This window comes from Theropithecus gelada, chromosome 15, assembly GCF_003255815.1.
Source record: "Theropithecus gelada isolate Dixy chromosome 15, Tgel_1.0, whole genome shotgun sequence".
NCBI lineage: Eukaryota > Metazoa > Chordata > Mammalia > Primates > Cercopithecidae > Theropithecus > Theropithecus gelada.
The window spans coordinates 28,647,296-28,786,821 of NC_037683.1; the positions used below are offsets into that span (position 1 = coordinate 28,647,296).

Below are 139,526 nucleotides of genomic sequence, written 5' to 3' on the forward strand. Positions count from 1 at the left end.
GATTGGAAGTTAGGTAGAGTCACTGCTTGGGACAAGTGGGATCACAAGCTATGCTCCTTAGAATTGCACAATTGAGGCTGGGTGCGGTCTATAATCCCAGCACTTCGGGAGGCCGAGGCAGGTGGGTCACGAGGTCAGTAGTTCGAGACCAGTGTGACCAACATGGAGAAACCCTGTCTCTACTAAAAATACAAAAATTAGCTGGGCGTATTGGTAGGTGCCTGTAATCCCAGCTACTTGGGAGGCTGGGGCAGGAGAATCGCTTGAACCTGGGAGGCAGAGGTTGCAGTGAGCTGAGACTGTGCCATTGCACTCCAGCCTGGGCAACAACAGTGAAACTACATCTCCAAAAAAAAAAAAAAAATTGCAGAATTGAGGATTGCCTGCCTGTCAGGATAGAACTGTGGGGTAGGCTTTTGGCTGAGTTAAGTGGTTGTTTGACTTCTCAGGTCAAGCCAGTCTGGCCCCTTTGCATTTCTGAAATGTTCAGAGGTGGGAGTCTTCCTGCGTGGGTAGGTTGTTAGGTGGGATTTTTGGCTGAGGGCTGAGTAAATCTTACGTTTGGCTTCCTGGGTCAAGCTGGTCTAGCTCCTTCTCTCCAGTGCATGGAGGTGGGAGTTTCCTTGCTTGAGTAGGATTGTTAGGGTGGGCTCTGAGTCTGGGCACAGAGACTAGCTATCTAGGGACTCAAGCTAGCTTGAAATACCCACCATGCTTCTGAAAGTGACTAGCTCAGTTTTGTGGGTAGGCTTTGAGACTGGCTGGTATCTCTCATCTGGTGCCACAACTGGCAGAAACGTAAAGGTATTACCAAGATCCACGTGCTGGTTACTATGACCTCTGCCTCCTTTCATTGTTTCTACCTGGCCCTGAGTGGTCTAGTGATGCCATTTCCCCAAGTGTTCCAGGGGAAAACACAGTGGGCTGCCGGGGAAACATCTCAGAATACGCTAGGGAAGCTACATGACTGTCTCAATTTCTCTTTTCCCCTAGTAGAAACTGTGGGCCAGGAAAATCTTCTGTCTTGCATTGTGCTGACTTGGAGGGAAAGGGGTGCCACAGTTGGAATAAGACCATTCTTCCTTGGGCAACATAGTGAGATACAGTCTCTTAAAAAGAAAAAAAAAAAAAAAAAGGGTTCTCTTTACCCTTCTAATTCAGATTTCATTCAGTTCTGTGGACCATGTGTGTCTCAAACTTGTTTCCAAGTATTGGGGTTTACAAAAGGATTTTCTGCCCTGTGGATAGTTTCTAGGTGAACTTTTTGTTGGTTGGGAATGAAGCCTGATACTTCCTAAACTGCCATCATTCCCCTAGATACAGCTGTTTGTCTCTATTTAAGTACATTTGGCTTCAACAAACATGAGTTGGGGAAAACAGCACAATAAATATTTTTAACGTAAAAAAATCATTTTAGACTAGGCAAGGTGGCTCACACCTGTCATTCCAGCACTTTGAGAGGCCAAAGCAGGAGGATTGCTTGAGACCAAGAGTTTGAGATGAGCCTGGGTAACAGAGCAAGACCCCCATCTCTAAAAAAAGTAAAAGTAATTTTAAAAAATCATTTTAATTCACCATATTAATAGAATAAAGGAGAATAACCCTAATTGTCTCAATAGATAATAGGAATAGCATTTGACAAAATTCAGCAATCGTATGATTAAGAATACTCAGCAGATAAACAATAATCAGCCTGATAATGTGCATCTACAAAAAAAACACCCTACAACTGTCATAGTTAATGGTGAAAAAACACAGTGTTTTCCCCCTAAGACTAAGAACAAGGCTGGGATATCCATTTTTACCACCAGTATTCACCACTATACTGTGGGTCTAACAGTGCAATATGACAAGAAAAGAAATATATAAGGCACACAGAATGTTAAAGAAGAAATAAAACTATCTTTATTTGCAGATAACTATCACATACATAGAAAATCCTAAGGGATTTACAAAAAAGCTGCTAAAACTAGTAAGTAGGTTTAACAGTATTGCAGGACACAAAGTATTTCTGTATCCTAACACAGAATAATTAAAAACTGGAATTTAAAAAATTATTTAGGCTGGGCATGGTGGCTCACACCTATAATCCCAGCACTTTGGGAGGCTGAGGTGGGAGGATTACTTGAAGCCAGGAGTTTGAGACCAGCCTGGGCAACAAAGTGAGACCTTGTCCATACAAAAAAAAAAACAAAGCCAGGCATGGTGGTATTTGCCTGTAATCCCAGCTACTTGGAAAGCTGAGGTGGGAGCCCAGGAAAGCTGAGACTTGGAAAGCTGAGACCTTGAGCCCAGGAATTCAAGGCTGCAGTGAGCTATGAGCATGCCACTGCACTCTAGAATGCACTGTTGAAAAAAGAAAACATCTGTGCACTGAGGTACACTATGAAAGCATTACATGACTGTTTTGGGAAAAACTCCAAACCGTTTTTCCTCTGCTCTTATACCAACACAACAATCACCAACACACAAGAAGACTTCCGTGACCAAATATGTGAGGGTTTTTCCCACACACTAAGCAGTGGACACCAAGTGGGTGTCCTCCAATTTTATTCTGACACTATCTACTTGGAGATAGTGGGTATCACGATGTTGCCCACTATCTACTATCTCCAAAGTGTTAGATGCCACAGGTTGAGGGCTCAGTCCCCAAAACTGGCCCACCTCCCAGACACCAGTTGTAACTCTGGGCCTCTGGAAATTCTGACCAACTGACTTCAAGTTGGGGTTCCTACAACCCCCACTTGGGGTTCGATTAATTTGCTGGTGCAGCTCACAGAACTCAGGGAAACACATTTACCAGTTTATCGTAAAGAAAATAATAAAGGATACATATGAAGAGATGCGTAGGGCACAGTATTGGGGAAGGGGGCACAGAGCTCTCCAGCCCTCCCTGGGTGCGTCACCCTCCAGGACCCTCCATGTGTTCAGCTATCCAGAAGCTCTTGGAACCCAGTCCTCTTGGGTTTTTATGGAGGCTTCATTAAGTTGGCATTCTTTCCCCCAGCATATGGAGCAGCATCCTCTCCGGAATGAGGGTTTATATGACCCACAGTTCTGCCTTGGGGAGGTGAAAGGAAGGCAAGAGAAGGTCAGAGAGATTCCGTTTCCTGAGGCCTGCCTGCAAGGCCTGACACACCCAACATTGTAACAAAAGCTTGTAACAACGCTATAGGAATTATAAGCCAGGAACCCTGGAGAAAAACATAGAGGGGGAGAGGGGGAGAGGGGGAGGGGGGGAGAGAGAGAGAGGAAAAAAACACAATGACCCAACCTCATGGCATTTCACTCTTAGACTTTTATCTTGACTCTGAGAGACTCAAGATTCAATTTAAAAATGGCATCCTTAATTCTTTTTTTTTTTTTTTTTTTTTTTAAAGACAGAGTCTTACTCTGTTATCCAGGTTGGAGTGCAGTGGTGCAGTCTTGGCTCAATGCAACCTCCACCTCCTGGGCTCAAACAATTCTCACACTTCAGCCTCCTGGGTAGCTGGGATTACAGGCCACGCTGCCACACCCGGCTAATTTTTGTATTTTTAGTAGAGATGGGGTTTCACCATGTTGGCTAGGCTGGTCTCGAACTGCTGGCCTCAAGTGATCCGCCGACCTCAGCCTCCCAAAGTGCTGGGATTACAGGTGTGAGCTACCATGCCTGGACAGCATCCTTAAAATTTTTTTTTTTTTTTTTTTTTGAGACAGTCTCGCTCTGTCACCCAGGCTGGAGTGCAGTGGCGTGATGTCAGCTCACTGCAAGCTCCGCCCCCCCGGTTCACGCCATTCTCCTGCCTCAGCCTCCTGTGTAGCTGGGACTACAGGCGCCTGCCACCACGCCCGGCTAATTTTTTTTTTTTTTGTATTTTTAGTAGAGACGGGGTGTCACCGTGTTAGCCAGGATGGTCTCGATCACCTGACCTTGTGATCCACCCGTCTCAGCCTCCCAAAGTGCTGGGATTACAGGCGTGAGCCACTGCGCCCGGCCCTTAAATTTTTAAAGAACTGTGTACTTCATCTTCTGGCTATGTTTGCCTTTTACATGTATTAGGGCCTAGAAGCTGCAAATACTTACAAAAATGGTGAAATCTTACTAAAGATAAATGAGAATTATGATGACCATTATGTGGAACATTCCAGATGAATAAGACTGTTTGTTCATCTAAGAATTGAGTTTAAAAATGAGGGCTTCTGAATCAGGCCCTCCCAGGGATACCTACTGATGTGCAAAAGCTTCTAAAAAGATTTCAAAAATGTTTGCCTCTTTAAAAGATCCCATGTAGAAGGCAAATGAAAAGCTTTAGCAACTAGTTTATAAGAAGATTGAATCTGCCAACCTTTTCACTTAGTTACTATTTTACTCCAAAGGCAAAAAGAATGCTAGGTAATATTTATAAAAATTAGGCCCGTGGGTAAAGCAGGTTTGCTTCTTTTTCAGAACTATCCATCTGCGTCTAGAAATAGGAAACCCTTTGTCTGCTCTGTTTGCTAATGGGCTCTGCCCTGAACTCAGTAATCTAGTTAAGAAACAGAAGCTAAGTTGAAAAGACCGCCTATTGAATTAAATCAGTCTCCAAACTTTGCATTTCTGGTATTTGGCCAGTTATTTTGAAACTCTTTGTAAAAATGTGTATCTATAAAGGAAAATCAATAGAAATTCTTACAATAGGTGAGAGCATTAGTCCAAATAAACCTCACCTTCGACCATTTTGTCTTAACTGGGCTTCTTAGCATCACCTTTCTGTCTTGGCAAATAACAATATTTGGGCCTGAAATGTAAGTTCTTTGCCTTTGAGATGTAAATTTTCTACCTTGTGTTACCTAGGACCATCCCTTTCAAAATGCAATTCAGGATAGAAAATTTTTAAATGGTTATTTAAAAAAGGGATGAATAGTAGACTGTGATGGGTTTAAAACAAAGGTGTAATCTAATGATTGGATGGATCAGAGGAACTCATTGCTGGTCCCCTAACATTACAAGCTCAAAACCAGTCAGCTCAATTTACTCCAATTTGGAAAAAATTTTAAAGCCAGAAGGCAGAGATTCCGATGGGCAACCTAACTAACAATCACTTAGGGCAATAATCAAGCAGGTCAGTCAAGAAAAGGGCAAGGTCCCTTGACTCAACCCCCCTGTTGGAATGGGTATAATTAGCAAATTCATGTTTTAATGACCAGAACCCAGAGATTGCTGCCTCACGGTATTTTCTACTTCTCATTTTCCCAAACCTTAAAGAATGTCAAAGAATAAAATCTCAACAAATTAAATTGTAAAGATCTAATTGGCTTTTATTAGCGATTCATGAACCGGGTAGCATCCAGCCTACAAAATAAACAGAAGCTCCACCAGGTGTGACAGAACGGTCTGCATTTGTAAGGCAGCACTAGCAGGAACAAGGAAACAGCATAGTAGAAGTAGCAGATTGGTTAACATCAGGTTACTTCAGGTTACGTTCCTTGTGTGGATTAAAGCAGAGGGGGCTTCCTCGTCATCATCACGCTGGCTCATGTTGACTGGACTCCCTTTGATCAGTTGCAGTGAATCTCTGGACTTGTTGAAACTGTCCTATTTTTAAGTTCACTTTGATTACACGTACTCCATTCCTGGATGGAGAGGTGAGATCTTGGAGTTCCATTCAGCATAAATGTATTGGAAAGTTTTTGTTAGATAGGGCTTGTTAATTTTGGCCTTGGGCTACTCCTTTCCCATCTCTGATCCTCTGCTTCCTAACTTGTAAAATACAGATTAAATGCTCCTGACATTATGATTCTAAGAAATGTCAGGATTAGCTAAATTGCTTAATGGCACAATAATATTAGAGTGGAAGATGAGAAGCAAAATTGTTACGCTGAGCAAGTATTTTTAACTGATTGAAATGAAAGATAAGAGCTTTTTTAAAGTTTATCTTCCCCTCAACCCTCCCAGCCTCTCAAACCACTGTATCAGCTTGCGAGGGCTGCCATTAAAAAAACCCCACAGATTGAGTGGCTTTTTAAATTAACTTATTTGGTGGGTAGAGATAGGGTCTTACTATGTTGTCCAGGCTGGCCTTGAACTCCTGGCCTCAAGCAATCCTCCTGCCTTGGCCTCCCACAGTGGACGGCTTAACAACAGAAATTTATTTCTCACTATTCTGGAGATTAGAAGTCAAAGATCAAGGTGCTGGTGATTTTGTTTCTTCTGAGGCCTCTCTCTTTGCTTGCAGATAGCTGCCTTCTCACTGTGTCCTCTCCTGGTCCTTGTTCTGTGCACACATCGCTGGTATCTCTTATGTCCAAAGGACACCATGTTGGATTAGACTAACAGCCTCCTTTGAACTCAGTCACCTCTTTAAAGACCTCATCTCCAAATAGAAATGGGAGGTAGGACTTCAACGAAGGAATTGGGGGTTACACAATTCAGCCCATACCAATGCCCTATCCTAAGGTTCCTGTTCCAAAACATGGTAGCCAAATGCATACTCCTAGGGAGAAAATTATTTTGTTTTAGGACAATTTAAACATATTTTTACATGGAATACATACTGCAATTTGTTAAATTACATTAGTAATATTTTCCTATGGCTAAGTCTACCTGGAAAGCTAGTTATCAAAATAAAAAATGAATTGTTTCATTTAGTCCTCACCAGTAGTAGTTAATTCGTTTTTTGTGATTTTTGTTAAATGCACTATATACGATTTTCTTTAAAATAAGTATATAAAAATCAAATACATCATTAAAATTTTCATTAGTATACAATCCAAAACTAAAAATTTTAAAACAGACTAGCTTCATTTTACATGACAAAGAGCTAATTTTACTGCTTGATCTGACTGGCTGCCCAAAATACTTTTCTTGGAGAAAGACAGTGAGTGAGATGTAAGGCTCAAAGGGTTAAACCCTTGAAATATAAAAACACATACTGTCTTAGAATCCCACTTAATGAAGCTTATGTTTGATTAGCTTGCTGTTTTAATTACAATTTCAGGTCTTTTAGAGACAAATTCTATTTTTTCCAGAACAAACGTGCATATCCTTATAACACAACAGGGAAGAAAACAAACATTAGATTTTAACTGTTGAGCTTGTTTTACTTTTTGAGCATAGCAGTCGATATTTTTTTTTTTTTATCTTTTCCTTCACAGTCTGGCATTCATCTGATTCATTAGCTTCTCCAATTTGATTGCTAGGGCCATGTTACCTTTAATCTTCAATTTTCCTGACATGAATGCCATTGTTGGTTTTAGTTTCCCTAAAATGAGAAAAGGAGAAGAGAGAAAAGCAACCATGAATGCCCTTAGGGATATACTGCTTTAAGAACACTCATTCTAAAAGAATCTCGAGTTCTATAAACCTCAGAAGCACAGAAATTTCTGTTACAGCATTTTATATCAGTATCTTGGGAATCCCAATTCCTAGACTTAGATGTTAACAATATCCTATAAGAGCTAGCATAAAAACCACAATCAGCAAAAGATTAGAGCAAATGTTTTTACACTAAAAAGATTTTTATACACTAAAGGATACACGGCCCTCTAATGAATTCTGCTAAACAAATACTGTCTATTTTAGTTAATTTTCCAACTTATGATAGTTCATTAAACTTTTAACATTTCAAGTTTAAATTAAAAAAACCAAACTGTAAATGAACAAAATATTCTTAAGAAATGATCATTAAAAGTATAGTGTATGGACACAAAATATGTGTTAGCATTACTTTAACCACAGAAATGCCAGGGTATAAAAAATGTGAGCATTAAAATAGAATTGTAGCTAGTAACAACATGTAATAAATATGAGCTCCATGGAGAGAAGTACATTTGTTATCTGCTACTCTTATTCCAGTGTCAGTACGGGGTCTGTCACATAGTGGAATTAATGAGGAAACAGACTCAAAAAGGATTTTGACTTGCCCAAGGTCACACAGCTTGTATGAGGCAGTGCTGCAATTCAAAGCCAGATATGTCTGCCTTTCATTTATGACTTCTTTTTTCCTTTTCTTTTTATTTTGAGACAGGGTCTCACTCTGTCTCCCAGGCTGGAGTACAGTGGTGTGATCGTTGCTTACTGCAGCCTCGACTTCCCAGGTTCAGCCGAACCTCCTACCTCAGCCTCCTGAGTAGCTGGACTACAGGCGTGCAACACCATGCAGGGCTAATTTTATAGAGATGAGGTTTTGCTATGTTGCCCAGGCTGGTCTCAAGTGATCCACTTGCCTCCCAGAGTGCTGGGATTACAGATGTGAGCCATCTGGCCCAGCCTCATTTATGATTTTGTCTTACATTATGCTAATTGATATAGATGACAGATCTCCTAGAAGGCACAAAATGTGTTTGGTATATTAGTAGCCACCCTCCCCACCACTGTGCTCCACACAGGTTCTTTGTAGAGAAAGTATATGAGTTAATGTATTTTATATATAGTAAGCTATTAAATGCCTTTAAATGATTCCAAATAGAGGTTGTAGCAAAGCCTCATAGAGTTATTATAAGGTAGAAAGGATCAAGTCCAACTCTTTTAATGAATAAACTGAGCTGTGTCCTACTTTAAGACAATGTGATGTTTAAATCCCAATACTAGCAAATAATAAAGGGCAACTTTTATTTACATGGAGGATACTGAAGGATCTTTATTATTGAAGGAACAGAACAGCCCCTCAAAAAACACAGACATCTGGGTGTCCTTCAGCTAAATCAACTGGATCATGCTCTGTTATTCTACAGTGAAGCCTACCATTCCACCCACCCCACTCACACACATCTTCCAATCAGCTTTGCAAAGCCTTGCCCATAGAGATGAATGGACATCAAATATAACCAAAACCAAAACATAGATAAGAGCAACTTGGAGGAAACAGAATGCAGGCTCAGACGAAAGATAACTAAAATAGAGTAAATGGAGAACAAATTAAAAATTCCATAATCTCTGCCCTCAGAGATAAAAGAAAATAATACAGCAAGGGATGGAGAACAGGATGCAGGCGGAGAGAGAGGGAAGAGGAGGAGCACAGGAAGGAGAGATGAAAAGAAGAGGGGATAAAGAGGAAGGAGAGGGGAGAAAAAGGGAAAGGGGGAAAGGCAGCGATACCAGGGAAAGACAGGGGATGGGTTGGATTGACGAGGAGGAAGAAAACAAGATGAGCTCTTAGAAATTAAAATTTTACTCAACAAAATTAAAATGCAATAGAAAGGAAAAAGAAGGTGAGTCGATCTCCTAGAAGGTGAAAAGAATTATACAAATACATGTGCAATAGGAGAAATGCATGATTAAATCAGATGATCTTTTCTCCAGAAAGTCAGAAGAGAGAAAACTGAGAGAACTATCAAAGAAATAACGTAAGAACTTTTCAAGGGGCTGAAAAAATGACAGAAGACATTTACCTTTTATCACTGTGAAATATGAGACCACCACAGAGAAAGATGTCTCTGATTTCAAAAACTTTCAGAAAGGACAAGGGTAGATAGAAAAGATTAAGAACAACAACATCAAATTCTCAACGATAATCTTAAGATGATAAAGCAATGGCCTCAAAATTCTGAGGGAAAATGAATTGCAACCCAGAAATCTCTACCCAAACAATCAAGAGAGTTGGTAGAATAATAGTGGTTTCAGATACACACAAAAATTTTCTCTAAGGTATCCTTTCTCATGAAACTACTGGAGAATGTGTGCCACCAAAATGAAGATGTAAAGGAAGAAAGAAGACATGGGATCCAGGAAACAGGAGATTCAATGCAGGAGAGAGTTAAATTTCTAGGACAACAGCTGTGTAGCAGGCTTAATGAGCTTCAGGTCTGGATTATAACATGAAGACAAAGGGCTCCAGGGAAAAAATGGACTGACATGAGCTGATACATTTGACAATGTAGAAAACTGCATCAGGAAGCTGTGGGAAGAGTACAGGAAGACTCTGCTTAGTGTCATGGACTGAATGTTGGCATTCCCCACAAACTTCATCTCCTGAAGCTCTTGCCCTCGGTGGGATGGTCTCAGGAAGTGGGGCGTTGGGAAAATAATTTGGTTTAGGTGAAATCATGAGGATGGAGCCAGGATGATGGGATTAGTGCCCTTATAAGAAAAGGAAGAGAAATAATTCAGTGGCATTGAAGTCCAGCCACAATGTTACGTACCACCACGCAACACATGTGGTATCTATCTAGTTTCAACCCATTTTCATCATCCCAAAATGAAACCCTCAGGGATTCAGCATTAGCAGTTCCCCCTGCCTCCAGACTCTGGCAACCACCAACAGCTCTCTGTGTCTATGGATGCACCCATTCTAGATATTTAATATAAAAGGATTTCGACAGTATGTGATCTTTGGTGTCTGGCTTTTTTCATTTAGCATAATGTCCCATGGTATAGCATGTGTCAGTACTTCATTCCTTTTTATGGCTGACTACTATTTCACCGTATGTATATACCACTCTTTGTTTATCCATGTATCCCTTAATGGACATTTGGGTTGTTTCCATCTTTTGCCTATTGTGAATAGCGCTGCTGTGAATATGCATGTACATTTATTTGTTTGAGTGCCTGTTTTCAATTCTTTTGAGTATAGATTTACAAGTAGAAATTGTTATTTGGTAATTCTGTAATTAACTGTACCTATACATCTATGGGTTTAAACCCATGTGTCTATAGTCAACTGATCTTCAACAAGGGTGCCAAGACCATTTAACACAGGAAAAAACAGTCTATTCCACAAATGGTGCTGGGATAACTGGATATCCACATACAAAAGAAAGAAGTTGGACTCTCCTACTATCTACAAAAATTAACTTAAAATGAATCATAAACCTAAATGTAAGAGGTAAAACTCAAAACTCTTAGAAGAAAATATAGGGATAAAGCTTCCTAACCTTGATTTGGCAAATGATTCTTAGATATGACACTGGAATTAAAAACCACAAAACATAGGTTGAATGTTAAAACTAAAAACATATGTTTCAAAATATATATATCATCAAAATATATCATCAAGAAAGTGAAAGACAACCCACAAAAAATGTGAAAAAGCATTTGTAAATCATGTTCCTGATGAAACGTAACTGAAAATATATGAAGAATTTCTTTCTTTCTTTTTTTTTTTTTTGAGACAGAGTCTCTCTCTCGAGTGCAGTGGCATGATCTTGGCTCACTGCAACCTCCGCCTCCTGGGTTCAAGCGATTCTCCTGCCTCAGCTTCCTAAGTAGATGGGATTACAGGCGCCTGCCACCATACCTGGCTAATTTTTGTATTTTTAGTAGAGACAGGGTTTCACCATGTTGGCCAGGCTGGTCTCGAACTCCTGACCTCAAGTGATCTGCCCTCCTCGGCCTCCCAAAGTGCTAGGATTACAGGTGTGAGCCACTGCGCCTGGCCATAATTTCTTAAAACTGAATAATAAAAGACAAATAACCAAATTTTGAAATGGCAAAGGACTTGAATGGACATTTCTCCAAGGAAATACCTTTGATCCATAAGCACATGAAAAAATGTATATCATTTGTCATTAGAGAAATGCAAATCAAAACAACAAGATGCCATTTCACATCCACTAGGGTGGCAATAATGAAAAAACAAAATACTAAAAAAACCCAGAAAAGAAGTGTTGGTAAGGGCTAGGATATGGAAAAACAGAAATCCTTGTACATTGGTGGTGGGAATGTAAATGATGCAGCCACTATGAAACACCTTTTGGCAATTCTTTGAGAAGTTAAACATATATTATGACCTAGAAATTCTACTCCCATGTAGATAGCCAAGAGAAAGGAAAACATATATCCACACAGAAACTTGTATATGAATGTTTATTGAAGCATTATTCATAATAGCCAGACAGCAGAAATAACCTACCTGTCCATCAGAAGATGAATGGGTAAATGAATTGTGGCAAATCCATATAATGGAATAATATTCGGCCATAAAAAGAAATGAGGTACTGATACATGCTACAGCTTGGATGAACCTCAAAAACATTATACTAAGTAAAATAAGTCAGATGCAAAAAATCACATATTGTATGATTCCATTTATTTAAAATATTCAGAATATGCAAATCAATAGAGAAAAAGCAGATTAGTGGTTGCCAGGGGAGGTGAGAATGGGAAGTGCTTACTTACATGTGGTACAGGTATTCTTCTGCAGTGATGAAAAAATTTTGAAACCAGGGAGAAGTGGTGTTTGCACAGCATTGTGAATGTTAAATGTCACTGAACTGTACACTTTAAAATGACTAATTGCGGCCGACTGTGGCCAGGCGCGGTGGCTCACGCCTGTAATCCCAGCACTTTGGCAGGCCGAGGCAGGCAGATTGCCTGAGGTCAGGAGTTCGAGACCAGTCTGGCCAACATGGTGAAATTCTGTCTCTACTAAAAATACAAAAATTAGCCAGGCATGGTAGCGAGCTCCTGTAATCTCAGCTACCTGGGAGACTGAGGCAGGAGAATTGCTTGAACCCAGGAGGCAGATGTTGCAGTGAGCCAAGATTGCGCCACTGCACTCCAGCTGGGCTGACAGAGTGAGACTCTGTCTCAAAAAATAAAATACACTTTAAATGGGTGAACTGTATGGTATATGAATTATATCTCAATAAAGCTGTTTTTAAAAAGCTATTGACATACAACAAGAAATTGAATTGTTAATTTAAAATATTCCTACAAAAAAATCCCAGCTACAAAATGGCTTCACTAATTAATTCAAATGATACAAAATCAAAACACAAAAATTAAGTATAGGTCTATATACCAGAAACAGGCAATTTGGAATAAACTAACAACAATAATTTCATTCACAATAGTAAAAAAGAATAAAATATTTAGTGGGAAAAGCGTGAACCATAAGAGGAAAAAATAATAGATTAAACTTGATCAAAACAAAAACCTTTTGTAATACAAAATATACTATTAAGAAAATGGAAAGAGAAGCCACATACTGGGAGAAAATATTTGCAAATCACATATCCAATAAAGAACATGCATCCAGAATTTATAAAGAATCTTACAACTCAATATTAAAAAGATGACTCAATTTTACTTTATTTTGTGTGTGTGTGTGTGTGTGTGTGTGTGTGTGTGTGTGTGTGTGTGTTTAGAAGCAGGGCCTCACTATGTTATTCAGGCTGGTCTCATACTCCTGGCCTCAAGTATCCTCTTTCTTTGGCCCCCCAAAGTGTTGAAATTATAGGCATGAGCCACCATGCCTGGCTGACAACTCAATTTTAAAATGAGCAAAGACTGAATAGACAATTCACCCAATATAAATAGCTATTAAACACATGAAAATATGTTTAACATCATTATCAGTAAGAAAATGCAAATTAAAACAACACTAGGCACGGTGGCTCGTGCCTATAATCCCAGCGCTTTGGGAGGCTGAGGTGGGTGGATCACTTGAGGCCAGGAGTTTGAGAGCAGCCTGGCCAACATGGTGAAACCCCATCTCTAGTAAAAATACAAAAATTACCTAGGTGTGGTAGTGCATGCCTGTAATCCCAGCTTCTTGGGAGGCTGAGGCATGAGAATTGCTTGAACCCAGGAGGTGGGGGTTGCAGCGAGCCAAGATGATGCCACTGCACTCCAGCCCGGGAGACAGAGCAAGACTCTGTCTCAAAAAATAAACAAACACATAAATAAACATATGAGATACCACTACACGCCTACTAGAATGGCTATAATAAAAAAGACAACAAGCCAACTCTGGGTGTACTGCCTATGAGTTAACCCTGCTCTGCAAGGAGCAGTTAAAAAAAATGTTTTTAAAAGACAACAAGTGTTGGTGAGTAGGTAGAGAAAATGAAACCTTAATACACTGCTGATGGGATTATAAAAATGGTATAGGCACTGTAGCAAATAGTTTGGTAGGTTCTTAAAAAGTTAAATATTGGCTTACAGTGGTTCTCACCTGTAATCCCAGGACTTTGGAAAGCTGAGGTGGGAGGATTGCTTTAGCCCAAAAGTTCAAGACCAGCCTGGGCAACAAAGCGAGACCCTATCTCTATTTTATTTTAAGTGGGAAAAAAAAAAAAAGTTAAATGTCAACTTACCATATGACCTAGCAATTCCATTCTTAAAAATCTACCCAAGAAAAATGAAAACAAATATCCATACTGATACATGTATGAGAATGTTCATAGCAGCAATATTCATAATAGCCAAAAACTTGAAACAATCCAAGTGTCCATCAGCTGGAGAGTGAATAAACAACATGTGGTATATCCATACAATGGAATACTATTTAGCAATAAAAAGGAACTGAACTACTGATACCAGCTACAACATATATATGAATGAATATCAAAAGCCTATGCTAAGTAAAAGGACCTAGATGCAAAAGACTATACACTGTTTTATTCCATATATATAAAATGTCCAGAAATAGCAAATTTATAGAGACAGAGAGGAAATTAGTATTTGGCTGGCTAGGGGGTTGGGAGTGGAAATAGGATCGACTGCAAAGAGACATGAGAGAATTTTTTGGTGTGATGAAATGTTCTCATAACATACAGTCCATAACTGGACTGTAGTTATGGCTGTGCAACTATAAATTTATTAAAAATCATTTATACTTAGGATGGTAAATTTTATTGCATGTGAATTAGACCTCAACAATACTGTTTTAACAAAAGGTTTTTTAAAAAGCTAGTAAGCTCAATGTTTTATACACACACACACACCCCCCTCCTCAAGTAAAGTAATACTACTCAATTTACTTTATTTCTATCATACTGCTCCACCATATAGTGGCCTCTATTGGCCAAAAGGAGAGATTCCGATTAGTTGGTTACTAGTTGCTTTTTTTTTTTTTTTTTTTTTTTTGGCAGAGTGTCAGTCAGTTACCCAGGCTGGAGTGCAGTGGCTTGATCTCAGCTCACTGCAACCTCTGCTTCCAAGGTTCAGCCTATTCTTGTGCCTCAGCCTCCCAAGGAGCTGGAGTTACAGGCATGTGCCACCACACCCGGCTAATTTTTGTATTTTTGGTAGAGACAGGGTTTCGCCCTGTAGGCCAGGCTGGTCTCAAACTCCTGACCTCAAGGCATCCATCTGCCTTGGCCTCCCAAAGTGCTGGGATTACAGGCATGAGCCACCATGCCTGGCCTAAATTTTATATTTATAATGTGTCCACTATATAAACTAGGCATAGAAATGGCTATGGTTTCATCAAAGAGAATTCTTAGGATATAAAGTCTAAATTGTGCCCATTTAGAGGAAAGCAGATGGGAAAAACAGAATAAAAGGACATAAGAAGCACAAGCAAACTCACTTGCTCCCGATCTAAACCATACCTATAAAATATACTTGATAAGAATAACTGTTTTTTTTAAATAATTCATATAACTGACTGACCTCATCCAGTGAACTCAAGACCACATTCAAAGAAAGATACCAATAAAAAGCCTATTATTTCAAGTGTATGCTACATAAATGAAATGTAAATTAAAGAAAGAAGTCACTTGATTTCTTCACCTTTGGAGGGCAGACTAGCATAAGCTTTGGAGTTAGCTTGGATTCAAATCCTAGCTCTATTTTCTCATTCATTAGCTGACCTTGGGCTTATTATTTAATTTATCAAAGCCTCAGTACTTACTGCTATAAAATGGAGAACATATTTTATTGGAAAGGACTGTTGGGAGTATTGCTTAACCTATAGCAATCATATAATAAATAAATAATACATAATTACTGTTATTTCCATTTAGAAGTTGACAATAAATTTTTATTTTAAATGGTCTTCATGTTCAATACTTATAAGAAACCAGTTCACCAATTCATTGAGCATTTATTAAATGTGTCCAAAGAACTGTGTTTAAGCTCTATGGAGAGATAGTTGTTGAAACGCTAAACTATTAAAAATCATTAAAGGGGCCAGGCATGGTGGCTCACGCTTGTAATGCCAGCACTTGGGGAGGCCAAGGTGGGTGGATCACCTGAGGTCAGGAATTCGAGACCAGCCTGGCCAACATGGTGAAACCCTGTCTTTACTAAAAATAGAAAAAATTAGCCAGGCATGGTGGTGGGCACCTGTAATCCCAGCAACTCTGGAGGCTGAGGCAGAAGAATCACTTGAACCTGGAGGCAGAGGTTTCAGTGAGCCAAGGTTGCACCATTGCACTCCAGCCTGGGCAACAAGAGCTAAACTACATCTCACAACAAAAAAAAAAAAAAAAAAAAAAAAAAAAAAAAAAAATCCTTAAAGGGAAAACCACTGATAAACATTGAAAAGATGTTATAGTGTATTAAGTGAAAAAGATTGCCAAACAGTAGTAATGGTATGATCCTGTTTTTATAAGCACACATGTATATTTATATACACTCACACACACAAATATACATATGTATGATGCTAAACCAAATTATGCAAACCATAATAAGATGAGCATAATATACATATATAGATGCTAAACCATATTTTGGTTTGGTTATGGTTTAGCATCATACATATGTATATTATGGTCATCTTTCAGTGGTATGGTAAAAATAATTTTATTTTCTTTTTTCTTAGGTATACTTTCTCTTTTTTTGAGACAGGGTCTCATTCTGCCGCCCAGGCTGGAGTGCAGTGGTCTTATCTCAACTTACTGCAGCCTCCACCTCCTGGGCTCAGGCAATCCTCCTACCTTAACCACTGGAGTAGCTGGGGACTACAGGTGCGCACCAGCACACCCAACCAATTTTTGTATTTTCTGTAGAGACATGGTTTCCCCATGTTGCCCAGGCTGGTCTCAAACTCCTGGGCACAAGTGATCCTCCCACCTTGGCCTCCCAAAGTGTTGGGATTACAGGCATGAGCCACCATGCCTGGCCTATCTTTTCTAATTTTCATATGAACATTTAACACCACTTTAAAAAAAGGGAAAAGTTGAAGAAATGTTGATCATTAGTACACTGTATACAGATTGGCTCAGATGGAATGTAGGCAATTAGCATCCTGAATTAGAACTGGAAAGAAAGACTTAGAGGGCACAGAATACACCATGTTCCTGTTTAGAAAGATTAAAACAGAACGAAGTCTGAATAACATTTATAATTCATTCCATGAAAGACTCTTTAGATCAGAATGTTATGCTTAGTTTCAAGTGCTGCTTCTAGTTTTTTAGAATTTGAGTTAATTAACTTATCATTTGGAGTAGTTTTCTAAGAGTAGAAAAGAGAAAATTATCCTTAATTTTCTGGCACAGTTAGAGGTAAATGGACAGAATAGAAAAATCACACAAAAGGTTCTCTGGGTTTGGGACTCCACAGAAAGCAGGGTTACTAGGCCATGGCCGAGGGCTGGTATGTGTTTCCTATTCAAACAGCTGGCAGGATGGAAGCACGACCTTACTCTTGATAAGCGAATTGCTGCTACTGAGTTCAGTGCCTCCAGTGACTGGGGTGTTATTGGAAACATAATACCTTAGGCCAGCTAATATGTTGAAGCCCACTCAGGAGTCCCTTTGAATTATCTCTCTGTTCCCAACATTACTGGCTTCTCAGTAATGGAAGAAAATGATTCTGACATCTGCCTTCCACCTGTGAGAGGAGGGAGAAGTGGCAATAGAGGCAACAGTAAGAACAGCCTTCCCAAAACTAAGATTCCACTGCTGCCAACATCTACAAGTCTTGATTATTTGGGAAGGGATAAAGCAAAATGTCAGAACTAAATTTTCGCTGAACAATAAGGTAAACTAATAAACTGGAAAACTCACCTGAAAACATTTTTACAAAGTCATCAGTAGACATACTCATCACCACATCTGCCTGATCAGAAGGCTCTCCATATCCGACATTCCCACCCTTGCTTTTCAGATCAAGAAACCACGTGCCACCATCTTCACCTAGAGAGATAAACATATGGAAATCAATGTTATAGGAGCCCTGTTCTTCTTAAATTTAATAATTACTTCAATTAGAATAATCTTACAAAATGCTGTTTCCCAAGTTAAAATCCCCAGACCTCCATCAGTCAAATTCAGCAAATATTTATTAAGCATGTCCAGGTACTCTGCTAGGCTCTGAAGACTCTTCAATTAAAAAAAAAAAAAAAAATGGTTCTACTCACAAAAGCGGAAGTAGAGGGTGATGTGGGAGCATATTAAAGAGTCAACATACCCGGAGTAAGAAAACTCATAAAGACAGAAAGTAGAACAGTGGTTCCTAGGGACTGGGGGATGGGGGAATGGGAGTTACTGTTTAATGGGTATAGAGTTTCACTTGGAATGATGAAAAAGTTCTGGAGATAGATGGTGATGATTGTTTTTTGTTTTGTTTTGTTTCCTTTTTTTTTCTTTTTTGGAGATGGAGTCTTGCTCTGTCACCCAGGCTGGAGTGTAGTGGCTCAATCTCGGCTCACTGCAAGCTCCACCTCCTGGGTTCATGTCATTCTCCTGCCTCAGCCTCCCAAGTAGCTGGGACTACAGGTGCCTGCCACTGTGCTCAGCTAATTTTTTGTATTTTTTTGTAGAGACGGGGTTTCACCGTGTTAGCCAGGATGGTCTCGATCTCCTGACCTGGTGATCCGCCTGCCTCAGCCTCCCAAAGTGCTGGGATTACAGGCGTGAGCCACTGCACCTGGCCGGTGATGACTGTTATAAAACAATGTGAATGCATTTAATGCTACTAAGCTGTACACTTAGAAGTGGTTAAAATAGGCCGGGCATGGTGACTCACACCTGTAATCCTAGCACTTTGGGAGGCCAAAGTGGGCAGATCACCTGAGGTCAGGAGTTCGAGACCAGCCTGGCCAACATGGTGAAACCCTGTTTCTACTAACAATACAAAAAATTAGCCAGGTGTGGTGGGGAGCACCTGTAATCCCAGCTACTTGGGAGGCTGAGGCAAGAAAATTGTTTGAACCCGGGAGGCAGAGGTTGCAGTAAGCCAAGATCACGCCATTGCACTCCAGCTTGGGCAACAAGAGTGAAACTCCGTCTCAAAAGAAAAAAAAAGAACAAAAGAAATGGTTACAATTTTATGTATCTTTTACTGCAATGCAAAATTAAATTTTCAAAAAGGGTCAGGAAAGCTCAGTTGAAGCTGAGATTTGAAAGTTAAGTAAGAATTAGCTGGATGGACATGGTAGAGGGAAAGTATTTCAGGCAATGGGAACAGCATATGCAGAAAAGCCAGAATCAAGAGTGCAGCATGTGTGAGGAACTGAAAAAAACACAGTGGTACTAGAAGGTAGATGGGTGTTGGATGAGCTTGTGAGGCAGTCTAGGTCTGAGCACAGCCAGTCATGTAAAAGATTGAATGACTTCATCCTACAGGATGTGTCATATGGTAAGGTTTGCGTATGGCCCTACCTGCAGTGTAGATAATACATGGAGAGAAATCAAAAGAATGGAGAGGGCTAGTAAGGATGGTGTTGGGATAGTTCAGGAGCTTGAGGGTGCATGCCTGGACTGGGAGCGTGGCAGAGGCATGGAGAAAAGTGGGTGCATTTGAGAGAGAATTTCAAGGCAGAACCATAAGACTAGGTAACTGCATATGAAGAGGAAAAGGTGGGGAGGGTACACAGGAATGATCTGCTAGTTCTTGGCTTGGGTGGATTTGTTTTTTAAGTGGGAGAAGACTACTGAAGAACAACAGATTGCTTTATTTTTAATTTTTTTTTTTTTTTTTTTTTTTTGAGACGGAGTCTTGCTCTGTCACCCAGGCTGGAGTGCAGTGGCCGGATCTCAGCTCACTGCAAGCTCCGCCTCCCAGGTTCACGCCATTCTCCTGCCTCAGCCTCCCGAGTAGCTGGGACTACAGGCGCCCGCCACCTCACCCGGCTAGTTTTTTGTATTTTTTAGTAGAGACGGGGTTTCACCGTGTTAGCCAGGATGGTCTCGATCTCCTGACCTCGTGATCCGCCCATCTCGGCCTCCCAAAGTGCTGGGATTACAGGCTTGAGCCACCGCGCCCGGCCTTATTTTTAATTTTTTAAGACAGGTCTTGCTGTGTTGCCCAGGCTAGAGGGAAGTGGCATGATCACCGCTCACTGCAGCCTCGACCTTCTGGGCTTAAGCAGCCTTCCTGTCTCAGTCTCCCAAGTATCTGGGACTACAGGCATACATCACCATGTCCAGCTAATTTTTTATTTTTATTTCTGTAGAGACAGGGTCTCACTATGTTACCCAGCCTGGTCTCAAACTCCTGAGCTCAAGTGATCGGCCTCCCAGAGTGCTGGGATTACAGGCATCGTTTAAAATTTTAATACAGCTCAAACCAGTATGTCTGGTTCATCTCAGCTCCTTCACTGTCAAACCAGGGGGCAGGGACTGCTTCAGTTTCTCTGCCTTCTCTTTGTCTGTGACAACCAAAGTATAATCCTGCTGCTGTGAACTTTATTTTTCTTGATCTTGACAGATATGGCATCCACTTGCCTGGATCTGAGCAGAAAGTGCTTGATTTCCTCCATTTTTCTTTTTCCTTTCTTTCGTTTTTCGAGTCAGAGTCTCGCTCTGTTGCCCAGGCTGGAGTGCAGTGATGCGATCTGGGCTCACTGCAACCTCCGTCTCCAGGGTTCAAGCAATTCTCCTGCCTCAGCCTCCTCCCAAGTAGCTGGGACTACAGGCGCACACCACCAAGCCCGGCTAATTTTTATATTTTTTAGTAGAGATGAGGTTTTGCCATGCTGGCCAAGCTGGTCTTGACCTCTGGTGATCTGCCCACCTCAGCCTCCCGAAGTGCTGGGATAATAGGCATGAGCCACCCAGGAATTTCCTCAATTTTTCGAGGCATGGCAAGGAAGCATGCAGAGAGAGGGTGTGGATTGACAGTGCCCAAGAGACACAGTAAGCCAGACACTCAGCAGATTTAATGGGTGGTTGCAAAGGCAGGTCCTGGGAATGGTTGTTTTGGACATTTTCAGGCTGAGACATCTTTGTGATAGTTAACTAAAAATGTCAGATGAAGTCTGGCTAAGCTAGAAACAGGGACACATAATCAATCGGTTCATGTGGTCACTGAAGCCACGTGAATGGTTGGGGTTTCCTAGAGAAAGTGTCAGAAGTAGAGTGTCAAGAGTGCTGAGACAGTGACGTGAAGAACACTGCTTAAGGGAAGGACAGAGGAGAAGCAGCCAGCAAGGGAGACTGACAAGCTATGATCACAGGCAGGGAAGGAAAGCAAGGAGGTTACAATGAAGGACCGGGGAAGGAGCATTTCCACAAGGAAAGTGTGGTCAGCAATATCAAATGCTGCAGTGTGGTCACAAGCGAGGAATGACACATGCCCACTGGTGACATGGAAGTCATCAAGGACCTTGGTGAAAACCAATTCTGTGAAATGGAAACAAGTGGTATCAGCAGGGTGTGTTCAGGAGAGTAAGTTGTAGATGAAAATCAGTCTGGCTCTGAAAAGGAGAAAAAAGATGGGGTGCGTGGTTTGTTATTGTCATTGGGTTCCGTTTTAAAGTTAGAAAAGAATTGAGAACATTAAAATACCACTGGGAAGGAGGCTGCAAGATGAACAGATTGAGGACAAGGTACAATTAACAGCACAAAATTCTTGAGAAGTCCAGGGAAAATGGGATCTAGAACTTTGCTGCCAAGTATGATCCATGGACTGCAATAGTGTCATTACCTGTCAGAAATGCAGAATCTCAGACTCCACTCCAGACCTACTGAATCATTATTTTGCATTTTAGGAAGATCCCAGGTACTTGGTATAGACATTAGAGCTTGAGATGCACTGATGGGGAGCTGAGCTCCATTCTACTAAGAGGGAAGGAGGCGAGGATGATGCCTATCATGGTTGATTTGATATCTGATGGCAGGAAGCTGAAGGAATTTATGTCTGCAGTCTTCTACCTCTGTCAAAGAGCAAGTGGAATTATCTGCTGACACTGGCAGGGAAGAGGTGAGGGGAAATATGGGAGATTTCAGGAACACTGAGAAAGTTTAAAATAGTCACTGTGGAAAATGCAGCAGTAAGCTGACCATGAAAATACGGAATTCTGAAGTGTTGCTGAAACCTCAGCTGAAGTGGGGCAGTAGTCAATTTCTGCTGGTACAGATCCACCCAGGCGGTGTGATTTTTTTTCCTTTCCTCCCTCAAAACTTAGCAGCCTGGATGCAACTGTGGAGCAGCCAGAGTTTGATTCAGCCAGGACTAGTCTTTTGACAGGTGATGGCACAAGCACAAAGGGTCCAGCAAGTTTAGGACACAAGCAAGACAGTGACTAAAGCCATGGATGATGGATCCCAAGGATGGCAAGGAAGTAAGAACAGGAAGGCAAGATGGATTAAGATAAAGCAGAGAGGATGAAGAATAAAAACGTTTGTGTATAATGGGGCTGAGGTAGCTTTTTTGTAACATAAATTTTATCTGTTTCTTACTTTTATTTGTTTGAGATGCGTCTCACTGTGTGGTCCAGGCTGGAGTGCAGTGGTTATTCACAGATGCGATCACAGTGTACTACAGTCTTGAACTCTTGGGCTCAAGTGATCCTCCAGCCTCAGCCTCCTGAGTACCTGCAATTACAGCTGCATGCCACCATCCCTGGCAGCTAGTTCTTAAACTATTATTAACATGGGTAAATTTTATATGGAGAAGAATATTAATTGGTTTTTAAAAGCTAACTATCATCTGGGCACAATGGCTCACACGTGCAATCTCAGCACTTTGGGAGGAGGCTGAGGCAGGAGGATCGCTTGAGGCTAGGAGTTTGAGACCAGCCTGGGCAACATGGCAAAACCCCACCTCTACTAAAAATACAAAAAATAGCCATGTGTGATGGTGGGTGCCTTTAATCCAGCTACTTGGAAGGCTGAGACAGGAGAATCGCTTGAACCCAGGAGGCAGAGGTTGCAGTGAGCCCAGATCACACCACTGCACTCCAGCCTGGGCAACAAAGCGAGACTCCATCTCAAAAAAAAAAAAAAAAAATTTTAAAAAACAGAAACGTAAAAAAAGCTGACTGCTTTCAGACTGACCTGTTAATGTCAAAGATAAAAGTGGCAAGGTGCCTATAGTTGATAAATTACTGTATCATATTACCTGTCATGATCCATATGCCCTTCTAAGCAGGATTTTCTCTCAAATATGCCAGAGTTATATAACACTGGGAATATTTGTAATAAAATTTACTTTACATGTGTCCGTACGCACTGATCTTAATCTAGAAATAAAAATCACTGGGAGGCTGAAGTCGGAGGATCACCTGAGCCCAGTAGGTCGAGGCTGAAGTGAGCCATGATCATGCCATTGCTCTCCAGCCTGGGTGACAAAGACTCCATCTCAAAGAGACAACAACAAAAACAAATTAATAGTTATAGGTGCTGTTCTTGAATGTCTATATTCAAGAGTAAGGGTCTTGAATGCAGCCAACTATCCAGGGCATCACTGTTGGAGGCTGATTTTCTTCCAAAGGAAACACCCCGTTTTGTTTCATAAAAACTTCAGATTACCAGATGCAGTCCTTACCGGAGAGCTCAAACAGATAGATTGCTTGAGTGGCTTTAACAATATCATCACTGAGAGAATCCTTAACAATTCTAAATGTTTTTTCCACAGCTCCAGAACGTGGTTTTGGTTGCGGCTGCGGTTTCTCTTCTTTGAATTCTGGAACAGCACCTATAAGATGTTATTCAAGCAAATGACCTTAATGCCTGGCAGTGAAGGACCACACACAGAATTAATTAATCAACAGGACAGACTTGCCACCAATTAGACCTATTTGACCAAAATGACTTTAAATGCATTAAGTGGCATGTAAAAGCATAAATCATATTGACAGAATAACAGTCAAACACACATCAATTGTGACTATAAATGTAAATGGTTTGTACTCTCCAAATAAAAGGCTAACTTTCAGATTAGGTTAAAAATACTACTAAACTATAAATATTCATTGTAAACAGACCTTCTATATCTGAGCACTTTGTGAGGCCAAGGCTGGGTGTGGTGGCTCATGCGTGTAATTCCAGCACTTTGGGAGGCCAAGGCGGGCGGATCACTTGAGCCCAGGAGTTCAAGACCAGCCTGAGCAACACGGAGAAACCCTGTCTCTACAAACAATACAAAAATTAGCTGGGCGTGGTGGTTGGTGTCTGTAGTCCCAGCTACTTGGGAGGCTGAGGTGAGAGGATCACTTGAGCCTGGGAGGTGGAGGCTGCAGTGAGCCGAGATCACGCCACTGCACTCCAGCCTGGGTGACAGAGGGAGACCCTGTCTCAAAAATATAAATAAAATAAACAGACCTAAACACAACTACTGGAGTATTAGGGATGATAATCACTCCTTTGTCAATTTCTCTGAGTTCTAAAACCAAATGAGAACAAAAAGACACTGGAATCAGAAAGATGGAAATCAAAATATCAGCTGTGGAATTAGTGGAGCTATACTGGAGACTGTAGCTTGAATCAACACCCAAGTGTGCTTTCTAATCACTCTACCTCTATATTCAATCTATTCACATAGTCCTTTCACCCATGGATTGATCCTGCATCCTCCCATCACAGGTTAGAAATGCTCTGTTAAGTACAGATCATGTAGAAAACTGAGGACAGCCTGCTCAAAAAGAGAATGCTCAGAAGGGTCTGACATACAACCTCAAGTTCTCCCCATCTCACTTATTCAGATTGATCCTCCCAATAGATGAAAAGGGAGGTTAAACTATTACCCCCTGACTAACAGGCTGCCTTCTCTGGAAACACTAGGTCACGAGAATGAAGGTTGCCTGCAACATTTTAAAACTTGCGTTCACTTAACCCATTGGCTATAACAACTTAACATATGATGTTAAGCCAGGGGAGAAGACAGCAGTTCATAGGACTGCCTTGCTCCCGTATCATGATGCTGCCCCCCAATACTGTCACAGTTTGTGTATTTATTTATTTATTTATTTATTTTTGAGATTTGTCTCAAAATCTCGCTTTGTCACCCAGGCTGGAGTGCAGTGACTTGATCTCGGCTCACTGCAACCTCCGTCTCCCGGTTCAAGCGATTCTCCTGCTTCAGCCTCCCAAGTAGCTGAGACTACAGGTGCCGACCACCATGCCCGGCTAACTTTTGAATTTTTAGTAGAGACAGGATTTCACCATGTTGGCCAGGTTGGTCTCAAACTCCTGATCTCAGGTGATCTGCCCACCTTGGCCTCACAAAGTGCTGGGATTGCAGACGTGAGCCACCATGCCCAGCCTCTCTGTTCCTTTATTTATCATCCTAGAATCACATAGGGGCACCTAAGTAGCTGCCCCCAGAAACAGGTAAGAACAATTCATTAATTAAATTAACTCCAAGGCCAATCTGTGCTCTAGGCTGAAGGTGAATCTGTTTCTCAACTCAAATTATACACAGCCATCTTGTCTAATACAACTCCCCAAAGGTTATTAAATGAAATCTAATTGACAGCATAAAGATACTCCATAGTACAAAGTAAGCTATTCATAAAGTATACTGAATATAAATTGCCTTTCATTATGATATTTCCACAAATTTAAAAAAAAAAACCCTTTTCCTTTTAAAAATTAAAGTACAAACAGATATTAGAGATGAAAGCCTTAAAGAATTTCTTTAGCCTGTTTTATTATTGTTTTAAAATTTACTACAGTGTACCCCTTTATTGCCTGCACTGGGGGCTATCCACTTCTCCTGCCTTGCCCTTAGCATGGCGCTGCTTTTTATTGATGTGTAACATACATTCAGAAACAGTGATCAGGTGTATCCAGACCAAAATTTATGTAAGAAAGTGAAAACATCGTGTCATCACCACCTAGGTCAAGAAAGAGGACATTACAGGTATCCCAGAAGCCCACTCCACAACCCCTCCTAATTGCTAACACCATATATTAGTTTTTTTTGTTTTTTTTTTTTTTGAGACTGAGTCTCGCTCTGTCGCCCAGGCTGGAGTGCTGTGGCCGGATCTCAGCTCACTGCAAGCTCCGCCTCCCGGGTTCACGCCATTCTCCTGCCTCAGCCTCCCGTGTAGCTGGGACTACAGGTGCCCGCCACCTCGCCCGGCTTATTTTTTTATATTTTTAGTAGAGACGGGGTTTCACCGTGTTAGCCAGGATGGTCTCGATCTCCTGACCTCGTGATCCGCCCGTCTCGGCCTCCCAAAGTGCTGGGATTACAGGCTTGAGCCACCGCGCCCGGCCTCATATATTAGTTTTGTCTCATGTTTATCGTCAAATAAATGGAATAAATCATACAGTATCTATTTTTATATGCCTGCCGAACCTTCAAAACTCTTCCAAAAAAAATGCAAGAGGAGGGAACACTTTCTAATTAATTACGTGAGGCCAGTTTACCATGACACCAAGCCAGACACAGACATACAAGAAAACTGACTAGGGTAGACAGACAATATGCAAATGTATATACATGCATACATACATAAAATTAAGTCGAGAAGTGATGGGTTCTACTTAAGAATTGGGATAGAATGTAAGAATATTTTAGTTAAGATAGTTTTTGAATAGATACTGAACTAAACAATATAAGGCTGAATATGTAAATACATACACACGTACATATTTATTCTACAATTTGAAAACATAAAATTGGCCAGTAGTTCATCTTCACCAGTTAAATTTGAAAAAGGTATTCCCCATGCTTCAACGATAACACCTAATACTTTCTAACCTTTGCAGTGCTTATCTGAGCAAGGCCACTTCCCAGTTATTTTCCAAGTGTACACCAGTGTAAGTAAATGGGACACATTACTATTAATATAAGGTATTATTATTTAGAAGCCAATTTTAAAATTGAGCTATGAATTCCAATGTTTATCTATTTATTTATTTATTGTTTTTTGAGACAGGGGCTTACTCTGTCACCCAGGCTGAAGTGCAGTGGTACAATCAAGGTTCACTGCAGCCTCAACTTCCTGACTTCAAGCTTCCTGAGTAGCTGGGACCACAGGCATGTGCCACTATGCCCAGCTAATTTTTTGTATTTTTTTGTAGAGATAGGGTTTCACCATGTTGGCCAGGCTGGTCTCGAACTCCTAGACTCAAGCCATCCACCCGCCTCAGCCACCCATGACTGGGATTACAGACATGAGCTACTGCACCTGGCCTCAAAAGGTTGTTTTTGAAGACATGGAGAACATTCACAATAATTAAGTAATGTTAAATTAAATGAGAATCTATGCAATTAAACATAATATAAATAAAGCTTCTTTTTTAAAAAAAACACACACACTATGAACCTACTGGTAAAATATTTATTTCTGGGTATACATTTTAAGTTATATGTGCAAAAAAAAAAAAAAACACAGTGGTTGAAAGGAAATAAGCCAAAATATAAATGTACTTATAATTGGATTACAGGTACTTTAAATTTTTTTCTTTGAGCTGTTCTATACTTTTTTTTTTTTTTGAGACAGTCTTGCTGTGTCACCCAGGCTGGAGTGCAATGGCGTGATCTCAGCCCACTGCAATACTCCACCTCCCAGGTTCAAGCGATTCTGGTGCCTCAGCCTCCCAAGTAGCTGGGATTACAGGCGCATACCACTGCACCCAACTAATTTTATATTTTTATTTGAGACAGGGTTTCACCGTGTTGACCAGGCTGGTCTCAAACTCCCGACCTCAGGCGATTCGCTCACCTCAGCCTCCCAAAGTGCTGGGATTACAGGTGTGAGCCACTGCACCTGGCCTGTTCTATACTTTTTTATACTTCTGTATTAAGCTTTTCTTTTCAAAAATGTTTTTAATTTTTAATGTTTTAAATTTTTTCTATTTGTAGCGATAGGGTCTCGCTATGTTGCCCAGGCTGGTCTTGAACTCCTGTCCTCAAGTGATCATCCCACCTCTGTCTCCCACAGTGTTATGATTACAGGTGTGAGCCCCTACATCCTGCCCGTACTAAGCTTTTCTATACAGACTAATTTAAAATGCTATCAAAATTGAGTAAAGTATATAACAAAATTGATTGGCTGTAGCCAAAACTATGTTAAGGGGATAAATGCACAAACTTTATTTCATTATTTTAAAAGAAATAACAATAAAGTATTAGCCCAACAAGTAAGAACAGGAACAAAACCGACCTCAAAGAAAGGAGAAAACAATAAAGCAAAAGTAAAAAAAGTGAGGTATCAGATGGTTGCACAATTCTGGGAAGATGCTAAAAATCATTAGACACTTTCAAATGGTGAATTTTTTTTTTTTTTTAAACAGAGCTTCACTCTGTCGCCCCATCTGGAGTGCAGTGACATGATTTTGGCTCACTGCAACCTCCACCTCCCAGGCTCAAGTGATTCTCCTGCCTCAGCCTCCCGAGTAACTGGAATTACAGACGTGCACCACCACAACCCAGCTAATTTTTTGTATTTTTAGTAGAGACAGGATTTCGCCTGTTGCCCAGGCTGAACTCCTGAGCTCAGACAATCTGCCTGCCTCAGCCTCCCAAAGTGCTAGGATACAGGCATGAGCCACCGTGCCCGGCCTAAAATGGTGAATTTTTTGGTGTATGTAAGTTATATCTCAAGTTGTTTTTAAAAGGATAATGAATCAGAAAAGAGAAAACCTGTAGAATTAAACATGAAATAAAATTTAAAATCTGGTGCTTTTGAGAAAAACAAAATAAGATACTATAAAATAAGCAACTGATCAAGAAAAAAGAAAAATAATTTTTAAAACAGAGGATAGAGGCCAGGTGCAGAGGCTCACACCTGTAATCCTAGCACTTTGGGAGGCTGAGGTGGGTGGATCACCTGAGGTCAGGAGTTTGAGAACAGCCTGACCAACATGGTGAAACCCCGTCTCTACTAAAAATACAAAAATTAGCTGGGCATGGTGGCGGGTGCCTGTAATCCCAGCTACTCAGGAGGCTGAGGCACGAGAATTCCTTGAACCTGGGAGGTGGGGGTTACAGTGAGTCAAGATAGCACCACTGCACTCCAGCCTGGGCGACAGAGTGAGACTTTTTCTCAAAAGAAAAAATAAAAAAACAAAGGAAAGAGATAAAACAGTTTGAAAACTTTAAAAAACTGTGTAAGTGAAATACTACATGTCAACTCTTAAATAGGTTTTGAAACTTCAAATGGATAATTTTGGTTTTTTTATGTTTTAAAAAGCCTATAATTGAATAAAATAAAGGTTCTGAAAGAAATAACTTCAGAAGAGACCCAAATGACTTAGTAGGTATTTCGAACCTTCAAAGAAGAGAGCATAGAAAAAGGTCGGGTGTGGTGGCTCATGCCTGTAATCTCAGCACTTTTGGGAGGTCAAGGCAGGTGGATCACGAGGTCAGGAGGTTGAGACCATCCTGGCTAACACAGTGAAACCCTGTCTCTACTAAAAATAAAAAAATAAAAATAAAATTAGCTGGACATGGTGGCGCGAGCCTGTAATCCCCAGCTACTCAAGAGGCTGAAGCAGGAGAATCGCTTGAACCCAGACGGCTCAGGTTGCAGTGAGCCAAGAAAACGCCACTGCATCCAGCCTGGGCAACAAAACGGTCTCCATCTCAATTAAAAAAAAAAAAGGAAAGAAAGAAAGGAAAGAAGAAAGGAAGAAAGAGCACAGAAAGAGAACATTACCCATTTAACATATTTAAAATGTAACAAGTTTATTACACTAAAAAAAGTAGATACCAATCTAACTTCTCTGATTTAAAAAATATCCATCTTATACAAATGTTAACACCTTATGGTAAAATCTGAAGATTTTTCTAATTAAAATTAAGAATAAAATAAGGATAATTAAAATAAAATAGTTTTAAAGAACTTGTGGAAGTTCAAGTCAGTGTATTAAGATATATGCCAGAAATAATCCTTCAAAGATATTATTATATGCAGACAAGAAGTTTTACCATGTAGAAAGTCCAAGATAATTAATAATAACTACAGCAACCAATAGTTATAGGGGCTTCCTGCATCAAATGTACAATATGATGTACTATCACTCTTATTCCTCACAATAATTACACAAGGAAAGCAAGACGTGACAAAACTGTTTCAGAGAGCTGAAGTGATGTGCCCCAAATGACACATGTAAGTGGCAGGCACCGGATTTGAACCCATATTTGTCTTACTCCGAAGTCTATGCTTTCAATGAGTACTCACTCTCTCTCAGAAACTATTAGATGTCTTTAAAAACAACAACAAAAAGCTCATGATGGTGACCAGATACAGAACATACAAAAGTTAATTTCCCCCTTTTTATTTTTAACTTGCCTTGTTCCAGAAAGCATTTCAATTTGTTTAATAAAAACAAATGGAATTCAAGATTAAATCCAGGCAGTCTGACTCCAGAGCCTGCAATTTTATCCACTGAGTAATAAATATGTCCATAACATTTTCTTCTATGTTTAGCAATCTAATTTTTTATATAGCCAACATAAAAGCTGAGCACAGTGCTGAGATGTGAAACTCACCAGAAGTTGACCAAGCAAAGGCTGCTAAAGCAAGGGCAGCGAAGACACACGGTTCCTTCATGTTTCCAAAGGCAGGTCATGTGTTTTGTCTTAGCAGTTACACCAGAGAGAACTGAGTCTGTCATATAAATAACTGCTGGAACCCCTCCCTTCCTAGTGGGTAACTACCTCAGGTGATTTGTGTATTAGTCAAGGTATATCATCTACATATGAAGTGCCAAGGAGATTGCAGCAAAAACTTTAGTTTATCCCTGAAAGACATTTGCCAAGAGATAAATTGCATAATTTATCACCTGGATTATTGAGACGTAAACATGATGAGTTTGCACAAGAGAAAAAAAAAAACTTCAGGAGACAAAAAAAAACAAACCAATGATAGATTTTAAAGGTGCAGCCATCAGACTACAAAAATGTAAGCCGGAATGGGAAAGAAATATTTATAGAATTCCAATACACAAAAGAAGATGACATATGGCTGGTAGTCCCTGACACAGGCTCTCCTAACTTCACACTGAATAAATATAAAAATGCACACACACAAAAAAGGGGAAATACTGAACATCACCTAGACTGATACACAATCTATTATCTGAATCTAGGAGGAGAGGTTCAGCAGCTCTAAGGTACACAGAGTCAGCCTCAGAAAGACCAGTCTCCTGTGCTTTCCCTCATGAAAGATCTCAAAGAAAGAATACCTCTGCCCACCCGAACAAAGAAGAGAGGCTCGCGCTGGATCAGACTCTGGGCTTGTACCAACTGAGATCAGGAGCCGTCTCTCTGTTTTACACACGCTACTTTTCAAGACACGCTCTATATGATTCCTCATCCTCATCTTTCAAATCCAGTTCCAAAGCTTGTAGCTCCCAAATAAGATAAGCAGACAGTAGGGGAGTCCTGCAGTGCAGCATCCTGGGAAGTACGTGCCCCAAGGCATGGCTGACAAGGATGGGGAGGGGAAGAACCTTGGCAGCAGAGCATTGCAGGAGAGAGTAGTTTTTGTGTTTTTGTTGTGTTTCATGTTGTTTTTGAGATAGGATCTCCCTCTGTCACCCGGGCTGGAGTGCAATGGCACAATCACAGCTCGCTGCAACCTTGAACTCCTGGGTTCAAGTGATCCTCCTGCCTCAGCCTCCCAAGTACCTGAGACTACAGGTACGTACCACCACGCCTGGCTACTGTTAAAAGTTTTTTGTAGAAATGGGATCTTGCTATTGCTATATTGCTCAGGCTCATCTAGAACTCCTGGCCTCAGGCGATCCTCCCACCACAGCCTCCCAAAGTGCTGGGATTGTAGGCTTTAGCCACTGAGCCAGGCCTGGAGAGTAGTTTGAAACAGAGGAAGTAAAGGAAGGTCACATGTCAGCCTTGCACACTGGCCTGAGCTATTTGCCCAACAGGTGCTACATTTGAAACTACAGCTCAGAAAAAGGAATTCCTCCATATGGACAGGGAGTGGAGCCAAAAGCAACCTACACATTCCTGCCTTTGACTACACTAGCTCTAGAGATACCTCCTACTATGAGGAAGAATTAATGGAAAAAAAATAACCTGATGCCTATGAAAAAAATAATATGCCACAAGGCAATGGAGGCTACTCTGAAGAGCAAGATCTAAAACTAACTTACAAGAATTCTTCCACATGGAAACTATATCATTATGATGTGTCAATACAGATTCATCAGTTGTGACAAATGTGCCACTCTGGTAGAGGATGCTGCTAAGGAAGGAGGTTATGCATGTGTGGGGGCCGGCGGGTATATGGGATATTTCTATACCTTCCTCTCAGTTTTGCTCTGAATCTAAAACTGCTCTCGAAAAAATAAAGCTTTGGCCAGGCACAGTGGCTCATGCCTGTAATCCCAGCACTTTGGGAGGCCAAGGTGGGCAGATCACCTGAGGTCAGAAGTTTGAGACCAGCCTGGCCAATGTGGCGAAACCCCATCTCTACTAAAAATACAAAATTAGCCAGGCGTGGTGGCACACCCATGTAATCCCAGTTACTAGCAAGGCTGAGGGAGGAGAATTGCTTGAAACTGGGAGGTGGAGGTTGCAGTGAGCCAAGATCATGCCACTGCACTCCAGCGTGGGCAACAGAGAGAGACTCTCTCAAAAAAATAAATAAATAAAGCCTTAAAAAAAAAACTATATGAAACAGGGACAGAAAGTTATATATAACTGGCTGAGATGAAAAGACAATAGGATAAAATGAAAGCGGAAGTGAGAGAAATATAAGCACCATAGCAAATTAAAATAACCATTTGAGACAATATGGAAGAGAAACTAAGCTATAGAACATCTTATCAGACTGTCCTTTTTAATACAGAGGACAAACTTTAAAAGGTCTCCAGAATACAGAAGAGAAAGCCGGAACCAATGAGAAGTGGTGCTAACTACAGGGAAAGGGTAAGGGGAGCCAGGGTAAGAATAAGTGTTTCTGAGAATCAAGAACAAATGGAACAGAAGCAATTAAAACTGTAACTGAAGGAAAATAGGCCCAGCGCCATAGCTCATGCCTGTAATCCCAGCACGTTGGGAGGCTGAGGCAGGATGATTGTTTGAGGCCAGGAGTTTGAGACCAGCCTGGGCAATATAATAAGATCCCCTCTTTACAAAAAATTTAAAAATTAGCTGGGCGTGGTGGCATGCACCTCTAGTCCCAGCTACTGGGGAGGCTGAGGTGAGAGGATTGTTTAAGTCCAGGACTTTGAGGGCTGCAGTGGGCTATGATAGAGCCACTGCACTCCAGCTTGGGCGACAGGGTGAGACCCAGTCTCTAAAACAAATGAAGGCCGGGCGCGGTGGCTCAAGCCTGTAATCCTAGCACTTTGGGAGGCCGAGATGGGCGGATCACAAGGTCAGGAGATCGAGACCATCCTGGCTAACACGGTGAAACCCCGTCTCTACTAAAAAGTACAAAAAACTAGCCGGGCGAGGTGGCGGGCGCCTGTAGTCCCAGCTACTCGGGAGGCTGAGGCAGGAGAATGGCGTAAACCCGGGAGGCGGAGCTTGCAGTGAGCTGAGATCCGGCCACTGCACTCCAGCCTGGGCCACAGAGCGAGACTCTGTCTAAAAAATAATAATAATAAAAAAATAAAACAAATGAAAAATAAAAATAAGAATAAGCTGAAAGTCAAAAAAAAAAAAAAAAGACTGAGTGGGCTCCCTGTGTTCCAGTGGAGAGTAGGGGTGGGGGGAATCAATGAAGAAATAATGGTATTGTGTTTTTTGTTTGTTTGTTTTTTGAGACAGGGTCTCACTCTCTCACACAGGCTGGAGTTCACTGGCTTGACCATAGCTCACTGCAACCTCAAACTCCTGAACTCAAGTGATCCTCCCACCTCAGCCTCCCAAGTCGCTGGGACTACAGGCATGCACCATCACACCCAGCTAATTTTTGTACTTTTTGTAGAGACAAGGTTTCGCCATGTTGCCCAGACTACTTTTGAACTCCTGGGCTCAAGCAATCCTCCCACCTCAGCCTCCCAAAGTGCTGGGACTACAGGCATGAGCCACTATGCCTGGTTGATATTGCTTTTAAGATAGGAAGAAAGAAAAAATCAATTTAAAACTATGTACACTGTTTACAATAATTACATATATAAGAGCTAACATACACAGGACAAATACTGGAAAAGGTATAATGAAATGGTAACGGGTTATTATAAGTTGTGGGTGCAACAGAAGGGTGAACCTCTCCCCCTTTGGAAACAAGGGATACACCATGGTTCTCAGAGAGCTGAACTATGAGAGGACATAAGAAATAAACTGAAAGAGGTAACTTATAGCCCAGGCTACTATCCATATGACTATAATAATATACCTACAGAAAAGGTCAAGTAAAATTGCTATCGACTGAACCACACAGAATCAAAAAAAGAGAACTACAGAAGTAAATGCTCCCGCAGCATTAGGTGGGGGAAGTTAGCCAAAGGAATTTGAGTCTTCTGACCTTAAGGGTGAGAGCATTGCTTCTGTGGAGATGGCTATAGGCAAAGTTATCCCTATCAAAGCCTGATGCCAGTAAACACTGATTTTACACTCTACCTGTCTAACCCCCTTGTTCTGATTCCATGGTCATTAAATGACCTTCTGACTATGATTCTGTTTCATGTGTAATTATATCCAAAGGAAGAGTATGTGCTGATCAAGCACCTACATGTTTAACCTATGAGATGGCAACTCCTTGTTATAAATTAATAAATTGGATTATCACGGGAAAGAATGTGCTAATTTATGTATTTATTTGAGACAGGGTGTTGCTCTGTTGCCCAGGCTGGAGTGCTATAGCTCAATCATAGCTCACTGCAGCCTCAAACTCTTGAGCTCACGGGATCCTCCTGCTTCAGTCTCCTGAGTAGCTGAGACTACAGGCATGTGCCACCATGCCCAGCTAATTTTTTTTATTTTTTGTAGAGATGGGGTCTCATATGTTGCCCAGACTAAGAATATGCTTAAATTTATAAGACTAAGTATTCAAGTGTTAGGAAAGCCATTTAAGTTTACTGGTTAAAGACATGGGCTTTGGAATCACAGAAATACAAGTTTAAATCTTAGTTCTGCCACCTGCTGGCTGTGCAATCGCAGCTATAAAATGAGGGTAGTATCTGTCTTGGGGATTAATAGTGTTAAACAGGACAATGCATGCAAAGTACTTAGCACAGTGTTTGGCACATAGTAGGTGTCCAGTAAATAGTTGTTGAATAAACAAAATGAATATACTTGATCAATAAATGGTTATTATTTAAAATTTGGAATTTAAATGAGCTCAGTTCATGCATGCCTTCTTCTAAAAGACAGATCCAACCTTAGGGCGCTGGGCAAAAATCAGAGTTTTGGACTTAACTAACTTGAAGACCAGACTCTTCCAGACTTTGATAATTTTCCACCATTCTCTAAGAGGCCTTTTGAGAAAAAGACTGAGAATCTTGTTTTTCCTGGTTTTAATACTCTGGGTAGTAGGATTATGAGTAACTATTTTCCTTTCTATTGTTTTAAATTGTCTATAATACAAAAAAGTCCTTTTTATTACCTAAGTAATTTTTTTTAATTACCACAAAAATTTGGAAAAAGAAAAGATAAATAATAAAGAATAAATAAAGGAAAGCTGGAAATAAGGTTTGGCACTAAAATGCACTGCAGTAAGGTGCCACAGATTTGCTAACGGTATCAAGGAAATTCATCCCTACATTTTCTATCAGACTTCTAAAAAAAAAAAAACAAAATCGATGAGCATCACAGCATCTATAAGATTAAGGTAAGGGCCCATAAGAAGCACAGCCATTCTTATTAGTAAACCAGGAGAGAAATTCTTCCCACAGGTATTCATTAAAGTGTTTCTTCTTTAAGTGAGCCACTGGCAAAATGTCAGAACACAAAGTCTAAAATGTAAACTCTGGACCAATTCAAGGGCACTGTTGTTTCTGAATTACAGAAACAAAACAAAGTAAAACCCGAACCTCCTCTGAAGTTGATGTCTTCCATAAAATCGTCACATAACACAAACTGTGGAAATGGTGTTAGATGTATTTGATATATGACACACTTTTCCTCAAAATAACGTATCAACATGAAATACCTAAAGACAGTGCAAAAGAAAATAAATAAAACCTGAAAAAAAAGTTTTTTCAGACCTTTTTTTGACCAAATGCAAAGAATATATTAATAACTCCTTCTTTTTTTTTTTTTTTTTTTTTTGAGACAGGGTCTTGCTCTGTCACCCAGGCTAGAGTGCAGTGGCACGATCATGGCTCACTGAAGCTTCAACTTCCCAGGCTCAGGTGATCCTCCCACCTCAGCCTCCTGAGTAGCTGGGACTACAGTCTCGTGCCACCACGCCCAGTTTATTTTTTTGTAGACATGGGGTCTTGCCATGTTGCCCAAGCTTGTCGCAAACTCCTGGACTCAAGTGATCCATTCGCCTCAAAAGTGCTGGGATTACAGGTATGAGCCATTGTGCCCAGCCTTATTAAAACTTCTTAGTGGTAGATGAACAAAATAACCTTCTTTACTAGAATTAACTGAGAGCTCACATTACTTGTTTACTTTAAATTACAAAATAGTTTAAAAACAGAAGGCAGAAATGTCACTGTTACAGGATCAATTCCATATTTTGGAAGAAATATGTAAGTTAGGATTTATATTTTCTAACATAAAATATAGTCTAGATCTTACCAGTCGATTCCATTTTCTTACTAACTGCTTCTGGGTATTCATCTAAGAAGAAATCTGGTTGCAAAGGATGACCTGAAAAATTGACCCCAAACCATTAGGTTAATGTAACTACAACATAGTAAGATTTTAACATCTGTTTAGTAAACATATCTGTTTCATTAAAAATCATTCTGGTGCAACAGAAAAGGCCTCCGTGAGAACTGTCAAATGACCTGATCTTCATTCAATTAATTTTCTCATAATTCAGTTATCCTCCTCTCCTCTGATAAATTTTATCTTCAAGATTTAATCCCCAAAAGATCACCTGTTCTGTAGAGCCTTTACCTGCTCTCCCAGGAACCTTTGCCCTTCTCCTCCTACACTGCTCTTCTGGCCCACATTCTTCCAAAGTGCTCAGGACTCATTTCTTACCTGCCCTCCTAAGAGCAGAGGGCCCCTTCTTAAGAAGGACTTTCTTCTCAGCATTAGTGCATTTGGGTCTCTTCTCTCTCTCCCTCTTCCTCTCACTCCATCATCATGAAAACTAAGCTATCCTATTCCATCCATTCCACTGGCTTATTATTATTATTATTGACACAGGGTCTCACTGTCACCCAGGCTGGAGTGCAGTGGCACGATCTTGGCTCACTGCAACCTCCACCTCGTGGGATCAAGTGATCCTCCTCCCTCAGCCTCCCAAGTAACTGGGACCACAGGTGCAAGCCACCATATCCAGCTAATATTTATTTATTTATTGAGATGGAGTCTCGCTCTGTCACCCAGGCTTGAGTACAGTGGCACAATCTCGGCTCATTGCACCCTCTGCCTCCCAGGTTCAAGGAATCCTCCTGCCTCAGCTTCCCAAGTAGCTGGGATTACAGGTGCCCACCACCAGGCCTGGCTAATTTTTGTATTTCTAGTAGACACAGAGTTTCCCCATATTGGTCAGGCTGGTCTCGAACTCCTGACCTCAGGATATCCACCCACCTCGGTTTCCCAATGTGCTGGGATTATGGGCATGAGCCACGGCACCCGACCACTCATTTTTATTTTTTATAGACAGAGGGTTTTGCCATGTTGCCCAGTATGGTCTTGAACTCTTTGGCTCAAGTGATCTGCCGGCCTTGGCCTCCCAAAGCACTGGGATTACAGGTGTGAGCCACTGCACACAGCCTCCACTGGGTCTTATTTTCAGCTAATGGTTGTGGTTAGCAAATAGGCTAACTGTTTTAATTACACTGATAACTCCAAGACACGTGCACACTAGAAGATTTAAAGGCCACAAAGCCTTCAAAACTATAGTACAGTGAGATGTTAACAATCTCAATTGCTCTCTTTTTCTTTTCCTTTCTTTCTTTTCCTTTTTTTTCTTTTCTTTTCTTTTTTCTTTTTTTTTTTTTTTTTGAGATGGGGTCTTGCTGTTTTGCCCAGGCTGGTCTCAAACTTCTGGGCTCAAATGAGCCTCCTGCCTCAGTCTCCTGTCTCTCTCTCTCTTTTTCAGAAGTTTAAGCAAACTTCTGGAGGGCAGGAATGAATTCATCTTTGTTATATCCTAATATCATAGTATCTGGTCATACTAAGTTCTCAATACTTGATAGGATTTTTAATTTAAATAAAATTTTAAAACTTGTGCACAATTACACTGTGTCTTTAAAACCTAAAGTAACAATTATATTCCTGGGTACCAGGACCCAGAAGACCCGAATCTAGTCAGGTTCTGCCGCCTATTAGCCATCTGCTCTTAGGCAAAGGCTCAATCTCTCTGAGCCTGTTTTTCCACTTGTAAATATTAACTACTAAATATTCTGAGTGTACTATATGCTGGGCACTGTGCCAAAAACATACGTTATCACATTTAGTCTTTACAAAAAATCTTGTATGAAATGTATCGTTCTCTTAAGTTTACCAATATGGACATTAAGGCTGAGACAGACAAACTGGGTGACATGCTGAAAGCTGCATAGCAGTGAGCAGCAGAGCTGCAATATGAACCTGGCTTGTCTTCTCCCAAATTCCATGTTCTTAATCACTAAGCATTACTTCCCTTACAGAATTGTTATGCAGGCTAAATAGATAATGCATATCAGAGTGCTTTATAAAACTATAATCTGCTATTTAATTCAGTTGGAACTGCAGAGATGAGCAGGGATGATACAAATATAAACATGGTTTGTGTCATTTAGAAGCTCAGCTTAATGAATAATATTTAAAATATACTTTACCATAAATTAAATTTACTTCTATATATGGCTATATTAGAATACATCATATTCTATATGGTAAAAATCCATTATTATCATTATCATCCACGATTTCAGAGAGAGAGAGTTACTTAAAAAGAGGGCTTTCTGGAAGCTTCTCAGATCACTTTACTACACCATGCCCACTCATCTACACCACCTGTCATTAAGCTACTCTAAGAGACTGCACTTAAGAGACAAATATTTAGAGTCCACAATCATAAATTATTTTAAACAAAAAAATTCATGACTGGGCCAGGTGCAGTGGCTCACACCTGTAATCCTAACACTTTAGGAGGCCAAGGCAGGCAGATCACTTGAGCTCAGGAGTTCAAGACCAGCCTGGGCAACATGGTGAAATCCCACATCTACAAATATAAAAATTAACCAGGTGTGGTGGCACATGCCTATAGTCCCAGCTACTCAAGAGGCTGCGGTAGAAGGATTGCTTGAGCCTAGGAGGTGGAGGTTGCAGTAAGCTGAGATCGTGCCACTGCACTCCAGCCAGGGTGACAGAGTGAGACCCTTTCTCAAATAAATAAATAACCCACTACTGTACCATCTGTCACCACATATTCTTGAACAAAATCTTTACTCTGTGATTTTAAGACCAACTTTAAAAAATAATTTTCATTTCTTATTTCGAGATTTGGAAGTGGCTAGTAGCTGATCTGACTTTCTGTGCTTATATATATCACTTCAAAAGCCCTCAACTCACCTCTATTTTTTATTCATCTTTTTTTTTAAGTTGTGTTGGTATGGGTTTTTTTCCTTCATTGGGAAGACAGCTTTTAAAATAACATATTCATTTTACGATCACACAAACACAAAAAACAGATGTGTTCATTGCAGAAAATATGGAAAAACATATTGTTATTTTTAAAAACTATACAAGCATTACCTGGTTTAATTGCATAGATGTCAAAATTTTGTATTCCTTCTGCTTTTAAGATATTTTCATCAATGACAAAGTTGCCAGTAAAACTTTTTGGCTTTTGGAAAATGGAATATGCTGCATCTGCAATGATATCCACTTTTCTACACTGGCTTTCGATACCAGGTCCTCCCAGCATCTCCGTAGCAGCAGTGTGTATGGCTGTAGAGAAAACACATACACACATACGCTCGTAACTCCAAATCAAATAATAAAACTATGGAAGTAACAAGCACTACCCTTCACAATTATCAAGGCTAATTCTTTCATTTCTTAGATGATGAAAACAAGGTCCAGACTGCTTAAGGGATTTGCCAAATTGTTTTGTTTTTTGTTTTTGTTTTTGTTTTGGAGACAGTCTTGCTCTGTCGCCCAGACAGGAGTGCAATGGCGTGATCTCCGCTCACCGCAACCTCCACCTCCTGGGTTCAAGCAATTGAACCCAGCCTTCCGAGTAGCTGGGATTACAGGCGTGCGCCACCACGCCCAGGAAATTTTTTGTATTTTTAGTAGAAACGGGGTTTCACCATGTTGGCCAGGCTGGTCTCAAACTCCTGACCTCGTGATCCATCCACCTCGGCCTCCCAAAGTGCTGGGATGACAGGCGTGAGCCACTGAGCCCGGCCCCAGAATTTGCCAAATGTTCCACAGAGAGAACTGGGTAGAAAACACATGTTCCTTACTCTGTGCGACCCTGCCTTATACTACAGACTAAACCAGAAGACTCACAGTAAAATTCAATGAACTTTCTGATTTAGAATGCTCAAGAATTTGCATGTCTTTTAAAGGAATAACTGAAGAGACCTCTAATAGCTTCCAATTGATTCTCTTGATAACAGCTAAGAGATTACTGCCTGAAAACAGACAGTACCACCAGTCTTAATACCCAAAATTTCCTTTCACATAAACATATGGAGTGCATATGAGGCTTAAAACATCAGCACTGCCTGTGATGACTCCTTCTCTGGGAAGAGAGCTTGCTTTGCCTCTTTAACACCTGTCAGCCACCACCAACCACATGCACACATTCTTGTGGGAATTCACTGAACCAACAATGCCACTGATTATAAAGTGCACCATTATGTTAGGGACCACTAAGGAAACAAAAAAGCTGCCAATTAAATTATGATATATCATTCATTGTAAGATACAAACTGGTATCAGAGATGTACAAATACAATACATGGGCATCTCAGCATCAATGAAAATGGTATAAACTCTTTCACCTAGTCAGTGAATAGGTTCCTTGAAAAACACTCAATAAATATTGCTTGGATTTCTGGGGGTCCTTTTTAAATTCAGACAACTCTGTTCTGTAGAAAATATTAGAAAATAGCCAGGTGCGGTGGCTCATGCCTGTAATCCCAGCACTGTGGGAGGCCAAGGTGGATGGATCACTTGAGGTCAGGAGTTCGGGACAAGCCTGGTCAACATGGTGAAACCCCATCTCTACTAAAAATACAAAAATGAGCCAGGCATGGTGGCCAGTGCCTGTAGTCCCAGCTACTTGGGAGGCAGAGGTAAGAGGATCGCTTGAATCTGAGAGCCAGAGGTTGTAATGGGCTGAGATTACTCCAGTGTACTCCAGCCTGGGTGACAGAGTGAGACTCCGTCTCAGGAAAAAAAAAAAAAAAAAGGAAATAAAGAGAAGTAAAAGGAAAAATTGCTTAATTAATTATAATTTCCCTATCCAGGGATACCTGCTGTTAATATTTGCATATAATTTTTACTATGTTAGCTGTACTTTTAAAAATTATGTGTCTTATATGAAGTAACTTGAAACTCTACAATTAACAGTACATTATTAATTACACATTGTCAACAGTAACATCTCAATTTGCTTACATAGTTTACATCAAACAAGAAAAGTCTATTTATTTATTTTCCAACATAATTCATAGGTTCATAGAAAGTCAATTTATTTAAATGTACTTAGGTTTGTGAGTTTCTAGTACTTTAGATAAAACTTATTTCCATACATTGTTAAAATACAATTTTAAATTATTATATGCTAGAATAACTTACATATTTTGGTCTATAAGATGACATGTCTGTAGCTTTTAAGGGCCATTGGCCCTTTTGCATTCACTCAACAAATAGTTATTAAGCACTTACTATATATAAGTCAGGCGCTATTCTAGATATTAAGGACACAGATGTTGACAAAACAGACATAAAGCGTCTACCTTCATGGAACTTACATCCCTTTTTTTTTAATGTTCAATTAATTTAGGGAATTTCTTGAAAGCATTGAGTTAGAAGACACTTTTCTACTTCATAACTAAAAATCATTTACTAGGAATAATATTTTTTTTTTTTTTTTTTTGAGATAGGGTCTCATACTGGCACTCAGACCAAAGGTAGTGGTGAGATCATGGCTCTCAGCAGCCTTGATCTCCTGGGCTCTCAAAGTATCCTCCTACCTCACCCTCCCACCACATCCAGTTTTTTTATTTTATTTTTTTTTTGAGACGGAGTCTGGCTCTGTCGCCCAGGCTGGAGTGCAGTGGCGCGATCTCGGCTCACTGCAAGCTCCGCCTCCCGCGTTCACGCCATTCTCCTGCCTCAGCCTCCCGAGCAGCTGGGACTACAGGCGCCCGCCACCACGCCTGGCTAATTTTTTGTATTTTTAGTAGAGACGGGGTTTCACCGTGTTAGCCAGGATGGTCTCAATTTCCTGACCTCGTGATCCACTGGCCTCAGCCTCCCAAAGTGCTGGGATTACAGGCGTGAGCCACCGCGCCTGGCTTTTTGTTTTGTTTTGTTTTTTTGTGTTTTTTTTTGTAGAAATGGGGTCTTGCTGTGTTTCCCAGGCTGGTCTCCAACTGGTGGGCTCAAGCCATCCTCCTGCCTCGGCCTCCCAAAGTGTTGGGATTACAGGTGTGAGCCACCATGTCCAGCCCTAGAAATAATTTTTTTCCTTAACCAACAGATCAAGAGCAAGAGCTCTGGTCTCACTCTTGAACTGATCCTTTATTAATTAAAAAAAAAAAAATAGCAGCTGGATGTGGTGGCTAGAGCCTATAATCCCAGATATTCTGGAGGCTAAGGCAGGAAGATCGCTTGAGCCTAGGAGTTTGAGGCTGCAGTGAGCTATGACTGTGCCACTGCATTCCAGCCTGGGTGACAGAGTGAGACCCCATCTGCTTGTCAAAAAAACACAAAAATTAAAAATGAATAAACTAAAATAAAAAATAGCACCTGCCATTCATTAAGTATACCCTGTGCCAGGCATGCTATTACCTATTTTACATACATTATCTTACTTAATTCTTAGAACCCTGAGGTAGGTCCTGTTGTTATTCCCATTTCATAGATAGGAGCGCTCAAGCACAGAGAAGTAAAGTAACTTGCCCAAGGTCACAGAAGCTAAAATTCAAACACCCAGCAGCCTGACTTGAGAGCCAGGCTCTCATCCATGATGCAACTAAATGGGTCATACCTTGTTAATCAAAGTTCTTGGAGTTCAGTTATCATCTCACTCTCGAAAACTGCAGAACTTTCCTGTACATAATTGAGTATAATCTATTTTGAAACGATATGCATACATGCACACTCCTAGTCTCCATGTAAACGACATCAATTGTACAAGAATCCTTAAAAATTCTAAATTAGAAGTCTAATAAAAATATGTCACATGTAAGTATATACATGCTATGTGTGTGTGTCTATAGAATAAGAAATGTTCCTCCAACCTATCATTACTTTAACAATCTTTCTAGGAAAGATACAAAGAAGGTACAACTAGACGCTCAAAAATTAAGAAGTGGGCCATTGAGTATTTCTCAACACAGATTTTGGAATGCCAACAAGCTAACCCAACAGGTTAGAAAAAACTGATAACAATAAAAACAGGTTAACAGTAGGATAAATCAAATGAAATTCACTGATGATTTCTGGGAAAGAAAATAAGCAAGATTTATAATGAAAGCAGATAAGCCATGGATCACAAGAGTCACAACATCAACCCTAAAACTTAAGTCTTATTAAGAGATAACTGAAGAGACATCTAATAGCTTCCAATTGATTCTCCTGATAACAGCTAAGAGATTACTGCCTGAAAACAGACAGTACCAACAGTCTTAAGACCAATCAAAGATTTCCTTTCACATAAATATATGGAGTGCATATGAGGCTTAAAACATCAGCACTGCCCGTGATGACTCCTTCTCTGGGAAGAGAGCTTATTTCCCCTCTTTAACACCTGTCAGCCACCACCACACATATCCACATAGTCGTGTGCGTATCCACTGAACCAATGATGCCACCGATTATACAGCACACCATTACCTTAGGGATCACTAAGGAAAGAAAAAAGCTGCCAATTAAACTATGATATATCATCCATTGTAAGATACAGACAGATATTAGAGATGTACAAATACAAAGCATGGGGATGTCAGAATCAATGAAAATGTATAAACTGTTTAACCTAGTCAGTGAACAGGTCCCTTGAAAAACAGGGAAACTAGTTTTGATTTCTAGCACCAGACAGGAAGGAGGTGAGGCACCACCTTGTCGCCTCACCTTCCTTGGTTAGCTGAGTTCCCAAATCTATTTGCAATATAGTCCAGGTGACAGAGGTCTGCAGCTGCTCTGTGATACTTCTGCGGCCTTCCTCTCTGCAGCCATTACCAAATCAGTAGCTGCCATACCCGGACTCCCCACCCCAAAGCCCAAATCAAATCCACCCAAAAGTGGACTTTCCTGCTTCTACTACACTTGTCCAGACCAGTCACAAGGTAAGAAGAGTACGCATTGTGAATAGCAGCCATCATCCCTCTCTCCTTCTCCACCCTCCATTTCAGCAGGAACCATGAAACAGGTCTTATAAAAAGAAAAAAATTACAATTCTGAAGGTGACCTAGTTGGAAGCCTGAAATTCCATGTTGTGAAACAACTAGAGGCCGGCCCTCTGATCCTTTCTCTGGATGTGCTGAATTCAGCAGGGTGAAAGTGCTAAACCCAGGAGGAGCAATGAAGTCGGTGTTGTTGAGAAGAGCACGCAGCTGAAAAGCCAAGCGGCAGACCAGGACACTGCTGTGATTGAGGATAATATATGTTACACTGTACTCACTCCGTTAAGCACAATAAATCTCTTTTTTCTTGAAAGGCAATAATGTTGGGAGATTACTTCTGGTTCCAGCTGACATAAAGAGAGTCACTCTACGCTGTCATCTAAGATGAGGAGATGCGTGTTTTCCTTTAAATAGAGGCCTCACAAACAGCCAAGAGCCTGGCCACCCTCTCAAGTCCATTTTCACCCCTCCATTTTCATTGCCTCACTCATGAATAATGTAATATTCTAGCTAGCTTTCCTGCCTCTTCTCTCTATAATCTTACAAGCCATCCTATATTCAGATGCCAGATTAAACTTCCTAAACCTCATCAACAACCATATTACTTCAGTGCTCCTATTTTCCCTAGTTTATTATTAATCTTCTGCTTTTAAGTCTTCAGTGGCTCTCCACTGAATATAGGTTACAACTCAAGCTCCTAAACTTGGCAGACAAGACCATCCATCTCATCCATCTTCCCCACACCCTCACACTCACCCAACATTCCAGTCAACCTGCACAACTTGAGTTGCTCAAGTTCAGTAGGAAATAACAAGCCCACACCCTATCATACATACACCAGCCTTGTAGTTCCACCGCACAGACAGTATTTTCCCAAACTGCAATCTTTGCATGCGTCGCTCCCTCTGCCGAGAAATGTCTTTCCCAGTTCTCCTTTCTGAAACATTCCAACATCCCCTTGAGATCTCTTTTCAATTGTTTACCTACTTTTGAAAATCTACTTCTCTGATCATTTATCCTGAGCTACTATGTCTCAAAAGCACCCTGTAGGCCAGGCACGGTGGATCACACCTGTAATCCCAGCACTTTGAGAGGCCGAGGAGGGTGGATCACTTGAGGGCAGGAGTTCCAGAGCACCCTCGCCAATGTAGTAAAACCCCTGTCTGTACTAAAAAAAAAAAAAAAAAATACAAAAATTAGCTGGGCGTGGTGGCGCGTGCCTGTAGTCCCACCTACTCGGGAGGCTGAGGCAGGAGAATCACTTGAACTCAGGAGTCAGAGGTTTCAGTGAGCCAAGATGGCGCCACTGCATTCCAGCCTGGGTGACAGAGCAAGATTCTGTCTCAAAAAATAAAAAATAAAAAACAATACCCAGTACATAATTCATCATACCATGCACCACAAGGAACATGACTGTAAATTGGATTTAGTGTGTCATCAAGTCTAGCACCAAGTAACATCACTGGCTCCAAGATGTCTAGTAAACCTTCTAAAATGAATATCTTGACGCTAAAGCAAAGATCTCAGCAATGAGCTGATTTTTCCTGCTGATCCTGATAATGCCCTCTATATTCCCTGATACAGAACATTCTGCCTGTTATATAAGCTTTGTCCACAATATTTTGGAGCCAGGCAGAAGGTAATCATATTGCACATTCATTCACTCATTTACTCACTCATCAAATATTTATTGAATGTCATCAAATATTTATCTACAATGACTACAATAAAACGAACAAAGCAAACACTGTCCCTATCCTCAAGAAGTTTTCATTCTAGTAAAGAAGACATTAAATAACCATAATTATAATTATAAATTAATAATTACAAATGCTGTAAGTGATGTGAAGATGTACAGACTACTAAACCCAATGATCAGCCCCATTTTGTAAGAACTATCAGCATAATCTGACACAATTGATCACTCCCTATATTAGTCTGTTCTCGCATTACTATAAAGAAATACTTAGGCTGGGCACGGTGGTCACGCCTGTAATCCCAGCACTTTGGGAGGCCGTGGGTGGATCACTTGAGGTCAGGAGTTCAAGACCAGCCTAGCCAACATGGTGAAACCCCGTCTCTACTAATAATACAAAAAACTTAGCCAGGTGTGGTGGTGCACGCCTGTAATCCCAGCTACTCGGGAGGCTGAGGCAGGAGAATCACCTGAACCTGGGAGGCAGAGGTTGCAGTGAGCTGAGATCGAGCCACTGTGCTCCAGTCCAGCCTGGGCAACAGAGTAAGACTCCGTCTCAAAAAAAAGAAAAAAGAAAAAAAAAGAAATACCCGAGACTGGGTAATTTTTAAAAGAGGTTTAAGTGGCTCACAGTTCTGCATGCTGTACAAGCATGGCTCCAACATCACTTGGCTTCTGGGGAGGCCTTGGGGAGCTTGTACTCATGGCAGAAGGTGAAGAAGGAGCAGGCACATCACATGGCTAAAGGAGGAACGAGAGAGCGAGGGGGTGTGCTACATACTTTTAAAAACCAGATAAGAACTTGCTCACTATGGTGAGGGCAGTACCAAGGAGGATGGTGCTAAACCGTTCATGAGAAAGCTGTCCCCATGATCCAATCAGCTCCCACCAGACCCCACCTCCAACACTGGGGATGACATTTTGACATGAGATTTAGGTGGAGACAACATCCAAACTGTATCACTCCCCATTCTCCTTGGAACAGTTTCTTCAGCCAGCTTTCACCTCCTCTGGGTTTCTTCCTACTTTACTCTCCTATGTGGGTCTTCCTCTTCTTGCCAACCTTTCAATGTTGAAATGGGCAATGGTCCTTTCTCTTCTTCTCACTGCCTAGATGGTATCGTGTAGTTTTGTGGCTTTTAATGCCTTCTATATGTTGATAACCCACAGATTTTTATCTCCAGCCTGGACCACTCTCCTGACCCCTATTTACAAGCCCTGCTGTCTAATGACTGTCCCCGCTTGGGTGTTCAAACACAACACCCCACACTGAATTCCTAAGCTTGCCCTCCATCTGCTCTACGTGCAGCTTTCTCCATCTCAATTCCTGAGATGGAGATAGTCTCCACCGTCCTAGTAACTCAAGCCAGAAATCTTTATTTTTTTAATTTAATTTTTTTTTTTTTTTTTTTTTTTTTTTGTGAGTTGGAGTCTCACTCTCTCACCCAGGCTGGAGTGCACTGGCGTGATCTCAGCTCGCTGTAACCTCCACCTCCCAGGTTCAAGCAATTCTCCTGCCTCAGCCTCCTGAGTGGATGGGACTACAGGCACGCATCACTAAGCCAGGCTAATTTTTGTGTATTTTTAGTAGAGATGAAGTTTCACCATGTTGGCCAGGCTGGTCTTGAACTCTTGACCTCAGGTGATTCATCCACCTGGGCCTCCCCAAAGTGCTGGGATTACAGATGTGAGCCACCGCACCTGGCTATTTTCCAGAAATCTTGGAGTCACCCTTGACTCTTTCTCTCACGTCCCAAAGGCAATCCATCAGCAGATATTGTTGGTTCTACCTTGAAAATATATCAGAATCTGGCCACTCTCTACCACCTTTACTGCTGTCATCCTGGTCACAGCCACCAAAATCTGTGCCTCACTTCCTGCAATAGCCTCCCAACTGTTCCCCCCCCCTTTGCCCCTCAAGAATCTAGGCTTGGCTGAGCGTGGTGGCTCACGCCTGTAATCCCAGCACTTTGGGAGGTCGAAACGGGCGGATCACGAGGTCAGGAGATCGAGACCATCTTGGCTAACACGGTGAAACCCCATCTCTACTAAAAATACAAAAAATTAGCCAGGCGAGGTGGCCAGCGCCTGTAGTCCCAGTTACTCGGGAGGCTGAGGCAGGAGAATGGCGTGAACCCAGTAGGCAGAGCTTGCAGTGAGCTGAGATCGCACCACTGTACTCCAGCCTGGGTGACTGAGTGAGACTCCGTCTCAAAAAAAAAAAAAAAAAAAAAAAGGAATCAAGGCTCATCAGAACAGCCAGAAAGGTTTTTTAAACATTTAGGTCCCTTCTCTGCCTGAAATCCTGAAACAGCTCCTCATTTCACCCAGAGTAATCTAAGACCAAGTCTTGGCAAGGGCCTATAACATCTGACCCCCATTTCCTTATGGGCATCATCTCATTTTCTACTCCTCTCCCCTCACTCTGGCGACACTGGTCTTCTCCCTGCTCTTGCATCATGCCAGTCATACTAGTCCACAGGACCTATCCACTGCTGCTTCCTCTGCCTTGCATGTTTTCCCTCAGATAACCTTTGGCTAACCGTATTACCCCTAAGACTAACCATATGCTCAAATGTCAAAGTCTATGCTCAAATGTCACCTTCTCAGAAAGGCCAAACCTACCTTCCCTGGTGGTCTGATAGTTAGGACTTGGCACTCTCAGAAAGACCAAACATCTCTTTTCTTTCTTTTTCTTTGAGATAGGGTTTCACTCTGTTGCCCAGGCTGAAGTGCAGTGGTACGATCATGGCTCACTGCAGCCTTGAACTCCTAAGGCTCAGGTGATCCTCCTGCCTCAGCCCCCTGAGTAGTTGGGATGACAGGCACACACCACCACACCCTGCTACTTTTTGTAAAGACGGAGTTCTGCCATGTTGCTCAGGTTGGTCTCGAACTCCTGGGCTCCAGCGATCGGTCTGCTTCGGCCTCCCAAAGCGTTGGGATTACAAGCAGGAGCCACTGCTCCTGGCCTAATGCCAAACCCTTCTACCCTATTTTAAATTACCACCTTCCTTCCTCAATGGCTGAGACTCCAATCCCCTTTCCTTTGTTCTATTTTTCATAACATATTACCTTCTAGCATACTATATACTTTGCCATTCATCATGTTGTCTGTTGAATCTCTCCCAATTAGACTGTAAGTTCCATAAGGACAGAGATTGTTATCTCTTTTGATCTCTGATGTATCTTCAGCAAACAGAACACAGCTTGGCACAAAATAAGGGTCCAATGAATGTTTATTGTATGAATAAAATTTAAAATTCTTAAGAGTCAAAGAAGGCTTTTTCTGACTTTGTTACCCCAGGATCCCAAAGACCTACAGGTGCGGAAATAAAGGAAAGTGGGGGGAGGACAAAGTACAAGTGGTGGTAACAAACTCTTAAATCTCCCATACTAAATGGTAAACTCTTTGAGGGTAAGGATTGTGTCACATTCATCTTAGTACCCACGTGGCCTTGCCTTGCACCAAGTAGACACTTAATAAATTATCTGTCAAATGCGTAACAAGTGAATAGTGCAGAGAACTGTGCCTGGCATGTAAGAATGAATGTTTCGGAAATGAACGAATGTAAAGTGAGAAGTCAGCTGCGCACAGTGGCTCATGCCTGTAATCCCCGTACTTTTGGAGGCTGAGACGGGCAGATCTCCTAAGCTCAGGACTTTAAGATCAGCCTGGCCAACATGGTGAAACCCCATCTCTACTAAAAATACAAAAATTAGCTGGGTGTGGTGGCGTGTGCCTGAAATCCCAGCTACTTGGGAGGCTGTGGCCTGAGAATCGCTTGAACCCGGGAGGAAGAGGTTGCAGTGAGCCAAGATCGCACCACTGCACTCCAGCCTGGGCAACAGAGCGAGACTGTCTCAAAAATAAAAAAAGAGAAAGTGACAAGTAATATAAGGGAGGTACAAAGAGGGAAAATAATGTGTTAGAACTTTGTTACCTCAGAGACTTCCCTTTCTAACTATACTTCCTAACTCTCTATATCAACTTTAATGACAACAATGATGTGAGGGAGGGTGATTGAGAAAGGGTGAGAAAAGGCAAAGAAGTTGAAAAAGAGAGACACGATAAAGTGTGAGCTTTTAATTTTTTTGGCTGTGACCCATAATAGGTAACATTTTCATATATGACACTTATATATGAAACAAAAGCTTATGAAACAATACTGACCCTTCCTCTGTGCAATGCACTCTAATATTTTCTATTCGATTCCACTAGAAATAATAATTTTAAAAAAACACAACAAAACAACTCTGGCTGCTACTCACTAAATCAATTTCACAATCCACTAAATTGATTTCATGCCTCACTAAATTGATTTCATGACTCACCAATGAGTCTTGACATACAGTTTGAGAAATATTGAAGAAGTGCCTTTTTCACTCTTTTTCCCCACTGCGAAAAACACCACTCTTCTGAAAATCTTAAAAGAATTATCTGCTACAGAAACATAAAGGAAACAAAGAAGCAATAAAACATGGTTTTCCTGGGGACCAGGAAAGAAAGGAGTGTTGGCCAAATTGCAGAAGAAAGGAATTTAACCAAATTGATTCCTGGACTACTTAGAAGAAAAAGATGGTGATTGGAAAACTGGCTGCAACCCTCAAATATTCCTAAGAGTTACCTCAGCAGCATGCCCCAGTACTCGGTAAATTCTCACCCATAACCCCTTGTTTCCCCTCATCTACACCACAGGCCATAGAATTTTCAGTACTGCTTGGAGCTGGGGAACTCGCTTTATCCAGTACATAGCAGACAGGAAGCAACAATGAAAAGAAATCCTTCATTTATTCCTAAACTAGAACTCTGGATATGTTTCACACAGCTATATGTGGCAGTTCAGTTCAAGAGCACCACCAGGGCTTTAATAATACTTTGCATAAATGCTGGATTAAATATGCTTTTAAAACCTAACTTCTACCAACCTAGACATACACTAGGTAAAAAGGCCAAAGAAGTATCCCCAGTACCCATGTCTACTGCATGATAACCATCCAATCAATAGTTGTTGGATGATGAATGAATAAACAAAATAATGCCAGAAGAAAGAAGAATGGAAATAAACAATATACTAATATAAGGGTCCTTAGAGGATACAGAAAGACGTTAAATGATACGACTGGGAGAATCAGGAAAATCTGGAATGACAGAAATCCTGTAAGATAAACAACCTGGTTTTTCAAGAAATAAGTGGCAAGAAAAAAAAATGAGTGTAACTGCTTTAGATTAAAAACACTTGAGACTGGCCGGGCGTGGTGGCTCACGCCTGTAATCCCAGCACTTTGGGAGGCTGAGGCAGGTGGATCACGAGGTCAGGAGATCAAGACCATCCTGGCTAATAATGTGAAACGCTGTCTCTATTAAAAATACAAAAAATTAGCCGGGCGTGGTGGCAGGCGCCTGTAGTCCCAGCTACTTGGGAGGCTGAGGAAGGAGAATGGCATGAACCCGAGAGGCGGAGCTTGCAGTGAGCTGAGATCCGGCCACTGCACTCCAGACTGGGTGACAGAGCAAGACTCCATCTCACAAAAAAAAAAACAAAAAAAAACTTGAGACTTATCAAACAAATGCAATGTATGGAACAATTTAGATCCTGATGTAAATAAACCAACTGCAAAGAAAACATTTATGAGACCCTTGAGGGAATTTGAACACTGACTAGATATTAGATGGTATTAAGGTATGTTTGTTAGCTATAATAATTTTGCCTTTTTAAAGAGCCCTAATCATTTAAAAATGCATATTGAAGTATATACAGATGAAATGATGCTATGATTGAGATCTGCTTAAAAATAATGTGGTGAGGGCCGGGCACAATGGCTCACACCTGTAATCCCAGCACTTTGGGAGGCCGAAGTGGGTGGATCACTTGAGGTCAGGAGTTCGAGACCAGCCTGGCCAACATGGCAAAACACCCTCTCTACTAAAGATACAAAAATTAGCCGGGCACAGTGGCGGGCGCCTATAATCCCAGCTACTCTGGAGGCTGGGGCAGGAGAATCACTTAAACCTGGGAGGTGGAGGCTGCAGTGGGCTGAGATCGCGCCACTGCACTCCAGCCTGGGTGACAGAGTGAGACTCTGTCTCAAAAAAATAATTAATTAATAATATAATAATCTGGTGAGGTTAGAAGTGGGTTTAAGGCCGGGCGCAGTGGCTCAAGCCTGTAATCCCAGCACTTTGGGAGGCCGAGACGGGCAGATCACGAGGTCAGGAGATCGGGACCATCCTGGCTAACACAGTGAAACCCTGTCTCTACTAAAAAAAATACAAAAACTAGCCCGGCGAGGTGGCGGGCGCCTGTAGTCCCAGCTACTTGGGAGGCTGAGGCTGAAGAATGGTGTAAACCCGGGAGGCGGAGCTTGCAGTGAGCTGAGATCCGGCTACTGCACTCCAGCTTGGGCGACAGAGCGAGACTCTGTCTCAACAAGAACAACAAAAAAAGAAGTGGGTTTAAAGGGAGATGGAGGTGGGAGGGCTGATAAAACTAGATTGGCCATGTGGTGAAATCGCTGAAGCGGAATTGTACATGATGTACTAGTCTCCCTACTTGTATACATGTTTGTACATATGTTTGACTTTTTTCATAAGTAAAAGTTTGAAAAATATGCAACAAAGGGCTTTAGAGGTTATTTATAATACTGAATTTTATATAAGGGGAAACTAGGTACAAACAGCTACTGCAGCTCACACAGCTAAGAAGAATATGTGCAATACAGAAACTGAATTATTTTATTTTTATTTTTTCGAGGGACTGGTTCTTTAGTTCATAAAGACACTTGTCAATATTCAGTATCAAAACAGTTGCACTATTGATTTTTCTTTCTCCCAATCAGCCCCAAAGAGACTACACCAAAGGCTAGTACATTTTAAACCAATAAGCTGCAGGATGTACACCTAACAGACCTCATAGAAACCTTACCAGGGCAGAGAGTGGTGGCTCATGCCTATAATCCCAGCACTTTGGGAGACCAAAATGGGTGGATCCCCTGAGGTCAGAAGTTTGAGACTAGGCTGGTCAAAATGGCGCAACCCCATCTCTACTAAAAATACAAAAATTAGCCAGGCATGGTGAAAGGCTCCTGAAGTCCCAGCTGCTTGGGAGGTTGAGGCATGAGAATCGCTTGAACCCAGGAGACGGAGGTTGCAGTGAGCTGAGATCATGCCACTGCACTCCAGCCTGGGTGACAGAGCAAGACTCCGTCTCAAAAAAAAAAAAAAAAAAAAAAAAAAAAGCCTTACCAGAAAGTGGGGATTGGGTAGGAAAGAAACTTTAAAAGATGAGCAAAGTGCCAACCCACAGAGCATAGAGGCTATCACAGCCAGACGGAGGTGGCCAGGGTGCCACAAACCCAAAGAAGCAAAGAGAAACTGAGTAATTTTAAATACTAATGTGACGTTTGGATATTTCATCAAAATTAGTTCTGGCAGGGCACAGTAGCTCACGCCTGTAATCCCAACAATTTAGGACGCCGAGGTGCAAGGATTTCCTGAGCCCAGGAGTTCGAGACCAACCTGGATAACATGGCAAGACCCTATCTCCACAAAAAAAAACAAAACTAAACTAAAAAGCCAGCTGGGCATGGTGGTATGTGCCTGTGGTCCTAGCTATTCAGGAGGTTGAGGCAGGAAGATGGCTTGAGCCCAGGAGGTCAAGGCTACAGTGAGCTGTGATCATGCCATTGCACTCCAGCCTGGGTAACAGGGCAAGATTTTATCTCAAAATAAATAAATAAAAATCAGTTCTATCATTTCTTTACCTGAAGTATATTATATGGTTAATTGAGAATCTGGAATACAGAATAACTGTGCTAAAAAGAAAATTAACAAAATGTGACACCGAGAATATGAAAGCTCAAAGGCTCTCACAGAAGAGAAGATACAGATGGAACTAATTTCCATAATTAATAGATTATGGAAGCCTATTTGCAACTTTACAATCAAGAGTTCAAACATTTGAAGAGTATCTAGGTAGATTACCTCTCTGGTTGCATTATATTTATATGATTTATTTGCCCTAACAAAATTTGTAAACCACTAATGGCAGAAACAATATGTTACTGCTTAATTCTCCAATAGTTCCAAGTTTGAGATATGACTAAAAAGTAATATTTCAATTTTATTAAGCATTTAAAAACTTACATGGAGATTTTATGGTAGTTCAGTATAAGTTGCCAACTTACCAAGTCCACTTAGTAGATAGGAACATTACACAAAAGTTTCCAGCAAATCAAGTAAGACCTTAATGCCTTAACTATCACATTTAATACTAACACAGCATTAAGTAGTAGAAAGGATGCAAGAACTGAAGTTAAAAAAAGGGAAGAAACTGTGTATATATAATGATGAAAAGAAAAGCCTTCCCATTATTGACAAGAACACAACAAATATACGTCCCATCATTGTTACTATTCAACATTATTCTAAAAGGATTAGCTAATCTAATAAGAAATAGAAACATAATTTAACATATAAAGAAAAGGCAGAAACACAATTGTCACCTTTTGTGATAAGACTTTAAACCTAAAAAAACTAGGAGAATCTGCAGAAAACTTTTTAGTACTAATAAGAGAGTTCAGTTTACTAGTATATTTGTAATAAAGATATATCATTTTTATATTTATATATACTTTAACAAATTAGAAAATATATTGAAAACAATAAAAATATAAAATATTGGCTGGGTGTGGTGGCTCATGCCTGTAATCCCGGCAGTTTGGGAGGCCGAGGCAGGCGGATCATGAGGTTAGGAGATCGAGACCATCCTGGCAAACACGGTGAAACCCCGTCTCTACCAAAAATACAAAAAAAAATTAGCCGGGCGTGGTGGTGGGCGCCTGTAGTCCCAGCTTCTCGGGAGGCTGAGGCAGGAGAATGGCGTGAACCCGGGAGGCGGTGGAGCTTGCAGTGAGCTGAGATATTTTATATATATATATATATAAATAAATATATATATAAAATATAAAATATATATATATATAAAATATATATATATATATAAAATATCTAGTAATATATTTAACTAAAATGGATAGGACTAGTCTTCTGCTTCCGGAAATACGTTTTCTTTTTTTCACTGCTGGGGGCTGGCATCCCTAACACCGCATTGTTCATGGATCAACTATATGATGACTTATAAACTCTAAAGGGCTGTCTCATTACAATAAAACTATAAATAAGCAATAAGCATTTTTTAAAAGCACTGCTGGGCTCTCAATAAGTCAAGAGAAAACTACTAGTGAAGGCTAGAGAGAAGGAGAGAAGAGAGTGCAGTAAAGCAAGAAAAAAAGAAACCAAGGACATAAGAACTGGAATGTTATTATAGAGTATATGATTACCTGCACAGAAAATCCAAGAGACTCTAAATTATTAGACTCAACAAGAAAGTTTAGAAAGATAGCTGCCTATAATGTTTAAATGCAAAAACATTTCTACACCCTAGCACCAAACAGAAAATATAATTTTTTTTAAAGATACCATCTAGGGCAGGTGTGTGTGGTGGCTCATGCCTATAATCCCAGCACTTTGGGAGGCCAAGGCAGGAGGATCATCTGAGGTCAGGAGTTCAAGACCAGCCCGGCCAACATGGTGAAACCCTATCTCTACTAAAAATACAAAAATTAGCTGGGCATGGTGGCGAGTGCCTGTAATCCCAGCCATTTGGGAGACTGAGGCACAAGAATCACTTGAGCCTCAGAGGCAGAGGTTGCAGTGAGCCGAGTGCGCCACTGCACTCCAGCCTAGGCAACAGAGTAAGACTGTCTCAAAAAACAAACAAACAACAACAACAAAGACACTATCTAGAATTGTAGCTGCCTCAAAACGAGATGGTGAGAAAGCGTTCCCTTCCCTAATCTTCCCATGCTCATATGGGTCCTTCAGAATTCAGTGACTTCTGGCCTGGTGCAGTGGCTCATGCCTGTAATCCCAGCACTTTGGGAGGCCGAGGCAGGTGGATCACCTGAGGTCAGGAGTTTGAGACCAGTCTGGCCAACATGGTGAAACCCCCTCTCTATTAAAAATACAAAAATTTGCTGGGCATGATAGTGCACGCCTGTAGTCCCAGCTACTCGGGAGGCAGAGGTTGCAGTGAGCCAAGATTGTGCCACTGCACTCCAGCCTGGGTGACAAGAACAAAACTCTGTCTCAAAAAAAAAAAAAAAAGAAAGAAAAGAAAAGAATTCAATGACTTCCACATTTCCCTCTTCCCCAAAATCTAGGTTTTGAAGACTGTGTAGTCAAAATTTAGCCGGGCACAGCGGCGGGCGCCTATACTACAGACAAGTATTAAACTTTTCTCTTCTCCTATCTCTTCAACGTAGAGAGTTGATATTTGGTACCTGTATTTCATATTCCCAGTTATTCTAGGTAATCCATGTACATTTGACCATATATTAAATATACTACAGGTTTATTTGCTAGCCATTATTTTCTCTCCTCTTTTTTTCTGACTCCTATCTTGAAAACTCTCTGTTCTGACAGATTTGCTGCTTGGTTAACAGCCCTTTCTATAAGACTCTTCTCAAGTGTGGTAGCATATCCACATATCTTCCCTTCATCTTGTCAATAAATAACTATCTTGGCTGAGTCCCTTTCCATCAGTAACGTACAGATGTTATTCCACTGCCTTCTAGTTTCTGGCACTGAAGATAAAAGAGTCTGCAATCTTTTTCCTTTGTAAGTAACATATATTCTGCCTGAAGGCTTGGAAGATTTTTTTATCCTTGAAATTCTGAAGTTCTCCCAGATGTCTTTCTCCCCCTCATAAATTCAGCCTCAAATCTGGTCAATCTTTTAGTCTACATCCATATCGGTCTTTCTTCTGCTCAAGGGAATTGTTTCCTATTAGTCATTCAATTATTGTTTCTCCTCTATTTGTTCTCTTTCCCGATATCCTTCTGGGACTTCTGATATTTGCATGTGAAGTTCCCTGGATGTGTCCTCTAAGCCTCTCTCCATTTTCTTCAGGGTGTTTTTGCTCTTCTGAGATATTTCTTGCAGTAGACTATCCAAGCTGCTTACTCAGGTGTTACTCAACATCCAACCCTTCAACTACTATATACATATATGTATTTTATTTGTTTTTTTTGTTTGTTTGTTTGTTTTTTGAGACGGAGTCTTGCTCTGTCGCCCAGGCTGGAGTGCAGTGGCGCCATCTCGACTTACTGCAAGCTCCGCCTCCCGGGCTCACACCATTCTCCTGCCTCAGCCTCCCGAGTAGCTGGGACTACAGGCGCCCGACACCATGCCCGGCTAATTTTTTGTGTTTTTAGTAGAGACGGGGTGTCACCGTGTTAGCCAGGATGGTCTCGATCTCCTAACCTCGTGATCCGCCCGTCTGGGCCTCCCAAAGTGCTGGGATTACAGGCATGAGCCACCGCACCCGGCCCATTATGTATTTTAAAAACACAATCTATTTTTAGTTCCAGAAAGCATTTTTCATACTATAATTCAATCTCTTATGTTATGATTTTTCTTTTTGAACTGAGGTATTTTCTGTTTCTTTAGCAGTTTTATTTCACTGAAAACTACTATTCTGGGTATTCTGTTTATTTTTTCTGTGTCTGGATATTGGGTCCTCTTAGCTGTACTACCATTTTTCTTTGTTTCCTCATAGCACTGTTCACCCTTATGTAGCTTTTTTTTTTTGAGACAGTCTCGCTCTGTCACCAGGATAGTTTAAACAATGCCAGCGTTGCCAGCAGTAGTAAGTTATCATATCAGATATACTAGTCACTGAATCTATTTTGGGACTTGATGAAGTCTCCGAGGTCTCCTCACTTCCACACCTCAAGGATAGGAAATACTTACCTTGCCTGTTGAGCCACCCCATTGAGTCCTCAGATCTCCATGGTCAAAGCCCTCTCCAGGAACTTCTGAGTATCTGTTCTTTCTCAAGTTCTCTCCCCTGGCTCCATTCTGTCCTCTAGCTCAGAAAGAACAGTCTTTCACAAGCTTCTCAAGTTCCTTCTCTTACAGAATCAAGTCCTACTCCTTCCTTCCTAGTCCTACCTGCCCCAATCAGGGGAACGGAAGGGACAGCAGGGACATGACTTCCAGTAGTCATCTTCCTAGAAACCCCCTCTGCCGGCAAATTCAGTGAAAAAGATTCCAATTTGCCATCAGTAGAAGTGATTTTTCTTTGTTTTTGTGGTTTTTTTCCCAAGACGGAGTCTCACTGTCTCCCAGGCTGGAGTGCAGTGGTGCGATCTCGGCTCACTGCAAGCTCAGTCTCCCAGTTTCATGCCATTCTCCTGCCTCAGCCTCCCGAGCAGCTGGGACTACAGGCACCCGCCACCATGCCCAGCTATTTTTTTTATTTTTAGTAGAGACGGGGTTTCACCGTGTTAGCCAGGATGGTCTCAATCTCCTGACCTTGTGATTCGCCCGCCTTCGTCTCCCAAAGTGCTGGGATTACAGGCGTGAGCCACTGCGCCCGGCCTAGAAGTGTTTTAAAAAATGTAATGAGGCTGGCACAGTGGCTCATGCCTGTAATCCCAGCACTTTGGGAGGCTGAGGAGGCTGTATCACTTGAGGCAAGAAGTTCAAGACCAGCCTGGCAAACGTGGCAAAACCCCCTTTCTACTAAAAAAAATACAAAAAAAATTTTTAAAATGTAATGAAGAGGCTGGGCACAGTGGCTCACACCTGTAATCCCAGCACTTTGGGAGGCCGAGGCTGGCAGATCACGAGGTCAAGGGATTGAGACCAGCTGCTTGGGAGGCTGAGGCACAAGAACTGCTGGAACCCGGGAGGCAGAGGTTGCAGTGAGCCGAGATCACACCACTGCACTCCACCCTGGATCAAAAAAATAATAAGTGTCAGGGACAATACATGAAAATCTAACAAATGAAGTTTTTAAAAATACATACCTGTTTTAGGCCATAATGCATTGACTGCAATTTCACCTTTAAATTCTTCTGCCATTCCAAGCACATACATAGACATACCATACTTAGCAATGGTATAAGCTGAAAGAAGCACAAAAAATAATAATCTAATTATAAAAGAAATTAATTTGATTAACTTGTGAGTAGAAATAACCAATTTTTCTATTACTATTTTCTTCCCGATATATGTGTGTATGTATGTATATACATATATATGTGTATATGTGTGTGTATACATATATGTATATACATGTGTATACATACAACATATCCACACACAGATATATATCAGGAAGAAAACAGTAATACACACATGTATACAGACACACATACATATATACATATGTATACACATATTCTTTTTTTTTTTTGAAACAAGGTCTCACTCTATCACTTGGGCTGGAGTGCAGTGGTGTAATCATGACTCACTGCAGCCTCTACCTCCTGGGCTCAAGCGACCCTCCCACCTCAGCCTCCCAAGTAGCTGGGACTATGGGCACGTGCCACCAAGCCTGACTAATTTTTCAATTTGTTGTAGAGACAGGGCTTTGCCATGTTGCCTAGCCTGGTCTTGAACTCCTGGGCTCAAGCAATCCACCTGCCTTGGTCTCCCAAAGTGCTGGGATTACAGGTATGAGCCACCACACTCAGCCTCCCTGATATATTTTTGAGAATTCTTTTCAATAATATAAAATATAACTTTTAAATGTACTATTTTCTAAAGAACAGTTTTTATAGAAGTGAACAGAGATGAAATCGTTTTATATATTTCCCTCCTAATATTTGATTAAAATAAAAGTGACAGTAATAAACTTTCATTTTTCTTAATACTATAAGGGTAAATTACATTACATTATTATTTCTTAATATGTTACACCTTTTTTTTTTTTTTTTTTTTTTTGAGACGCAGTTTCACTCTGTTGCCCAGGCTAGAGCACAGTGGTGTGATCTTGGCTCACTGCAAACTCCACCTCCCTGGTTCAAGTGATTCTTGTGCCTCAGCCTCTGAGTAGCTGGGATTACAGGTGTGTGCCACCATGCCCAGCTAATTTTTGTATTTTTAGTAGAGATGGAGCTTCACTATGTTGGCCAGGCTGGTCTCAAACTCCTGGCCTCAAGTGCTCTGCCTGCCTCGGCTTCCCAAAGTGCTGGGATTACAGATCTGAACCACCATGTCTGGACTCTTTTTTTTTTTTTTTAAGTATGAAAGTGTTTATTTAAAGGGAAACTGCTGCTAGTAAAACAATCATTACAAAAGGCTGCAAATGTATTTAACCTAGTCAATTAAAGTGGAACTTCTTTCAGTTTTGCTCTGTGGGTTCCCATTCCAAGTGCCTTTCCAAATGTTAGTGAATTGTGCTGAAATAAAAACTAAGTGTTTGATACAACTATTTTAAAGGAGGCACCTATACGTAAATCTTGTTGCTTAGCATATTTACCTTAAACCATTGGTATGCTATGAAAGGTAATAGTTTTTTTTTTTTTTGTCGTGTTTTGTTTTTTTTTTTTTTTTTGAGTCAGGGTCTCTCTCTGTCACCCAGGCGGGAGTGCATACCATGATCATAGCTCACTGCAGCCTCAAACTCCTGGGCTCAAGCGATCCTCCCACCTCAGCCTCCCAAGTAGCTAGGACTACAGGTGCATACCTGGCTAAGAAAAATAAAGTATCCCATAGATAGTTTTTAACCAACTTTATAGATGAATAAATTACACACAGTAAAACACACTCATTGGGAAATGAAAGAGCTTTCTGAAATGGTAAAAATCTGTATCTTGATTTGGATGTTGGTTATATACATTTCTCAAAATTCATCAAACTGAACCATTAAGAGCTGGGCATTTTATTGAATGTAAATTATGCCTCAGTTTTTTAAATTACAGATAAAAGATTAAGAATCTGCTTTCCAAATGCCACTTAATGATTTGGCATAGAAAATTCAATGCTGATTGTTATGTGCAGATTATGATTACATCAGACATACACAGATTTAATTCAAAACAAATTAAGCACAAACCATCCCCTCACCCTACCACCTACCACAGTGCTCTTTGAACCAAACTGGATTTAGGTTTAGTGGTGGACTGATATTGAGGATATGAGCAACTTTACTCTTTTTCAAATAAGGAATACATGCTTTAGATCTGAAAGCAAAAGAAAATACAAGTCAAATTAAACAGCTTTCTAAATTTCTCCTTTTTTTTTTTTTTTTTTAAGAGACGGGGCCTCACTCTGTTGCCCAGGCTGGAGTGCATGGCTCAATCACAGTTTGCTAAAGCCTTGAGTTCCTGGGCGCCTGGGCTCAAGCAATCCTCCCGCCTCAGCTTTCCGAGTAGCTGGAACTACAGGTGTGCACCACCATGCTCCGCTAATTTTTGTAATTTTTTTTTTTTTTTTTTGAGATAGGGTCTAGCATTGTTGCCCAGGCTGGTCTTGAACCCCTTGGACTCAAGCACTCCTCCTACCTCAGCCTCCCGAAGTGCCAGGATTACAGGTTTACAGGTGTAAAGTTAGCTACCAGCTAACTTCTCCTTTTTCTTTTTTTTTTTTTTTAATTTTAAGACAGGGTGTCTCTGCTGCCAGGATGGAGTGCATTAGTATGATCACATCTCATTGTAGCCTCTACCTCCCCAGCTCAAGCGGTCCTCTCACCTCAGCCTCCTAAGTAGCTGGGACTACAGGCATGTGCCAGCATGCCCAGCTACCTGGATAGTTTTTGTAATTTTTTTTTTTTTTTTTTTTTTTTTAGAAACAGGGTCTTGCTATGTTGCCCAGGCTTGTCTCAAACTCCTGGACTCAAGCGATCTACCCACCTCAGCCTCCCAAAGTACTAGGATTATAAGCGTGAGCCATCATGCCGGGCCAATCCACCTTTTTTTTTTTTTGAGACGGAGTCTCACTCTGTTGCCCAGGCTGGAGTGAAGTGGCGCGATCTCAGCTCACTGCAAGCTCCGCCTCCCGGGTTCACGCCATTCTCCTGCCTCAGCCTCCCGAGTAGCTGGGACTACAAGGCGCCCGCCACCACGCCCAGCTAATTTTTTGTATTTGTAGTAGAGATAGGGTTTCACTGTGTTAGCCAGGATGGTCTTGATTTCCCAACCTCATGATCCACCCGCCTCAGCCTCCCAAAGTGCTGGGAATACAGGTGTGAGCCACCGCCCGCCTGGCCAAAATAGAAATATTTCATTATGAATTTTCATTTTATAACATACCTTTCATAGAAGGCCAAAACTCTGACACTTTTCTTTGACCCAAAGGTCAGTGTGAGGTCTTTCATTTGGCATTGCAATCTGCTTTTAACTGGGAGCAATATTTAATTTTATTTAGTGGATTTTTTTTTACGCAGCTGTTTATAAAGGTAGGCACTTTCAATAGTGAATAGAATCTTTGTGCAAGACTTTTAACTTTAATTTTTTTTTTAAATAGAGACAGGGTTCACTGTGTTGCCCAGGTTGGTCTCGAACTTCTGGGCTCAAGTAATCCACCCGCCTCGGCCTCCCAAAGTGCAGAGATTACAAGCAGGAGCTACCCCACCTGGTCTATTTTGTTTTTAATTGAACCTTCACATCTAAAAATGTGGGTTAAGACATCACTTTCATTTTTGAAAAATGACCTCAATACAGGAAAGTAGACTAAATTGTTTTTGCCAAATGGGCTTTCCAAAGACATAACTTCACAAGGAAAAAAACAAACAGACTCATACATTTATGTACACATCAGTCATAATGTCAGTTTAAAACGTCAAGTCCATAGTTATGATTACCAATTTTGACAAATCTACATAAAATTCAGTGCTTTACTTGTATTGATCATCTTGTGGAAAGAAAACATGTATGTTTTTAACTTTGTTAGTAGGGAGCAATTCCTAGCAAATGATACAATGAACAAACAATTTCTGCACCCCTGCAAAACATATATCTACATTTGTTTAGATTTTTAATAAGTCTAAAGTTAACACTGACCACTACTACAGCACTGTCTATAGTTATGATTACTAGTTTTGACAAATCTACCTTAAACTTGCCAAGATATCTGTCAATACCTTAGAAGTCATTTCATGTCATGAATACCCAGTCTAAAACCTTTTTAATCACTTCGAAATTCTCCTGACGCCATATACCTAGGTGTGTGGTACAAGTTTAGTAACCCTTATGCTTGGGAGCAGAATTGTTTCAGATTCCATTCTGAAATATCTGCATTATACTTAACCAGTTCAACATCCCTACTCCAAAAATCTGAAATCCATAATGTTCCAATGAGCATTTCTTTTGAGCGTTGAGTCAGCACTCAAAGTTTCAGATCTCAGAGCATCCTGGATTTGGGATTTTCAAACCAGGGATACTCAACCTGTATATGTATATCCGTGGCTTCATCACAATAGAAACTGCCAGAAATCATTAAACTTATTCACACAACATGCCCTTGACTAAGCCTTAGTTTAACGTGTTGAGCAAGAGTATTCCTGGCTAGGTTTATATTTTTAAGCATTTGTTTAAACAAATACTTAACTTTCAATTGAACTTATTTCACAAAGTTGCCAGCTGTAAAAGATTTTGATTCCCATATAATTTTTTTCTAGTACCATGACAGTATCACATAGCAACATTGCCTATTTTATTTGAAAATAAACACAAACTCTTGAAAAATGAATTCCTTTTCTAGTTCAAGTTTTTCACCACAATCTATATGCTTGCCATAATTCTTTTTTTCTTTTTGAGACAGAGTCTCACTCTGTCGCCCAAGCTGGAGTACAGCGGTGCGATCTTGGCTTACGGCAGCCTCTGCCTCCTGGGTTCAAGCGATTCTTCTGCCTCAGCCTCCGGAGTAGTCGAGTAACAGGTGCGTACCACCATGCCCGGCTAATTTTTTGTATTTTTAGTAGAGACAGGGTTTCTACCATGTTGGCCTGGCTGGTCTTAAACTCCTGACCTCAGGTGATCTGCCTGCGCTGGCCTCCCAAAGTGCTGGGATTAAAAGCCACCATGCCCAGCCAGTTGCCATAATTCTTGCTATGGTTGGGTTCAATATGGTTTCATTCAATAGAGACATACCTTACATAGTGAATTTGTAGAAATATGCCTCATATCTACAAACAAGTAAGCTTTCACCCATTTTACTTGAATATACGGCCCTCTTGGCATAAGTCTCATTTTCCTACTTCAGAGAAAGATGTGGCTATGAGAAATATTTCACTTTCCTCTTTCATATAAGAAAAAACAACAGTGTAAACACAATGATATAACTTGTTAGCCTGTCCTCAGCATCCAGAAGACAACAGAGCTCTGGCCCCATCTAATGAGGTAGTTGATACCCTGCCACTCAGCTACAGCAATATTGCCATGTGGTAATGCTTCTCTATGTGGCCAGATCTTCTAACATTTCAAGAAAAGCTAGCAATCTGGACTTTTACATAAATCTTCTAGTTTTTTCAACATAAGCAACCAATAAAGTTTTTGAGACAGGGTCTCGCTCTGTCACCCAGGCTGGAGTGCAGTAGCGTGATCTCAGCTCACAGCAACGTCCACCTCCCAGATTCAGGCAATCCCCCCACTTCAGCTTCCTGAGTAGCTAGGACTACAGGCACATGTGCCACCATCCCCAGCTAATTTTTCTATTTTTTGTAGAGACAGGGTTTTGCCATGTTGTCTAGGCTGGTTTTGAACTCCTGGGCTCAAGTGACCCGCCTGGCTCAGTCTCCCAAAGTGCTGGGATTCCAAGCATGAGCCGCCCTGCCTGGCCCTAACTAATAAAAGTTTGAATGTAGGTAACTCATGAAAATAATTTTGTTTTAACACTGTCTGGGCCAAGTTTTGCAGACCCAACAAAACATACCTGAGGGAAAAATTCAGGACTCTAACTTAATAACTTAGATATTTAACCCTCATGACCAACCCTATAACATTCTACTTTATTATTGCCATTTTAAAAGTAAAGAAACTGAATCTGCAAGAAGTTAAGTTACTTGTCCAAGGTCACAAAATAGAAAGTCATGAAGGGTGAGTGTTAAGATTTGAATCCAAGCAGTCTTATTCCAAAGTCTGAGCTCCTAACCACCTGTTCTGTGTGTAATAAGATACACGTAAGGTACAGAAGCAAGTTCTACCCTGATGTCTCCTGATACTCACATGGAAAATGATAGAATCAGAGGGTAAATAAACAAATAAATAAATGGACAATAAGACGGGTTGTCTGATGAATCCAGAACAGATCAGGACTATGTTCTTTCATTTGATATTCTACATTTCCCCAGCAAAGCCCAAAAAAGTGTTAGCCTTTTTATTGGTTACAATAAAGTGTGATTCATAATGAGAATGACCTTACTGTTATTTAAATAACTAAAACCTAAGTCTTTTTTTTTTTTATTTAACTCCAGTTCTTTTTCAGAGGAAGAAGACTATTGCTGGCTTCAGTAATCAGAAACAGTTCTATGAAAGGACTGTGTCCTATGAAAGACAGAGTATACATGTAAGTATTTACACATGCAAATATTTGAGAAAATGCTTGAGCTACACTTTAGTCCTTTTTTTTAATTTGGAGACAGAGTCTTTCTCTGTCCAGGCTGGAGTGCAGTGGCATGATCACAGCTCACTGCAGCCTCAAACTCCTGGGCTCAAGGGATCCTCTTGCCTCAGCCTCCTGAGTAAATGAGACCACCACCATGGTCTCAGTAGGCACACACCACTATGCCTGCCTGATTTAAAAAAATTTTTTTGGTAGAGACAGCGTCTTGCCATCTTGTGCATCTCAGTCTCGATCTCCTGGTCTCCAATAATCCTCCCCTCACCCAAAGTGTGGAAATTACAGGTGTGAGCTACCGCACTCAGCCTACTTTAGTCTTTCCTAAATTCATAGAGAAAAGGAGCTCCAAATAAAGCTATTTAAAATACTATTGGGCCGGGTGTGGTGGCTCATGCCTGTAATCCCAGCACTTTAGGAGGCCAAGGTGGGTGGATCACCTGAGGTCAGGAGTTCAAGACCAGCCTGGCCAACATGGTGAAACCCTGTCTCTACTAAAAATACAAAAAATTGGCTGGGTATGGTGGTGGGCGCCTGTAATCCCAGCTACTCGGGAGGCTGAGGCAGGAGAATCGCTTGAACCTGGGAGGCAGAGGTTGCAGGGAGCTGAGATCGTGCCACTGCACTCCAGCCTGGGCAACAAGAACGAAACTCCATCTCAAAAAAATATATATAAAAAAATAATAAAATAAAATATAATACTATTGACCGAATGAAGGACTTTTAGGCCTTTATAAGGATTGACTAGATTTTGAACTACACTGTTAATTTGACTCAAATCTGTTTACAACTAAGTAAGTTCCCTGAGAGAACACCACAACATCCTCCCCCACAACTCTTCTTGCAAACTTACGTAAGGTAGGTGCCTCTGGTGTTCACGTTCATCATCAGATCCACTCTCTTAGTAGGTGTGTCCAGTGTGTTGGTCAAGCTAATGGCACTGGCGTTATTTACCAGAATATCAATTCCTGTTTTCAAAATTGAAAAATCAATTTCCTTTTAATGTAAGACTTTTTATCACACACCAAAAAAGCATTTACTCTCTTCTGAACCCTCAGTTGATTCACAAATACAGTCATGTACCACACCTAACATCTCAGTCAACAATGGACCATATATATGCAACATGGTCCCTTAAGATGGTAACACTATATTTTTATTTTATCTTTTTTCTGTCTAAATATGTTCAGATACATACTTACTGTTGGGTTACAAACGCCTACAGTAGTCAGTACAGTAACATGTTATACAGGCTTATAGCCTGGAAGCAATAGGCTATGCCATACAGCCTAGGTATGTGGTCAGCTAGACTATCTAGGTTTCTGTAATTACACTCTACATTCACACGATCATAAAATCGCCTAATAATGCCTTTCTCAGAACATATCCCCATCATTAAGCAATGCGTGGCTGTACGTCTTTTAGATAATATGACTGAACACTAGCAATGCAAGACTGGTAGCTGTTTCAAAATAGCACCTGCATGATTGTCTCTAGCACCATGGAGACATAGCCAATTGCCAGAGTTCCACATGAAACTAAAAGGAGGCTTAGTCTTTGGTGGTTTGTAGCTTCCACTCTTATCTGTTCTCTTACCTCCTGGTTGTCCCTCCCTGTCTCCATAAACCTTGGATCAAATTCCTTAAAGTCTTCCTTCCTCTCTAGCATGAAGTTTCAAAGGCCTGTCCTCCTTCCAAGCATAGTAGTCTCCCTTCCCCCAAGGCCCCTCACTTAAAGAGAAAGGCTCCTTTCTGGTCCTGAGAACTGGGAAAAGAGAAAGACCTACTGTTTCAATCCCAGGCAAATCATCAAAGTGGATCAATTTTGTTTTAGTGACTCATACACACACACAAAAAAATAAACCAAAGTAACTACTATTTCTGCAAATTCTATCTAGCTTCCACCTATAAGCAACAAGTTTTGTTTACAGTTATATGCTTAGTGAAATAACATTAAAGGAAAATGGTAAAATACAAAAACTCTGTCAAACATTTTTTATTTGTTTCTATCTGGTCTTCATTATTCTTTGTAAGGTGCACTTAATGATAGTTGTGTAACAATATAATAAACTTGGACATCACTGAACTGTACACTGAAAAATAGGATGGTAAATTTTATGTTATGTGTATTTTACCACAATTTTTAAAAGTTAAATAATAAACGCAAGCCTAGGGACAATGGCTCATGCCTGTAACCCCAGCACTTTGGGAAGCTGAGGCGGGTGGATCCCTTGAGGTCAGGAGTTTGAGACCAGACTGGCCAACATGGTGAAACCCCATCTCTACTAAAAATACAAAAATTAGCTAGGCCTGGTGGTGGGCGCCTATAGTCCCAGCCTTTCGGGAGGCTGAGGTTGGAGGATCACCTGAGCCCATGAGGCCAAGCCTGCGGTGAGCCACAATCATGCCACTGCACACCAGTCTGGGTGACAGAGTGAGACCCTGTTTGAAAAAAAAAACTAAAACTGAATGAATATGGGAGAATTGAAAAGTCAGCTTTCTCCCCTTAGTTCCTCCCCAAAAATTAGTGGATAAACTAATTACATCAAATCCTAAGGGGCACTAGTTAGCCACTTTTACTTCTAGGTGAAGTCATTTTAGATAAAATATCCTGCAGTTGAGTGTGGCACATTTTACAATTAGGGTCCTATCAGTTGGACAAACATCATTTTGCATTTTCTCTCCTCTTCTGACACGGGCATTCACATTTCTTTGGGAAAGGCTGCCAGCTAGGGGTAAGATTTTGGATTTAAGGGAAGAGGCCCCACTTGAGCCAAAGTTCGTGCTTCAGTCCAGCACCCCACAGCACTCTGTACTGGGATTATAAGTACAGCCTTGCTAACACTGAAGCATTACCTCATTTTCCACTGGCCATTGCCCCTCACATGTACACATCGTCCTCCAGAACATTAGTGGGGAGAGTGGTAATGGTTTAGGCAGGATCTGGACATACCTCGGTGCACTACTACAATACCATGAAAGCCTTAGCTCAATCCCCAACACCTCTCTTCTAGGAACTTTTCAACTAATTGGGGAGAAAAGAAATACAAAGATCTAAAATAGTACAAGGTAAGGATCAAAGGAATGTTTTAAGAAATCAGAGAGGCCGGGCATGGTGGCTTACGCCTGTAACCCCAGCACTTTGGGAGGCTGAAGTGGGTGGACCATGAGGTCAGGAGTTCGAGACCAGCCTGGCCAATGTGGAGAAACCTGTCTCTACTAAATATACAAAAATTAGCCAGGCGTGGTGGCGGGCACCTGTAATCCCAGCTACTCAGGAGGCTGAGGCAGGAGAATTGCTTGAACCTGGGAGGCAGAGGTTGCAGTAAGCCAAGATTATGCCACTGCACTCCAGTCTGGGTGACAAGAGCAAGACTCAGTCTCAAAAAAAAAAAAAAAAAAGAAAAAGAAAAAAAAGAAAAGAAAAGAAAAGAAAAAAAGAAATCAGAGAAAGAAAAATATACTTCTGATTAGTTGGCATGGTGAGGGAACTGACTTTGTGAAGATGAGATTTAACCACATAAAAGAAGAATTTTTCCAAAAATAAATGTATAAGGTACAAGTGCAATTTTCTCACATGCATAGATTGTGAAGTGTCCAGGATTGTAGGGTATCCATCACCCAAACAGCAAACATTGTATCCATTAAGTAATTTCTCTTCATCCACCCCTCTTCCATCCCTTCTTTCTTCCCAGTCTCCACAGTCTATCATTCTACACTTTTTTTTCTTTTCTTTTTTTTGAGATGGAGTCTTACTCTGTCACCCAGACTGGAATGCAGTGGTGCAATCTCAGCTCACTGCAACCTCCACCTCCCAGGTTCAAGCAATTCTCCCATCACAGTCTCCTGAGTAGCTGGGATTATAGGCGTACACCACCATGCTCAGCTAATTTTTGTATTTTTAGTGGAGACGGGGTTTCACCATGTTGACCAGGTCAGGTCTCAAACTCCTGACCTCAAGTGACCTGCCTGCCTCGGCCTCCTGAAGTGCTGCGATTACAGGTGTGAGCCACCGCGCCCAGCCTCATCAGATGCCTTTAAACCATGTTCTGCGTGAACGAATACATTATTTCTCCAACGACTCAGAAAATCCAAGAATCAAAACAAATTTTTAAATTAACATTATAGTTATACCTTTATTTTACCAATATTCAATAATTTTTTCAGAATGAAGTTGTTACCTCCAAATTTCTTGACAGCTTTCTGCACTGCATCACTGATCTGCTGTTCATCTCTCACATCAACGATACACGGCAAGGCCTTCCCTCCAACTGCTTCAACTTATATAAAGGATACAAAACGAAAAAGCGTTAAAGCATTTAAATATTATACCTTTGATTCTGATATCACGGTCAAAAGAAATAAGTACCCTGTGTTTGGAAAATCAATATAAATAACTCTATCTTACCACCAGTGACTCTGCCATATAGTAGGACAGACTAGCTAGGCCAACACTATTATAAAACAAAAACGAAGGTTTGGTGGCGGTTTCTTTGTAACTGTTTTTAAAAAGCTAAAAAAAGGAAGTTTTTTGTTGTTGTTGTTTGTTTTCGTTTTTCAAACAGGGTCTCACTCTCTTGCCCAGGCTCGGGTGCAGTGGCACAAACATGGCTCCCTGCAGCCTCAATCTCCTGGGCTCAAGGGATCCTCCCACCTCAGCTTTCCAAGTAGCTGGGACTACGGGCGTACACCACCATGCCAGGCTAATTTTTCTATTTTTTGTAGAGCCGCGGTTTTGCCATGTTGCCCAGGCTGGTCTGGAACTCCTGACCTCAAGTGATCCACCAGCCTTAGCCTCCCAAAGTGCTGGGATTACCGGCATGAGTCACCTCACCCAGTTGAAAGTAATTTTAAAAAACTTTTTATTGTGGAAATATTCTAAAGTATACAAAAATGTAAAGATGCTATAATAAACTAATAGGAACCCATCACCTATCTTCAATGATTGTTAGTTTTGTCAGTTAATATGTTTATCTTTCCTTTCCCCTATTTTATTTTTTGCTTGTGTGTTTTAAAGCAAATCCCTGACATCATTTCACTCATAAACACTTCACATGCATTCCTCTAACATAACCACAGTGCTCTGAACATGACTAACAAAACTAGCAATGTCAACTGAAGTTGAATTTTTAAGCCCTCTCTCCTGGCTCTGTGCCTAGCACCATGCCTTAAATAGAAGTATGTAATAATCATTTGTCAACTAAAAGTATTAAAATGATGACTTGCAAATTGTGCAGAGAATAAATAACACATAAAGCTTTTTCAAAGAGTTCATGCCACTCGCCAATCAAATTCTCTCCACTCTACTTCCCCACTCCCCCTCCCATCCAAGAACCACTGCCCTCATGTAACAAGATTTTTTTTTTTTTTTTTTAGAGACAGAGTCTCACTCTGTCACCCGGGCTGGAGTGCAGTGGCATGATCTTGGCTCACTGCAACCTCCGCCTCCCAGGTTCAAGTGATTCTCCTGCCTCAGCCTCCCGAGTAGCTGGAATTACAGGTGTGCACCACCCCACCCAGCTAATTTTTGTATTTTTAGTAGAGACAGGGTTTCTGCCATGTAGGCCAGGCTGGTCTCGAACTCCTGACTTCAGGTGATCCACCCGCCTCAGCCTCCCAAAGTGCTGAAATTACAGGTGTGAGTCACCACGCCAGGCCATGAAATAAGATTTTTAAATGGAATCTCTCACATTGCTTAAAAGTGCTAGAGGAGAAAAATGGTAAGAAGCACTGCCCCAAGGTGACAACATAAATACTTCTTTCACTAGATACAATTATTTTCAGGGTAGCTTTCAAATAGCTTTATCTAAACTCTCCAGCAAATTCTCTATGTATTGAAACCACTAGAAAGACATTTTATCAAATGGCACTGTCACACTCACTTTCTTCAGCAGCAGTATAGATTGTGCCTAGAAGTTTTGGATGTGGCTGGGCGGTCTTTGCGGCAATAACAATATTTGCTCCATCCTTTGCTGCTTTCAATGCAATAGCTTTGCCAATGCCACGGCTTGCACCTGTGATAAAGACTGTACATCCTGCCAGCCTCCTACAACAGAACAAAATGACCTTATTAGAAGACCCAATATTTTATTTACTGATGGGTATCAGAACCTCATACATATTTTTATAATATATGTTTCCTCCTCTGAAATTTTCTCTAAACCCTCCCCATGCCCATCTGGTGGCAGATAACTCCACTGTACTCCCACTGCACAATGACTTATAAATTATTTACGACAACTGCAGTTGGCCAGTCTTGCTGTGATTTGGCAAACAAAACCTGTTCAAATGCAAAGCAAATCTTCAAGAGAAATGAAGAATTATAAAACAAATTATATAAACGTGCATTTTTTTCCCACAGAAAACATGTCAATAAAGCTTTTTTTTTTTGAGTGGCGGGATTATGAGTAAATTTTATCATATTCTTTATATTCTTTAATATTTTTCAAATTTTCCACAATGACTAAATGCCACTTAAAAGCAATTATCTAAAAACAAACAATTGTTCAACGAACGCTCATAATAGCCAGGGTGGCAACAACCCACATGTCCATCAGCTGATGAACAGATAAGCAGAATGTGGTGTAGCCATGCATACAATGAAATAATGTTCAGAAATAAAGTACTGCTATAAACCACAACATGGATGAACCAAAAACATTCTGCTAAGTGGAAGAAGCCAGTCATGAAGGACCACAGGTGATGCCATTTACATGAAATGTCCAGAATAGGCAAACCTATAGAGACACAAAGATCAGAGGTTACCTCGAGCTGGAAGTGGGAGGGGTTGGAGGCTGACAACGGAGGGTTGAGGGGTTTCTTTCTGGGATGATTAAAAGGATTTAAAATTGACTGTGGTGATGGCTGCACAACTCTGTGAATATATTAACAGCCAATGAATTGCATATTTTAAATGAGTGAATAGTGTGGTACGTGAATCACATCTCAAAAGAGCTGTTAAATAAACAAACCGAGAAGTCTCACAAATTGCTGCAGGTTGATCTGAAATATTCTGATTCAAATGTACTGACAGGTCCCTGTGCCCATTTCATTACTTTTGTGTGTGTGCTCTGTGTGTGTGTGTTTTTTGAGATGGAGTCTTGCTCTGTCGCCCAGGCTGGAGTGCAGTGGTGCGATCTCAGCTCACTGCAACCTCTGCCTCCCAGGTTCAAGCGATTCTCCTGCTTCAGCCTCCCGAGTAGCTGGGACTACAGGTGTGCACCACCATGCCCAGCTAATTTTTGTATTTCTAGCAGAGATGAGGTTTCACCATGTTGGCCAGGCTGGTCTTGAACCCCTGACCTCATGATCCACCCGCCTCGGCCTCCCAAGTGCTGAGATTACAGGTGTGAGCCACCGCACCCGGCCAGCCTGTTTTTTGTTTTTGTTTTTTTAAATGGAAATGGGGTCTCACCATCTTACCCAGGCTGGCCTTGAACTCCTACGTGCTGTCTTTTTTTTTTTTTTTTCTTTTCCAGACAGCTCTGTTACCCAGGCTGGAGTACAGTGGCACAACCATGGCTCACTGCAGCCTTGAATTCCTGGGCCTAAGTGATCTTCCCATCTCAGCCTCACAAGCAGCTGGGACTACAGGCGCACATCACCCTACCCAACTACTTTTTAAAACTGTTTGTGAGACAGGGGCTTGGTATGTTACCCAGGCAGGTCTCAAACTCCTGGCCTTATGTGATCCTCCCACCCTGGCCTCCCACCATTTCATTAAGTTCACTTAAACTTTCTGCTTACTCAGTTGCTAAGTGAAACGGAGACATCTGAAAGAATTTCCTAGTAAACTCATAAAAGAAAAACTAAAAGAAGAAAATAAAGTAAGATAACAGCAAGGGAAACCCACTTTCTTTTTTACTTTCTAAGGGCAAATTTAAAAGTCTGCTTAAGGAAAAGAATGGAGAGAGAAGAGCAAAAGCAACAACGACAAAGAAAAAGGGATGACCTGAGATTGGTAATAGATTAACAGGTTTGTTAATAAAAGAACATAAAGCTCTTGCACAACCCAGAGGATTACACTCCAGAAGAGATCAGAGGTAAAAGTGGGAAGCAGTTTTAAAATAAGGAATAATTGGTTTGGTAAGAAGGAGGGAGGGTGGAGAAGTGGGGAGGAGTCAGAGAGGTTGAAATTATTTTTCGTGAAATATAGCACACATATAAAAAGCATGTAAAACAATGTGTATTGTTTAATGAACAAAATTAAAATGAACAGTAGTATCAAGGCAAGAAATAGAGTATTACCAATACCCAAGAAGCCACCTGTATATTCCTCTCCAACTCTATCCTCCTTCCTTCCCCCACCCCACAGAATGAAAACTACCTTAAATGTTATTATTCATTCCCTTGTTTTTTCATTATTCCTAGTACCTAGGTCTGAGTCTAAATCAACAGTCTGCAAATTATGGCCCCAGGCCAAATCTGACCCACCACCCGTTTGTATATGGCCCTGGAGCTAAGATTGATTGCTACAGATGAGCATTTGTGATCAATTTGATGATAAGGAATGCTAATTTTGAATCCTAATTAGATAAAACATTATCCTTCTGCTACTTTTTTTGTTTGTTTATTTGTCGTCCAGTCTGGAGTGCCGTGGTGTGATCATGGCTCACTGCAACCTCTGCCTCTGGCCTTAAGTGATCCTTCTGCCTCACCAGCTAAGTAGCTGGGACTACAGGCGTGTACGACCACACCTGGAAAATTTTAAATTTTTTGTAGAAACAGTGTCTCACTGTGTCACCCAGGTTGGTCTTGAACTGGGCTCAAGTGATCCTCCTGCTTTGGCCTCCCTAAGTGCTGGGCTTATAAACATTAAATTAAGTTCATTTAAACTTTTTATTTACTCACTTGCTAAGTGAGAAGGAGACATCTAAAATAATTTCCTAGTAAACTCATTAAAAAAGAATAAAAGAATAAAAATTAAGATAATAGCAAGGGATGTTATCAATCAATAACAGGAAGATAACCCCGGCCTTATCTCCCTGTTATTGATTGAATTGTGTCCCCTAAAAAGCAAGTGGAAGTCCTAACTTTAGAAGGTGACCTTAGTTGGAACCAGGATTGCTGAAGACGTAATTAGTTAAAATGAAGTCATATTGGAGTAGGGCGGGCCCTTACTCCAATCGGACAGGTGTCCTTCTGAGAGGGAAGACTCTGTAAAGACAGACACACAGAGAATGTATGATGACAAAGGCAGAGAGTCTGGAGGGATGCAGCTGTAAGGCCCAAACAGAAGGATCGCTGGCCACCCTCAGAAGCTGGGAAGAAGCAAAGAAGGATTCTTCCTAGAACTGCAACAGCGCAGACTTGCTGACACCTTGGTTTCAGAATTCTAGCTTCCAGAACAGTGAGAGCATCCAATTGTTTTAAGCCATCCAGTTTGTGGTTCTGTTTTATTTATTTATTTATTATTATTATTATTTTGAGACTGAGTCTCACTCTGTCACCAGGCTGGAGTGCAGTGGCGCGATCCTGGCTCATCACAACCTCTGCCTCCCGGGTTCAAGCATTTCTCCTGCCTCAGCCTCCCAAGTAGCTGGGACTACAGGCGCACGCCACCACACCCAGCTAATTTTTGTATTTTTAGTAGAGATGGGGTTTCACCATGTTGGCCAGGATGGTCTTGATCTCCTGACCTCATGATCCGCCTACCTCGGCCTCCCAAAGTGCTGGGATTACAGGCGTGAGCCACTGCACCTGGCCCAAAGAGGATAATATTCTTACCAACAGCAGTGAATGAGTATAAGAGTTCCTGTAGCTCCACAACCTCCCCAACACTTGGTAATATCTGACCTTAAAATTTTTTTGCCAATTCTGTATTATGAAATGATATCCTAATGCAATTTTCATTTGCACTTCCCCAGTTACTAATGAGGTGGAATACATTTTTGTTCCCATGTTAATGGTCACTTGTGTTCCTTCTCTTGCAAAGTTCCTATTAATTGGTTTTGCCCATTTTTCTTTTTCTTTTTTTTTCCTTTGAGACAGAGTTTCGCTCTTGTTACCCAGGCTGCAGTACAATGGTGTAATCTTGGCTCACTGCAACCTCCGCCTCCTGGGTTCAAGTGATTCTCGTGCCTCAGCCTCCCAAGTAGTTGGGATTACAGGGATGCGCCGCCACACCTAGCTGATTTTGTACTTTTAGTAGAGATGGGGGTTTCTGCATTTTGGTCAGGCTGGTCTCGAACTCCTGACCTCAAGGTGATCCACCTGCCTCCACCTCCCAAAGTGCTGGGATTACAGGTGTGAGCCACCAAGCCTGGCCAGTTTTGCCCATTTTTCTATAAATAAGGTTAACTTTTTTCTTATTGAGTCATACAAGTCTATAAATTACATACATTTCAGTATCTTTTCATTTCTGGCTTGCTCTTTCACTATTTTTATAGTGTTTTGTTTTTTTTTTTTTTGAGACGGAGTCTCACCCTGTCACCCAGGCTGGAGTGCAGTGGCCAGATCTCAGCTCACTGCAAGCTCCGCCTCCCGGGTTTATGCCATTCTCCTGCCTCAGCCTCCCGAGTAGGTGGGATTACAGGCACCTGCCACCTCGCCCGGCTAGTTTTTTGTATTTTTTAGTAGAGACGGGGTTTCACCGTGTTAGCCAGCATGGTCTCGATCTCCTGACCTCGTGATCCGCCCGCCTCGGCCTCCCAAAGTGCTGGGATTATAGGCTTGAGCCACCGCACCCGGCCTATAGTGTCTTCTGATGAGCAGAAATTCTTTTATCATTGGAGACAGGGTCTTGCTGTGTCACCCAGGTTGAAGTGCAGTGGCTCAATCATAACTCACTATAACCTCCTACTCCTGGGATTATGCAATCCTCCTGTCTCAGCCTCCCAAGTAGCTGGAACTACATGTACACACCAACATGCCTGCTTAATTTAATTTTTTTATTTTTTGAGGGGGACAGGGTCTTGCTATGTTGCCCAGGCTCATCTTTAACTCCTGGCCTCAAGCAATTCTCCTGCCTCAGCCTCGCAAAGCACTGGGATTATAGAAAAATCTTTTTTTTTTTTTTTTGAGATGGAGTCTTACTCTGTCACCCGGACTGAAGTGCAGTGGCGCGATCTCAGCTCACTGCAACCTCTGTCTCCTGGATTCAAGTGATTCTCCTGCCTCAGCCTCCCAAATAGTTGGGATTACAGGCATGTGCCATCACACCTGGCTAATTTTTTGTATTTTTAGTAGAGACAGGGTTTCACCATGTTGGCCAGGCTGGTCTTGAACTCCTGACCTCAAGTGATCTGCCCACCTTGGCCTCCCAAAGTGATGGGATTACAGGTGTGAGTCACTGCATCCGGCCTAGAAAATTCATTAATATTAAGGAATGTATAATTCTTTTCTTTTATGGCCCGGGCTTTGGGAATCTTAAGAAATTCTTTTTTTCCTATAAGTGTATTAATTTGTATTTCAAAAGTTTCATGGTTTACCTTTTAAAGTTTGGTCTTGAGCTACCTTGTGTGGTAGCTCAGACCTATAATCCCAGTACTTTGGGAGGCCGTGATGGGAGGATGGATTGAGCCCAGGAGTACAAGACTAACCTGGGCAACATGGTGAGACCCTGTCTCTACAAAAAATAAAAAAATTAGCCCAGTGTAGTGGTGTGCACCTGTAGTCCCAGCTACACAGGAGGCTGAAGTGAGAGGATTGCTTGAGCCCAGGAGGTTGAGGCTGCAGTGAGCCATGATCGTGTCACTGCACTCCAGCTTGGTGACAGAGCGAGACCCTGTCTCTAAACAGATAAATTAATAAGTTTGGTCTTTAATCTACCTGGAATTAATTTGTGTGTATAAACGGAGGTAGGGGACTAATACATTTTTTCCCACATAGATAACCAACTGTCCAAGTCTGAAATACCCATCTTTCTCACAGCTCTTCATATCAACTCTGTTACAAACTGAATGTCCATAAATATATATATCTGCTTTTGGACTCTCTATTCTGTTCCACTAATCTACATGACCACACTGCCTTAATTAAAACAGTTTTATCAGTCTTAATAATTGATAAGGCAAATAATTCCAATTTATTCTTCTTCAAGAGTTTCTTGTCTATATTTGGACCTCTGCTTTTCCACATATATTTTACTTTAATTTTTACTTTATTTATTTATTTAGAGACAGAGTCTCGCTCCGTCGCCCAGGTTGGAGTGCAGTGGTGTGATCTCAGCTCACTGCAACTTCAGCCTCCTGGGTTCAAGTGATTCTCCTGCCTCAGCCTCCTGAGTAGCTGGGACTACAGGTACACGCCACCGTGACTAGCTATTTTTTGTATTTTTAGTAGAGACAGGGTTTTGCCATGTTGGCCAAGCTGGTCTCAAATTCCTGACCTCAAGTGATCCACTGGCATCAGCTTCCCAAAGTGCTAGAATTACAGGCATAAGCCACTGTGCCTGGCCCACATATATTTTAGAATCTCATTATCTAACTGATCAAGTGAAATCAGTTGAGATTTTGATAGAAATTATAGTAAGTCTATAATTCAAAGTGGAAAGAATTGACATCTTTGTGACAGTGAGTGTTCTAATCCATGAACATGGTATAACTCCCTGTTTATTTAGGTCTTTCTGTTTTTCACTATTATATAATTTCCTACAGAAAGGTATTATACATCTTTTGTTGGCTTTATTCCTAGGTACTCCATTATTTTTAACTTTTTCCAACTTTTTATTTGTAAATAATTCAAACTTAAAGAAAAGTTGCAAGAATAATAGTAGTACCAAAAAATACTCACATATCCTTCACCCAGATACATATATGGTTAATATTTTACCCCAATGATTTCGCATTTGTGCTCATTTTCTCTCCTTCTCCCTTTCTCCTTCTTTATATCTTATTTTCTCCAAAACACTTAAGAGTGATTTGAGGCCAGGTGCAGTGGCTCATGCCTATAATCCCAGCAGTTTGGGAGACCAAGACAGGGGGATCACTTGAGCCCAGAAGTCGAAACCAGCCAGGGCAACATAGTGAGACCCTGTCTCTACAAAATTAAAAAATTAGCTATGTGTGGCGGTGCACGCCTATAGTCCCAGCTACTCGGGAGGCTCAGTCAGGAAGATTTTTTGAGCCCAAAGGTCAAGGCTGCAGTGAGCCATGATTACACTACTGTACTCTAGCCTGGGAAACAGAGACTGACCCTGTCTCAAAAAAAAAAAAAAAAAAAAAAAAAGTGATCTGAATACATCAAAGCTTGATCTCTTATGTATCTACTTTCATAGTATTTTAATTTTGTCAACTGATTCAATAATGCCCTTTAGAGCATTTTTTCCTTCCACTACAGGACCCAGTTTAGGGTAGTGCTTTTAATTGACGTATCTCTTTAGTCTCCTTTGATCTAGAACATTTTTGCAGCCTCTTCTGTCTTTTATGATGTTGACCTTTTGAAAAATACAGTCTGCACTCCTTTTTTAAAAATACAATGATCCTTAGTTTTTTTCTTTTCCAAGATGGAGTCACACTCTGTCACCCAGGATGGAGTGCAGTGGCACAATCTCAGCTCACTGCAACCTCCACCTCCCAGGTTCAAGCAGTTCTCCTGCCTCAGCCTCCTGAGTAGCTGGGATTACAGGCATGCACCACCACACCTGGCTAATTTTTTATATTTTTAGCAGTGACGGGGTTTCACTATGGTCTTGGACTCCTGACCTTGTGATCCACTGGCCTAGGCTCCCAAAGTGCTGGGATTACAGCTGTGAGCCACCACACCTGGCCTATTTTTTTTTTTTTTTTTTTTTTTGAGACAGAGTCTAGCTCTGTCTCCCAGGCTGGAGTGCTGTGGCGCGATCTCGGCTCACTACAACCTCCACCTCCCAGGTTCAAGTGATTCTCCAGCCTCAGCCTCCTGAGTAGCTGGGATTACAGGCACGTGCCACCATGCCCAGCTAATTTTTCTGTTTTTAGTACAGATGGGGTTTCACCATGTTGGTCAGGCTGGTCTTGAACTCCTAACCTCGTGATCTGCCTGCCTCAGTCTCCCAAAGTGCTAGGATGACAGGCGTGAGCCACAGCACCTGGCTTTTTGTTTGTTTGTTCGTTTGTTTGTTTTTTGAGACAGGGTCTTGTCTGTCACTAAGGCTGAAGTCCAGTGGTGCGATCAGGGCTCACTGCAGCCTTGACCTCCTGGACTCAAGCAAGTCTCCTACTCAGTCTCCTGAGTAGCTGGGACTACAGGCACGCATCATCAAGCCCGGCTAATTTTTTTTATTTTTTGTAGAGACAGGGTCCTACTTTGTTGGCCAGCCTGGTCTTGAACAATTGGGCTCAAACGATTCTCCTGCCTTGGCCTTGCTAAGTGCTGGGATTACAAGCATGAGCCACCACCCCTGGCTGAATGCTCATTTTGGATTCAACTGATATTTCTTCATGATTAGATTCCGGTTATGCATTTCCAACCAGAACATGTGATACTGTGTTTTCCTCAGTATATCCCATAGGGCAGCATACAACGTCCATCTGTACTCACTTTATAATGTTAATTTTTATCATCTATCCATAGTGTTACCATATTTCTCCACTGCACAGTTGCTATTCCTTCCCTTGCAACCAATAAACAATCAGTGCAAAAACAAAGACTCTTTTTATTATGGAATTTTCAAATACATTCAAAAAACCAGAAAAGAGTATAATAAGCTTCCATGTTTATCCAACAACTAAATTGTGAAAGCAATCATCAGAGAGCAAATCCCGGGTAGCATGGTGGTTCATGCCTATAATCTCAGCACTTTGGGAGGCGGAGGTGGGCAGATCACTTTAGCCCTGGAGTTTGAGTCCAGCCTGGGCAACATGGAGAAACCTCATCTCTACTAAAAAATAGAAAAATTAGCCAGGCATGTGGTATGCACCCGTAGTCCCAACTACTCAGGAAGCTGAGGTAGGAGGATCACCTGGGACCACAACACGGAGGTTGCAGTCAGCTGGTATCACACCACTGCACTCCAGCCTGAACCACAGAGTGAGACCCTGTTTCAAAAAAAAAAAAAAAGAAAAGAAAAGAAACCAAATCCCAGAGGTATTTTCACCTATGTACTTTCACCTATGAATACTTCAGTATTTACTTTTCTAACAGATAAAAACTTTTAAAACACTAATGTCATTATTATACCTAAGAAAATTAACAATAATTTCTCAATATCACCCAATATCTATGTTCAAACTTTTATAATTATCTCAGGTTTTTTTGTGGTTGGCCTGATCAAATCAGGATCCAATAAGTACCCCACATTACATTTGGTCGTTATACCTTAAGAGTTTCTCTTTTAATCAGTGCCAGCTTCCCTTCCACTCTTTATGCCATTTATTTGCTGAAGAATATACATAATTTGTCCTGTAGTGGAGTCCATATCTGGGATTTTGAACTTCTCATTTTTATTGCTATGTACTATATACTTCTTGCAGATTTTTGCTTGTGTAGAAATCTAACTTACTATTATTTTTTGAGAGAGTCTCCCTTTGTCGCCCAGGCTAGTGTGCAATGGCACAATCACAGATTACTGCAGACTTGACCTCCCTAGCTCAACTAATCCTCCTACCTAAGCCTCCTGAATAACTAGATCACAGGTGTGCATCACTATGCTTGATTTTTTTTTTTTTTTTGGTAGAGACAGAGTCTTTCTATGTTGCCCAGGGTGGTCTTGAACACCTGGGCTCAAGCGATCCTCCCACCTTGGCCTCTCAAAATGTTGGGATTATAGGCGTAAGCCACCATGCCAAGCTCAAAATTATTTTTATTTGTTGACTTTTATATATAGCAATTTTCTTAAACTTTTATTAATTATAACAATTCAGTTATACGTTATTTTGGTTTCCTGTGCAGGATAATTACATCATCGGCAAATAACTACAGCATTGTTTATTTCATTATAATCCAAATAGTTTTTCATTCTGTCTTACACCTTATTTACTAAAGGTTACACTTCAGTCAGAAGAAAAGTGTTTCCACATGGAAGGTCTGAAATTCAAGAAAATAGGAAAACCAAAGATATTAGTAAATAAGTACAGAAATCTTTTTTAGAAAGAGTACAATAATAATAAAATAATACAGCCGGGAGCGGTGGCTCAAGCCTGTAATCCCAGCACTTTGGGAGGCCGAGACGGGCTGATCACGAGGTCAGGAGATCGAGACCATCCTGGCTAACACGGTGAAAGCCCGTCTCTACTAAAAAAATACAAAAAACTAGCCGGGCGTGGTGGCGGGCGCCTGTAGTCCGAGCTACTCGGGAGGCTGAGGCAGGAGAATGCCGTACACCTGGGAGGCGGAGCTTGCAGTGAGCTGAGATCCGGCCACTGCACTCCAGCCTGGGCGACAGAGCGAGACTCCGTCTCAAAAAAAAAATAAAATAACAATAATAATAATAATAAAATAATACTTGTGGGGTTAAAAAAGAATTAAGGCCGGGTGCAGTGGCTCACGCCTGTAATCCCAGCACTTTGGGAGGCCGAGGTAGGCAGATCACCTGAGGTCAGCTCCAGACGAGTTTCGTGGCGAAACTCCGTCTCTACTAAAAAAATACAAAAATTGACCAGGCGCGGTGGCTTATGCCTGTAATCCCAGCACTTTGGGAGATTGAGGCAGGTGGATCACGAGGTCAGGAGTTGGAGACCAGCCTGACCAACATGGTGAAACCCTGTCTCTACTAAACACACACACACACACACACACACACACACAACAGCCAGGCATGGTGGCAGGCACCTGTAATCTCAGCTACTCGGGAGGCTGAAGCAGGAGAATTGCTTGAACCCTGGAGGTGCAGCCTGGGCGACAGCGCAAGACTCCGTCTTAAAAAAAAAAAAAAAAATTAGCCAGGTGTGTGGTGCACACCTGTAATTCCAGCTACTCCGGAGGCTGAGGCAGGAGAATCGCTTGAACCCAAGAGGCAGAGGTTGCAGTGAGCCTAGATCACGCCACTGTACTCCAGCCTGGGCGACAGAGCAAGACTCCATCTCAAAAATAAATAAATAAATGAAACTTAAAAACTTTTAAAAAAGAAGTCTGATCTCTTACCTCTAGGTGACTAGCTTCATTAATTTCTGGCCTATCATTTTTGTACTTTTTTCAAAGATAAGCAAACATACATATATATATATAGATATCACACTCCATGTATGTGAAAAATTATCCCTTCCTTTTTTTATACAAAAGGCAGTATACACAAAATATTAAAGTGGTTTTGTTGTCATTGTGTTTTTCTTTTGACAGTCTTGCTCTGTCACCTTGAGGGAGAAATTTAAAGAAAAATAAATATTGCATTTATTCACTCCAAGGAAAGTAAGGGTTAAGTGAAAAACACAAGTTTTTCACTACTGCAAGCAAGGCTATAGACAGGTCATGGTGACCTAGCCTGCAGAAATGAGCTCCAAACACCCCTGAGCAAGGTTAAAAGAAGAAAAACGATTTCCTTTACTGTCTCTCCTGTACTATTAGTTATGACTATGTTTGCCAATGCTTGTATTTAAGTAAGATTTGCAAAGTTCCTGTTTTTTCAATGCAGCTGCTAGGCCACTAGCTATGCAAGGCCACAGGTTAGTGCCAGGTCAGCAGTTATGCTATGGATTACCTGACTTGTCACTGTAAAATTTACTGCCTTTGTTTTGCTCTTGTATGCTGGTCTGTATAAGCTAAAATCTGTTTTGGTTCAAGGCTCAGCTTTTTGGACGTGAATCCACTGAGCCGGTGCGTACCTTAAATAAACATCCTCCTGTCTTCCCAATATCGGTCTCTCTGGTCCTCAGTTTACCATAACAGCCTCAACAGCTCACGGCAGCCTCAACCTCCTGGACTCAAGTGATTCTCTCACCTCAGCCTCCCAAGTAGCTGGGACCACAGGTTAAAGTGATTTTTAATGTAAGTATTTACAAGAAAATGTCCCAACTATTGCTGTGAAAAAGCCATACCTCTTTGCCTTGAGTATAGCCGGATTGATTCCCAGTAGGAGAAAGGGCATTTTCTTCCTCACTCAGAGTCTTTGGCATTGGCAGAAAAAAAAGCAAACATAAGCCCGATCTGTGCCAGTAAGGAAGCCCTCCAGCTCCAAAGCATTAGTACCAGAATATGGAAGGCAAGAGCACTTCAAAGAAGGCTCCAAATTTCTTAGTATTATTGATAGATGGCTAAAACTTATTAATGCAGAGCTAACTTACAGTTTGATTTACTAAAATTCTCTGGTACCCCAAAATCAGGTAAAAGTGCTGAAATGTTTGTTAACTGTTTTAAAAAGGAAGAACAATTGTTTCCAAAAAACTATACAAATTATTCTAAGGTTCATTTGGAAAAATAAATACCCAAGTATAACCAGGAAAATTCTGAAAAATAATCCAAATGTGGTGGGAACTAGCTTTCCCACATATTAAAACATTTTATAAAACTAAAACAATTAAAATAGTTTGGGCTGGGTAGAGTGGCTCACATCTGTAATCCTAGCACTTCGGGGGCTGAGGCCGGAGGATCACTTGAGCCCAGGAGTTTGAGACCAGCCTGGGCCACAAAGTGAGACTCCTCTACAAAAAAATTTGTTTTAAATAGCCAGGCATTATGGCGCATGTCTCTAGTCCCAGCTAATTGTGAAGATGAGCTGGGAGGACTGCTTAAGCCCAGGAGATCAAGGCTGCAGTGACCTATGATAGTGCCAATGCACCCCAGCCTGGGTGACAGAGTGAGACCCTGTCTCAATTAATTAATTAATTAAACAGTTTGGTACTGGTACATGAATACAGACTAAAGTAGCAGAGCAGAAAGTCCAGAAACAGACCTCTACATGTACAAGAATTTAATATACGACAGAGGTAGAATTTCGAACGGAAGAAAAAAGATTAACTATTAAGTCAATGCTGCTAGGACAACTGAGCAGCCATCTGAAGAAAAATCAAGTAGGCTTCCTAACTCACTTCCTGAAACAAATCCCAGGGGGATAAAAAAATCTGAGTACAAAAAATACATACAATAGAAATATATTTGAAAAATATAAACATATAAAACCATAAAAACATTGGAAGGAAACTAATTATAGAAAGATCTGCCCAGGCACAGTGGTTCACACCTATAATCCTAGCATTTTGGGAGGCCGAGTCAGGATGATTACTTGAGGTCTGGAGTTTGAGACCAACCAGGCCAACATGGTGAAACCCCGACTCTACTAAAAATATAAAAATTAGCTAGGCATGGCGTTGTGCGCCTGTAATCCCAGCTACTTGGGAGGCTGCGGCAGGAGAATCACTTGAACCTGGGAGGCTGAGGCAGGAGAATCACTTGAACCTGGGAGGCAGAGGATGCAGTGAAACAAGATCGCACCACTGCACTCAAGCCTGGGCAACAGAGCAAGCCTCCATCTAAAAAAAAAAAAAAAAAGAGAAAGAAAGAAAGAAAGATATTGGTTTAACTCAAAGGCTTCTCACAAAAATGCAAAAGCCTTAAAAGACTGATAACTCTTGCTTTACAAAAACACGTTTCTCCGTGTTAAATAAAGAGTATAATCAAAGTCCAGATGCAACATGAAAAACTGGAAAATATTTGTAACATGATAAAAGACAAATTTTTAAAATATACAGAGCCCTCAGAGATTAATCAAAAACCCCGTTTGTTAAGCCAGACAAATATAAAGATACATAGATGGCTTTAAACCAGGGTTTCTCAACCTCTGCACGACTGACCTCTTGGACTACATAATTATTTGTTGTAGTGAATGCTTGTGCATTGTAGGATGTGTACCAGCATCCCTGTACTCTACCCACAAGATGGCATTAGCATCCCCGTTCAATTGTGACTATCAAAAATGTCCTCAGATATTACCAAATGTCCTCTGGGGATCAAATTGTCCCTGGTTTAAATATGCAAAGAGATCAAAATCCACACTTGTGATAAAATAAATGCAAAATTTAACAATAATGAGGTGACACTTTTTTCTCTAATTAGATTTTCATCATTAACTATTTTGCAGTTAGCCAGCATGTGGGATTAGGGGGTCTCATTTATCCTTTTGGGTGTGCAACCCTTCTGGAGGGTCATCTGGCAATATCTATCAAAATATAAAGTGCATTTACTCTTTTTTCTTTTTGAGACAGAGTCTCACTCTTTCACCCAGGGTGGAGGGCAGGGCAGTCGCATGATCTTGGTTTACTGCCACCTCCGCCTCCCAGGTTCAAGCGGTTCTCCTGCCTCAGCCTCCTGAGTAGCTGGGATTACAGGTGCCCGCCACCAGGCCCAGCTAATTTTTGTATCTGTAATTTTTGTAATTTTGTAGTTTTAGTGGAGACAGGGTTTCACCATGTTGGCCAGGCTGGTCTCGAACTCTTGACCTCAAGTGATCCGCCCACCTCGGCCTCCCAAAGTACTGGAACTACAGGCGTGAGCCACTGTGTCAGCCACATCTACTCTTCGATCCAGCAATTTCACTTCCAGGAGTTTATCCCTACATATACACTTACATATATGCAAATAGAGAAATATAAGTATAATCATGGAAGCAAAAAGAGTATCCAAAAAACTGGAAACAGTCTAGTATCCAACAATAGGGAACAGGTTAAATAAACAAAGGTATATTCATATACAGGTTGAGCAAACCAAATCTGAAATCCAAAACACTTCTGGAACCAAGCATTTTGCATAATGGATACTCAGGCTGTTACAGAATATTACGCAACCATTAAAAAGGAGGAGGGGTAGCCGGGCACGGTGGCTCACGCCTGTAATCCCAGCACTTTGGGAGGCCCAGGTGGGCGGATCACGAGGTCAGGAGATCAAGACCATCCTGGTGAACACGGTGAAACCCCGTCTCTACTAAAAATACAAAAAAATTAGCCTGGCGTGGTGGCAGGTGCCTGTAGTCCCAGCTTCTGGGGAGGCTGAGGCAGGAGAATGGCGTGAACCCGGGAGGCGGAGCTTGCAGGGAGCCGAGATGGCGCCACTGCACTCCAGTCTGGGCGACAGAGCGAGACTCTTGTCTCGGAAAAAAAAAAAAAGGAGGAGGGGCCAGGTGCAGTGGCTTACACCTGTAATCCCAGCACTTTGGGAGGCCGAGGCGGACGGATCACGAGATCAGGAAATCGAGACCATCCTGGCTAACATGGTGAAACCCCGTCTCTACTAAAAATACAAAAAAATTAACATGGCGTGGTGGCACGCGCCTGTAGTCCCAGCTACTAGGGAGGCTGAGGCAGGAGAATCGCTTGAACCCGGGAGGCGGAGGTTGCAGTGAGCCGAGATCACGCCACTTCACTTCAGCCTGGGAGAAGAGCGATACTCTGTCTCAAAAGAAAAAAAAAAAAGGAGGCGGAAGATCTGCATGTACCAAAAATGTTTGTCCCTGGGCACAGTGGTGCATGCCTGTAATCCCAAGTACTCCAGAGGCTAAGAAGGAAGGAACATCAGCCTGGGGGTTCGAGGCTAGAGGCCAGTCTGGGCAACATGGGAGACCTTGTCTTTAAAAAAAAAAAAAAAAGAATGTCCCAAGACATACCAACTAAAAGTAGCAAGACCAAGAATAGAATTTGCTGCTACTTTTAAGAAAGGGTGTGTGTGTCTGTGTACCTGTGTGGGGGGGGGGTCTGGATGTATACAAAATATGTTTATACATGCACAAAACAGAAACATAACATAAGTAACTGGGGGACTAGATTTTACGGATGGGGAGACTCACTTTTTACCCTATATTCTTTGAACTGTTTTAAGTCTTTGGCTATATGCCTGCATGTTTCAGGCAAATCACAAAATCTGACAACACGTCACTCAACTCAAGATACCCAGACCTTACATAAACCAGAAAGTAGAATGGTGGTTGCCAATGGATGAGCGGAGGTGGGGAAGAGGGGTTGTTTAATGGGTAGAGTTTCAGCTTGCAGATGAAAAAAGTTCTGGAGATTGACTGCACAACGATATGAATCTACTTAACACTACTAAAGTGTACACTTAAAAAATGGTTAAGATGGCAAATTTTATACGTATTTTAACACAATTTTTTAAGGTGAAAAAAATCCCTAAAAGATACCCATGTTTTAAGATCGGTTTAATTTGTTTCTAATTTGGAAATCAGTTTTTAAACACTCCATTATTACTCTAGAATTGAGCGTCAGGAACAGTGAAAACTCTACATTTAAACTCTGGAGCTGCTCCTGCGACCTTTCACCTAGAACTCGTACGCATTCGGCCAGGCATGCACTCCTGCTAAATTCAGGGAGGGCCAGCACTGCGGGCGGCAGGGTGACTTACCCTCGGCCCTTTACCAGTGGAAGAGGTTTCTACACTGCTGCCACCCTGTAACACAAAACTTTGTGTTCCTTTTCACGCGTTACCGCAGATTCTCGGTGCACAGCGCCCAGCGCGGACCAGAGCTTAGAGCGTGCCCAGGCAGCATCCTTGACTTCCCACCGCCGGGCCGGCCAGCCCGGGAGATTAGCGGCGGCCCTCCCGAGACGCGCCCTTCGCCCGACCGGGTCTCTCCCCGCGCCGCCCCGACCCCCTTACCCGGTGTTGGGTAACATGACTTTAGTAGATCAGAGGAGGTGGTGGCGACTGCGGCGGCTGCGAGCTGAGAGCGAAAGCCGGACAGTCCCTCCGCATTTATCCCCGCCCCGGCCCCGCCCCTGCACCCGAGGCCCCGCCCCAAGGCCTGTGCTGGAACGGGTGCGCCGAAAAGCCGGGATCGCCGAGTGCGCCTGCGTATGCAGTGGACCTCCCGCGCCCCACGTTCCTTTTCCTCGCCTCCCAGCCTGGTCCCTGAGAGGGGGCTCTCCGCGCAGGCGCTTTGAGGCACAGCTCCGCCCCGCCCCCTCGCTGGTCCTACGGTGACAATCAGCTCCCGTCGGCGCCTAACGTCTGGGCAGCGTCATCCGCTACGTTCGCCTTTTTGCCGTTTCTAGGGGTTTCTCCTCGCGCTATCGTGTTCCAGCGCTGGCTCCGAGCTGGGAGGGTCTCTGAGCCCTGAGCCCGCCCTCTCCTCGGCGGGCCCTCCGGGGGTGCTTTAGCTCTGGGTCTTCTTGCCCCTGCACCCGAGCCTGGCGCGCCCTCGGGCCCCTCTGGGAACGCTAGCCCTGGGCAGAAATTGCCTTTGTGGTTAAAGTCGGCCCGCGTAACTTTTCCACTCTACCGCCGAATCTGGACCCAAGCCAGCCTCACCTTGTGCATGAGTAGACAGTTTGTGTTAAGCCGCCAGCTTCTTGGAACAGAGCTCTCTGCAAAAGTCGCGCTGAAGAATTCATAGTCAAAAGCTGAACTTGCAGAAGAAGTTTTTACTTCTGGAATGAGTGTTGAGATGAGATCGATTCTGACATTCAGTTTCGCTTTTGGGATTACGCCTTGGATTAACTCAGCTACCCTGATGAGCTAAAGACTGTAGTATATTTGAAGGAAGACACGAGGAACTGTTTTGTATTTTGTAGGGATAAAACAGGACCCTGAGGAGATTATTATATGAAGACTCGTTAAAGAAACTAGCCTGGAGATGGCTTATGTAGTTGTAGGTTCCCCTTTGTTTTTGTTTTGTTTTTTGAGACGGAGTCTCGCTCTCGCCCACGCTGGAGTGCAGTGGCGCGGATCTCGGCTCATTGTAACCTCCGCCTCCCGGGTTCAAGCGATTCTCCTCCCTCAGCCTCCTGAGTAGCTGGGACTACAGGCATGCACCACCACGCCCGGCTAATTTTTTTGTATTTTTAGTAGAGACGGGGTTTCACCATGTTGGTCAGGCTGGTCTCGAGCTCCTGACCTCAAATGATTGGCCCACCTTGGCCTCCCAAAGTGCTAGGATTACAGGCGTGAGCCACCGCTCCTGACCTCTCTCCCCTTTGTTATAGGCCCTAAAATGACTCTGTTTACTCAATCATATCACCTGCCCTACTCCTATAGGCATTTGAATTGATGATTCATGATATGGTCTTTAGAGGCTCCAGAGGAATTTGCAAATGTATTAGCATCCGCTCAGTGACTGCTGGTTACCTGAGGTACAGCAGGACAAAAAGGACAAGGTCTCTGCCTATGGGAGGTATGAGTAGCCAGTGTGTTCTTTAGACTTGTTAGGCATTAGGTATTTTAGGAAGAGTGTTGATAGAGATAGATGGAAAAACTTACTCTCCTCTCATCCTTAGGAGCACTTGCTGAGGGGTGTATATATCTGTCGAATAGAGTGAATTCTGAGTAATGGGGTGACATTTTCTTCGTATCATCTAAAATGTTCTCTCCTTTTTGAAAGCCACAATATCCTCAGTCAGTTAGAGTCCCTTTTCTTGAATTTGAATTTGTGTGCTTCTATTTCCATTTGTTACACAGAGCTCAACTAAGAGGCGAAACAAAAAACATTTGCCAATTTTTCAGTCATAACCTTGATATTTTGTGAGCTTAAATACCTGTAATTATACTATTTTTGTACTTTGGAATGGCTTTCACAGAAGGCAAATTTATTCCTAAATTATTAGAGGTAGTTTTACTAAGCAAGTTTATATCCATTGTATTCAGTACTTTGACTAGAGTTCATTTAAAGTGTGATTTGAAGTTACCCATGACCTTCTACCCCATTACCTTGATTAACCTAGTATTAGATTAACACTAGAGTGGGGAAAGGGTGAAAAAGGAGAGGACTTGTGAACATAATTAGATCTTCATTTTGGAAGTGAATAATTTTGGCTTAGAAAGAACACTTCTGACTGCAGCATGAATAGTTTGTGAGTAGATAAAGGCACAGAAGCCATTTAAAAGCCCATAGTAATGTAATGCGTAAGAAAAGCAGTAACCTGAACTAAGGCAGTAATAGTGGGAATGAAAAGACATACTCAAGGTATGGAACCTGGCAGATGTAACTAATGATTAGACATAGGAAGAAAGAGGGGAAGATGGTATCAGTGGTGACCTTCAGATTTCTGGTGTAAAGTCCTGGGAGGATGGTGATAATACGGTCAAGAAGTGAAAACAAATGGTTTGAAAGCCAAGTATCTTGAAAGTCAGATAAGTCTCCCTCACTTCATCCCTTCTCAGCTTGACAAAACCACTTAAAAATGCAACATTTTCTTGACAGGCTACTGGCTACAACACATTCTCCCAACCAATTTATTTCCCTTAAGTTTTCATTATAGGCAACAATAACCTGATTTGGCTAATTTAAACCAAATTAAAGGGGTTGGGGAATTTAGAAGAATTCTGGGATAGTTTATATAACTTAAGGAAGAGCTGAACAACTAAGCTTGACAATGGGAACCAGGATACTTCCATGATCCTCAGCAGCATGATCTTCTTTCTAGAATGCGTTGTAGGTGGCTTCTCTGTCTTTTCTGTGTATCTGTTCAAGCTTCAAATACTAAGACAGTCTAGTACAATGTGTTTTGTTTTGTTTTTTTGAGATAAGATCTTGCTCCGTCACCCAGGCTGGAGTGTAGCAGCATGATCATGGCTCACTGTAGCCTCAACCTCCTGGGCTCAGCCACCCAAGTAGCCAGGACCACAGGAATGTGCCACCACACCTGGCTAATCTTACTTTTTATAGAGACAGCGGTCTCACTATTTTGCCCAGGTTGGTCTTGAACTCCTCGCCTCAAGCAGTCCTCCCACCACACAGCCTTCCAAAGTGCTGGGAAATGTTTCAACCTGTAAATTAGTTGGCCATGGCCAAGGACACAAGTGGATATGGACAATGGGGAAGTAACAAAACATTGCAAACCTACCTGCCCCAGGTCATTGAAGTTGTATAAATGTAGAGCAAGTAAATTGGCATTCGTAATTCTGGGAAGAAAGGGGTCATAAAACTTTTTATTTCATAGGGCTTGTGATGGTTAATACTGAGTGTCAACTTGATTGGATTGAAGGATGCAAAGTATTGGTCTTGGATGTGTCTGTGAGGGTATTGCCAAAGGACATTAACATTTGAGTCAGTGGACCGGGGAGAGCAGACCCACCCTTAATCTGGCTGGGCACCATCTAATCAGCTGCCAGTGAATATAAAACGGCAGAAAAACCTGAAAAGATGAGACTGGCCTAGCCTCCCAGCCTATATCCTTCCCCTGTGCATTTATCCCCCTCCTGCCCTCCAACATCAGACTCCAGGTTCTTCAGTTTGGGGACTTGGACTGGCTCTCCTTGCACCTCAGCTTGCAGATGGCCTATTATGGGACCTTGTGATCATGTGAGTTAATACTTAATAGGCCAGGCGCGGTGGCTCACGCCTGTAATCCCAGCACTGTGGGAAGCCGAGGCAGGCGGACCACAAGATCAAGAGATTGAGACCATTCTGGCCAACATGGGAATCCCCATCTCTACTAAAAATACAAAAATTAGCTGGACGTGGTAGCACGCACCTGTAGTCCCAGCTACTTGGGTGGCTAAGGCAGGAGAATCACTTGAACCAGGGAGGTGGAGGTTACAGTGAGCCAAGACCGCGCCACTGCACTCCAGCCTGGTGACAGAGCAAGACTCTGTCCAAAAAAAAAAAAAAAAAAAACTGCCCTACACACACACACACACACACACACACACGTATATTTATATCCTATTAGTTCCGTGCCTCTAGAGAACCCTAACTAATATAGATTTTGGTACCAGGAGTAGGGTCCAGAACAGGAGAAGGCTCTGCAACAGGTCCAGGCTGCTGTGCAAGCTGCTCTGCCACTTGGGCCATATGACCCAGCAGATCCAATAGTGCTTGAGGGGTCAGTGGCAGATAGGGATGCTATTTGGAGCCTTTGGCAGGACCCATAAATGACTCACAGTGGAGGCCTCTAGGATTTTGGAGCAAGGCCCTGCCATCTTCTACAGATAACTACTCTCCTTTTGAGAGACAGCTCTTAGCCTGTTACTGGGCTTTGGTGGAAACTGAACGTTTGACTATGGGTCAGCAAGTCACCATGTGACCTGAACTGCCTATCATGAACTGAGTGCTTTCTGACCCATCTAGCTATAAAGTAGGTTGTGCACAGCAGCATTCTATCATCCAGTGGAAGTGGTATATGTGTGATCAGGCTCTCGCCGGTCTTGAAGTCACCTGAGGAATAAGTGACATGAGGAAGTGGCTCAAATGCCCATGGTCTCCACTCCTGCCACCCTGGCTTCTCTCCCCCAGCCTGCACCAATGGCCTCATGGGGAGTTCCCTATGATCATGATCAGTTGACAGAGAAAGAGAAGACTAGGGCCTGGTTCACAGATGTTTTGCCTGATATGCAGGCACCCTCTGAAAGTGGACAGCTGCAGCACTACAGCCCCTTTCTAGAACATCCCTGAAGGGCAGTGGTGAAGGGAAATCTTCCCAGTGGGCAGAACTTTGAGCAATGCACCTGGACATGCAGTTTGCATGGAAGGAGAGATGACTAGATGTGTGATTATATAATGATTCATGGGCTATAGCCAGTGGTTTGGCTAGATAGTCAGGGACTTGGAAGAAGCATGATTGGAAAATTGGTGAGAATAAAATTTGGGGAAGAGGTATGTAGATGGACCTCTCTGAGTAGTCAAAAACTGTGAAGATATTTTTATCCCATGCGAGTGCTCACCAATGGGTGAACTCAGGAGAGGAAGATTTTAATAATCAAGTGGATAGGATGACTCGTTCTATGGACACCACTCAGCCCTTTTCCCCAACCACCCCTGCCATCATCCAATGGGTCCGCGAACAAAGTGGCCATGGTGGCAGGGATGGAGGTTATTCATGGGCTCAGCAACGGGAACTTCCACTCACCAAGACTGACCTGGTTATGGCCACTGCTGAGTGCCCAATTTGCCATCAGCAGAGACCGACACTGAGCCCTTGATATGGTACAGTTCCTCAGGGTGATCAGCCAGATACCTGGTGGCAGGTTGATTATACTGAACCTCTTCCATCGTGGAAAAGGCAGAGGTTTGTCCTCACTGGAATAGACACTTACTCTGGATATGGGTTTGCCTATCTTGTACACATTGCTTCTGCCAAGACTACCATCCATGGACTCACAGAATGCCTTATCCACCGTCGTGGTATTCCACACAGCATTGCCTCTGACTAAGGCACTTACTTTGTGACTAAAGAAGTGTGGCAGTGGGCTCATGCTCATGGATTCACTGGTCTTACCATGTTCCCCATCATCCTGAAGCAGCTGGATCGATAGAACAGTGGAATGGCCTTTTGATGTCACAATTACAACGCCAACTAGGTGACAGTACTTTGCAGGGCTGGGGCAAAGTTCTTCAGAAGATTGTGTATGCTCTGAATCAGTGTCCAATGTATGGTACTGTTTCTCCCGTAGCCAGGATTCATGGGTCCAGGAATCAAGCGGTAGAAGTGGAAGTGGCACTACTCACCATAACGCCTAGTGATCCACTAGCAAATTTTTGCTCCCTGTTCCTGTGACATTACGTTCTGATGGCCTAGAGGTCTTAGTTCCAGAGGGAGGAATGCTGCCACCAGGAGACACAACAATGATTCCATTAAACTGGAAGTTAAGATTGCCACCTGGACACTTTGGGCTCCTCCTACCTTTAAGTTAACAGGCTAAGAAGGGAGTTAGTGTTGGCTGGTGTGATTGACCCTGATTATCAAGATGAAATCAGTCTACTATTCCACAGTATTCATGGAATGCAGGAGACCCATTAGGGCATCTCTTAGTATTATCATGCCCTGTGGTTAAGGTCGATGGGAAACTACAGCAGCCCAATCCAAGCAGGACTATAAATTGCCCAGACCCTTCAGAAATGAAAGTTTGGGTCACCCCACCAGGAAAAAAACCACAACCTGCTGAGCTGCTTGATGAAGGCAAAGGGAATACAGAACGGGTAGCAGAAGAAGATAGTCATCAATACCAGCTGTGACCACATGACCAGTTGTGGAAACAAGGACTGTAATTGTCATGAGTATTTCCTTCTTTTGTTAAAAACATGTTTGTGCAAGTATACACGTGTACTAAGAAAATATCTTCATTTTATTTCCTTTTTCCTTTGTCATGTGACATCATATTTATTGACTTCATGTCAGCATTTAAGTATTGTTAACTTTAATAGCATTTGGATTGGGGATTGATATGTTTCTGGTTGTATAAAGGATAGTTGTGTTAGGTGGAATTATGATCTTATTGTCTTTATTTGAAGATTATGTATGATCTCAGGAGATGTGTATGGGTTCAAGTTGACAAGGGGTGGACTTGTGATGGTTAATACTGAGTGTCAACTTGATTGGATTGAAGGATGCAAAGTATTGATCCTTGGTGTGTCTGTGAGGGTGTTGCCAAAGGAGATTAAAATTTGAGTCAGTGGGCTAGGGAAGGCGGGCCCACCCTTAATCTGGGTGGGCACCATCTAAACAACTGCCAGCGAATACAAAGTGGGCAGAAAAAATGTAAAAAGGTTAGAATGACCTAGCCTGCCAGCCTACATCTTTCTCCCATGCTGGATACATCCTGCCCTTGAACATCAGACTCCAAGTTTTTCAGTTTTGGGGCTCAGACTGGCTCTCCTTGTTCTTCAGCTTGTAGATGACCTATTGTGGGACCTTGTGATCATGTGAGTTCATACTTAATAAACTCATGTATATATGAGTATGTATGTATATATATGTGTTTATATATATACGTGTGTGATATATATACACACACATACACACACACACAGCCTATTATTTCTGTCCCTCTAGGAACCCTATTACAGGGCTTAAGTAAGGCTTCTCTCCTTGGTTTGTAGTGTTCTAGGTGGGTTGAACATCTATTTGCATAAAGAACCCAAAGACCTGAAAAAAAAAAAAAAAGAGAGAGACATCAATATCCAACCCATACTCTCTGAGATTTGAAGTTAGAAATATCTTTTGAGGCTGGGCATGGTGACTCATGCCTATAATCCCAGCACTGTGAGACGCCAGAGCAGGCGGATCATTTGAGGTCAGGAGTTCAAGACCAGCCTGATCAACATGGTAAAACCCTGTCCCTACTAAAATACAAAAATTAGCTGGGCGTAGTGGTGGGTGCCTATAATCTCAGCTACTCGGGAGGCTGAGGCAGGAGAATCACTTGAACCCAGGAGGTGGACATTGCAGTGAGCCAACATCGCGTCACTGCACTCGGCTTGGGTGACTGAACAAGACTCTCAAAAAAAAAGCAATTATCTTTTGAGGAGATTCTGACAAATGCCCAGTGGCAGAAAGTATAACAAGTTCCTAAAGTAAAATTAACTTAAAGATATGGACATCTAGGCTCACACCCAGGGCTCTACATTAAAGCCTAGGAATTGAAGCTGGGCACAGTGGCTCACGCCTGTAATCCCAGCACTTGGGAGGCTGAGACAGGTGGATCACCTGAGGTCAGGAGTTTGAGACCAGTCTGGCCAACATGATGAAACCCTGTCTCTACTAAAAATACAAAAATCAGCGGGGCATGGTGGCGCATGCCTGTAATCCCAGCTATTTGGAAGGCTGAGGCAGGAGAATCGCTTGAACCTGGAAGGTGGAGGCTGTAGTGAACTGAGATCGCACCATTGCATTCCAGCCTGGGCAACAAGAGTGAAACTTCATCTCAAAAAAAAAAAAAAAGAAAGCCTATGAATTCAAGGAAGTACATATATGTTCATGGCAGCATTATTCATAATAGCTAAAAGATGGAAACCAAATGTCTATCAACTAATGCATGGATAAACACAATATGGTATATGTGTTCAATAGAATATGATTCAGCTATAAAAAGAAATGAAGTACTGATACATGCTAAAATATGGATGAACCTCAAAAACATTGTACTAAGTGAAAGAAGGCAGACACGAAAGGTCACCTATTTTATGATTCCATTTCTATAAATAATGTCCATAATATGCAAATCTGTAGAGATAGAAAGCAGATTGGTGGCTGCCAGAGGCCAAGGGAAGGGGGCAATAGAGAGTAACTGCTTAATTGGTATGGAGTTTCCTTTTGGGGTGATGAAAATGTTTTGGGACTAGATAGAGGTAGTAGTCACACAACATAGTAATTATACTAAATGTCAATGAAAATTTCACTTTAAAATTGTTAGTTTCATATGTGAATTCCACCTTGTTTTATTAAACAAAAAAAATTATGGAAAACCAGGTGCAGTTGCTCATGCCTGTAATCCCAGCACTTTAGGAGGCCAAGGCAGGAGAATTGCTTGAGGCTAGGTGTTCAAGACCAGCCTGGGCAACATAGTGAGACCATGTCTGTACAAAAAAAATTTTTTTTTAATTAGCTGGACATGGTGACATGTACCTGTAGTTCCAGCTACTCAGGAGGGCTGAGGAGGGAGTATCACTTGAGCCCAGGAGTTTGAGGGGGCTAAAGTGAGTTATGATCACACCACTACACTCTAGCCTTGGTGAGAGAATAAGACCTTTTCTCTAAAAAGAAAAAAAAAATGTATGGAAGAAAGTTTTTTAACAGAACATGACTGATGCAGAAAACTCTCCAACCACCATTTACATTTGTGCTTTGGAGAATAATAGCTAAGCAATGAAGAATAAACCAGGTCAAGCAACAGAACATGACTCCATGTCTACAAAAAAAAAGAAAAAAAAATAGCCATTAGCCAGATGTGCTGGTGCATGCCTGTGATCCCAGCTACTTGGGAGGCTGAGGCAGGAGGATCCCTTATGTTTGGGTGATTGAGGCTGCAGTGGGCTGTGATCATGCCACTGCACTCTAGCCTAGGTGACAGAGTGAGATGCTGTCTCAAAAACAAAAATAAGTGAATTGTGAACTAAGAAATAAAGGTGTAACTTTTATGACTACCTTAAGCACCAGTGGGATCTGGTTTAAAAAAAAAAAAAAAGCTACTAAAAACTTCTCCAGTTCTCATTCTCCTTGGATTTTGGAAGCAGAACCAATCTATGAATTGAGAAATACACCAAAGCTCTTGAACAACGTGTGGAGGAGAGTGCTCTAATAAGTTTATTTTGCATTCTCCAAGATGATAATTTTATATCTTTTCATGTGGAATGTCCACCAACCTCTTCTAGCAGTTTCGTAGTTGAGTAGAAACAGGTGCATTAGGGGTTCACGTGAAAAATCCAAGTGCAGTTAGTAGGAGCAATCCAGTATTGAGAAAACAAGACAGTAAGTAGTAGGTCAAGGATGTAGAATGAGGCAGCAAGGAGTCCAGCAGTAAGAAACATGTTGAAATCTGGAAAATAAGTAGTTGGGCATTAACCACAGCGGTTGGGGAGAACTGCAGTCTTTAGGAAATGATTCATATGACTATTTCAGGTGCTATACCCAAAACAGGTGAGTAAGACAAAGATGTCTACTTTGGGCGCTTATATTCAATATTGTACTGGGAGCAATAGCCAGAACAATTAGGTAAGAAAAAGAAAAAGAGCACCCAGACTGGAAAGGAAGGAGTAAAACTATCTTTACTTGCAGATGACATGATCCTATATCTAGAAAATCCTAAGGAATCCACCAAAAACACTATAAGAGCTAATAAATGAGTTTACTAAGGTTGTAGGAAGCAGAATATTGAAAATGCAACCTTATTTATGTATGCAAGTAATAAATAATCCAAAAAGGAAATTAATAAATTTCATTTATAAGAACATCAAAATGAATAAAATACATGGAATGAATTTAGCCAAAAAATGCAAGATTTGTACACCAAAAACTGCAAAACATTGCTGAAAGAAACTAAAGAAGACCTAAATAAATGGCAAGTCATTCCTGTTCATGAGTTGAGAGACTTAAAATTGTCAAATTACAATACTCCTCAAAGCAATCTATAATTCCTATCAAAATTATAATAGCTTTGTTCATAGAAATGGAAAAGCCAATCCTCAAATTAATGTGGACTTGTGAGAGATCCCCAGTAGCTAAGACAATTTGAAAAAGAACAACAAAATTGGAGGACTTATACTTCCAGATTTTTTTTTTTTAATTGAAACGGGGTCTCACTCTGTCATCCAGGCTGGAACACATGAGCACAATCTCGGTTCACTGCAACCTCCACCTCCTGGGCTCAAGTGATCCTCCCATCTCAGCCTCCTGAGTAGCTAGGACCACAGGCATGCATGACCACACCACTAATTTTTTGTATTTCTGGTGGAGATAGGGTTTTGCCACGTTGCCCAGGCTGGTCTCGAACTCCTGAGCTCAAGTAATCCACCTGCCTCAGCCTCCCAAAGTGCTGGGATTACAGGCATGAGTCATTGCACCTGGCCCACACTTTCAGATTTTAAAACTTACTACAGTAATCAAAAGTGGGAGCAGTGACATCAGCAAGATGGTGGAAGAGGATTTTCCAGTATTTGTTCCCTTGCAGAAACATTGTATTAGTCCATTTTCATACTGCTATGAAGAAATACCTGAGATTGGGTAATTTATAAAGAAAAAGAGGTTTAAGCCAGGCGCGGTGGCTCACGCCTGTAATCCCAGCACTTTGGGAGGCGGAGGCAGGTGGATCACGAGGTCAGGAGATCGAGAGCATCCTGGCTAACATGATGAAACCCCATGTCTACTAAAAATGCAAAAAAATGAGCTGGGCGTGGTGGTGGGTGCCTGTAGTCCCGGCAACTCGGGAGGCTGAGGCAGGAGAATGGTGTGAACCTGGGAGGCGGAGCTTGCAGTAAGCTGAGACTGCACCACTGTACTCCGGCCTGCATGACAGAGCGAGACTCTGTCTCAAAATAAATAAATAAATAAATAAAAAAGAAAAAGAGGTTTAATAAACTCAGAGTCCCACATGACTGGGGAGGCCTCTCAATCATGGCAGAAGGCAAAGGAGGAGCAAAGACCTGTCTTACATGGTGGCAGGCAAGAGAGTGGTGTGCAGGGGAACTGTCTTTTATAAAACCATCAGATCCCATGAGATTTATTCACTATCATGAGAAAAGCATGAGAAAACTGGCCCCTATGATTCAGCTACCTTCACAATGCCCACGTGTTGTGGTATTATGCGAGCTACAATTCAAGATGAGATTTGGGTGAGGACACAGCCAAATCATATCATTCTGTCCCTGGCCCCTCCCAAATCTCCTGTCCTTATGTTTCAAAACACAATCACGCCTTCCCAACAATGCCCCAGAGTCTTAACTCATTTCAGCATAACTCAAATGTCCATAGTCCAAAGTTTCATCTGAGACAAAGCAAGCCCCTTACACCTATGAACCTGTAAAATCAAAAGCAAGTTAGTTACTGCCTAGGTACAATGTGAGTACAGGCATTCTGTAAATACACCCATTCCAAATGGGAGAAATTGGCCAAAATCAAGGGGCTAAATGCCCCATGCAAGTCCAAATCCAGTGGGATAGTCAAATCTTAAAACCCTGAAACAATCTCCTTTGACTCCATGTCTCACTTCCAGACCATAGTGATTCAAGTGGTGAGTTCCCATGGTCTTGGGCAGCTCCACCTGCATGGCTTTGCAGAGTACAGACTCCCTCCCAGCTGCTTTCATGGACTGATGTTGAGTGTCTGTGACTTTTCCAGGTACACGGTGCAAGCTGTCAGTGGGTCTATCATTCTGGGGTCTGGAGGACGGTGGTCCTCTTCTCACAGCTCCACTAGGCAGTGTCCCAGTGGGGACTCTGTGTAGGGGCTTCCACCCCAAATTTCCCTTCCACACTGCCCTAGCAGAGGTTCTCCAAGAGGGCTCTGCCCCTGCAGCACACCTCTGCTTGGACATCCAGGTGTTTCTATACATCTTGTAAAATCGAGGTGGAGGTTCCCAATCCTTAATTCCTCACTTCTTTGTGTCTCCAGGCACAATACCATGTGTAAGCCATCAAGGCTTGAGGCTTGGATGCTCTGAAGCAATGCCCTGAGCTGTACATCGGCCCCTTTTAGCCATGGCTGGAGCACAGGGCACCAAGCACCAAGGCGCTGACCCTGGCCCATGAAACCATTTTTTCCTCCTAGGCCTCCCAGCCTGTGATGGGAAGGGCTGCTGTGAAGACCTCTGACATGCCCTGGAGACATTTTCCCCCATTGTCTTGACAATTAACATTTGGCTCCTCTTTACTTATGCAAATTGGCTAAGTTCACAGAGGCATTTCACCTTCCCTGGCCCAAAGCACTCCCACTAGTGCTGCATACACTGCAATCCATCCCTTTGGGAAAACATCAATTGTCCCCTTATGAAATTATAATGGGAAGGCCCATGTGTATGGGAATGAAAATAACCAATCCAACTTTTCTCAAGGGAGATATATTGTAATATTGTGAGGGACTCATTTTATCACCTTTAAAAAAAGCCAAGATTTGATAAAGAATTCCTTTCACAGTGTGCTCCCTGAAGATAAGGTACCTGGGTTGGGCACAGTGGCTCACACCTGTAATTCCAGCACTTTGGGAGGCCAAGGTGGGTGGATCACTTGAGGTCAGGAGTTCGAGACCAAACTGGCCAACATGGCGAAACCCTGTCTCTACTAAAAATACAAAAATTAGCTGGATGTGGTGGTGCCCGCCTGTAATTCCAGCTACTCGGGAGGCTGAGGCACAAGAATTGCTTGAACCTGGGAGACAAAGTTTGCAGTGAGCTGAGATTGCACCATTGTACTCCAGCCTGGGTGACAGAACGAGACTCTGTTTCAAAAAATAAAAAATACAAATACAAAAATTAGCAGGCATGGTGGTCCGTGACTATAGCCCTAGCTACTAGAGAGGGTGAGGTGGGAGGATTGCTTGAATCCAGGAGACAGAGGTTGTAGTGAACCAAGATTGTGCCACTGCACTCCAGCCTGGGTGACAGAGTGATACTTTGTCTCAACAACAATGAAAAGAAAAAAAGAAAAAAAATGAAGAAAGCCAACAGGAATCATGAGATACCAGCAAGCTAATATGTACATTATGGGAGTTCCAGAAGGAACAGAGAAGGAGAAGGGGACAGAAAGCTTATTTAAAGAAACAATGACAGAAAACTCCCCAAATTTGGAAGGGAAATGAACATCCAAATCCATGAAACCCAAAGAATCCCAAATAGATTAAATATAAAGAGATCTTCACTGAGGCCCATTATAATCAAATCATCAAAAGTCAAAGACAGAAAGAATTTTTTTTTTTTTTTTTTTTGAGACGGAGTCTTGCTCTGTCGCCCAGGCTGGAGTGCAGTGGCCGGATCTCAGCTCACTGCAAGCTCCGCCTCCTGGGTTCACGCCATTCTCCTGCCTCAGCCTCCCGAGCAGCTGGGACCACAGGCGCCTGCCACCTCACCCGGCTAGTTTTTTGTATTTTTTAGTAGAGACGGGGTTTCACTGTGTTAGCCAGGATGGTCTCGATCTCCTGACCTCGTGATCCGCCTGTCTCGGCCTCCCAAAGTGCTGGGATTATAGGCTTGAGCCACCGCGCCTGCCCAGAAAGAATTTTTAAAGCAGCAAGAGAAAAGGAACTCATTACATACAATAATAAGATTATTGGTGCATTTCTCAGTCTTGCAGGCCAGGAAACTGTGGGAATATATTCAAAATGTTGAAAGACAAAAAAACCTGCCAACTAAAAATACTATACCTGACTAAGAATACTATACCTGCCAACCAACAATACTATACTGTTCTGAAGGACAGTAATGCTGTCCTTTGGAAATAAAGGAGAGATAAGAACCTAGCCAAAAATAAAACATAACAAAACAAAACAAAAAAACCCAAAACACAAACAAAAAAAACCTGTGGGAGTTCATCACCACTACATCTGCCTTACAAGAAATGCTAAAGGGAGTTCTTTTGTGTTGAAACAAAAGAATAATAGCTAACAAAATGAAAACATACGCAGGTATAACTTTCACTGTAAGGGTCAAAATAGTCAAATTCAGAATACTCTATTATAGTAATGGTGGCACATAAATCACTTTTAACTGTAGTCTAAAGATTTGTTTGTTTGTTTTTTGTTTGTTTGTTTTGAGACAGAGTCTTGCTCTGTCGCCCAGGCTGGAGTGCAGTGGCACGATTTTGGCTCACTGCAAGCTCCACCTCCAGGGTTCATGCCATTCTCCTGCCTCAGCCTCCCCAGTAGCTGGGACTACAGTTGCCCGCCACCATGACTGGCTAATTTTTTTGTATTTTTAGTAGAGATGGGGTTTCACCGTGTTAGCTAGGATGGTCTCGATCTCCTGACCTCGTGATCCTCCTGCCTCAGCCTCCCAAAGTCCTGGGATTATAGGTGTGAGCCACCGTGCCTGGCCCTAAAGGTTTTTTTAATGTATTAAAAATATAACTATAATAATTTGGTCATGGATAGACAACATATAAATTGTAACATCAATAACATAAAATGTGGAAAGAAAAGTTAAAATGAAAAGTTCTTGTATGTGATCAAAGTTAAGCTAGTGTCAGCTTAAAATAGACTGTGATAAGATATTTTATGTTAAGCCCATGGTAACCACAAAGAAAAACGTATAGTATATCCACGAAAGATAAAAAGAAAGAAATCGTGCCATGGCAGGGATACCAAAAAAAAAAAAAAAAAAAGAAAAGAAAAAGAAAGAGAAAAGAATCCAGGCATACCATTATAATGAATAATCAAATCACAAAGGAAGACAGGAAGAGAGAATGAATGGAATGAAAGAACTATATAATAATAAGAAAACAGTTAACAAAATGACAGTATAGTTTGAGCATCCCTAATCTGAATATCTGAGATCTGAAATGCTCCAAAATATGAAACTTTTTAAGTGCCAATATGATGCTCAAAGGGAAATTGTCACTGGAGCACTTCAGATTTTGGATTTTCAGATTAGGAATGCTCAACTAGTAAAACATCTGCAAATATTCTCAAATCTAAAAAAAAAAAAAAAAAATCCGAATTCCAAAATGCTTCTGGTCCCAAGCATTTTGGATAAGGGAAACTCAACCTGTAGTAATTCTATCTACCAGTAATTTTTTTTTTTTTCCAGACAAGGTTTCACTCTCACCCAGCCTGGAGTGCAGTGGTACAATCTCAGCTCAGTTTAAATTCCACCTCCCAGGTTTAAGTGATTCTTGTGCCTCAGCCTCCTGAGTAGCTGGGACTGCAAGCAAGCACCATCATGTTTGGTTTGTTTTCATATTTTTTTGTGTAGATGGGGTTTTGCCATGTTGCTAAGGGTGGTCTCAAACTCCTGAGCTCAAGTGATCCTCCTGCCTCAGCCTCCCCAAGTGCTAAGATTATAGGCATGGGCCACTGTGCCCAGCCTCAATAATTACTTTAAATGTAAATGGATTAAATTCTCCAATCAAAACACATAGAGACAGAACAGCTAAATAGGCTAAAAAACATGAACCAACTATATACTGCCTATAAGACACTCACTTTAGGCCGGGCGTGGTGGCTCATGTCTGTAATCCCAGCACTTTGGGAGGCCAAGGCGGGCGGATCACGATGTCAGGAGATTGAGACCATCCTGGCTAACACTGTAAACCCCGTCTCTACTAAAAATACAAAAAATTAGCCAGGCGTCGTGGCGGGCACCTGTAGTCCCAGCTGCTCAGGAGGCTGAGGCAGGAGAATCACTTGAACCCAGGAGGCGGAGCTTGCAGCGAGCCGAGATTGCGCCACTGCACTCCAGCCTGGGCGACAGAGCGAGACTGTCTCAAAAAAAAAAAAAAAAAAAAGACTCACTTTAGCTTTAAGGACACACATAGGCTGAAAGTGAAGGGATGGAAAAAGATATTCCATGAAAATAATAAGAAAAGAGGGCAGGTGTGGCTCTATTTATATCAGAAAAAAATAGACTTTAAGTTAAAAACTGTCTCAAGAGGCAAAGAAGGTTAATGTATAATAAAGAAGGTCCAACATCAAAGCACTTAAATATATAAAAGAAATATTAAAAGAACTGAAGGGAGAAATAGGTAGCAACACAATAACAGTGGGGGACTTCAATACCCCACTTTCAACAATGGATAGATATCACAGACAGAAAATCGATAAGGAAACAGTGGACTTGAACAAAACTATAGACCAAATTAACCTAACATACGTATGTAGAATATTCCATCCAACAGCAGCAGAATACACATTCTTTTCAAGTGCAAATGCAACATTCTCCAGGATAGATCACATGTTAGAATGTTAAAGCACAAAAAAATCTTTTTTAATTTAAGAGACAGAGTCTCACTCTGTAACCCAAGCTGGAGTGCAGTTGTGGGGGTCATAGCACACTGTAACCTTAAGCTCCTGGACTCAAGCGATCCTCCCACCTCAGTGTCCCAAAGGAGTAGCTGGGACTGTAAGCATGCACCACAATGCCTAGCTAAGTTTTTAGGTTTTTTATTGTTGTTGAGATGGGGTCTCTCCCTGTGTTGCCCAGGATAGCCTCAAACTCCTGACCTCAAGTGCTCCTCCCATCTCAGTCTTCCAAATTGCTGGGATTATGGGAGTGAGCCACTGCACTTGACCCACAGAATAAGTCTTTAAAATTCAAGAAGACTGAAATCATATTGAATATCTTTTCTGAACACAATAGTATAAAATGGGTCAAAGAAGAAATCAAAAGACAAATTAAAGGATATCTTGAGACAAATACAAATGAAAAGACAACATACCAAAACTTATGGGACGCAACAAAAGCAGTTTTAAGTAGGAAGTTTATAGATATATAAAAAGGAAGTAGAATCAATGTCAAAGAGATGTCTACACTCCCATGTTCATTCCCGCATTGTTCACAATAGCCAAGATATGGAATCAACCTAAGTGTCTGTATTAGTCCATTTTCATGCCGCTGATAAAGACATACTCAAGACTGGGTAATTTACAAAAGAAAAGTGCTTAATGGAGTTACAGTTCCACATGGCTGGGGAGGCCTCACAGTCATGGAGCAAGACAGAGCAAGTCACATCTTACATGGATGGCAGCAGGCAAAGAGAAAGAGCTTGTGCAGGGAAATTCCTATTTTTAAAATGATCAGATCTCATGAGACTTACTCACTGTCATGAGAACAGCACTGGAAAGACCCAGCCCCATGATTCAATTATCTCTCATTGCATCCCTCCCACAACATGTGGGAATTATGGGAGCTACAAGATGAGATTTGGGTAGGGACACACAGACAAATTATATCATTCTGCCCTGGTCCCTTCCAAATCTCATGTTTTCACATTTCAAAACAATCATGTCTTCTCAACAGTTCCCCAAAGTCTTAACTCATTTCAGCATTAACTCAAAACTCCACAGTCCAAAGTCTCATCTGAGACAAGGTAAGTCTCTTCTGCCTATGAGCCTGTAGAATCAGAAGCAAATTAGTTGCTTCCTAGATACAATGAGGATACAGGCATTGTGTAAATACAGCCATTTTAAATGGGAGCAATTGGCCAAAACAAAGGGGTTACAGGCCCCATGCAAGTCCAAATCCAGCAGGGCAGTCAAATCTTAAAGCTCCCAAATGATCACCTTTGACTCCATGTCTCACATCCAGGTCATGCTGATGCAAGAAGTGAGTTCCCATAGTCTTGGGCAGCTCCACCCCTGTGGCTTTACAGGGTATAGCCCCCCTCCTGGCTGCTTTCACAGGCTGGGATTGAGTGTCTGCAGCTTTTCCAGGTGAATGGTGAAATCTGTCAGTGGATTTATCATTCTGGGGCCTGGAAGACAGTGGCTGTCTTCTCACAGCTCCACTAGGCAGTGTCCCAGTAAGGACTCTGTGTGGAGGCTCCCATCCTACCTTTCCTTTCTGCACTACCCTAGCAGCAGTTCTCCACGAGGGCGCACCCCTGCAGCAGACTTCTGCCTGGGCATCCAGGCATTTCCACGCATCTTTGGAAATCTAGGCAGAGGTTCAGAAACCCCAATTCTTGATTTCTGTGAACTTGCAGGCTCAACACCATGTGGAAGCTGCCAAGGATTGGGGCTTGAACCCTCTGAAGCCATGGTCCAAGCTCTACATTGGCTCCTTTCAGCCATGACTAGAGTGGCTGGGAAGCAAGGTGCCAAGTCCCAAGCTGCACACAGCTTGGGAACACTGGGCCTAGCCCATGAAACCATTTTTTCCTCCTAGGCCTCCAGGACTGTGATGGGAGGGGCTGCCATGAAGACCTCTGACATGCCCTGGCAACATTTTCCCCACTCTCTTGGGAATTAACATTCAGCTCCTCATTACTTTATGCAATTTTTATTTTTTTTGGAAACAGAGTCTCACTCTATTGCCCAGGCTGGAGTGCAAAGGCGTGTCTTCACTCACTGCAATCTCTGCCTCCCGGGTTCAAGCAATTCTTGTGCCTCAGCCTCCTGAGTAGCTGGGACTACAGGCATGCACCCCCATACCCAGCTAATTTTTGTATTTTTAGTAGAGACTGGGTTTCACCATGTTGGCCAGGCTGGTCTCGAACTCCTGACTTGATGATCCACCCACCTTGGCCTCCCAAAGTGCTGGGATTACAGGCATGAGCCACCATGCCCAGCCAGTTATGCAAACTTCTGCAGCTGCCTTGAATTTCTCCTCAGAAAATGGGATTTTGTCTTCTGTCACATTGTCAGGCTGCAAATTTTCAGAATTCTGCTTCCTTTATAAAATGGAAGGCCTGTAACAGCACCCAAGTCACTTTTGCTCCAGTTCCCAACAAGTTTCTCATCTCCATCTGAGACCACCTTGCCTGGATTTCATTATCCATATGATTATCAGCATTTTGGTCAAAGCTATTCAGCAAGTCTCTAGGGAGTTCCAAACTTCTCCACATTTTCCTGTCTTCTTTTGAGCCCTCTAAACTGTTCCAACCTCTGCCTGTTACCAGTTCCAAAGTCACTTCCATATTTTTGGGTATCTTTTCAGCAGCACCCCACTCTACTGGTACTAATTTACTGTATTAGTCCATTTTCATGCTGCTGATAAAGACAAACCCAAGACTGGGCAATTTACAAAAGAAAGGGGTTCAATGGACTTACAGTTCCACATGGCTGGGGAAGCCTCACAATCATGGAGGAAGGCAAGACAGAGCAAGTCACGTCTTACATGGATGGCAGCAGACAAAGAGAAAGGGCCTGTGCAAGGAAACTCCCATTTTTAAAACCATCAGATCTGATGAGTCTTATTCACTCTCATGAGAATAGCATGGGAAAGACCCAGCCGCATGATTCAATTATCTCCCACTGGGTCCCTCCCACAACACATGTGAATTATGGGAGCTACAAGATGAGATTTGCCTGGGGTCACAGAGCCAAACCATATCAGTGTCCATCAATGGATGAATGGATACAGAAAACGTGACATATGTATAGATAGATAGATAGATAGATAGATAGATAGATAGATAGATAGATAGGCAGACAGACATATACAATGAAATACTATTAAGCCTTAAAGAAGAAGGGAATCTTGTCATTTGTGACAACATGGATGAACCTGGAAGACATTATGCTAAGTGATTTAAGCCAGCCACAGAAAGGCAAATACTGCATGATCTCGCTTATGTGTGGAATTTTAAAATGTCAAACATATAGAAGCAGCAAATAGAAGGGTGGTTGCCAGAGGCTGCGTTGTGGTGGGGGCGTTGGAATGGAAATATGTAGATCACAGGGTACTGAAACTGTTAGATAGGGTCAGTAAATTCTGGAAATCTAATATACAACATAGTAACTTAGTGGTAATGTATTGTATATAAGCATGCCTTGTTTTATGGAGCTTCACTTCACAGATAATGCATTTTTTTGCAAACTGAATATTTCTGGCAATCCTGTGTCAAGCAAGTCAATTGGTGCCATTTTTCCAATAGTGTGTGCTCACTTTGTGTCTCTGTGTCATATTCTGCTAATTCTCACAATATTTCTTTTTTTAATTTCTTAATTTTTAAAAAATAGAGACAGAGTCTTGCCTTGTTGCCCAGGCTAGAGTACAGTGGCGTGATCATAGCTCACTGCAGCCTTGGACGCCTAGGTTCAAGCCATCCTTCCACCTCAGCCTCTCGAGTAGCTGGTACTACAGTATTGTAGTTTTTGTAAAGACAGGGTCTCGCTGTGTTGTCCAGGTTGGTCTTGAACTCCTGGGTCAAATGATCCACACACCTCGGTTTCCCAAAGTCCTGGGATTACAGGTGTGAGCCACAGTGCCTGGTCCCCTGGTGCTTTTCTTTACCAAAATACTTATAAATGGTTAGCACGCTCTTTTGCTTTGCAAATAACTAGGGTTTTTTTTGTTTTGTTTTTTTTGTGTTTTTTTTGTCTTCTTGAAATTCTGTTATCGCTTAATGCCTATTTTTAAACGTTTAATGCCTATTTTTAAAGATCTTGCTACTGTGAGACCCTGTCTCAAAAACAAACAAACAAACAAAAAAAACAAAAACAAAACAAAACAAAAACTGACCTAGCAAGCCACAGTGACATGGAGGAAACTTAAATGCATATTACTAAGTGAAAGAAGCCAGTCTGGAAAGGGTACACACTGTATGTTTCCAAATATATGACATTCTGAAGAGGGCAAAACTATGGAGATAGTAAAAAAAGATCAGTGGTTGCCAGTAGTTAGTGAGGAGGGAGGGATCAATAGGCAGAGATCAGAAGATTTTTAGGGCAGTAAAACTATTCTGTATGATACCATGATGTTACAGATATGTCATTAGATATTTGTCAAAATTCACAGAAGTTACAACCAGAGTGAACCCTGTGGATGTAGGTGGATAATGATATGTCAGTGTTGGTTTATTGATTATATTAAATTTACCATACCAACTGGGGATGTTAATGGCAGAGGAGGGAGTATGTGGAAACTCTCAATACTTTTTGCGCAATTTTTCTGTGAATCTAGCACTCTTCTAAAAAATAAAGTCTAATAATTGCAAAACAAAAGCAAAAACCAGTGTGGTACTGGCATGGGGATAGACATATAGATCAAGTAATAGAATAAATAAACCGATACACTTATGGTCTATTGATTTTCAACAAGCATACCAAGACTATTTAATGGGGCAAGAATAACCTTTTTTTTCTTTTTTTCTTTTTCTTTTTTTTTTTGTGACAGTTTTGCTCTGTAGCCCAGGTTGAGGTGCATTGGTGTGTGGATCTCGGCTCGCTGCAGCCTCAACCTCCTGGGCTCACGCAATCGGCCCACTTCAGCCTCCTGAGTAACTGGGACTACAGGCTGGTATGTTTTGTAGAGACAGGTCTCACCATGTTGCCCAGACTGGTCTTGAACACCTGGGCTCTAGAGATTTGCCCTCCTCAGGTTCCCAAAGTTCTGAGATCACAAGCATGTGCCACCAAGCCCAGCCCCAGATATTCTTATTAACTAGATATTCTTACTCACAAAACAATGAGTTTGGATCCACCCCCTGACGCCATCTCAAAAGTTATATTAAAATTAATTTTTCACAGTTTTTATGGTTTTATTTCAACACAAATAAAATGTGCACATAAGCTGTCTATTCCCTTTCTTTGCTGTGCAGCCTGGCATTGTGACTGGTGACTCTGATGGCCAGCTGGGCTGCCCTTTCCATGATGGCTTTGCAGTTCCAGAGGAAACATTGTAGCTATCTCAGGAGAGTAAGATTTGCTGCGTGTCAGCAGCCCTTCCAACTCCTTGACGATGTGTACCAGAAACTTCCAGAAGCCGCTGGGCAGCATGTGCTTTGTTTTTTTATTGCTCCCATGTAACCAATGTTGGGCATCAAGATATGGCCCTTGAATCTTCTATGAACTCAGTTGTCTGTCTCTGGGTTTCCACCAGTTATGCTTAATTTTGACATATTGTTCTGACTGGTGGTAAATGAACTTCTTGCTCCTCTTTTTGATGATATTGGGCTTCATGAGGGGTCTGATGGTGGCCATGCTAGAGATGGCTCTAAAAATTAACCCCAAATGGATCAAAGACCTTAAATGTAGGAGCTAAAATTATAAAGCTCTTGAAAGAAAACATAAGGGTAAATCTTCATGACCTTGGATTTGGCAATGGATTCTTAAATATGACACCAAAAGCACAAGCCACAGAAGGGAAAAAAAGAAGATACATTGAACTTCATAAGAATTAAAATAATTAATCTGTGCATCCCAGGACACTATCAAGAAAGCGAAAAGACAACCTAGAGAATGAAAATAAATACTTATAAATCATATACCTGATAAGGCTCCAGTATCCAGTACATACACCGAATTCTTACAACAGCAACAGAAAAATGAACAACCCAACTAAAACATTGGCAACCATTTGAAAAGATACTTTTTCTTTTCTTTTTTCTTTTTTTTAGACAGGGTCTTACTTTGTTGCTCAGGTGCAACCATGGCTCACTACAGTCTCAATCTCCTGGGATCAAATGATCCTCCCCTCTCAGCCTCCTGAGTAGCTGAGACCACAGGCTTGTATTTTTTGTAGAGACAGAGTCTCGCCACATTGCTTAGGCTGGTCTCAAACTCCTGAACTCAAGCAATCCTCCTGCCTCAGCCTCCCAAAGTGCTGGGATTACAGGTGTGAGCCACAATGCCTGGCCCCGAATAGACAATTTTCTAAAGAAGATATACTAACAGCAGCAAGCACATGAAAAGATGCTCAACAGCATTACTTAGGGAAATGCAAATCAAAACCACAGTAAGATTCCACTGTATACCCACTAGGATGACTCTAATAAAAAAATAGAAAGTAACAAGTGTTGGATGGGATGTGGAGAAATTGGAACACTCATACATTACTGGTGGAAGTGTAAAATAGTTCAGTAGCTTTGAAAAACAGTTTGGCAGTCTCTCAAGTTACATATAATTGCCAGTTCCTGAATGTCCACAGCCAAAAGAGCAATTCCACTTTTAGGTATGTATACCAAAGAGAAATGAAAACATGTTTAGAGTCACCACCAGGTGGCGCTGTTATTTTAAAATTCAAAATTGTATAACGCCATAAAATGTTAATTTATTAACAATATTGTGATATAATATTATAATTGAATTGGATTAAGGCAAAAATAACAAAGTTTTCTATAGCTCTCTAAAAAATGAAAATAAGAGAAGGCAGAAATTTAAATGTCTTAATGAAAATAATGCTTTGAATCTTTAAAACAGGTTATGATACTCCAATCCATTTTATTTTATTAACGCTTTTAACAATTACCATAAAATGGACAAAGTTATCTTCCCTTGTTTTGTGACTTTTTAAGTCTATGAAGTTTAGGCTGGGCACCGTGGCTCACGCCTGTAATACCAGCACTTTGGGAGGCCAAAATGGGCAGTTCACCTGGGCTCAGGAGTTCGAGACCAGCCTGGCCAACATGGTGAAACCCTATCTCTACTAAAAATACAAAAAAAAAAAAAAATTAGCCAAGTGTGGTGGTGTATGCCTGTAATCCCAGCTACTTGGGAGGCTGAGGCACGAGAATCATTTGAACCCAGGAGGCAGAGGTTGCAGTGAGCCAAGATCTCACCACTGCACTCCAGCCTGGGCAACAGAGTGAGACTCTGTCTCAAAAAAATAAAAAATAAAAAAGTAAATAAAGTCTATGAAGTTTAATTCTCCAATGTTAAAAAGTAATGTTCAAGTATATAGGAGATTGAAAATGCCTAATTAAATTGAAATATTAAAGGATATGACACTGACAACAACTTTAAGCTTAAGTTATCAAATAAGGACTCTCCTAACCCTGAGCTTGCATAATACTCCATTTTTTAAAGTGTGTAATTTAGTAACCTTCAAATTTGTTGACCACAACCCACAAAAGGAAATATTTATTCAGACCCAGTACAAAATTTTTATTCTATTTTATTTGAATCTTGTCTGTCATGTTAAAAAAAAAAAAAAGTTGATTCTAACCTACTAAATAAGTTTGATGACTCATTAATGGATTGTAACCTACTGTTAGTCGTATTATAACTTGCCATTGAAATTTTTCCATTTGACTTTTAAGATGTTTTAGGCTTCTCCAGTGAAAAATAATGTTACAAATTAATGGTCAGAGGCCAACAAAAATATAATGTGACTAAGCAGATGCTTTCAATGGCTTTGAGAGAGTCACAGATCTCTTGAAAATTTCCATTTCCTTCACCCACAGGACAGCTCACCCTGTCTCAGAACCACCTTCTGAGAAATCACTGAGAGCCAGAAACTGTTCCTCATGCCTATAATCCTAACACTTTAGGAAACCAAGGTGAGAGGATCACTTGAGCCCAGGAGTTTGAGACCAGCCTGGGCAACAGTGACACCCTGATTCTACAAAAAGATTTTTTTAATTAAGCCAGGAGTGGTGCTGCATGCTTGTAGTCCTAGCTTCTCGGAAGGCTGAGGTGGGAGGACTGCTTGAGCCCAGGAGTTTTAGGCTCCAGTGAGCTGTGAGTGCATCACTGCACTCCAGCCTGGGCAACAGAGCAAGACCCTGTCTTGGAAAAAACAATTTCTTTGGGTTTTGAGGGTGTGGCAGTTGCCTCTGTAATGTACCAAACCATCCACGTAGAACTCTGAGCTGTGCCTTTTCTTGCTCCATGAATTATTGCCAGTCATTATTTAATTAGCAACTGTTGGATATTAACCTGATTGTTGTATTTTAATGTCTATATATTTCTGATTCATGATTCCAACAAGCTAGAGAAAGTTCCTCTTTAATACTACCCTTCAGAGATAATCATTGTTAACAATTTGGCATGTGTCTAGGACTTTGAAATACTCACATTAATTTTTGTGGTTTTTAAGCATACGGGAAATTATGTATACTGCATTGTTTTGAAACTTGCTTTTTTTTTTTGGTGTTTTGTTTTTGTTTTTGTTTGTTGAGATGGAGTCTTGCCTGGTCACCCAGGCTGCAGTGCAATGGCACGATCTCAGCTCACTGCAACCTCCACCTCCCGGGTTCAAACAATTCTTCTACCTCAGCCTCCCGAGTAGCTGGGATTACAGGCACCTGCCACCATGCCCAGCTAATTTTTGTATTTTTGTAGAGATGGGGTTTTACTATGTTGGCCAGGCTAGTCTTGAACTCCTGACTTCAGGTGATCTGCCCGCCTAGGCCTCCCAAAGTGCTGAGATTACAGGCGCGAGCCACTGTGCCAGGCCTGAAACCTGTCTTTGGCTTACCTAGTATGTTATAAACATCTTTCCATGTTTACATCTAAAACTTTTTTTTTTTTGAGACAGTCCTGCTCTATCACCTAGGCTGGAGTACAGTGGCGGGATCTCGGCTCACTGCAACCTCTGCCTCCTGGGTTCAAGCGATTCTCTGCCTCAGCCTCCCAAGTATCTGTGACTGTGGGTGCCCGCCACCACACCTGGCTAATTATTTTTTCCATTTTTTAGGAGAGACAGGGTTTCACCATGTTGGCCAGGCTGGTCTCGAACTCCTAACCTCAGGTGTTCCCCCTCCTCGGCCTCCTAAAGTGCTGGGATTACAGGCATGAGCCACCGCGTCCAGCCTAAAACTTCTTTTTAAAAGTAGGTGTGGTCAGGTGCAGTGGCGCACACCTGTAATCCCAGCACTTTGAGAGGGGTAAGATGGGAGATTGAGACCAGCCTGGGCAATATTGGGCAAACTCTGTCTCTACAAAAAAATTATAAAAATTTTAGCTAGGCATAGTGGCACATGCCTGTGGTCCCATCTACTCAGGAGACTGAGGTGGGAGGATCGCTTGAGCCCAGGAAGTCAAGGCTGTAGTGATTGTGCCACTGCACTCCAGCCTGGGTAACAGAGCAAGACTCAGTCCCCCTCTAGCGCCCGCAGAAAAGAAGATGCATAGTTTACCTTTTTATGAATGTACTCCAAATTGATTTTACCATTCTCATTTGTGATGGACATTTCTTTTTGGAGATGAGGTCTTGCTATGTTGTTCAGGCTGGACTTGAACTCCTGGCCTGAAGTGAGTAGCTGGGACTACAGGTTCATGCCAACTTGCCTGGCTGTTATGATAGACATTTAAGTGGTTTTAAAATTTGTCTTTATTATAAATGGTATTTGCAATAAAAAGCCTTTGTGTATACATCATTGCTCACTAGTCATATCTCCAAAGAATACATTTCTAGAAGTGAGACTGTTTGCTCAGAGGATATACACACTTAATACCCTTTAGCAAGGTTGTGCTCATAATTCATACCAGGATTTCTCAACCGTGGCACTATTGACATTTTGGGCTGGATAATCATTTTTTGTGGGAGGCTGTCATGCGCATTAGAGTATGTTTAGCAGCATTCTTGGCCTGTACTCACTACATTCCAGTAGCATCAGTGGCACCCTCCTTCCAGTTTGTTTTTGTTTTTTTGAGACAGAGTCTCACTCTGTCCCCCAAGCTGGTGGGCAGTGGTGTGGTCTCTGCTCACTGCAACCTCTGCCTCCTACGTTCAAGCAATTCTCCTGCCTCAGCCTCCTGGGTAGTTGGGATTACAGGCACCCGCCACCACGCCCAGTTAGGTTTTTTTATTTTTAGCAGAGACAGGGTATCATCAAGTTGGCCAGGCTGGTCTTGAACTCCTGACCTCAGATGATCCACCCACCTTGGCCTTCTAAAATGCTGGGATTACAGGAGTGAGCCGCTGCGCCTGGCCAAATTTTTCTGTTTATTTTTGTAAAACATACCTAACATAAAATTTACCATCTTAACTATATTGAAGTGTACAGTTCAGTGGCATTAAGTACATTTACATTGTTGTGCAACCATCACCCCATCTATCTCCAGTTCTTCTGGTTTTGTCCACCAAAAATGTCTCCGGAAATTGCCAAATGTTCTCTGGAGGCAAAATTGCTCCAGTTGTTTACACTTTCTGCAAGGTGAATAAGAAGTCAAAAATGTCGATGTCATAAAAAAAATAGAAAACCTAAGAAGCTGTAATAGATTAAAGAAGAAATGACAATTCAACGTGACACATAATCCTGAACTGGTTCCTGTATAGAAAAAAAAATTGCTATAAAGAACACTGTTGGCAGGCTGGGTGCGGTGGTTCACACCTGTAATCCCAACACTTTGGGAAGCTGAGTCTGGCGGATTGCTTGAACCCAGGAGTTTAAGACCATCCTAGGCGACATATTAAAACCCTGCTTCTACAAAAAATACAAAAATTAGTAAGCATGGTGGCTTGCGCCTGTAGTCCCAGCTATTCAGGAGGCTGAGGTAAGAGGATCACCTGAGCCTGGGAAGGTCGAGGCTGCAGTGACCTGTGATGGCACCACTACACACCAGCCTGGATGACAGAGCAAGACCCTCCTCAGCAAAAATGAACAAAACAACAACAGCAACACAAAAAGAACACTACTGGCAATTAACAAATTGGAATATGTAGTAGAGTTTAAAGTATTGTATCAATAATGAATTTCCTGATTTGACAACTCTACTAGGTTATGCAAGATAATTTCCATGTCTTATTACAAAGTATTAAAAGGTAGAGGGAGGCCAGGTGCGGTGGCTCATGCCTGTAATCCCAGCACTTCGGGAAGGCCAAGGTGGGTGGATTACCTGAGATCAGGAGTTCGAGACCAGCCTGACCAACATGCAGAAGCCCCATCTCTACTAAAAATACAAAAATATTAGCCAGGTGTGGTGGCAGGTGCCCATAATCCCAGTTACTCGGGAGGCTGAGGCAGGAGAATCGCTGGAACCTGGGAGGCAGAGGTTGCAGTGAGTTGAGATCACGCCATTGCACTCCAGCCTGGGCAACAAGAATGAAACTCCATCTCAAAAAAAAAAAAAAAAAAAAGGGCAGAGGGAAATGAATATACACCTACTCTGAAATGAAATGGTTGGGGCCAAAGAGTGTGTGTGTGTGTGTGTGTGTGTGTGTGTGTGTGCATGCGCGTGCGCAGTTGTCTCAAAAGCCTCCTGAGTCTTTCCCTTACATCTCTGACACTCCCACTGCTCTTGGTACACTGTGGGCTTTCCTCAACTTCCACCTAGATACCAGGAATTCTAGGAAACAGTTCCCTCAGTAGATAACTGCTCCCTTATATGGGCAAAAGCAGCAGAGTGAGTACGTGAATCAAGCTGTATTTCACCCTTTTTTTTTTTTTTGCTCTGTTGCTTTATGTACCACACCAGCCCCACACAACTCTTCACCAAAGAGTTGTGGAATTATTACATGAGAGAAAAAACTATGTGACAACTGCTATGTCACAGACTGCTGGTGGCTTACCCAGTACTTCTTACCAACACTATTTTTAGAGGTGAAAATATAACCAGCAAAAACACTGCCTCTCCCAGCCACTTTTACAGCCAGGGATGGCCACATGACCAAATTATGGCTTACGAGACATATGTGGAAGATGCTGGGAAGGACTTCTGGGAAAGCCTCTTTAAAGAGTTTCCAGTCCGGTGCTGTGGCTCACACCTGTAATGCCAGCACTTTGGGACGCCAAGGCGGGTGGATCACCTGAGGTTAGGAGTTCTAGACTGGCCTGGTCGACACGGTGAAATCCCGTTTCTACTAAAAATACAAAAAGTTAGCCTGGCGTGGTGGTGGGTGCCTGTAATCCCAGCTACTTGGGAGGCTGAGGCAGGAGAATCCATCTAAGAGAGAGGGAGAGAGAGAGAGACAGAGAGAAAGAGAGAGAGAAAGGGAGGGAGGAAGCCAGGAAGAAGGAAAAGAAGGAAAGAGAAGAAAGAAAAGAAAAAAGAGAGAAGAAAGAGAAACAAAAAGAAAGAAAGAAAGAAAGAAAGAAAGAAAGAAAGAAAGAAAGAAAGAAAGAAAGAAAGAAAGAAAAAGAAAGAAAGAAAGAAAGAAAGAAAGGAAGGAAGGAAGGAAGGAAGGAAGGAAGGAAGGAAAGAAAGAAAGAAAGTTAGTTTTGTTTCCAGGTGGGGTGTGGTGGTTCATGCCTGTATTCCCAGCACTTTGTGAGGCCAGCCTGGCCAACACAAAACCCTGTCTCTGCAAAAAATTACAAAAATTAGCCAGGCGTGCTGGCGCATGCCTGTAATCCCAGCTACTCGGGAGGCTGAGGTGGGAGGATTGCTTGAACCCAGGAGGTCAAAGCTGCAGTGAGCTATGATCTCGCCACTGCACTTCAGCTTGGGCAACTCCCCCTCCCTGCCCCCAAAAAAACGAAAACAAAAAAAAGAGTCCCTAGCCATTTTGTAATACTAAGAATGATGAAAGCCATATGCTTGCATAATGGAACTAAAAGAAGACTGGTCTTTGATGAACATGAAATGGAGTGTCATATCAGCCCTGAAACCACTACTTCTGAACTTCCTTTGCATGAGAAATGCATTTGTATCTAGTTTATCTCCACACTGAGTTTTCTGTTGTATGCAGCTGGACCTAACTCTTTTTTTTTTTTTTTTTTTTTGAGACGGAGTCTCGCTCTGTCACCCAGGCTGGAGTGCAGTGGCCGGATCTCAGCTCACTGCAAGCTCCGCCTCCCGGGTTCACGCCATTCTCCTGCCTCAGCCTCCCGAGTAGCTGGGACTACAGGCGCCCGCCGCCACGCCCGGCTAAGTTTTTGTATTTTTAGTAGAGACGGGGTTTCACCGTGTTAGCCAGGATGGTCTCGATCTCCTGACCTCGTGATCCGCCCGTCTCGGCCTCCCAAAGTGCTGGGATTACAGGCTTGAGCCACCGCGCCCGGCCGGACCTAACTCTTAAATGATACTCAGTCCCAAGATAAAATTATCCCAAGAATATAAACCATCATCAAAGGCCTTGAGCACACCCAGATTCCTACTATTGCCCCTTGTCTTCACATCTGCCTTTCTATCTCAGAGCATTGATGTTGTTCAAATTTCCTTCTTCAACATTTCCTTTAGTATCTCCCTCCTCCTTTCAGGAGATTCCAGGCCCCACTCACAGGGGTTGGTCTCACACCAGCATCCCTCCTCTTTTCCCAAGCCAAACATTTTCTCAGGTCTGAATTACTCATTTGATTTAAAATATGGCTCTAGCAAGAAAATCCGTGGTGGGTGTGAGTAGTCCAAGTTCAGTTCCCTTGGAGATATTTCCACCTAATTCCTCCTGGTGCCCAGTAAATAACTATTATGTTAAACACACCCACATCTCCCAAAGACAGGCATTAATTCTGAGAAACGACGTTGTACTGTGAGTACATGTACGTTTTCCACGCTGAGAAAGAGAAATATTTGACTCCTATAATCAATGTAACTTTACCCCTGCTCACTATCAAGATAGCATTTTATTTTGCAGAACAATGTCAATTTTTTTTCTTCTTCTAGTTTTCAGACTGTGCCTAACCAGGCATTAAAAAAAAATAAAAAGATGTTTGAAATTAGCTTAAAAATCAGTCCCCCAAATTGAGCTATACATCTCTCTTTCTTGTCACTGCTTTGCTACACCAAGATCAAGCTTTGGAAATACCCCATGTATTTATTCTGTGCCAAATTAAATTTTTGTAGGTGTCATCCTCCTACCACCCTCTACTAAATTAAATTCTTGATTAAGGTCTCATACTCCCACTGCTCCAGAATAGAGGCAATATGAGGACTTATTATCCTCTGATACAAGTAATCCTCCACCCCAGGGGGGTGGTGTGGAGAGGAGGTTTGCTTCTCCAGTTACATAAATAACATATTCTTCACAGAGCAGCTTTCCAGGCTGTATTTTGTTGTTTTGTTTTGTTTTTCTGCTACTGACCTTTTGCTTGTTTGCCTGTTCAAGGCTGAACATTTGCCGGTGCCCTGTGGGATCATCTGCAGTTAAATATTTTTCAGAACCATATTGGTACGGGAGAACAACAGCTTGACCCAGTTGTTTGGCAACCCAAGAGCTTTACCACTGACCTTGTGGGCTGTGGTTTGCTTTTTGCACAGGGCTATTATTTCCACTAAAGACGAATCAGGAAATATAAAACAGATATACTCTAACCAATCCATCTGACTCCTTGTTGAACAGACATGTCAAAAGATTTAGAGGAGAGGTTTGAATTTGTGGCCAAAATGAAGGCTTTGTTGTAGTTGTAAAATAAAATTTATGGTTCCTATAAGTGATGTGGTGTCAGATACCCGAAAAGTAACTATTTTGTCCACTATAGTAATTACAATATTATAAGCATCTATCTATCTATCTATCTATCTATCTATCTATCTATCTATCTATCTATCTATCTATCTATCTATCTATCTATCTATCTATCTATCTATTTTTTTTTGTTTGGTTTTTTTGAGACAGAGTCTCGCTCTGTCGCCCAGGCTGGAGTGCAGTGGTGAGATCTCGGCTCACTGCAAGCTCCGCCTCCCGGGTTCACACCATTCTCCTGCCTCAGCCTCCCGAGTAGCTGGGACTATAGGCGCCCGCCACCTCGCCCGGCTAATTTTTTTTTTTTTGTATTTTAGTAGAGACGGGGTTTCACCGTGTTAGCCAGGATGGTCTCAATCTCCTGACCTCGTGATCCGCCCGTCTCGGCCTCCCAAAGTGCTGGGATTACAGGCGTGAGCCACAGCGCCCGGCCTATTTTTTTTTTTTTTTTTTTAAATGACAGAGTCTTGCTGTGTCACCCAGGCCGGAGTGCAGTGGAGCAATCTGGGCTCACTACAACCTCCACCTCCTGGGTTCAAGTGATTCTCCTGCTTTAGCCTCCGGATTAGCTGGGATTACAGGTGCCAGCCACCACACCTGGCTAATTTTTTTGTATTTTTGGCAGAGGCAGGGTTTCACCATGTTGGCCAGGCTGGTCTCCAACTCCTGACCTCAGGTGATCCGCCTACCTCAGCCTCCCAAAGAGCATCTATATTATATTTATTTACTTCAAATATCTGTAGACAAATTGAATGCCGAGACAGGAAAAGTAAATAAACTCTATTAGCACAGAAGGCTAACTTCAGGGCAGGGAGAAAGAGTTATACATAACAGGTTAAGCGGAAAAGAGGGGAAAAAAAGGAAAAGAAAGGGAGTTGTCCCTTTCTCTCTGCTACCTTACTCACAGCTGTTTCTTTCACCTTCACTTCTTTGAAAAGATTAGGGTAAATCACAAGCTAGAGAACTGGTTGGGAATAGGTAAGTTAGGGGAGAATCATGTTAAGGGCTGGTGAAAGGAGAGAATCCATAGCTGTTTGATAAGAGTGAAAATGTATTTTTTTTTTTTTTTTTTTTTTTTTGAGACGGAGTCTGGCTCTGTCACCCAGGCTGGAGTGCAGTGGCCGCATCTCAGCTCACTGCAAGCTCCGCCTCCCGGGTTCCCGCCATTCTCCTGCCTCAGCCTCCCGAGTAGCTGGGACTACAGGCGCCCGTCACCTCGCCCGGCTAGTTTTTTGTATTTTTAGTAGAGACGGGGTTTCACCGTGTTAGCCAGGATGGTCTCGATCTCCTGACCTCGTGATCCGCCCGTCTCGGCCTCCCAAAGTGCTGGGATTACAGGCTTGAGCCACCGCGCCCGGCCGTAAGAGTGAAAATGTTTTAATGAAAGTCATCAGCGGAATGTGGTGGCTCATGCCTGTAGTCCCAGTACTTTGGGAGGGCAAGGTGGGTGGATCGCTCGAGGTCAGGAGTTTGAGACCAGCCTTGCCAACGTAGTGAAACTCTGTCTCCACTAAAAATACAAAAATTAGTCAGGTGTGGTGGCAGGCACCTGTAATCTCAGCTACTCGGGAGGCTGAGGCAGGAGAATCGCTTGAACCTCAGAGGTGGACATTGCAGTGAGCCGAGATCATACCACAGCACTCCAGCCTGGGAGAGAGAGCAAGACTCTGTCTCAAAAAAAAAAAAAAAAAAAAAAGTCATTAATTGGTACTTAATTTCAAGGGAAGGTGGCAGTCTAGGAAAATACACAAAAAATGAACCAGAACCAAAAAAGAAATTTCAACTATAGTCAAACTATGGAACTGACATAACCCATTATAGACTATGAAGAATAACTTCAATTTGTACCCAAATCAAGGAAAGCAGTGAGATTTGACAAGCATTTCCTTCAAATAGTAACTCAGTGCCATTTTTAGTAAGTAAATGAGATGTTCCTGAAGGCCCAGAAGCAATTTGAAATGTGAAGAAATAAGAACTGGGACCTAGGAGCACCATGGAAAAATTAAGAAATACACCCTGGGGTTCATTTTCAGACGTTAAGGAAGGTAGGACTGAATAAGAGAAGATGCGTCTTGCATTTTTATTTATTTTCAGGACTCAGTTTGCTGACCCTTGACTGAAACTTGGGAAGTGAAACGGAGGCTAAAGGGTTAACAGTGACCTGTAAGGCAGATCTGCAACTGCTGACCAAAGTAAACTGAGCAGAGTAAATAAGCACTAGCAGATTAAAATCCTATGACAGGCCAGACCTCCTGACACTCTCAAACTAAAAAAATAAAAATAAAAAAAAACTTACAATCTTAATTCCAGTAACAATGAGAACTCTTAGTACCTAGATTTTACTTTCAAATACTGTACTTTAATAAAAGGAACCAGGCAGGGTACAGTGGCACACCTGTGATTTCAGCACTTTGGGAGGTCAAGGCGGGAGGATTGCTTGAGCCCAGGAGTTGGAGACCAGCCTGGGCAACATGGTGAGACCCTTTTCTCTACAAAAAAATATATATATATTAAAAAACTAGCTGGGTGTGGTGGCAGCTGCCTGTCGTCCCAGCTACTCAGGAGGCTGAGACAAGAGGATCACTTGAGCCTTGGAGGTTGAGGCTATGGAGTAACAGAGTGAGACTCTGTCTTGGGAAAAAAAAAAAAAAAAAGAAAGGAATTAGAGTTCCTTGAGAAATGGCTGATTCCAGGACTGAGGTAGTAAATGTACATGATGAGCCTGGAGCATCTTATTGTGCCATAAAGTAAGAAAGTGTTCAAAAAGTGAAATCAAAAAACCCCCACATTGATGGGGGGGATGTCAAAGGAACACATAGGCCAACTGCAACTGTTAGAGCACCCAATGGCCAAATCTGGAAAAATGTGGGCAACAAAATGAAAAGATATTGAATTATAATCAAAGTATAAAATAAATATTCATGAGTCCATACTGATCTAATTAAATGATTGAACATATAAGTAAGTGAGGGAGAATGACAAATCATCTGTACAGAAGAATTCTAAATCATTTATGTAAACACTGCTTACTCAAGGAAGTAGAGCATAGTTCCCCATTCCTTAAGTGTGGGCTGTGTGCAATGCCTTCTTTCCAAAGAGTACAATATGGAAAGGCAAGGAAAAATAACTTTAGAGTGAAGAAAACTGACAGACTACCTCAGCCCGATGATCAAGGTCAACATTAACCACCATGAGTCACGTTAACAATAGGCACCCTTGATATGACATGATGAAAATGGCACTTTATCTCTGTAGTCTTTCTCCCAAAAACATATAACCCTAGTCTAACCATGAGAAAAACAAGTTCCACTTGAAGGACATTCCATAAAATACTTGAGCAGTACACCTTAAAACTGTGAAGGTCATCACAAACAAGGAAAGTAAGAAATTGTCACAGCCAAGAGGACACAATAGCTTAATGTACTATAGTATCTTGGAGGGGATCCTGGAACAGAAAAATAATATTAGGTAAAAATGAATCCAATCTTAATAAAGTAAGGACTTTAACAAATAACAATATATTAAGAATTACTTGGGCCAGTCATGGTGGCTCATGCCTGTAATCCCAGCACTTTGGGAGGCCAAGGCAAGTAGATCACTTGAAGTTAGGAGTTCTAGACCAGGCTGGTCAACATGGTGAAACCCCGTCTCCACTAAAAATACAAAAATTAGCTGGGCATGGTGGCGGGTGCCTATAAGCCCAGCTATTCAGGAGGCTGAGGCAGGAGAATTACTTGAACCCAGGAGGCAGAGGTTGCAGTGAGCTGAAATCGCGCCACTGCACTCCAGCCTGGGCAACAGAGTGAGACTCCATCTCAGGACAAAAAAAAAAAAAAAAGGAAGGCAGAATTACTTGAGTGTCACCTTGTGAGAGACTCTGAGCTATTTCTGAACTTCTGACCTAAAGACAGCGTGAGATAATAAATGTTTGTTGTTTATGCCAAAAGAGAGAGAGAGAGACAGAGTGTGAGAGAGAATTAACAACAACATATTAAGAAAAGAAGAGAAATTTCTTTTCCGGTTCTGGTTCATTTTTATTTTCCTAGACTACCATCTTCCCTGGAAATTTGGAACAATTAACGATTTTTATTAAAATATTTCCACTCTTCTCAACCACGTGTCAGTGTTGGTTCATTAACTAACAAATGTACTCTACTAATGTAAGATGTTAATAATAGCAAAAATTGGGTATTGGGTGTGGAAGAATGCTCTGTACTATCACAATCTTTCCATAAATCTAAAACTGCTATAAAAAATAAAGTTTATTTTAAAAATTTTAAAATCTTTTTTTCTTATTTATTTATTTTTGTACATGAGTAAGTTCTTTAGTGGTGATTTCTGAGATTTTGGGGTTCCCGTCATCCAAGCAGTGTACACTGAACCCAATGTGTAGTCTTTTACCCCTCACCGCCCTTTCCCCGTTGAGTCCCCAAAGTCCATTGTATCATTCTTATGCTTTTGCATCCTCATAGCTTAGCTCCCACTTATGAGTAGGAACATAGGACGTTTGGATTTCCATTCCTGAGTTATTTCACTTGGAATAATGGTCTTCAATTTAAAAATTAAAAAATCTTTAAATGGTAAATAAATTAAAAAAAGAAAAACATCTGAGGAAAACACACTCTTGTTCTCTAGACTTTCATACCACACAGGCCACTTCTGTGACCAGATATGTGGGGTTTTTCCCCACAGACAAACAATTCTCCAACAGACAATTTCCAACTGGGTGTCCTGTAATTCAACTGAATTCTTTTTTTTTTCTTTATCACTCTATCACCCAGGCTGGAGTGCAGCGGCGCAATCTCATTTCACTGTAACCTGCATCTCCCAGACGCAAGCGATTCTTGTGCCTCAGCCTGCCAAGTAGCTGGGATTACAGGCGTCTGCCACCACACCTGGCTAATTATTGTATTTTTAGTAGAGACAGGGTTTCACCATGTTGGCCAGGCTGGTCCTGAACTCCTGACCTCAGGTGATCCACCCACCTCAGCCTCTCAAAGTGCTGGGATTACAGGTCTGAGCCACTGCACCCAGCAAATTGGACACTATATGTAGAGATAGTGTCAAATTCCACAGGTTAAGGGTTCAAGTCCCATAACACAGCGCCTGTTTGAGACACCAATCGCAAGTCCCTATGCTTCTGACCAACTGGTTACGGTAATTGAGGGGTTCCTGTGATTCCCTCTTCAGGTTTGACAGTTTCTTGGAATGGCTCACAGAACTCAGGAAAACACTTTACTTACATTTACCAGTTTATTATACGTACACAACTCAGGAGCACCCAGATGGAAGAGATGCATAGGGCAAGATACGAGGAGTGGTGGTACAGAACTTCCACACCCTCTCTGGGCACACCAACCTCCCAGCGTCTCCATGTGTTCAGCAGCCTCGAAGCTCATCACATCTGATTGTTCAAGAGTTTTTACAGAGCTTAATATCCAGCCCCCTCCTCTCCTACTGACACCATACTGAGGCTACCTAGAGAATCTACCCTAAATCGCCCTATTAGCATAAACCCAGGGGTTATGAAAGAGACTCATGATAAATAACAAAAGACACGCCTCTCCTTCAGGAAATGCCCAAGGTTTTAGGAAGTCTGTGACAGGAACCAGGGACAAAGACGAAATATATTTTTTTTTTTTTTTTTTTTGAGACGGAGTCTCGCTCTGTCGCCCAGGCTGGAGTACAGTGGCTGGATCTCAGCTCACTGCAAGTTCCGCCTCCCGGGTTTATGCCATTCTCCTGCCTCAGCCTCCCGAGTAGCTGGGACTACAGGCGCCCGCCACCTCGCCCGGCTAGTTTTTTGTATTTTTTTAGTAGAGACAGGGTTTCACCGTGTTAGCCAGGATGGTCTCGATCTCCTGACCTCGTGATCCGCCCGTCTCGGCCTCCCAAAGTGCTGGGATTACAGGCTTGAGCCACCGCGCCCGGCCAAGACGAAATATATTTCTTATACCACAACACATTTTAAACGATTGAATGAATTTGGAAGAAAATAAGGGAAATTCCCTAAGGCAATATTCTCAACCCGTGAGTGGAGTTTGCTTCCCTGGAGATATTTGCGAATGCCTGGAGGCCTTTTTAGTTGTCACATCTGGGAGGGGGGTGGTACTGTTAGTAGCGAATCTGCAACAACTCAATTCTTGCCTCCTCAGAAAAAAGGATTTGAACGAGGGGCATAAGGCATAGGGAGAGACGGAGGCAAGTTTTAGAGCAGGAAATGAAAGGAAGTAAAGTACACTTGGAAGTGAGCCAAGCCGGCTACTTGAGAGATTCAAGCGCATGGTTTGATCTTTGACTTGGGGTTTTATAAGTTGGTATGCTTCCGGGCGGTTGCCTCTGCTCTCCTTTGGAGTGAGTCTTCCTTTGGAGTGGGCTGTGCGCATGCGCAGTGACTTGCTAACACTTGGGAGGGGCCACACGCACTGTGTTTACTGAAGTTGTGCACATGCTCATCTGAGGCATTTTTTTTCCCTTACCAGGTCATTGTTGGTAGAGAAGGGTCATATACCAGTTAAGCTCGGCCATTTTGTCTCTTAGTGCACATGCTAGAGGCCACTCGCCCAACTCCGGAGGAGTAATGGGGAAGCTACTTATCACCAGTTTTAGGTGTTTTCTGTGTGTTGGGAGACCGCCTTTCCCTGGCGCTGGTTGTGACCAATGATCATTTTAGAGAAATAATTTAACAACTGCCCGACCATCTGATGGCCACCTGACATTCCTTGGGTGGGACACCCTCTCCCGCCCTGCTCATGCCTGCCTAACTACCTACTCTAATGGTACTAACATCTAGTGAATAGAGTCTAAATATCCAATAATACACCGTCTACTAAACATCCAATAATTCACTGGGAAGTCCCTCCCCTCCATGACAAATAATTTAAAATGTCAGTGGTGCTGAGGTTGAGAAACTATTCCAAGGCATGAGGTCTTGGGACCTATGTCAGTGCTGACAAAAATAGGCTAAATTTTGTGGATATGTGTGTGCATAATACTTGATACATTCAAAATATGTGTAATATATATAAGTTATGAGGCATAATAGTAAACATCTGTGAAACCAACAACGAGCTGAAGGACTAGAGATGATGAAATCCTGGGCTTCTCTTGATTCCATCTCCCTACCTCCTCCCCTGAAGTAACCACTATCCTGAGTTTTGTATTTATCCCTTGTCATGTTTTATAAAATTGTGTGTGTGTCTATACCTATGTATATGTATTTATGTATAGATACCCATACATACACAATATATTGATGAGTTTTGCCTAGTTGTGCTTGATTATTAACATTATAAAAAAGGTACAGTAGCTCACACCTGTAATCTCAGCACTTTGGGAGGCCAAAACAGGTGGATCACTTGAGCCCAGGAGTTTGAGACCAGCCTTGGCAACATGGCGGAACCCTGTTTCTACAAAAAAATACAAATATTAGCCAGGCGTAGTGGCACATGCCTGTAGTTCCAGCTACTGGGGAGGCTGAAGTGGGAGGATCATCTGAGCCCAGGGAGGTCAAGGCTGCAGTGAGCCATGATCACACCACTGCACTCCAGCCTGGGTGACAGAGTGAGACCCTGTCTCAAAAAAAAAAAAAAAAAGATATCCGAGTACATATAGTTTTAATTCAATATTTTGTTTTGATTTCTATATATCATTGCCTATGGTATTTTATTCATTTTCGCTGTGATATAGTATTCCATTGTGTGAATATGCCACAATTTTTTTGCCCATTTCTCTTGTTGATGAGCTTTTAGGTTATTTATATATTGCATTAAAATAGATAAATTAGGTTATTTATATATAGCATTAGACTAGCTATATATTGCATTACAAACAGTGATGCTATGAATATTTTTTCATATGTCTTCTGGTGCACAAGGTTATATACATCTGGTGCTCTAGGTTATATACATCTAGGAGTATAATTGCGAAAGTGGCATGTAATCCCAGCACTTTGGAAGGGTGAGCTGAGCAGACCACCTGAGGTCAGGAGTTCAAGACCAGCCTGGCCAACATGGCGAAACTCCATCTCTACCAAAAAAACAAAAATTAACCAGGCGTGGTGGCGCGCATCTGTAGTCCCAACTACTCAGGAGGCTGAGGCGGGAGAATCACTTGAATCTGGGAGGCAGAGTGAGCTGAGATAGCGCCACTGTACTCCACCCTGGGCGACAGAACGAGAGACTCTGTCTCAGGGAAAAACAAACAAACAAACTGACAAGCAAAGAATTGCTAAAGTGTATATGTCTCTAACCTTACATTGAAATTGTGTTTAAGAATACCTTTTATATCCTAAAGTCATATAGTCTCCAAACCATCTAAAACCTTAAAAGTTTTCCCTTTAATTTGTAAGTCATCTGGAACTGCTCATTGTATACGGGTATGAGGTTGGTACCTGTATTTGGAATGAGGAAGAAAATAACTTCCATTTTTTCCCCCTAAATGCCTCCTGTGTTCTACATCAAGTTTTTATATTTGCTGGCCGGGTGTGGTGGCTCACGCCTGTAATCCCAGCACCTTGGGAGGCTGAGGCAGGCAGATCACCTGAGGTCAGGAGTTCGAGCCCCGCCTGGCCAACAGGGAGAAACCCCATCTCTACTAAAAATACAAAAATTAACTGGGCGTGGTGGCACGCACCTTTGTCCCCGCTACTTGGGAGGCTGAGGCAGGAGAGTCACTTGAACCCGGGAGACCAAGTTTGCAGCGAGCTGAGATCACGCCACTGCACTCCAGCCTGGGCCACAGAGCAAGACTTTGTTTCAGAAAAAAGAAAAAAAGAAAAGAAAACAAAGTTTTTATATTTGCCAAGATCTCCTCACATCTGTAATCCCAACACTTTGGGAGGTCAAAGAGGGCGGATTATCTGAGGCCAGGAGCTCAAGACCAGCCTGGCCAACATGGTGAAACCCTATCTCTACTAAAAAAAAATACAAAAATTAGCTGGGCGTGATGGCGAGCACCTATAATCCCAGCTACTTGGGAGGGTGAGGCAGGGAGAATCGCTTGAACCCGGGAGGTGGAGGTTACAGTGAGCCGAGATCATGCCACTGTACTCCAGCCCGGGCAACAGAGCAAGACTCTGTCTCAAAAAAAAAAAAAAAAAAACCAGAAAAAAGAAAAACAAAAAATGTCTATTCCTATGGCAATAATACATTTTTTCTTGATTATTTGACTTCATGATATATAAATTTAATATTAGATAGAGCTAGTCCCCGCATTATTATTTTTTTAAGACTATCTTGGCTATTCTAGAAGTCATTTATTTTTGTTTTTTATATTTAAATTTACTTTTTTTTGGCCAGGTGTGGTGGCTCACGCCTGTAATCCCAACATTTTGGGAGGTCAATGTGGGCAGATCGCTTGAAGTCTGGAGTTCAAAACCAGCCTGGCCAAATGGTGAAACCTAAACTCTAATGAAAAAAAAATACAAAAATTAGTTTGGTGTGGTGGTGTGCTCCTGCAGTACCAGCTACTCAGGAGGCTGAGGTACAAGAATCACCTGAACCTAGGAGGTGGAGGCTGCAGTGAGCCGAGATCACTCCACTGTACTCCAGCCTGGGCGACAGAGCCAGACTCCCATCTTAAAAAAATATATGTTTTTTTCCTTTTTTTTTTTAGAGATGGGGGTCTTACTCTGTCTCTCAGGCTGAAGTACAATGGCACACAATCACAACTCACTGTAACCTGGAACTCTTTGGGCTCAAGTAATACTCCTGCCTCAGCCTCCCAAGGAGTAGCTGGGACTACATGTGTGCCACCATGCTTAGCTCATTAAGTTTACCATTTTAACCATTTTAAAGTATATAGCTCTGTAGTGGGGGTATTAATTTTAATTTTAATTTTTTTGCTGTGCAATGGTGCCATCTCTGCTCACTGCGACCTCCGCCTCCCCGGTTCAAGCAATTCTCCTGCCTCAGCCTCCCGAGTAGCTGGGACTACAGGCATGAGCCACCACACCCGGCTAATTTTGTATTTTTAGTAGAGATGGGGTTTCTCCATGTTGGTCAGGCTGGTCTTGAACTCCCGACCTCAGGTGATCTGCTCGCCTCGGCCTCCCAAAGTGCTGGAATTACAGGCGTGAGTCACCATGCCCGGCTAGCCATTTTAAAATAATATTTTCTAATTGTTTTTGTGGTATATAGAAATGCAACTGATTTTCATATATTAATCTTACACCCAGACTTCTTACTAAACTCTCTCATTAATTTTTTCTTTTGCATTAATTTTAGTAATTTTGATATACTTTTGAATTTTCTACATAGGTAATCATATCAGCTGCAAATAATGGCAACTTATTTTTCCTTTCCAATATTCATATTGTCTTAGCAGGTTTTCTGTTGCTATAACTGAATACCTGAGATTGGATAATTTATAAAGAGATTTATTTAGCTTATAGTTCTGGAGGCTGGGAAGTCAAAGACTGGACAGCTGCATCTGGTTGGGGGCCTTGTGCTCCTTTATAGCATGGCAGAAAAGGGAAAGAATTACGTGGCAAGAGAGGAAGTAAAAGAGAGCCAAACAAGCCCAATTTGCTTTATAACAACCTGTTCTTGTGATAACTAACGGATTCCTGTGAGTATTAATTGGCTACAACAAGAAGGGCATTAATTCTCCTTAATGACCTAATCACCTCGGAATGGTCCCCATCTCCCAACACTGCCACAATGATAATCAAATTTCAACATGAGTTTCAGAGGGGACAAACACTATTTAAACTGTAGCATATATCTTTTCTTTCTGTTTCTTGTCTTACTGAACAAGAACCAAGGTATAATACTTAACAGAAGCTTAAACAAAAGACCCAAAACATAAATTTAAAAAGTTAACAAATTTTACTTTTTAGAATTAAAATGAAAAGTTTTTGTTTATCAGAAGACACCATGAAGAAAAGCAAAAGAGAAGTAACATACTGGATGAGGAACTGCCTGCAAATATTATCAGAAAAAAAAAAAGTGTGTGTCTAACTCCTTCAAACCAATAAGTAAAAAATGTATAGTCAAATATGAAAAAACTGGGTAAAATATATGAACAGGTACTTTACTGAAGGATATTTATCAATGAATGGCCAATAAAATGTGAGACGAAATCCAATTGCATTAATGAAAGGAAATGAAAATTGAGGGCAAGTAAGGTTTTTTTTTTTTTTTTTTTTGAGATGGAGTCTTGCTCTGTTGCCCAGCCTGGGGTGCAATGGCCCAGTCTCAGCTCACTGCAATCTCCACCTCCTGGGTTCAGGCGATTCTTCCTGCCTCCGCCTCCCAAGTAGCTGGGATTACAGGCGCCGCCACCACACCCTGCTAATTTTTTGTATTTGTAGTAGAGACGGGGTTTCACCATGTTGGCCAGGTGGGTCTCAAACTCCTGACCTCAGGTGATCTGCCTGCCTCGGCCTCCCAAAGTGCTGGGATTACAGGCATGAGCCACCACGCCCAGCCGCATGTAAGATATTTTAAACTGATTGCTTGACAAAATTTTTAAAGTTGGATAATATCAGTTGAGGATATGAGCTAATGCTTGTAGTGGTAGTGAAAACTGGTAAAAAGCACTCTGAACTAAAAATACAAAAATTAGCTGGGCGTGGAGGCATGCACCTGCAATCCCAGCTACTGGGGAGGCTGAGGCAGGAGAATCACTTGAACCCTAGAGGTGGAGGTTGCAGTGAGCCGAGATCACACCATTGCACTCCAGCCTGGATGACAAAAGCAAAACTCAGTCTCAAAAAAAAAAAAAAAAAAAAAAAAAAGTTCAGAGTGTATCTGAATAACCACTGTCCAGATTCCCCTAATGTTAACATTTTGCATGCAAGTAACTTTTTTACTTTCTGTCCTCAAAATGAGCCTCAAGATACTCTAGGCTCATCCTGCATGTTCCCCGATTCATCCCTGGAACCAACAACTTCTCTGAGGAGTCTTGGTTCCTTTTTTATTAGCCAATGGTATCTAGAAACTAAAATATGGGCAATGCTGGGCACGGTGGTGCACACCTGTAGTCCCAGCTACTCAGGAGACTGAGATGGGAGAATTACTTGAGCATGGGAGTTTGAGTTCAGTCTGGGCAACATAGTGAGACCGCCCCCCTCAACCCACAAAAAAGTGACTGTGATGTCATTGTTTGACCCTCTCAACAGGTAGAACTTGTAAATCTAAGTATATATACCAGCCCATGCCTACACAAGTTTATTTTTAATCTCTCTCTCTCTCTTTTCTTCTTCTTTTTTTTTTTTTTTTTTTTTTTTTTTTTTTTTTTTTTTAGATGGAGCCTTGCTCTGTTGCTCAGGCTGGAGTGCAGTGGTGTAATCTTGGCTCACTGCAACTTCTGCCTCCCGGGTTCAAGCAATTCTTCTGCCTCTGCCTCTTGAATAGCTGAGATTACAGGTGTGTGCCACCATGCCTGACTACTTTTTGTATATTTAGCAGAGACGGGGTTTCACCATGTTAGCCAGGCTTGTCTCGAACTCCTGACCTCAAGTGATCTGCCCGCTTCGGCCTCCCAAAGTGTTGGGATTACAAGCGTGAGCCACTGTGCCCAGTCTAACCTTTTTTTTTTTTTTTTTTTTTTTTTTTGAGACGGAGTCTCGCTCTGTCGCCCAGGCTGGAGTGCAGTGGCCGGATCTCAGCTCACTGCAAGCTCCACCTCCCGGGTTCACGCCATTCTCCTGCCTCAGCCTCCCGAGTAGCTGGGACTACAGGCGCCCGCCACCTCGCCCGGCTAGTTTTTCGTATTTTTTAGTAGAGACGGGGTTTCACCGTGTTTGCCAGGATGGTCTCGATCTCCTGACCTCGTGATCCGCCTGTCTCGGCCTCCCAAAGTGCTGGGATTACAGGCTTGAGCCACCGCGCCCGGCCCTAACCTCTTATAACATATGTTATAGAGTATATTCAGGCTTCTGTGAGGAGGGCTGTATTAGTCAGGGTTCTCTAGAGAGACAGAACCAATGGGACACACATACACGCAGAGACATATGAGAGGAGACTTATGGAAGCCAGGTTCCACGATAGGCCATGGGCAAGCTGGAGAACCCAAGAAGCCAGTAATGCGGCTCCGTCTAAGTCCAAGTCCAAAGACCTGAGAAACTGGAAGGCCGCTGGCACAAGTCCTGGAGTCCAAAGGCTGGAGAACTTGGAGTTCTGATGTCTAAGGGCAGGAAAAGAACCGTGTCCCAGCTCCAGAAGAGAGCAAATTTGCCTTTCTTCTGCCTTTTTTTTTCTATCCAGGCCCTCAGCCAATTGGATGATGCCAGCCCACATTGGGTGAGTCCACTGATGCAAATGCCAATCTCTTCCAGAAACACCCTCACCGCATACCCAGAAATAATGCCTTACCAGCTATCTGAGTGTCTCTTAAAGCAGGCAAGTCGACACCTAAACTTAACCATTACAGGGACCTAGTCATTCTAAAGAATTCAGAGAAAACAAACCAAACCAAATGTGGATATTTAGCAGAACTATGTAAAGGATTTTGTGAAGTTTCTGAGAGAAAGCACACCTTACTTCACAGCTATCTACTTATTGGAGTCACTTCACAGTCACTTCCCACTTCACCATCCCCACCAAGTAATTGAAAGATGAAACAAGAATACAAACCATTGATATCCAGCCCTTCAAGTGACTTAAAAACAAAACCAAAAATATCAATAATGCACAAACAAGCAGAGATGAGATTTGTGAGCCCTCAACTCACACTATTCTTTAGTAAATTGCAGATCAGAGTAGTATTGCCATCATTAAAAACAAAACAAAAAAACACCAAAACACGCACACACACACACAACAAAAAACAAAAACATTTTCCTTGCCCAATACAAACAAGGGAAAAAAATTCTAGCAGAGGCCAGGCATGGTGGCTCATGCCTATAATCCCAGCACTTTGAGAAGCCAAGGCAGGCGGATCACTTGAGGTCAGGAGTTCGAGACTAGCCTGGCCAACACGGTGAAACACCATCTCTACTAAAAATACAAAAATTAACCAGGCATGGTGGTGTGCGCCTGTAATCCCAGCTACTCAGGAGGCTGAGGCAGGAGAATCGGAGAATCGCTTGAACCCAGGAGTGGAGGTTGCAGTGAGCCAAGATAGCACCGCTGCACTCCAGCCTGGACGACAGAGTGAAACCCTGACTCAACAAACAGAATGGAACAAAAAACAAAAAACAACAAAACAAATTCTAGCAGAGATCTTGCCAAAAAAACAAAAACAAAAACAAAAAATCCAAACCAAAACAAAAACATCCAAATGAAGTAGAAGAATATACTATATAAAAACATGAAAATTACACTTTTCAAGAGGAACAAATACGGATAAGAAGAAATCATTAGACAAAATACTTCCTTATCCTCTGTGGGTAATTAAATGTGGAGTCCGTGAAACAAGAGATTTTAAAACATTGATAAGACAATAACATGACATTTTAAAAAAGCTGGCAGAGCTAACGAAAGAGGAGAGGAGAAAACAAAATTATTATATTATTTAAAAACACGTTAAAATAGCAAGGAATCAAACTAATACTGCAGAAATCTGAACTATGATTGGAGAGAATAGACTTGACAAAATCATATAAAATATTAAAAAAACAAACACATGACATTAAAGAAAAATATGTAATAGAACGATTACATATCTAATAAATAACTAATTGGTAATGCTGAGGAAGAAAATAGGGCAAGTTTACCAAAAATACAAATTTAATATTAATACAATAAATAGTTTGTGAAACAAAAGGAAGGTTGTCTTTGCAAGGTACAACCTGCTTCACATGTTCAATTAATAAAATATTGACTGCCTATTATGTAGTAGGCATTATTCTGGTTGCTTAGAACACACCGGCAAAAATTAGCCAGGTGTGGTAGCAGAACATGCCTACAGTTCCCGCTTCTCAGGAGGCTTAGGTGGGAAGGATCACCTGAACCTGGCAGGCTGAAGCTACAGTGAGTCATGACTGCACCACTACACTCCAGCCTGAGTGACAGAGTGATACCCTGTCTCAAGAAAATAAATAAATAAAAAATAAACATGTTTAAATAAATATGAATTTTTATAAGAGTTAGTGTCATGGTTATAATCTTGATAGAAATTTATATCATTTAAAAATTGGACGGGGTAGGCAGGGCATGGTGGCTAACACCTGTAATCCCAGCATTTTGGGAAGCCGAGGTAGGCAGATCACTTGATAAGTTAGGAGTTGGAGACCAGCCTGGCCAACGTGGCAAAATCCCATTTCTACCAAAAATACAAAAATTAGCTGGGTGTGGTGGGGTGTGCCTGTAATCCCAGCTACTTGGGGGAGTCTGAGGCAGAAGAATCGCTTGAACCCGGGAGGTGGAGGTTGCAGTGAGCTGAGATCATGCCACTGCACAGCAACCTGGGCGACAGAGCAAGACTGTCTCAAAAGAAAAGAAGAAAAAATAGTAAAAAGAAAAAAAATAAAATAAAAAAGGCAAGTAAATAAAGATAAAGAAAAAAAAACCCAACAATCCAAGAGATTTACTTCTAAGTAGGGTCTGGGAGACTTCTAGGTTAAGAAATTCATCCTCAAGATAGAGAGTGGGGGACACCAGTTTTAAGGACAAAAAAAAAGTCAATGTTTAAGGGCAATGATGCTTCTTAGATCACTGTAGCAATTATCACTCAGATCTTCTTACCCCTTAGGACTCATGTCTGTATCTTTTTTTTTTTTTTTTTTTTTTGAGACAGTCATGTTGTGTCAGGCAGGCTGGAGTGCAGTGTCATGATCTCAGCTCACTGCAGCCTCAACTTCCTGGGCTCAGGTGATCCTCCCACCTCAGCCTCCTGAGTAGCTAGGCCTACAGGCATGAGCCATGATGCCTGGCTAATTTTTTACATTTTTAGTAGAGATGGCATTTCACCGTTGCCTAAATCTTAAAGGAGGATTTTCTGCGAATTAAAATAAAAAGGGCTGTTTCATTAAAAATTCTGGGAGACAGTGGGTCCTAGGTGACATAGTATGACAAAAGACAGGGAGAGGAATCCTCCCCTTTTCAGAAAAGTGCTCCAGAAAGCCCAATGCAACTTTGGCATGGGCTGGCAAATTATACTATAGGACAGTGACAAGGGACAGCACCTTCAGCACAGACACGAGTCCTCTGTGCCAGGCACTGGCCATATTAGGAACTTCATGTGGAGATGATTACATCAGGGCCAGGCATGGGATGACAAAAATGGACGTGATTCATAGCTGCTGAGAAGTCAGCGAGCATGTAGGAGACACTTGCATGCCGCCTCTTCAAATAGTTGGGAAGGACTTTGAAGAAAGGCTCATAATTCAACAGATTGGGCAGAGTTGGTCAGAGTCAGTGTGTGTCAGCTGTTGTAACTTTATTTGACTACCAAGGTGATATAGCCTGCAAACTATAAATTATACTCAAGATGCCATTTTGCTTAAGCCTTTGAAGTTTGTTATTGTTTAATTATTGAATAAATAACAACAAATATTAAGGGAACACTCAGCCAAGGTTTATTTTGAAATAATTGTAGATTCACAGGAAGTTTAAAAAATAAGTACAAAAAGGTCCTGTGCACCTTCAACCAGTTTCCCCCAATAGCAACATCTTAGTAACTACATTACACTATTAAAGACAGTACACAGACACTGCGCAATCCATGACTTCTCTTCAGATTTTGTCACTTTTTCATGCACGTATCTAAAGTTCTATGCAATTTTATCATGCGTAGATTTGTATAACCACCCCCGATCAAGATACAGAACTATTTTATTACCACAAATATCTCCGTTGTTACTCTCTTGTGGTCACAGTTGTCTCCATCCTCTTCCATCCACTCCCACCCTCTTCGTAATCTTGGTGACCATTAATCTGTTCTCCATCTCTATAATTTTGTCTTGAGGATGTTATAGAAATGGAATCACACAGCATGTAATCTTTTGAGATTGGCTTTTTTCATTTAGCATGATTTCAGATGTTTCTATTTTGGGAAATATGATGTCAATTATTATGATTTTGTATTTGTCGTGGGATAAAATAATATTAAAATGTCTACCTTCCTAGATTCACCTAATAGCTGGTATTATTTCTGACTTATTTGGCAACTTTGTATTATTTTATATATTAAGAAGTCTTGGCCGGGCGCGGTGGCTCAAGCCTGTAATCCCAGCACTTTGGGAGGCCGAGACGGGCGGATCACGAGGTCAGGAGATCGAGACCATCCTGGCTGACACGGTGAAACCCCGTCTCTACTAAAAATACAAAAACTTAGCCGGGCGTGGCGGCGGGCGCCTGTAGTCCCAGCTACTCGGGAGGCTGAGGCAGGAGAATGGCGTAAACCCGGGAGGCGGAGCTTGCAGTGAGCTGAGATCCGGCCACTGCACTCCAGCCTGGGTGACAGAGCGAGACTCCGTCTCAAAAAAAAAAAAAAAAAAAAAAAAAAAAGAAGTCTTACCTGTAAACAGAAATAGGGTTCTGTTGGTTAAATGTTAACTAACTACCGCCTACCAGAATGCCTTAAGGCAAGTGTTCAAAGGTTACATGTTGTCCAAACATAATAGCGACGGGGGTGATGTCTCTCATCAGAAAACGGTGTTTCAGGGGAATTACTTAGTCAAATCAGAAAAAAAGCACAAGAGAAAATGTTAGAAAAATTATAAACTACGTTATTTGTAACTGTCTTTTCAAAGCATAGAGCAACTAGCAAATAGAGAAAATGTAACTCCATTCACTATCAGGACGACAGTATACAGAACCTACTGGTTTCAGCTCAAACCAGGTCATGTGGGTGATATCTGAGATACCTGATTCCAGAAACTTCTGTGGGATGATAGAAAGCCATGGCTCTTCCACATCACCTAGACTATGGGAACAGCTAGGATTCTAAAAGTGGTTCTTGAGGAGCTAAACTCTATGCTACCTACTATTTTTGAATGAAAGTGACTCACAAACCCATGGAGCTTAAGCTATAAGAAGTTCTCGAAATTGGCCAGGCACGGTGGCTCAGGCCTGTAATCCTGCGCCCGGAGCTGGTAGATCCTTGGTCTCACTGACTTCAAAAATGAAGCTGTAGACCCTCGCAGTGAGTGTTACAGTTTTTAAAGATGGTGTGTCCGGAGTTTGTTTCGTCATTTAGATGCGTCTTTTTCCTTCTGGTGGGTTCACAGTCCTGCTGGCTTCAGGAGTGAAGCTACAGACCTTCGCGGTCAGTGTTACAGCTCTTAAAGGTGGCATGCACCTAAAGAGTGAGCAGCAGCTAGATTTATTGTAAAGAGCAAAAGAACATGGCAGCCAGGCTGCGGAAGGGGACCCAACTGGCTTGGGGATGGCTGGTTTGGGCAGCCTGCTTTGATTACCTTATCTGGCCCCACCCACATCCTGCTGATTGGTCCATTTTACAGAGAGCTGATTGGTCCGTTTTGACAGAGTGCTGATTGGTGCATTTATAATCCTCTAGCTAGACATAAAAGTTCTCCAAGTCCCCACTGGGTTAGCTAGATACAGAGTACCAATTGGTGCATTTACAATCCTTTAGCTAGACACAGTGCTAGACAGAAAAGTTCTCCAAGTCCCCCCACTGTTAGCTAGATACAGAGTAGGGACTGGTGTATTTACAAACCTTGAGCTAGACACAGAGTGCTGATTGGTGTATTTACAAACCCTGAGCTAGACACAGAGTGCTGATTGGTGTGTTTACAATCCTTGAGCTAGACACAGAGTGCTAGAGGGAAAAGTTCTCCAAGTCCCCACTAGGTTAGCTAGATACAGATCACCAATTGGTATATTTACAAACCCTGAGCTAGACACAGAGTGTTGGTTGGTGTATTTACAATCCCTTAGCTAGCCATAAAGGTTCTCCAAGTCCCCACTAGACTCAGGAGCCCAGCTGGCTTCACCTAGTGGATCCTGCACTGGGGCTGCAGGCAGAGCTGCCCGCCAGTCATGCTGCCCCTGTACTCCTCAGCCCTTGGGCGGTGGATGGGACAGGGCACCACGGAGCAGGGGGCCGCGCGGGAGCCCACCACGGAGGAGGGTCTCGGACACGGCTGGCTGCAGGTCCCGAGCCCTGCCCTGTGGGGAGGCAGCTGAGACCCTGCGAGAACTCGCGTGCAGCGCCCGTGAGCCGGCACTGCTGGGGAACCCGGCACACCCACCGCAGCTGCCTGGTTGCTAAGCCCCTACATTACACTATTAAAGACAGTACACAGACACTGCGCAATCCATGACTTCTCTTCAGATTTTGTCACTTTTTCATGCACGTATCTAAAGTTCTATGCAATTTTATCATGAGTAGATTTGTATAACCACCCCCTGATCAAGATACAGAACTATTTTATTACCACAAATATCTCCGTTGTTACTCCCTTGTGGTCACAGTTGTCTCCATCCTCTTCCATCCGCTCCCACCCTCTTCGTAATCTTGGTGACCGGCCGGCCGCTCCAAGTGCGGGGCCCTCCGAGCCCGTGCCCACGCCCACCGGAACTCGCGCTGGCCTGTGATCGCAGCACGCAGCCCCAGTCCCCGCCGCTGCTTCTCCCTCACACCTTCCCGCAAGCAGAGGGGGCCGCCTCCAGCCTCCGCCAGCCCAGAGAGGGGCTCCCACAGTGCCGTGGCGGGCTGAAGGGCTCCTCAAGTGCCACCAGAGTGGAAGCCAAGGCAGAGGAGGCACCTAGAACAAGGGCTGCTAGCATGTTATCACCTCTCAATCCCAGCACTTTGGGAGGCCAAGGCAAGCAGATCACTTGAGGCCAGGAGTTTGAGACCAGCCTGGCCAACATAGTGAAACCCCCACCTCTATGAAAAATACAAAAATTAGCTAGGTGTGGTGGCACATGCTTCTAATCCCAGCTACTAGGGAGGCTGAGGCAGGAGAATTGCTTGAACCTGGGAGGCAGAGGTTGCAGTGAGCCGAGATCAGGCCACTGCACTCCAGCCTGGGTGAGAAAGCAAGCCTCTGATTCTAAAAAACAAGCAAACAAAAAGTTCTTTGAATTTAGAACCAAGGGGCAGGGGAAAGAGTTAAGGCTTCACCTTTTTTTTTTGAGACAAGAGTCTTGCTCTGTCGCCCAGGCTGGAGTGCAGTGGCCGGATCTCAGCTCACTGCAAGCTCCGCCTTCCGGGTTTATGCCATTCTCCTGCCTCAGCCTCCGGAGTAGCTGGGACTACAGGCGCCCGCCACCTCGCCCGGCTAGTTTTTTTGTATTTTTTAGTAGAGACGGGGTTTCACTGTGTTCGCCAGGATGGTCTCGATCTCCTGACCTCGTGATCCGCCTGTCTCGGCCTCCCAAAGTGCTGGGATTACAGGCTTGAGCCACCGCGCCCAGCCAAGGCTTCACCTTTTTTGTTGTAAACTGTTTTCTGTTTTCTTATATCTAGGCTTCTGTTGTAAAGCTGGACATTGAGTATTTAGGAAATGCCAAACAGTTTTGTTAATTTCAGTCAGGTGCAC

The 139,526-nt window shown here is 42.0% G+C and overlaps 1 protein-coding gene and 1 pseudogene across 3 annotated transcripts; both read right to left on the reverse strand.

Moving 5' to 3' along the window:
* Nucleotides 1–5,262: 5,262 nt before the first annotated feature.
* HSDL2 (hydroxysteroid dehydrogenase like 2) lies at nt 5,263–88,204 on the reverse strand. 3 transcript variants are annotated; one of them, XM_025359858.1, is made up of 11 exons: nt 87,923–88,204; nt 71,353–71,516; nt 69,652–69,750; nt 66,325–66,439; nt 60,996–61,099; nt 58,940–59,038; nt 39,536–39,730; nt 36,416–36,487; nt 23,345–23,494; nt 17,641–17,769; nt 5,263–7,223 (listed from the first exon to the last, which is right to left on the reverse strand). In XM_025359858.1, exons 1-11 carry the CDS (start codon nt 87,937–87,939, stop codon nt 7,111–7,113), a joined length of 1,257 nt encoding a protein of 418 aa, XP_025215643.1. In that variant the 5' UTR covers nt 87,940–88,204; the 3' UTR covers nt 5,263–7,110. The 3 variants fall into 3 exon arrangements, with proteins under 3 accessions (XP_025215643.1, XP_025215645.1, XP_025215644.1); XM_025359860.1 differs by lacking the exon at nt 71,353–71,516 and having other exon boundaries at nt 87,923–88,198; XM_025359859.1 differs by lacking the exons at nt 60,996–61,099; nt 66,325–66,439.
* Nucleotides 20,158–20,799, reverse strand: LOC112608513 (annotated as a pseudogene).
* Nucleotides 88,205–139,526: the final 51,322 nt, after the last annotated feature.

What these genes read in the sequence shown, in the direction of transcription:
- HSDL2 (XM_025359858.1), bottom strand. An exon ending in AGCTGTCAAGAAATTTGGAG is followed by an intron (nt 66,440 to 69,651) that starts GTAACAACTTCA and finishes TTTTGAAAACAG; the next exon opens with GAATTGATATTCTGGTAAAT. An exon ending in CATCTATGCAATTAAACCAG is followed by an intron (nt 36,488 to 39,535) that starts GTAATGCTTGTA and finishes TCAATTTTTCAG; the next exon opens with GTCATCCTTTGCAACCAGAT.